Genomic DNA, 105,745 nt, shown 5'->3' on the forward strand with positions numbered 1-105,745 from the left:
TCCTTTTGCTTCCCGTCAAGTTGATTGTACTTTCAATTTTGCTGTTACGTTTTCTTCCCACTCCTGTGCCCGTCTGGTCAGCAGATCAGAACCTTGTTCCTGTTGGGTAGCGTCAAGGGGAGACTGTGCACATCCAGACTGGATGGTGTTGTTAGACACTTAACGTTAGTGACGCCTCAGACCACTGCTGAGACACTCCCCAGACACGACGCTCTTCGTCAGTACCGAAAGATGGATGTTTAGCTTACAAACACAAAACACAAAGCAGAAAAACAGATACTTTTATGTTTCATGAGTTTGCTTTTTTACTTTTCAGGAAAAAAAGAGGGAATACTACAAAATCACACAAGGCCTCCCAGACTTCTGTTATTTAACACCTGAATTAGGATGGGTGTCTTAGACTTCAGTTTCCTAGGCTCTTCAGCAAAGCCCAAAGGGTGGTATCTGTATTTTGCATGAATTATGGGTGTAAGACCTTGCCCACTTCAGTTTTCTATCTCTATCCCTGATCTTCTTTGCCAAAATAATGTGAGTGTACAGAAACATTTCTGTATATTTCAACCTATGACAGTTTTAGCATCTGTATAGTTTGTACTCAATTAGAGACCTTTTCTATGGAAAGCTCAGTAATTTTTATTAAAAGATTGCTATTGTTCATGTAAAACATGAAAAAAAATTGTTTAGTGAACTGACAGTGTGGACTTAGGGTGGGATTAAATATTCAGTATTGTGATCTCACTTCCGGAGAATTTGCAGGAGACAATTACAGTTGACTGTTGTTTTTCCTCGCCCGTGTGCAGTTTCGTTCCACTTCCTCTCCTAGTCCCATGTAATACAGCGGAACGTCTCGACAGTAAGTGCCTCTGCCCCCTGCCCTCCACCCCTCCCCAAGCGCAAGTTGTCTTTGCCACCTGGCCCGCAGTGCAGTGCGCTGCCTGAGGCCACAACTCAAAAGCGCTGTTATTTTTAGGTCTAGTAGAAATCGTATGATGTGGATGGGAGGCTTGTCTGTGAAGGTGTACAGCAACAGCCTTTTAATCTGGGAGCCCCTGTGTCATTCGGATGTGTTTCTCTGCAGTTGTGCAAAGTGTCAGATTCTACTACCTGTGGGTTTTGCTCACCAGACAGGTTTTAAGTTTTGTTTTTTTGTTTTTTTGGAAAAGTTTATATAAGTTCTTGGAGATTGTTGTGAAAGGATCGAGAAATCGGGGTAGCCATTCCTTTAATATCCATTTAAAATCTGTTCATTTCATGTTAGTGGGACCGTTAACTTGTCACCAAGCAGGACTCTATATAAAACAAAATTTAAAACTTTTTGTGGCCTATATGTGTTTAATCCTGGTTAAAGATAAAGCTTCTAATGCTGTTTTTATTCACCATATTAACCAGCCGTAAAACACAGACCTTTATCAACAGCAGGCAAAGAATTTGAGGATTCATCTACAGATAGACTATAAAGTCATGTAATTTGAAAAGCGGCGTTTCATTATGAAAAAGCTCTCAAGATGCTTGTAAAGCTAATCTAATTAAAAAGATGTATAAATGTTCTTGGAAAAATTACGCTTATTTCTGCCTGTCTTGTTTTTTTTTAATCCTTTATCATACACTGACTTTCTTAATGGGCCCTTCCGTCAGATAATGTGCTTTTCTATCACACATCTCTGGTTCAGTCCAGAGCGTTTGGTATTGCTTTTTATAAATGATAACAGGGGGAAGAGAGAGAACAGTAAACATGGGAGTCCGACAATTTCAGCAACATCCTGGGAGTAGCTGGACTGGGTCCACGGGCTCCATGACCTCTGTCTGGATTCTCAACATTTGGATTCTTGCCCGTTTACTAGGATTTTTACGCTGCTGAGCATATCTGTGTCGCCCCTCTGATGCAAAAAGGAAGGGCCACTAGGTTTTATCGCTGACCATCACAGGTGTCCTATGTGTTGTATGCAAGAAACTGAAGAGCTCTCACAATATGAGGTCAATATACATGTTCATTTATCTCTTATTTAAAGTATTTTTTGGTATGGTGTTTTTGTTATATCCCAACCTATCCTAGGGCATTTGGACAATTGTGCTGAAATATAGCTGTGTGGATTAAAGGAGAGGGCAGATGAGCTAGGGATGAAGACTTAATTAAATTTGGTAGTGTGGTAAAAAGAGCACAGACAGGATTGACAAATCTGTTTAGTTCTGGCTCAGCCGCTTAATTGCGTGACCTTCGGAGCCCTTTTCATCTGAAAACAAGTACAGTAGCTCCAATCTTAGAGTTGTGTGCCACCTAAATGAAACACACATTATTCCCAAGACACACAGGGTTCAAGGATGAGAGCTGTATCTCGGTTGTGGATGGCAATTATATGTATTTATACCATATATTTAATAATATAATTGTACATGGACTTTCAGAAGTACCCAGTCTCCACTGCTTCAAGAATAGGTTTTTAGGGCTTCCCTGGTGGCGCAGTGGTTGAGAGTCCGCCTGCCGATGCAGGGGACACGGGTTCGTGCCCCGGTCTGGGAAGATCCCACATGCCGCGGAGCGGCTGGGCCCGTGAGCCATGGCCGTTGAGCCTGCGCGTCCGGAGCCTGTGCTCCGCAACGGGAGAGGCCACAACAGTGAGAGGCCCACATAGCACAAAAAAAAAAAAAAAAAAAAAAAGAATAGGTTTTTAGACATCTTAATGCCAGGAATGCGTTCCCCAGATTCTGCTGTTGATTTTAAGGCAGAGTCTTCTCATGATGTTGACCAGCAAGTAAATTTCACCTGAAACATGGCAGTGCTCAAGGACGGACCATTGGACCAATGATATGTATAAAGGGCGTGGCCTCATAAGCCGGGAAGAGTTTTACAAGTAGAAAACACTTAAATATAAACCAGTTCATAAGACAGGGAGAGCCTACACAGCTGCAGGCGGCTAAAGCTCTTATCGAATGGATAATTTCCGCACTCTGAACAGGTGTTGTAGAGATGATTGGATAGGGAGTTACTGGATGAGATCTCTCTTTCATTGAGATTAGGCCTTTTTCTGCCAAAATTTTTATATTTCTATGCTTTTCTATAAAATGCCTTTACAGTTTTCTAAGTCAAAGGTATAAATGCACACGTAGCTAAGTCAGCTTGTTGTGTAGGGGTTGTAAAGGAAAACAGCCCCTTGTGTTCTTCCCCTGAGAAAAGATTTCAACTCTTCTAAGTGATTCTTCGGGTATGTGCCCGGTTCTTAATACAGTTGCGTCACTACATTCTTGATGCTTCATTGTTCGATATTTATCTCCTAACTTCCCCACATGGAAGGTAAGAATACAGGTGTCTCTCCAGCCCTCCTCCACTGCCCCTGCCACACCTCCCCGATCTCCTTACATAATTACATTGTAACTTAGGTCACATTAATGTTAGACTATCTGGGACTTCCCTGGCGGTCCTTCCCTGGTGATCCAGTGGTTAGGACTCTGCGCTTCCACTGCAGGGGGCACGGGTTCGATGCCTGGTTGGGGAACTAGGATCCTGCATGCCGCGCGGCGCAGCCGGAAAAAAAGAAAAAAAAAAAGGCTATTTGTGCTAATTCAAAGGTGAGACGCAGAATAAACCCTGATGACTTTCCCAGTTTACTTTTTTGTTAATGTCTTGCTTGATCTTTTGTTTTCCCCTGTGGCGTCTAACCTGCAGGAACCTGGAGTGGTTGCCCTTTGTGCCTGGCGCACAGCTGCCTTCCCTAGACCTCCTTCCACATTGTTCTGGAGATCCTATCACCACTCTCCGTTGAGTCTCCCATTTCCTGGGTCCCATGTCTTCCTCCGTCTTGGTTTAATTCCTCAATCTGGTGGGCCTGGCCTTCAACGCGTTCTGTGAAAGAGTATGTGGGAGCTCAGTTTCCTGAAACCAATGTCTTTTTTATGTTTGACCCTCACATTTAATTGGTAACTTGCCTGAGTTTAGAAATCTAGCTTGGAAATAATTATCCTTCAGAATTTTGAAGGCATTGTCCAGGTTCTAAGTTGCAGTGTGGATGCTGAGAAATCTGAAGCCGTTCCTATTTCTAATTCTTTACATGTCATCTGCTTTTCCTCTGTGGGAGCTCACAGAATAATTCTTTGTCCCCAGGGCTCCACCGTTTTACAGTGTGCCCGTTCTCCGCCAATACGCTAGGTATGCAAACTGTAAATTCGTGCCGTACATTCGGGGACATTTTCTTAAATTGTTTCTCCCCTCCATCCTCTCTGCTCTTTCTGAACCCGCGTCATTCAGACAGTGCACCTCAGGTTTAAGCCAGTTGCTGTTGTCTGCTTCCTCTGTGTCTTTGTCCTTTACCGAGGAGACGTGTCTTTTTCAGTTCTGCCCGCAAGGGTTTCATGTCTGCTCTCACGTTTTTAATTTTCAAGAGCTCTCTTTTATGTTCTCTAAATTTTTAAAATATAGGAAAACCTGTTCTGTGGAATAGACACAGTATTGAACATCGTTTTCTGTGTGTTTTCACTTTTGTCTGCCAGGTTAGAAGCTTTCCTCCCAGGTCTGATGGTTCTTGCTTGTGTGTTCATATTTAAGGGGGGAGTACTTGAGCTTCTGGTTTTCCAAGGAATAGTCGTTGCTGCCTAAATCTGAATCTCTTTCACTATCTTCCCAACAAAGTCACCTATAACCGGTACCTGCAGCATAACTGTGAGACACAGAAAAAAAGTTCAGCTTATGGGAAACTAGAGCCGGCATCAGAATTCCTACGAAGGCAGAGTCAGGTGGAAACTATATGGTAAAGGGACAAGGGCAGGGGGCCTAGCTGTGGCAGTACACAGGGCAAAAACACAGGGCCCCCAGCGCGAGTGATGGGGATACTGACACCTCACACCAGTGCATCGCAGCGCTGCCCGCTGGAGCATCAAGGGGAAGTCTGGATGAGACTGAAGGGGGCTGTGTGAGGAATGAACCATGTCTGGGACAGGGGAGATGTCTCCTGGAGGCTTGATGATAAGATGAAAGAAGGAAGTAAGGGTCTTAGAAAAGTAAAATTACAGAATCAGGTGAGACTCCGAGCCCCTACCACCTCACAAAGAAAAGTGTCATCTCTGAGAAATACCGTATTTCACTGTTCCAACAGAAGAAAACACTCTTGAATCAGAAACCCCTCATCCTTGCCTACATCGAACCAACTGTTTCTGCAAGTCAAGGAAAAGAATACCTTTCAAAATGAGCCAAAAAGGGAAGAAAATATCTACAAACACTACCATCTATAAGAAGAAAAAAAATGAGAAGTATAGCTGCTGAAAATTCTCCCCTCAACCATAAGGCGGAAGAAAACTGCAACAATATTCGGTGTGAATTAAATATCCTCCAACAGAACTTGGCAGGAATAAAAATTAACACCTGAAATTCGAAATTCAAAATCTCAGAACAAAAATGGACCAAAAGACTCCTCAGGAAGCTGTGAAACAAGAGTTGATGTAACTCAGTAGAGAAACTGAAAATGACAAAATTAAAAAGATTAAATTGTGAGGTACCCCAGGAAGAATAGATTCAACTGAATATATAATGAAGTTCATTAAAAAAAAAAAGTAGGAAAGCAGCCCAAAGTACAAAATAAAATAGGCACAAAGAGTTGGAAAGCAGAATGGACACATACACACCTGCTATACCAATGAGAATGAACAATCTACAAATAACAACACCGGTGGCTCTCACAGACATGCCAAGAAGCTAGACTCTGTCATCGCCTCGGGGATCCTATGGAGGTGGCTATTTGAGTATCTGATGTTAAGAATGCAACTGAACAGGTGTCTGGGTGCATCTTAACTTACCTATGGAATTATTTTAAATGTATACAAATACATAAAGGAATCCTGTGAGGAATCTTTTGTTAAAAAAATCCATGTAGATGCATGTAGATGCAGATTTTCATGTATTTAGTTTGCAAGGCATGCTTATAACCTGGAATGATTTGGGTCTTAAGAATATCCTATCTTGAAAATACAAACTTTGATTCTTCAGGGAAGTGTGGGGAAGAGTCAGTGTTACATTAAGATGTTTCTGCAAAAGCAGGTAACAATGGAAGTTGAGAAATGCCTATTAGCCATTTCATTCACTTAACACCAAGAATTTAACAACAGGCCCCTCTTCTTTCTCCTAGACCTCTGACACACGGGCAAAGGACATTATGTCCTAGGAAGCTTTCAGACTAACCTAGATGATACACAACAAAATAAGAAGTGCCAGACATTCAAAGGAAGAGTACTGATTTTGAAAGCAGTAGAAAGTATAGGTCCCACCGTGTCTGGAAGACATTCTGTCGAGGAGTACCATGTTTTGCCGTATGTTTGTTAAGTGTTCAGAGTGGAAGGTGAAATGAAAACAAGTCTAGGGAGATTATGGTGCCCTATAGATCAGTCCTCGTTTGTTTGAACAAGCACACACTCTTTGGCCATGCTGTGTCCCCTCCTCAGGACTTGAGATCCTAACCTATCTTCTCCCTTTATGAGTCAAAATTAGCAATTACTGTTCCCGTTGAAGTTTCTCCCTTATATCCTTTTGGCTTTGCTTTGCCTTCGGTTTTTCAGAGAAATTTAATTTACTAAGAGCGCCATCTGGTGTTCAGTTAAGCCAGATGGTATAAATCTTTTGGTAGGTTTATTAGCACCAGAACTGAAGAAAGCAAACAGTGGCTTGTTTCTGTATTACAGTCTACAACGGTGTAAATTTTAATATTGAGATGATTCCTGAGTCAATTAAGAAGATCAAGTCTTTCACTTTTCATATCAAAAGGTGTGTGATGATGTGTATGGAATTATATAACTTCTAACATTCTAGTGGGAATGTTAGAAGAATAAAAGAAAACCAGAGCTGATCTCCACGTTGCGTCCTTTTCTATTAATTTCAACTCCCCAGGCAATTTAATCTGTAATAATAATTGTCCGATAGAGTTTCACTTCATGTGGTCGATATGCTACTTAGTCAACAACAAACACAACAAATTGCTAAAAAGGCACCAATAGCCTTAAGGACAAAAAATTGAGACAAAGAACAACAGGAACCCACTGCCCCTCAATAAGGACTAACTGCAAAAAGAGCTCCGCTTTTTCACCAAGCAGCCCAGTGAGAGGAGGAGATACCGCGTGTGCCCCAGGCACGGGATCCCAACTGGGTACTAAATCTGCAGGAAGATACAGCGCCTGTTTCACTCTGACACTCTAATTTACTTAAAACTCCTCTAAGCTTTGGGGAAAACAAAAAACAAACAACAAAAAAAAAAACCAGAGCTTTAGGACAACGGGATACTCTGAGATTTTTGTCCCATTTTCCCACCCACCTTAGAATTTCCAGTTAGGATACGCATTTATAGTCTACTATGAAAGCCTACTATACTTTATAAGTCTAAAGTTGCTTTGATAGATATTGTATAATATTGACTTTAAAAAACACCGATTTTTTTTTTTTTTTTTTTTTTTTGCGGTACGCGGGCCTCTCACTGTTGTGGCCTCTCCCGTTGCGGAGCACAGGCTCCGGACGCGCAGGCTCAGCGGCCATGGCTCACGGGCCCAGCCGCTCCGCGGCATGTGGGATCTTCCCGGACCGGGGCACGAACCCGCGTCCCCTGCATCGGTAGGCGGACTCTCAACCACTGCGCCACCAGGGAAGCCCTGCGCCGAATTTCTATAGAAGTAAAGTCTGCTCCCCTTCTCCCCACCCCATCTCTCCAACTAGGAAGGGCAACAACATTTAAAGGTTGACCCCAAATTACTAGCTGTTATCAGGATAGGAAATTTGCTTTAAAAGGAAAAAACAAACCAACAGAACAGAAAACTATTTTTTTCTAATATAAATGACAGATTGGGGAGTATCAGAATTCTGAGCGATTGACACAAAGGCTTATTTAATCCCAAATTTAAAATTAACTTGTTTTCTTGCCAACTAACATATTCCCATCATCCCTTAAAACTGACCAGCTCTTGATTTTACAACCCGAGTATTTCTCGAACCCATCCTGTCTCCATCCCTGCCACTGCCCCCCTTTCTTCCTCCTGTCTCTGTTGCCCCCGGAGAACCCGTCAAAACACTTATCGAATGTTCCCGGCTGGCTGGCTTACAAGCCTTCCCAACCCTCACTGCACCAGCCCCATGTGAATCAGCAGATGTGTTATGAACAGGGGCCATACAAACTGGATGCAAAGCACAGAACGTGACAGATGGGTCTTTCTGCCCTGAGGCTCTGTTTACACTTGTCCTGTCTGCAGTCCTTCTCCTTCTGCCATTTTACCCCTCACATCTTACATACACTCTGTCCACTTGGAACAGCTTAGTTCTCCCAGTCGAATGTGCCGGTCTGTTTCCAAGTCTTTGTGTTCCTTCTCTGTGCAAGGCCCTTTCTATCCTCCCCCCACCCCAGGCGAACCTGACTTGCCCTAGAAGACTCAACCGGATGTAGAATCTGTCTGCTCCATCCCCTGAAGCCCTGGGCTATTATGCTGATTGCCCTCTTAAGTTCCCACAGCACCCGGCAGAAGCTCATCAGAGCACTTACTATGCTGAAACCACTCTGCTTGTCTCACTCCCCAACTAGGCGGTAAAGCTCCTTGAGGACATGGGCTCTTACTTACTTCACGGCCCCAGAACCTTGTACGGTTTTGCACCCCTCCGCCCCCAAAAAGTGTTTAACTGCACAAAATTTGTTAAATTGAAGTAGAGAAAATGATCCTCTATGAAAGTGTAACGGTATATATTCAACATAATACACATTTTAAGTCATTTATCTATAAATATTTATTAAATACTATTGTTTAACTTCATGCTTAAGAAATATAAAAACTCGTAAACACTCAACCGGACAGGCTAAAATGAAAAGGACTGACAACAGCGCTAAGACTGCTGAACAAGAAGCTCTCAGACGCTGCTGGCAGGACTGTAAACTGGCAGCATTTACTAACGCTAAACATAAATGCACCTGGTGACCCTGCATTCCAGACTGGGGATATGCTCAGCAGAAATGAGTAAGAATGTTCTTAGCATTATTCAGAATGGCCAACCCCAAATGAGATAATTCCAATGTCCATTAATATCAGAATAAAAAACTCGGGCATATTCATACAAATACTACAGAGCAATGAAAAGACTGAGCTTCTGCTACCCATAGCAACAAAGGTACTACTTCATGAAGTTTAAAAACAAGCTAAACTAACCTGTGGTGACAGATGAAAACAGTGGTTACCCTGGGGTGGTGGCTGTTGACTGGGAAGAGGTGCCCATAAGGACACTTCATGGCAACTGAAATGTTCTCTAACTGCAGCTGGGTAGTGGTCACTCAGCGGGGAACCCAGCTGCACCTTATGTATGTAAAGTCATGTTGCAACAAAGTTAAGAAAAAGAAAACCTGTGAACTAAGGCCCTGAAAATATGCCAACACACTGGCGGTAGAGCCATGAGACAAAGTAAATTGATCAAACTATCTCTGTTCCTTTGCTGGGACGTGGAGAAGAATGTTTTTTAAAAGAAACATACTTTTTTATGTACACAAATGGCATTCCCAAATGGTTTCAACTTTGGCTTAAGGTTCATGATACTGTTTCCAGATGATGGTCCACTTGTACATAAACTAGGCAACTTGGTTATGTTATATATGCCAGTTACCTAGTACTGAGTTTTAACCAGTTATTTTGTTAAAATTCTGAGAAAACAGCTCAACTCTGGCCTACAGAATTACAGTGGCTATTTGTTACTAGCAATATTCCAAAAGAAATTTATTTTACTCTGCTTATCTACCTTAACCTAAAACCTGCTTCCACCTTTTAGTGAAACAGAGAAATAAAAATCTTTGTAATACAGGAAATGTATTTCCTATTAAAATTTTGAAGAAAAAAAAGAAAAACCAAAAACCTTGAGTACGGGAAAACAACTAGGTTGTATTTTTGGTCAATATGTCCGATACTATGAATATTACCAGTTCTGGGAATGAGTTTTAATATTAATAAAGGAATATTCAATTTAACCAAACACCTGACAGGATTCCTCACTGACTATTTTAAGGAAAATATGCAAATAAAAAGATTAAGATTTAAATACTTTTAAAAGAAAGGACAAAAGTATCTAAAAATTATACATGTATGTGTCCAAGCAGCAGAGACTAGGGAAGTTTTCCCACTTGAGCCTTTCTGACTTGGAGGCTATCACTTTCAAGGCACCAGTCCAAGTGCTCGTTAATCTGAGACTCCAAAACTTCATTCTGACAAACAGGACAGTGAACCACTTTGCTCTGACTAGATGAACTGCTGGCATTCTGCGTTGCAGCTGTAGGACGTGAGCCACACTTTGGATCGTTACCACCACTCCGTGTTTGCTCTTTCGCGATAAAAAAATTGTCAAAAACAGTCCTGTCTTCGAGCCTGCGTCGTTTACTTGGTAATTCATCTTCAGGCCCACCTGCATCCTGGGGTGCAGTCACAGATATCGATTCCACTTTTAAAGGATTTCTTAGGGATACCTTAGAAGACGTCACCCTCCTTTGAGAACTAGAAGAGACCGAGCTTTTAGTGGTGTCACCAACCGTGGGGCTTTTCGTCGGAAACCCACTCACACTTCCGAAAGCCTTGTGCTTGGAGACCGACACTCCCGAGAAGTAGCTGCTTAAAACACCTTGGTGACTGGAACTGAGAGCAGCAGAGACTAGGGAAGTTTTCCCACTTGAGCCATTCTGAACAGATGTCACCTCACGTTTTGAATTGGGTCTTAAGGCATTTGCTGAATGGTCCTGATTTAAAAGATCCTGGGTTTTAACAGCATGTGAGGTGATACATTTCCCAGATGAAGGCGAATTGCTGGCTCCCCCTAGAACATACTCTTTCCCACTGAAAGGGATTAACTGTGTCTCCCCTCTGTTCGGTTTACCTGCAAAAGAAGCAAATAAGATTCTTCCTTGGCTCAAAATCAATACCATAACAAACATTAAGCTAATGGATAGCTTTTCCAAATGAGGAAATACTACTTCTGTTCTGCATTAGAGCTACGTTGTAATTATCTACTAATGGGAGACAGACAATCCTCAGCAGTCAGAAAGCTGTGGTACTGAGAAAACATAAAGGACAAAAACACCCTCTCATATTTAGATAAGCAGTTCTATCACGCAAACATCAACAGCAAAGTAACTTTTACCTTGAAAATTGCTTTTAGTATTCTTAAGTGTTATCCCAGAAAGGGAAAATCTGCTACCGCATTCTTATCTTCCCAACTCACAAAATTGAGGGCATAATCTCTCCACGTAAATTCTTCTATAGCTTCTCAACTTAACTAATAAACACTTCAGATATGACAAATACAGCATATGTCTGAGAGTCCTCATCACATCCAATCCACAACTTCCCAAGGGAAGAAGCATTAACTTTAGTAACCTTGTTACCCCTTCAAAAGGCAGTTACTCTAGGGGCTTCCCTGGCGGTCCAGTGGTTAAGACTTTGCCTTCCAATGCAAGGGGTGCAGGTTTGATCCCTGGTCAGGGAGCTAATATCCCACATGCCTCCTGGCCAAAAAACCAAAACATATAACAGAAACAATACTGTAACAAATTCAATAAAGACTTTAAAAAAAAAGTGAGATTATAGAGCTAAAAAAAATTAAAAAAAAAAAGGCAGTAACTGAACTGCACAGGAAAGGGGTAAATCCTGAAGGTGAAGCACTAGCGTAATACATGTCATATCCTTTTCCCATTCTCCCAATGAAAATACGTACATCAACAGAAGTCACTTGGATAGACTCCAACTGATAGGAAGGGGTGTAGCTAGGACTTACGTTCCGGGCATTGTTATCTGAATTACTGTTTTCATTTTGACAATCTTTTTGCCTTCTGTTTCTATCCTAATGACCCAGTGAGTCAGGATAGGGAAAGGGACTTTACCCTCAAATTTTAACAGTGGAAACTACTTCTACTTTTACTCACATCTATATACAGCAGAGGATATTTTTCTACCATCATTTCATGGACAATGGGATTTTTTTTTTTCCCTTAAGTCCGCACTTGAAAATGTCTACACTAGAAACAATCCTTAAGCTTATCTAATGCCAGTTCTCTGATGGACAGTACTGTCTTTGCGTTACAGCCACAGCCGTGGAAAAGCTGGAAGAATATAAGCAGAGTTACCTTTATTCTCTGCTTCTGATACTGGCTGCTTTCCTAGTTTTGTTTTTCCTTCGCGTTTTTTTGAGTAGCTCTCTGGTTCCTTGATTTTTATGTAGGTGCCTCCACAGGTTTTCTGGTGCTCAGCCCACCAGTAATCACGAGCAGAGGGTGCCCTGTTGGTGGCGCGTAACACGTAGCCGTAATATGGCTGCTTGTGCTGACACGGCCCATTGCAGCGCCACCAGTGTTGCCGGTACTCATTCACCTCCTCGTAAAAAGTATGGTGCTCCTGGGTCGAGACAAAGTTGTCAGCATTAAGTAGGCAGGTTAACAAGTGTAAGAAAATATATAAGCAATATATAAGCAGCCCCCTGCCCCCCTTTTTAACTTTCCAGTTTCCCAGAGCTTTCTGAAGCTGTGTTTTGGGAAAGACAGTAACAATATTTAGCTTCTCTTCAAAAGTTCATTTTAATGGGAAACAGCAGCACTTAATTTAGTGCTTCATAAACTGTGTAAAGATAGAAAAAGGTGAGACTAGAAGAGAAGAAAATTAAAAATAAAAAAACCAAAAAGCTTCTATAAATGCTAAAAGTTTTAGAAACCCCATTTCTAAACGATGAAAAACTAGGATAAAGACAAGATTTTATATAATGCTGTAGTAAATAAGAATTGTTCCCACTGCCAAGCTGAAATCTTCCCCTGTAAGTAACCAAAGGGTCCTGAGGACTGTTTCCTGTAAATGCTGGACCCAAACACAAGCCCCAGGTCTCATGAAGCGTCTGTCAAACCCGCCCTGCACATGTGCCCGGCTCCGCCCACTTCTTCCTAATAAGCGTTCGGGCTGTCATTTTATCTGACTATAGGTGAAAAGCTCTCCAGGACTTGAATGTCCTCAGCCTGTACCCCTAGTGGCTATTACCGGCCTGGCACAGGGAAGGTGCTCAGTGTTTGCCGACTGAGTGAAAAGCTTCATTGCGTCAAATAAAATTCTCTGTAAATGTGCTTTTCAGTCCTTCAACAGGATCCGTGTGTTTCACCCTCTAGATGAAATCTTACTTAGAACCTAAGCAGGAGACAGACAGGACGGCTAGCCCTCCCACCTCGGCAGTACTGAGGATGGCAGGCAGGGCACCATTTGAAATTGATACTCCCGAATGCCTGAGCACCTTTTTCTCCTGTCCTCTCAGTGAAACATTACTATTTATATAAGATAAGGAGCAACAGCATATGAGTTTTGTTTTGTTTGTTTAAACCAAGGCATTTAACTCTTTAGTAAAGTCCCCTTGTGGGAAAGAATGCTAAGCTTTCTAGAACTCTACAGATAAATAGTTTCATAATCACCATCTCTCCATTATAAGCAAACAAACTCTATTATTTGACAAGCATGCAAACAACGCAAATTATAGTAGGTGCACAAGAGACTGGAGAACAGAGGGTCTGGGAGCGAGGAGGGCTGTAAGACCTGCCCGCTCTCTCATGTTGAGAACACCCCGCTTAACAATTCAGCGGCAAAGACCACAGCGAACTGGATCTGTTTTGCTTCCAACTTCTGTAATTCCTATAACATGGGGATGTAACTTTTTAACAATGTAGTCACTAAAATAAAATTGTTCTCAAAGTGGATGCCCTGTGGAGTGTGCTATAACATGATGTAACCCGTGAAAGCAAGGGGTGTCCACTTGATAAAACCTCCTAGATGAAAACACACAGACATCCAAGGTAAAAGGGCATATCCTCTTCCAACTGAACAGGAGGTATACTAGGATTCTGCTTAAAGTGTGAATTCTGATGAAGAAACTCAAAGTCTTTTACACTAGCAACTCCTAATTCTTTTGCTAATCTGGATTTTATGTGACTGTGTTAATGCAAGCCACTTCCCTGATGTTGAAGGAACTCTGTCCAGTAATTAAATGAGCTCTCGGGCTTCCCTCGTTGCGCAGTGGTTGAGAGTCCGCGTGATGATGCAGGCGACGCGGGTTCGTGCCCCGGTCCGGGAATATCCCACATGCCGCGGAGCGGCTGGGCCCGTGAGCCATGGCCGCTGAGCCTGCGCGTCCGGAGCCTGTGCTCCGCAACGGGAGAGGCCACAACAGTGAGAGGCCCGCGTACAGAAAGAAAAAAAAAAAAAATGAGCTCTCTAGAAAATTAAACTGACGGCTACAAAATAATACACGGAGGGAGAGCACTTCTCGCTTTCCATCACACTGGCCTTTATCGCTTTTTGGGGGGGGTACGCGGGCCTCTCACTGCTGTGGCCTCTCCCGCTGCCGAGCACACGCTCCGGACGCGCAGGCTCAGCGGCATGTGGGATCTTCCCGGACCGGGGCACGAACCCGTGTCCCCTGAATCGGCAGGCGGACTCTCAACCACTGCGCCACCAGGGAAGCCCCTTTATTGCCTTTTAAAGGAAGGAAATATCTAAACACACCGAGGCATTTAATCTTTGTAGGAATTAATATTTCTGTTTGGTTCCATTCAATTCCATATTTGCTAAGCGCCTGCAGAGGCACTGCATTACACATCTCATGCAGAGGTATGTAAAGATAGGCAAGAGCCACCCCGTGAGAGGTATGAAAGCAGAATAAAATAGTGTAAAAGGTTCAATATCTGCTGAGCAGGTTCTGAGGAGGGAGAAGTTGTATCTCACTGTAAAGATGGAGATCATCTTGACAGAAAATAGGAGAAGTGGCATATTTTAGGAAGAGGGTATATGAGGACAGGCACGGAGGTGCAAAGTCCAGTTAGAAACGTTAAGACATAAGCAGAGGGGGTTGCAGAAGGTAAGAGAAAGGGAAGAGCGAGGTTATCTGAAAAAATGAATCAGTAGTAACAAAAACAACTAATATTTAATGAGTACTCAAACTGTGCTAAAACGTTTTGCACGTACTTCCTCTAAGCCTCACAGGACCCAACAAGTAGGTGCTGTCATTACCCTCCTTTCACGTGAGTAAACTGAAGCGTAGAAGAAATCAGCGGGTGCCACAGTGAATCAGTGGCGCCAGCGTCTGGACGCAAGCAACCTGACTCCTCCTGCTTTTTTGACCCCAGGCTCTGCCACCTCCTACAATATCATGCAGAAATACGAATCAAAGACTTCTGATGAAGGGAATGACATATGAAATGGTAGCAGAATATGGGACTGGAGAAGGACACGACAATGAGGCAACAAAATTAGGAGCGGACTGTAGTAGTCCAGAAGAGAGGTATGCAGGCCTGCAGTAACCCTGTGCAACATGCTGCCCTAGTTGTGGCTGGAGGCACCAGGGTACCGCTGGAGTGGCCGCCCTTCGCCTACGTGGTCCTCGACAAGCCAGGCCGCTTCTCTGGGCCGTTCACCTGCTGTGGAAAATCCTCAAACATAGCATTCGTTTCTACCCAGTTCTCTATTTTCAGGAAGTACTGAATAAATAACTACTGAAGATCATAAATGTGTGTGGCTTTATATACCGTTATATTGGCTCCCGTCAGGCGATTGATGCGATGCATATGTTTACAAAACTCCGGACCGTGCCCGTCCCGATCTTTATCGTTATTCGTGACAAATAAATAGGCATGTATCATTTCATGCAAGAGGGTCTGAAACAGAGAACAGTCAAATTAATTTGTTACGGTGCTTTTGAAAATAAAAATGCATTTTCTTACTCTACCTGGGGTCTTAACCTTCTTTGGATCACAGGCTCCGTTCAGATACTGAACAAAGTCATGAACGATCTTTCTAGAAAACTTACATAAGCACTCATTCACAAAACTTTGCCTCTATAATATCCAAAGCTCTGTAGGTCCCAGGCTAAGAACTCCTGTTCCAAGAAAGACTTTTTAATTGTTAATCAAAATCCAGTAGAAAAGACTGACAAATTCAACTATATGAAAATTAAAAAATTCTGTATGGGGAAAAAATTTTATAAGTAAGCGAAAAAAGAAACTCAGAAAAATATATGTGCAACCATCTCACAGCCTATTAATTCCTAAAATATAAAGAACTCCTAAAAGTCCACAGGGAAATGACCAACAATCCAATTTTAAAATAGGCAAATGTCACAGACAGGTCAGAGAAAATGAAACACATATGATCCATAAACATGTGAAAAACGTTCAACGTCATTTATAAAAACAGAAATGCAAATTAATACATTAGTATACCACTTCTTGCTTATCAAGATTGGTTAAAACTCCTAAAGTTTGACACCATTAGTAAAGCTAAGGGAAAATAAGCACTCCCATGTATCACTGGTAGGAGTGCAAAATGGTACAAATTCTCCTCTCCCTGGGGAGGAGAATTTGATAACATCTAACAAAATTACAAATCCATTTATCGTTGAACTCAGCAATACCCAGACTAAAATGAAAGGCTGTACATATGAGGTATTTTCTCGGTGGCACTGCTTACAAAAGCAGAAGAGTGAGAACAGTGCTTAGCAATAGGGGCCTTGTTGAAAGAACAGCCACATAATGAATTCCATGCAGCCATAAAAAAGAAAGAAAAATTTCTCTGTGAAATGATTTGGAGGAGGCTACAGACTGTATCATTTTAATGAAAAAAGGCAAAGTACAGAAGAGTATACACAGAATTTTGTATAAGAAGTATGCTGGGCTTCCCTGGTGGCGCAGTGGTTGAGAATCTGCCTGCTAATGCAGGGGATACGGGTTCGAGCCCTGGTCTGGGAGGATCCCACATGCCACGGAGCAACTAGGCCCGTGAGCCACAACTACTGAGCCTGCGCGTCTAAAGCTTGTGCTCCACAACGAGAGAGGCCGTGATAGTGAGAGGCCCGCGCACCGCGATGAAGAGTGGCCCCCGCTTGCCACAATTAGAGAAAGCCCTTACACAGAAATGAAGACCCAACACAGCAAAAATAAATAAATTAATTAATAAATTCCTACACCCAACATCTTAAAAAAAAAAAAAAAAAGAAGTATGCTATGTGGTGGGGAGGGGATAAGAGTGGATATAAATATTGGCAAAACAGAACAACGATAGAAAAAAGAAACTAATAACAGTATCCTTTAGTAGGGAGAGAGTTCAGAATAGAGGGATGGGGGAGATCAAGATTTCTTTGTGTACAGCTCTCTATAGTTTTGGGATTCTGAATCATGTAAAAATTTAAAACAAGCAGTAAAACCTGCTCATTCCACACCAAGGATGCAGTAGTTTAGGTGCAAAGTTAACAAAAGCACTTAGGGCTGCTATTTCATACTTTAGTCTAAAAAAAAGTGAATACAAAAAGTGAAAATCATAAATGTCTTTAAAAGCATACCTTTTTCATAATCCTCCATAGTTTTGTGAAAAAAAGAATTTCCATCAGAAGAACTAGACTGGCATTAATGAATTTTAGTCTTACAAAATTATGCTGAACAGCAAAATGGGAGAATCAAACATTTTAACTTGGTTATTATGAAACCATCCCTTTTAAAATTATCAACTCTATCTCTTCAAGAAAATGCCACCCTATTGAGACTTAGAGTCAAAGGCCATTCTACATTTCAGACGTCTCTCAACATTCTAAAATAATGATAACTATTCTCAGAAAGGAGACACTACTTAGGTTTCTGATTTTTGGTCCAATTTAAACACATCTCGAAAATGGGACATGGCATTATACTGAACACTTCTATTTTTATATATCTACCATTTTCCACATTTAGGCTCTACACAACATGTAGAGCCTAAAATACCAAATACTTCTATTTCCCACCACTGTTCTATATCTGGCCCAAAACAACTACTTCTGGTCCTAAACATGCCGTAAGTTTAGTGGCCTCGCTTTTGTTCACAGCACTCCCATTCCTTCTGCCAAGACAGTCTCCTCTACTATGTGTACATGTGAGAATCCAATCTGTCCTGTCAGGCTCACCCCCATGTTTTAGTTTGCAGTAGTAACAGTTTTAAGGGGACAGGACAAGAGCTTTAGGGCCAGGGAAACCAGAGCCTAAAGCAAGGATCTGGTATTCATTATCCACGTGACCCTGGACAAGTTACAACTTGCTCCTCACCCTTTAAATGGAGATATCCTAATCTTGCAGGGCTGTGGTAAAGGCAAACACTAGAATAACCAGGTTAGTCCAGCACACAGTAGGCGTGGTGATGTTACTAGTAATAAAATCCACATCTCTGAAGCTTTTCTTGACCTCCTCAACCAGTTTAAGTCTTTTCCTTTTCTGAATCCTACTGATTGTAATTTAGGCAGCTACTTTCAATACGGGCCAGAGTCCCCCTATTCTTCCTCTGTCCACCTTCCTGATCTGATGTTAGAACTTTCTGCCAACAGCAAATGCTCACTTGAAGCATTAGCACCTATTTCCCATTTTCTTCTTGCCCATTACCTTAAAAAGAAAAAAAACTGTCCACGTGTTAATTTAATCATTTATGCAACAAATATTCATTAAGCAGTTTTCAGTTAGGGCTGTTCCAACTAGGGCTCCTGGTAAGATTGATCTGGTTAATCATATTGTTCAACTTTTTTTTTTTTTAATTTTTACTATGTTTTTTTTTCTGCTTATTCATTTAATTACCAATGGAGTTGTGTTAACATCTGCAACTATGACTGTGGATTATTTCTCTTTTTGTTTCTGCTAATTGATGCTTCATGTCGTTTAAAGCTATGCTATTACTTTTAGGGTCATTATGTGTTTTTATTTAATAGATTATTCTATCATTATAAAATGTCTCCCTTTTTTCTCGTAAAACTCCCCCCCTTAAAATCTTTCAACTAATACCAATAAAGCCATAACAGCTTTCTGTTGTCTAGTATTTGGATGATATATGCTTTTTCTCATCCTTTTATATTTAACATGTGTCTTTATTTTAAGCATGTCTGTTAATCTAGGAGGTCGTTTCATGTTTTTAACTGGAGTGTTTAGTCCATGTACATTTAACATAGTAACTGCTGTTTTTATGTGCACCTTTCTCTTTGTTTGATCTGGGCTTTGTTCCTTTATTCCTTTCTTTCTTATTAATTGAGTTATTTCTGTTGTACCATTTTACATTTAGTGGCTACTTACCTTTTTAAAACTGTGGTAAAAAAAAAAGTAACATAAAATTTACCACCTTAACCATTTTAAGTGTACGGTTCAGTAGTGCTAAGTACATTCCCGTTGTTGTGAAACCCATTACCTTTTATTATCCTTAAAAACATATTTCCAAGCATGTTTTAACTTATTTCCCATCCAACCTCTACCACCTATGCCCTCTAGTGCATACGTTGCAGGTGATATAATTGGGGCAAGACCACTCACACTGGCTGCTGTATCTTGGGGATCTTCAGGCAACTATTCGACTCCACTAAACATACTCTGACAGCTCCCACGGCTCCGTTTTGCTAGCAGGAGTGACCACTAGCTCTAGATACGCAGTGTGCCCTCACGCTGCTTTGTTCTGCCAGCTCAGCTACACGTCCTGGGAGGACACCATGGCGGCTGAACACAGGAGAATCTGTGTGTCTCAATACAAAGATCTGGATCCTAAGTTTTTCTCTGCTTCTAAACCAACCACTTTGCCTCTCTGAACCTTGATTATCTCTTTTGTAAAAATGAGAACACACCCTGAACATAATCAGGATACCGGTAAAGATCAAATTGGGTGACGTACCTGAAAGCCTCTATCTTCGAAACACGATAAGAATATAAGGTAATCACTATTATTTGCCCCACAATAAAAGTTCTCAGTGAGGGAAAACGGGTTTTTTCTTCTTCACGTGCACAAGTTAATTTACAGCAGTCTAAACCGGTAACAAGCGTTTCTAAATTACTGAGCTAAGCATCGGGTTCACGCAAAGAATACCTCCACAAGATCCTTTCTTGGTCTCAACTTTAAGAGGGGTTCACTGAGTCGGATGGAACACATTCCGCCCCTGCCTTCGTAAGTGCATATCCCAGCGCTCCTGGAAAACAACCACCACAAAAAGGTCGCTTAGCAAAGATACGCGAAAGGGAAGCGGACGGGAAAGGGCAACCGCCGATTCCTTCTCGCACGGTCCAGACTGAGTGGGCTCTGGGGCGGGCTCTCTTTCGAGAGCGCACGCGCAGCCGCTCGGCGGGGCGGTCCCTGCCTTTCGCGCCAGTTAGGGAGGCAGGCGAGCAGCAGGGACTCCCCGAACCCCAGCCGGGCCGTAAGAGCTCCAAGAAGGTCGTCCCGTTCTGCCGCTCCCTGCCTCCTCCCTACACGCCACCGTCGGTCCGTCGTCGGTGGCCGTGACGGCCAAGTCTCCAGCAGCCTGTGTCCAGAAGTATCGAGGAAACCCACATACGCGGCAGCAGGGCACTAGAAACAGACAAACGTCTCACACCTTCATGTCTTACTTCAGGGCGCTTCGCCTCCATCCAAGAGCAAGCGCGGTGGCCTCGAACCGCACTGTCAACTTCCCAACTCCGTTCGTATGCAGGAGCAGGTTACCTGGAGCCGCTTTTCCCGGGCTCGGCGTGCCGAAAGGGCTGCTTTGAGGCGCCCCCCCCCGCCCCCCCCGAAGATCCCCTGGACCCAGAAGTAGGGAAACGCCAGCCCCTTAGCCACCCTGACCCGCGAGCTCACGGCCCAGCGGCGGTACCCGCCGAGCCCGGCAGGGACTACACGCGTCCCGGGGAAGAAAGCAAGTCGCGGCCCCGGCCTCCTTTCTCAGGCGCAGCTTTCGGCTGCTTCTCCCGCCTGGGTCCCAAAGCGCTCCCGTAAGCCCTATCAGAAAAGGGTCAACTCATCGTCCTAACGCCAAGGAACGTCCCCTTACAAGACAAACCGCCGCGGGGTGGGCCACAGGGCTCCCCTGACGCTATCTGGGCGGGACAGAGAAGGGCAGGGAAGGGACACAGGACCGAGGGGCCGCCTGCCCCCAGCTCCAGAGCCCGGGCTGAGGCCGCCGGCGCCCCACGCCCCCGGCCGGCTCGGGACTCACAGCGTCATTCGCGTGCTCCACTTCACCTCAACCGCCCCCAGAAGGCCCCAGAAGAAACGGTCGTTGAACTGCACAAACAGGGCCTGCAAATCGGGGGTGGGGTCCAGCAGCTCCCAGGCCGCGTCCACCAGAGACAGGGGCTCCTGGGCCGGATCGCGCTCCGAGACCTGCAAGTTCCACTCCTCCTGAAGCCGCAGCGCCAAAGCCAGGTCCTCATCCGTGGCTGCCGAGGTCCAGGCCGGGGGACTCCACGTCCCGGAGCCTCGGACGGCCGCCGGGTCGAGCTCCTCCTAGGAGATACCGGCCCGCGGGTCAGCCCGCCGATTTCGCGAGACTCAGGCAAACTGCCTCGAAAACGGAACTTGTCCCAGACGCCAAAAAAAAAAAAAAGAACTCACCATGACAGCACCTCCCAGTGGGCTCCCGGAGGCAGGTTTCAGAAACCTGGTCCCGGCTTCACGGTTCACAAGTAAAGTCAACGGTCAACGTTACGCTCGACTGTGACGCAGTACCTACGTCTCTCTGCCCCGCCCTCCACTGGCTTCCGCAGTAGCTTCTCCGGCGCATGCGCCCTAGGCCGCTGGCGCTGCTGCGCAGGCGGCGCGCCTGCGCCCGGCCTCTTGCGTAGGCGCAGTGCCTGAAGGTCATACCCGGGCGCATGCGTACTCGTCTCTCTTCTAGCCTGCTTCCGCAGCCCTTCAGTTGGACCCGGTTGGGTGGGCCTCGACAGCAGCGGCACCGGCGACGGCGATAGTGACAGGGACTGCGTGAGTCCCGGACGGAAATGGCGATGGCGATGTCAGACAGCGGGGCGAGCCGCCTGCGGCGGCAGCTGGAGTCGGGCGGCTTTGAGGCGCGGCTGTACGTGAAGCAGCTCTCGCAGCAGTCGGACGGAGACCGAGACCTGCAGGAGCACCGGCAGCGCATCCAGGCGCTGGCGGAGGAGACGGCGCAGAACCTGAAGCGCAACGTCTACCAGAACTACCGGCAGTTCATAGAGACGGCCCGCGAGATCTTCTACCTGGAGAGCGAGATGTATCAGCTCAGCCACCTGCTGACCGAGCAGAAGAGCAGCCTAGAGAGCATCCCGCTTACCCTACTGCCGGCTGCCGCCGCCGCCGCCGCGGGGGCCGCCGCCGCCTCCTCCGGAGGGGGGAGGCGGCGCGGGGGGCCGCGACCACCTCCGGGGCCAGGCTGGCTTTTTCCCCAGCCCCGGGGGCGCCTCCCGCGACAGTTCTGGGCCAGGCGAGGAAGGAAAGCAGCGCACTCTCACCACCCTGCTTGAGAAGGTGGAAGGTTGCAGGCACCTGCTGGAGACGCCGGGACAGTACCTGGTGTACAACGGGGACCTGGTGGAATACGAGGCGGACCACATGGCCCAGCTGCAGCGGGTGCACGGCTTTCTCATGAACGACTGTTTGCTGGTGGCCACCTGGCTGCCACAGCGGCGGGGGATGTATCGCTACAACGCCCTCTATCCCCTGGATGGTTTGGCCGTGGTCAATGTCAAGGACAACCCGCCCATGAAGGACATGTTCAAGCTGCTCATGTTTCCCGAGAGCCGTATTTTTCAAGCGGAAAACGCAAAAATCAAACGAGAGTGGCTGGAAGTGCTGGAGGAAACCAAGAGGGCCCTCAGTGAAAAAAGACGCAGGGGGCAGGAGGAGGCAGCTGCCCCTCGAGGGCCACCGCAGGTGACTTCCAAGGCTGGCAACCCATTTGAGGACGAAGACGACGGCGAACCAGCTGTTCCCGAGGCAGAAGAAGAGAAGGTGGACCTCTCAGTGGAATGGATCCAGGAATTGCCTGAAGACCTGGATGTCTGTATTGCCCAGAGGGACTTTGAAGGGGCCGTCGACCTGCTGGATAAATTGAACCGTTACCTGGAAGATAAGCCCAGCCCACCTCCTGTAAAAGAACTAAGGGCCAGAGTGGACGAGCGTGTCCGCCAGCTCACTGAGGTGCTAGTGTTTGAACTCTCCCCGGATCGGTCCCTGAGAGGTGGTCCCAAGGCTACCCGCCGGGCGGTTTCTCAGCTAATCCGGCTTGGCCAGTACACGAAGGCTTGTGAGCTGTTTTTGAGAAACAGGGCAGCAGCTGTGCATACTGCAATATGCCAGCTTCGCATTGAAGGTGCCACTTTACATTCATAAGCTCTGCCACGTCTTCTTTACCAGCCTTCTGGAGACCACCAGGGAATTAGAGACGAACTTTGCGGGCACCGACAGTGGCTGCTACTCTGCCTTTGTGGTCTGGGTGAGGTCAGCCTTGGACATGTAGACTTCGGCTACAGTATACGTAAGAGTGAATTATAGCACCTTTAGACATAAAATATTTTAAATAACAATCTCATATATATATATATAAAATAGAACATTTAATATGGGTGAACTAGGTTATAATCTGCAAATCTTAGCACTAACCAGGAATTCCTGAGTGGCTGACACTGCTATGAGGTAATATGGGTGGGACATGTGAGACCCATTCATTTTTCAGAGATTTTTTTCAGCTTTTGACTTGGAGGCTATCACCTTCAAGGCACCAGTCCAAGTGCTCGTTAATCTGAGACTCCAAAACTTCACCCTGACAAACAGGACACTGAACCACTTTGCTCTGACTAGATGAACTGCTGGCATTCTGCGTTGCAGCTGTAGGACGTGAGCCACACTTTGGATCGTTACCACCACTCCGTGTTTGCTCTTTCGCGATAAAAAAGTTGTCAGAAACAGTCCTGGGGCTTCCCTGGTGGTGCAGTGGTTGAGAGTCTGCCTGCTAATTCATGGGACACGGGTTCGAGCCCTGGTCTGGGAAGATCCCACATGCCGCGGAGCAACTGGGCCCATGAGCCACAACTGCTGAACCTGCGCGTCTGGAGCCTGTGCTCCGCAGCAAGAGAGGCCGAAATGGTGAGAGGCCTGCGCACCGTGATGAGGAGTGGCCCCCACTCGCCGCAACTACAGAAAGCCCTCGCACAGAAGCGAAGACCCAACACAGCCCCAAATAAATAAATTTATAAAAAACAAAACAAAACAAAACAAACAGTCCTGTCTTCGAGCCTGCCTCGTTTACTTGGTAATTCATCTTCAGGCCCACCTGCATCCTGGGGTGCAGTCACAGATATCGATTCCACTTTTAAAGGATTTCTTAGGGATACCTTAGAAGACGTCACCCTCCTTTGAGAACTAGAAGAGACCGAGCTTTTAGTGGTGTCACCAACCGTGGGGCTTTTCGTCGGAAACCCACTCACGCTTCCGAAAGCCTTATGCTTGGAGACCGACACTCCCGAGAAGTAGCTGCTTAAAACACCTTGGTGACTGGAACTGAGAGCAGCAGAGACTAGGGAAGTTTTCCCACTTGAGCCATTCTGAACAGATGTCACCTCACGTTTTGAATTGGGTCTTAAGGCATTTGCTGAATGGTCCTGATTTAAAAGATCCTGGGTTTTAACAGCATGTGAGGTGATACATTTCCCAGATGAAGGCGAATTGCTGGCTCCCCCTAGAACATACTCTTTCCCACTGAAAGGGATTAACTGTGTCTCCCCTCTGTTCGGTTTACCTGCAAAAGAAGCAAATAAGATTCTTCCTTGGCTCAAAATCAATACCATAACAAACATTAAGCTATGGATAGCTTTTCCAAATGAGGAAATACTACTTCTGTTCTGCATTAGAGCTACGTTGTAATTATCTACTAATGGGAGACAGACAATCCTCAGCAGTCAGAAAGCTGTGGTACTGAGAAAACATAAAGGACAAAAACACCCTCTCATATTTAGATAAGCAGTTCTATCACGCAAACATCAACAGCAAAGTAACTTTTACCTTGAAAATTGCTTTTAGTATTCTTAAGTGTCATTCCAGAAAGGGAAAATCTGCTACCGCATTCTTATCTTCCCAACTCACAAAATTGAGGGCATAATCTCTCCACGTAAATTCTTCTATAGCTTCTCAATTTAACTAATAAACACTTCAGATATGACAAATACAGCATATGTCTGAGAGTCCTCATCACATCCAATCCACAACTTCCCAAGGGAAGAAGCATTAACTTTAGTAACCTTGTTACCCCTTCAAAAGGCAGTTACTCTAGGGGCTTCCCTGGCGGTCCAGTGGTTAAGACTTTGCCTTCCAATGCAAGGGGTGCAGGTTTGATCCCTGGTCAGGGAGCTAATATCCCACATGCCTCCTGGCCAAAAAACCAAAACATATAACAGAAACAATACTGTAACAAATTCAATAAAGACTTTAAAAAAAAAGTGAGATTATAGAGCTAAAAAAAATTAAAAAAAAAAAGGCAGTAACTGAACTGCACAGGAAAGGGGTAAATCCTGAAGGTGAAGCACTAGCGTAATACATGTCATATCCTTTTCCCATTCTCCCAATGAAAATACGTACATCAACAGAAGTCACTTGGATAGACTCCAACTGATAGGAAGGGGTGTAGCTAGGACTTACGTTCCGGGCATTGTTATCTGAATTACTGTTTTCATTTTGACAATCTTTTTGCCTTCTGTTTCTATCCTAATGACCCAGTGAGTCAGGATAGGGAAAGGGACTTTACCCTCAAATTTTAACAGTGGAAACTACTTCTACTTTTACTCACATCTATATACAGCAGAGGATATTTTTCTACCATCATTTCATGGACAATGGGATTTTTTTTTTTCCCTTAAGTCCGCACTTGAAAATGTCTACACTAGAAACAATCCTTAAGCTTATCTAATGCCAGTTCTCTGATGGACAGTACTGTCTTTGCGTTACAGCCACAGCCGTGGAAAAGCTGGAAGAATATAAGCAGAGTTACCTTTATTCTCTGCTTCTGATACTGGCTGCTTTCCTAGTTTTGTTTTTCCTTCGCGTTTTTTTGAGTAGCTCTCTGGTTCCTTGATTTTTATGTAGGTGCCTCCACAGGTTTTCTGGTGCTCAGCCCACCAGTAATCACGAGCAGAGGGTGCCCTGTTGGTGGCGCGTAACACGTAGCCGTAATATGGCTGCTTGTGCTGACACGGCCCATTGCAGCGCCACCAGTGTTGCCGGTACTCATTCACCTCCTCGTAGAAAGTATGGTGCTCCTGGGTCGAGACAAAGTTGTCAGCATTAAGTAGGCAGGTTAACAAGTGTAAGAAAATATATAAGCAATATATAAGCAGCCCCCTGCCCCCTTTTTTAACTTTCCAGTTTCCCAGAGCTTTCTGAAGCTGTGTTTTGGGAAAGACAGTAACGATATTTAGCTTCTCTTCAAAAGTTCATTTTAATGGGAAACAGCAGCACTTAATTTAGTGCTTCATAAACTGTGTAAAGATAGAAAAAGGTGAGACTAGAAGAGAAGAAAATTAAAAAAACCAAAAAGCTTCTATAAATGCTAAAAGTTTTAGAAACCCTATTTCTAAACGATGAAAAACTAGGATAAAGACAAGATTTTATATAATGCTGTAGTAAATAAGAATTGTTCCCACTGCCAAGCTGAAATCTTCCCCTGTAAGTAACCAAAGGGTCCTGAGGACTGTTTCCTGTAAATGCTGGACCCAAACAGAAGCCCCAGGTCTCATGAAGCGTCTGTCAAACCCGCCCTGCACATGTGCCCGGCTCCGCCCACTTCTTCCTAATAAGCGTTCGGGCTGTCATTTTATCTGACTATAGGTGAAAAGCTCTCCAGGACTTGAATGTCCTCAGCCTGTACCCCTAGTGGCTATTACCGGCCTGGCACAGGGAAGGTGCTCAGTGTTTGCCGACTGAGTGAAAAGCTTCATTGCGTCAAATAAAATTCTCTGTAAATGTGCTTTTCAGTCCTTCAACAGGATCCGTGTGTTTCACCCTCTAGATGAAATCTTACTTAGAACCTAAGCAGGAGACAGACAGGACGGCTAGCCCTCCCACCTCGGCAGTACTGAGGATGGCAGGCAGGGCACCATTTGAAATTGATACTCCCGAATGCCTGAGCACCTTTTCCTCCTGTCCTCTCAGTGAAACATTACTATTTATATAAGATAAGGAGCAACAGCATATGAGTTTTGTTTTGTTTGTTTAAACCAAGGCATTTAACTCTTTAGTAAAGTCCCCTTGTGGGAAAGAATGCTAAGCTTTCTAGAACTCTACAGATAAATAGTTTCATAATCACCATCTCTCCATTATAAGCAAACAAACTCTATTATTTGGCAAGCACGCAAACAACGCAAATTATAGTAGGTGCACAAGAGACTGGAGAACAGAGGGTCTGGGAGCGAGGAGGGCTGTAAGACCTGCCCGCTCTCTCATGTTGAGAACACCCCGCTTAACAATTCAGCGGCAAAGACCACAGCGAACTGGATCTGTTTTGCTTCCAACTTCTGTAATTCCTATAACCTGGGGATGTAACTTTTTAACAATGTAGTCACTAAAATAAAATTGTTCTCAAAGTGGATGCCCTGTGGAGTGTGCTATAACATGATGTAACCCGTGAAAGCAAGGGGTGTCCACTTGATAAAACCTCCTAGATGAAAACACACAGACATCCAAGGTAAAAGGGCATATCCTCTTCCAACTGAACAGGAGGTATACTAGGATTCTGCTTAAAGTGTGAATTCTGATGAAGAAACTCAAAGTCTTTTACACTAGCAACTCCTAATTCTTTTGCTAATCTGGATTTTATGTGACTGTGTTAATGCAAGCCACTTCCCTGATGTTGAAGGAACTCTGTCCAGTAATTAAATGAGCTCTCGGGCTTCCCTCGTTGCGCAGTGGTTGAGAGTCCGCGTGATGATGCAGGCGACGCGGGTTCGTGCCCCGGTCCGGGAATATCCCACATGCCGCGGAGCGGCTGGGCCCGTGAGCCATGGCCGCTGAGCCTGCGCGTCCGGAGCCTGTGCTCCGCAACGGGAGAGGCCACAACAGTGAGAGGCCCGCGTACAGAAAAAAAAAAAAAAAAAAAAAAAATGAGCTCTCTAGAAAATTAAACTGACGGCTAGAAAATAATACACGGAGGGAGAGCACTTCTCGCTTTCCATCACACTGGCCTTTATCGCTTTTGGGGGGGGGTACGCGGGCCTCTCACTGCTGTGGCCTCTCCCGCTGCCGAGCACACGCTCCGGACGCGCAGGCTCAGCGGCATGTGGGATCTTCCCGGACCGGGGCACGAACCCGTGTCCCCTGAATCGGCAGGCGGACTCTCAACCACTGCGCCACCAGGGAAGCCCCTTTATTGCCTTTTAAAGGAAGGAAATATCTAAACACACCGAGGCATTTAATCTTTGTAGGAATTAATATTTCTGTTTGGTTCCATTCAATTCCATATTTGCTAAGCGCCTGCAGAGGCACTGCATTACACATCTCATGCAGAGGTATGTAAAGATAGGCAAGAGCCACCCCGTGAGAGGTATGAAAGCAGAATAAAATAGTGTAAAAGGTTCAATATCTGCTGAGCAGGTTCTGAGGAGGGAGAAGTTGTATCTCACTGTAAAGATGGAGATCATCTTGACAGAAAATAGGAGAAGTGGCATATTTTAGGAAGAGGGTATATGAGGACAGGCACGGAGGTGCAAAGTCCAGTTAGAAACGTTAAGACATAAGCAGGGGGGTTGCAGAAGGTAAGAGAAAGGGAAGAGCAAGGTTATATGAAAAAATGAATCAGTAGTAACAAAAACAACTAATATTTAATGAGTACTCAAACTGTGCTAAAACGTTTTGCACGTACTTCCTCTAAGCCTCACAGGACCCAACAAGTAGGTGCTGTCATTACCCTCCTTTCACGTGAGTAAACTGAAGCGTAGAAGAAATCAGCGGGTGCCACAGTGAATCAGTGGCGCCAGCGTCTGGACGCAAGCAACCTGACTCCTCCTGCTTTTTTGACCCCAGGCTCTGCCACCTCCTACAATATCATGCAGAAATACGAATCAAAGACTTCTGATGAAGGGAATGACATATGAAATGGTAGCAGAATATGGGACTGGAGAAGGACACGACAATGAGGCAACAAAATTAGGAGCGGACTGTAGTAGTCCAGAAGAGAAGTATGCAGGCCTGCAGTAACCCTGTGCAACATGCTGCCCTAGTTGTGGCTGGAGGCACCAGGGTACCGCTGGAGTGGCCGCCCTTCGCCTACGTGGTCCTCGACAAGCCAGGCCGCTTCTCTGGGCCGTTCACCTGCTGTGGAAAATCCTCAAACATAGCATTCGTTTCTACCCAGTTCTCTATTTTCAGGAAGTACTGAATAAATAACTACTGAAGATCATAAATGTGTGTGGCTTTATATACCGTTATATTGGCTCCCGTCAGGCGATTGATGCGATGCATATGTTTACAAAACTCCGGACCGTGCCCGTCCCGATCTTTATCGTTATTCGTGACAAATAAATAGGCATGTATCATTTCATGCAAGAGGGTCTGAAACAGAGAACAGTCAAATTAATTTGTTACGGTGCTTTTGAAAATAAAAATGCATTTTCTTACTCTACCTGGGGTCTTAACCTTCTTTGGATCACAGGCTCCGTTCAGATACTGAACAAAGTCATGAACGATCTTTCTAGAAAACTTACATAAGCACTCATTCACAAAACTTTGCCTCTATAATATCCAAAGCTCTGTAGGTCCCAGGCTAAGAACTCCTGTTCCAAGAAAGACTTTTTAATTGTTAATCAAAATCCAGTAGAAAAGACTGACAAATTCAACTATATGAAAATTAAAAAATTCTGTATGGGGAAAAAATTTTATAAGTAAGCGAAAAAAGAAACTCAGAAAAATATATGTGCAACCATCTCACAGCCTATTAATTCCTAAAATATAAAGAACTCCTAAAAGTCCACAGGGAAATGACCAACAATCCAATTTTAAAATAGGCAAATGTCACGGACAGGTCAGAGAAAATGAAACACATATGATCCATAAACATGTGAAAAACGTTCAACGTCATTTATAAAAACAGAAATGCAAATTAATACATTAGTATACCACTTCTTGCTTATCAAGATTGGTTAAAACTCCTAAAGTTTGACACCATTAGTAAAGCTAAGGGAAAATAAGCACTCCCATGTATCACTGGTAGGAGTGCAAAATGGTACAAATTCTCCTCTCCCTGGGGAGGAGAATTTGATAACATCTAACAAAATTACAAATCCATTTATCGTTGAACTCAGCAATACCCAGACTAAAATGAAAGGCTGTACATATGAGGTATTTTCTCGGTGGCACTGCTTACAAAAGCAGAAGAGTGAGAACAGTGCTTAGCAATAGGGGCCTTGTTGAAAGAACAGCCACATAATGAATTCCATGCAGCCATAAAAAAGAAAGAAAAATTTCTCTGTGAAATGATTTGGAGGAGGCTACAGACTGTATCATTTTAATGAAAAAAGGCAAAGTACAGAAGAGTATACACAGAATTTTGTATAAGAAGTATGCTGGGCTTCCCTGGTGGCGCAGTGGTTGAGAATCTGCCTGCTAATGCAGGGGATACGGGTTCGAGCCCTGGTCTGGGAGGATCCCACATGCCACGGAGCAACTAGGCCCGTGAGCCACAACTACTGAGCCTGCGCGTCTAAAGCTTGTGCTCCACAACGAGAGAGGCCGTGATAGTGAGAGGCCCGCGCACCGCGATGAAGAGTGGCCCCCGCTTGCCACAATTAGAGAAAGCCCTTACACAGAAATGAAGACCCAACACAGCAAAAATAAATAAATTAATTAATAAATTCCTACACCCAACATCTTAAAAAAAAAAAAAAAAAGAAGTATGCTATGTGGTGGGGAGGGGATAAGAGTGGATATAAATATTGGCAAAACAGAACAACGATAGAAAAAAGAAACTAATAACAGTATCCTTTAGTAGGGAGAGAGTTCAGAATAGAGGGATGGGGGAGATCAAGATTTCTTTGTGTACAGCTCTCTATAGTTTTGGGATTCTGAATCATGTAAAAATTTAAAACAAGCAGTAAAACCTGCTCATTCCACACCAAGGATGCAGTAGTTTAGGTGCAAAGTTAACAAAAGCACTTAGGGCTGCTATTTCATACTTTAGTCTAAAAAAAAGTGAATACAAAAAGTGAAAATCATAAATGTCTTTAAAAGCATACCTTTTTCATAATCCTCCATAGTTTTGTGAAAAAAAGAATTTCCATCAGAAGAACTAGACTGGCATTAATGAATTTTAGTCTTACAAAATTATGCTGAACAGCAAAATGGGAGAATCAAACATTTTAACTTGGTTATTATGAAACCATCCCTTTTAAAATTATCAACTCTATCTCTTCAAGAAAATGCCACCCTATTGAGACTTAGAGTCAAAGGCCATTCTACATTTCAGACGTCTCTCAACATTCTAAAATAATGATAACTATTCTCAGAAAGGAGACACTACTTAGGTTTCTGATTTTTGGTCCAATTTAAACACATCTCGAAAATGGGACATGGCATTATACTGAACACTTCTATTTTTATATATCTACCATTTTCCACATTTAGGCTCTACACAACATGTAGAGCCTAAAATACCAAATACTTCTATTTCCCACCACTGTTCTATATCTGGCCCAAAACAACTACTTCTGGTCCTAAACATGCCGTAAGTTTAGTGGCCTCGCTTTTGTTCACAGCACTCCCATTCCTTCTGCCAAGACAGTCTCCTCTACTATGTGTACATGTGAGAATCCAATCTGTCCTGTCAGGCTCACCCCCATGTTTTAGTTTGCAGTAGTAACAGTTTTAAGGGGACAGGACAAGAGCTTTAGGGCCAGGGAAACCAGAGCCTAAAGCAAGGATCTGGTATTCATTATCCACGTGACCCTGGACAAGTTACAACTTGCTCCTCACCCTTTAAATGGAGATATCCTAATCTTGCAGGGCTGTGGTAAAGGCAAACACTAGAATAACCAGGTTAGTCCAGCACACAGTAGGCGTGGTGATGTTACTAGTAATAAAATCCACATCTCTGAAGCTTTTCTTGACCTCCTCAACCAGTTTAAGTCTTTTCCTTTTCTGAATCCTACTGATTGTAATTTAGGCAGCTACTTTCAATACGGGCCAGAGTCCCCCTATTCTTCCTCTGTCCACCTTCCTGATCTGATGTTAGAACTTTCTGCCAACAGCAAATGCTCACTTGAAGCATTAGCACCTATTTCCCATTTTCTTCTTGCCCATTACCTTAAAAAGAAAAAAAACTGTCCACGTGTTAATTTAATCATTTATGCAACAAATATTCATTAAGCAGTTTTCAGTTAGGGCTGTTCCAACTAGGGCTCCTGGTAAGATTGATCTGGTTAATCATATTGTTCAACTTTTTTTTTTTTTAATTTTTACTATGTTTTTTTTTCTGCTTATTCATTTAATTACCAATGGAGTTGTGTTAACATCTGCAACTATGACTGTGGATTATTTCTCTTTTTGTTTCTGCTAATTGATGCTTCATGTCGTTTAAAGCTATGCTATTACTTTTAGGGTCATTATGTGTTTTTATTTAATAGATTATTCTATCATTATAAAATGTCTCCCTTTTTTCTCGTAAAACTCCCCCCCTTAAAATCTTTCAACTAATACCAATAAAGCCATAACAGCTTTCTGTTGTCTAGTATTTGGATGATATATGCTTTTTCTCATCCTTTTATATTTAACATGTGTCTTTATTTTAAGCATGTCTGTTAATCTAGGAGGTCGTTTCATGTTTTTAACTGGAGTGTTTAGTCCATGTACATTTAACATAGTAACTGCTGTTTTTATGTGCACCTTTCTCTTTGTTTGATCTGGGCTTTGTTCCTTTATTCCTTTCTTTCTTATTAATTGAGTTATTTCTGTTGTACCATTTTACATTTAGTGGCTACTTACCTTTTTAAAACTGTGGTAAAAAAAAAAGTAACATAAAATTTACCACCTTAACCATTTTAAGTGTACGGTTCAGTAGTGCTAAGTACATTCCCGTTGTTGTGAAACCCATTACCTTTTATTATCCTTAAAAACATATTTCCAAGCATGTTTTAACTTATTTCCCATCCAACCTCTACCACCTATGCCCTCTAGTGCATACGTTGCAGGTGATATAATTGGGGCAAGACCACTCACACTGGCTGCTGTATCTTGGGGATCTTCAGGCAACTATTCGACTCCACTAAACATACTCTGACAGCTCCCACGGCTCCGTTTTGCTAGCAGGAGTGACCACTAGCTCTAGATACGCAGTGTGCCCTCACGCTGCTTTGTTCTGCCAGCTCAGCTACACGTCCTGGGAGGACACCATGGCGGCTGAACACAGGAGAATCTGTGTGTCTCAATACAAAGATCTGGATCCTAAGTTTTTCTCTGCTTCTAAACCAACCACTTTGCCTCTCTGAACCTTGATTATCTCTTTTGTAAAAATGAGAACACACCCTGAACATAATCAGGATACCGGTAAAGATCAAATTGGGTGACGTACCTGAAAGCCTCTATCTTCGAAACACGATAAGAATATAAGGTAATCACTATTATTTGCCCCACAATAAAAGTTCTCAGTGAGGGAAAACGGGTTTTTTCTTCTTCACGTGCACAAGTTAATTTACAGCAGTCTAAACCGGTAACAAGCGTTTCTAAATTACTGAGCTAAGCATCGGGTTCACGCAAAGAATACCTCCACAAGATCCTTTCTTGGTCTCAACTTTAAGAGGGGTTCACTGAGTCGGATGGAACACATTCCGCCCCTGCCTTCGTAAGTGCATATCCCAGCGCTCCTGGAAAACAACCACCACAAAAAGGTCGCTTAGCAAAGATACGCGAAAGGGAAGCGGACGGGAAAGGGCAACCGCCGATTCCTTCTCGCACGGTCCAGACTGAGTGGGCTCTGGGGCGGGCTCTCTTTCGAGAGCGCACGCGCAGCCGCTCGGCGGGGCGGTCCCTGCCTTTCGCGCCAGTTAGGGAGGCAGGCGAGCAGCAGGGACTCCCCGAACCCCAGCCGGGCCGTAAGAGCTCCAAGAAGGTCGTCCCGTTCTGCCGCTCCCTGCCTCCTCCCTACACGCCACCGTCGGTCCGTCGTCGGTGGCCGTGACGGCCAAGTCTCCAGCAGCCTGTGTCCAGAAGTATCGAGGAAACCCACATACGCGGCAGCAGGGCACTAGAAACAGACAAACGTCTCACACCTTCATGTCTTACTTCAGGGCGCTTCGCCTCCATCCAAGAGCAAGCGCGGTGGCCTCGAACCGCACTGTCAACTTCCCAACTCCGTTCGTATGCAGGAGCAGGTTACCTGGAGCCGCTTTTCCCGGGCTCGGCGTGCCGAAAGGGCTGCTTTGAGGCGCCCCCCCCCGCCCCCCCCGAAGATCCCCTGGACCCAGAAGTAGGGAAACGCCAGCCCCTTAGCCACCCTGACCCGCGAGCTCACGGCCCAGCGGCGGTACCCGCCGAGCCCGGCAGGGACTACACGCGTCCCGGGGAAGAAAGCAAGTCGCGGCCCCGGCCTCCTTTCTCAGGCGCAGCTTTCGGCTGCTTCTCCCGCCTGGGTCCCAAAGCGCTCCCGTAAGCCCTATCAGAAAAGGGTCAACTCATCGTCCTAACGCCAAGGAACGTCCCCTTACAAGACAAACCGCCGCGGGGTGGGCCACAGGGCTCCCCTGACGCTATCTGGGCGGGACAGAGAAGGGCAGGGAAGGGACACAGGACCGAGGGGCCGCCTGCCCCCAGCTCCAGAGCGCGGGCTGAGGCCGCCGGCGCCTCCCGCCCCCGGCCGGCTCGGGACTCACAGCGTCATTCGCGTGCTCCACTTCACCTCGACCGCCCCCAGAAGGCCCCAGAAGAAACGGTCGTTGAACTGCACAAACAGGGCCTGCAAATCGGGGGTGGGGTCCAGCAGCTCCCAGGCCGCGTCCACCAGAGACAGGGGCTCCTGGGCCGGATCGCGCTCCGAGACCTGCAAGTTCCACTCCTCCTGAAGCCGCAGCGCCAAAGCCAGGTCCTCATCCGTGGCTGCCGAGGTCCAGGCCGGGGGACTCCACGTCCCGGAGCCTCGGACGGCCGCCGGGTCGAGCTCCTCCTAGGAGATACCGGCCCGCGGGTCAGCCCGCCGATTTCGCGAGACTCAGGCAAACTGCCTCGAAAACGGAACTTGTCCCAGACGCCAAAAAAAAAAAAAAAGAACTCACCATGACAGCACCTCCCAGTGGGCTCCCGGAGGCAGGTTTCAGAAACCTGGTCCCGCCTTCACGGTTCGCAAGTCAAGTCAACCTTCAACGTTACGCTCGATTGTGACGCAGTACCTACGTCTCTCTGCCCCGCCCTCCACTGGCTTCCGCAGTAGCTTCTCCGGCGCATGCGCCCTAGGCCGCTGGCGCTGCTGCGCAGGCGGCGCGCCTGCGCCCGGCCTCTTGCGTAGGCGCAGTGCCTGAAGTTCATACCCGGGCGCATGCGTACTCGCCTCTCTTCCAGCCTACTTCCGCAGCCCTTCAGTTGGACCCGGCTTGGGTGGGCCTCAACAGCAGCGGCACCGGCGACGGCGATAGTGACAGGGACTGCGTGAGTCCCGGACGGAAATGGCGATGGCGATGTCAGACAGCGGGGCGAGCCGCCTGCGGCGGCAGCTGGAGTCGGGAGGCTTTGAGGCACGGCTGTACGTGAAGCAGCTCTCGCAGCAGTCGGACGGAGACCGAGACCTGCAGGAGCACCGGCAGCGCATCCAGGCGCTGGCGGAGGAGACGGCGCAGAACCTGAAGCGCAACGTCTACCAGAACTACCGGCAGTTCATAGAGACGGCCCGCGAGATCTCCTACCTGGAGAGCGAGATGTATCAGCTCAGCCACCTGCTGACCGAGCAGAAGAGCAGCCTGGAGAGCATCCCGCTTACCCTGCTGCCGGCTGCCGCCGCCGCCGCCGCGGGGGCCGCCGCCGCCTCCTCCGGAGGGGAGGAGGGGGGAGGCGGCGCGGGGGGCCGCGACCACCTCCGGGGCCAGGCTGGCTTTTTCCCCAGCCCCGGGGGCGCCTCCCGCGACAGCTCTGGGCCAGGCGAGGAAGGAAAGCAGCGCACTCTCACCACCCTGCTTGAGAAGGTGGAAGGTTGCAGGCACCTGCTGGAGACGCCGGGACAGTACCTGGTGTACAACGGGGACCTGGTGGAATACGAGGCGGACCACATGGCCCAGCTGCAGCGGGTGCACGGCTTTCTCATGAACGACTGTTTGCTGGTGGCCACCTGGCTGCCACAGCGGCGGGGGATGTATCGCTACAACGCCCTCTATCCCCTGGATGGTTTGGCCGTGGTCAATGTCAAGGACAACCCGCCCATGAAGGACATGTTCAAGCTGCTCATGTTTCCCGAGAGCCGTATTTTTCAAGCGGAAAACGCAAAAATCAAACGAGAGTGGCTGGAAGTGCTGGAGGAAACCAAGAGGGCCCTCAGTGAAAAAAGACGCAGGGGGCAGGAGGAGGCAGCTGCCCCTCGAGGGCCACCGCAGGTGACTTCCAAGGCTGGCAACCCATTTGAGGACGAAGACGACGGCGAACCAGCTGTTCCCGAGGCAGAAGAAGAGAAGGTGGACCTCTCAGTGGAATGGATCCAGGAATTGCCTGAAGACCTGGATGTCTGTATTGCCCAGAGGGACTTTGAAGGGGCCGTCGACCTGCTGGATAAATTGAACCGTTACCTGGAAGATAAGCCCAGCCCACCTCCTGTAAAAGAACTAAGGGCCAGAGTGGACGAGCGTGTCCGCCAGCTCACTGAGGTGCTAGTGTTTGAACTCTCCCCGGATCGGTCCCTGAGAGGTGGTCCCAAGGCTACCCGCCGGGCGGTTTCTCAGCTAATCCGGCTTGGCCAGTGCACGAAGGCTTGTGAGCTGTTTTTGAGAAACAGGGCAGCAGCTGTGCATACTGCAATACGCCAGCTTCGCATTGAAGGTGCCACTTTACTCTACATTCATAAGCTCTGCCACGTCTTCTTTACCAGCCTTCTGGAGACCGCCAGGGAATTTGAGACGGACTTTGCGGGCACTGACAGTGGCTGCTACTCTGCCTTTGTGGTCTGGGCGAGGTCAGCCTTGGGCATGTTTGTGGATGCTTTTAGCAAGCAGGTGTTTGATAGTAAGGAGAGCCTCTCCACAGCGGCTGAGTGTGTAAAAGTGGCAAAGGAGCACTGTCAGCAGCTGGGCGACATCGGACTAGACCTCACCTTCATCATCCATGCCCTCCTCGTGAAAGACATACAAGGGGCCTTGCACAGTTACAAAGAAATCATCATCGAAGCCACTAAGCATCGCAACTCTGAGGAAATGTGGAGGAGGATGAACTTGATGACTCCAGAGGCCCTGGGGAAACTCAAAGAGGAGATGAAGAGCTGTGGAGTGGGTAACTTCGAGCAGTACACGGGGGATGACTGCTGGGTGAATCTGAGTTACACGGTGGTTGCTTTCACCAAACAGACCATGGGCTTCTTGGAAGAGGCACTGAAGCTGTATTTCCCGGAGCTGCACATGGTGCTTTTGGAGAGCCTGGTGGAAATCATTTTGGTTGCTGTTCAGCACGTGGATTACAGTCTTCGGTGTGAGCAAGATCCAGAGAAGAAGGCTTTTATCAGACAGAATGCATCCTTTCTGTATGAAACGGTCCTCCCCGTGGTGGAGAAAAGGTTTGAGGAGGGTGTGGGGAAACCCGCCAAGCAACTCCAGGACCTGAGAAATGCATCGAGACTGATTCGTGTGAATCCCGAAAGTACAACGTCAGTGGTCTGATACCTGGACCTGTTTATGTGTATCCGTGTATATTGCTTATGGATTATTTATATTAAGTTGCAGTAGCATATTCTTTATAGTCTCAAACATGTCTTAAAAATAAAAGATGTCTTCTCGGATAGAAGTGCAAAATCAAAAGGAGAAAGAAAAAAAATGTTAAGGCCATATGACAGAAACATTGGAATTATTAAAATATATAATGTGCTTTCCTTTTAAATTATGCAGCTCTCTAATGTATATATCATCACACTATAGCATTTCAGCTTATCCTTTGACTCACGACACACTTTCTCACAGTGCAGATTATGCAGCGCTGATAAACAATTTCTGTAAATACAGAGTTTAAGTATGTTGTGAATGTCTCCCTGTTCACAAAAATGTTAGGTTTCTTAGGGTACTGTGCCATATAAAGCCCCCTGTGCCCTATACTTCCACACCTTAAAATGTGTCTGAACAATTTGGGGGAAAGAAAGGAGTTGAGGAAATTGGTTTTAGGGTAAACTTTGGTCAAAAGAATTCCTTCATGAAGGTAGCTAGTGTGTGGACTTGAGTACTCCAATCCTTATAGAGCACAAGAGGAAGCTGTCATAAACACAGTTCCAACGTAATTTAAATGGTTCATCATTTTTAGCTGCTAATTAGCAGCTTGATAACACTTGATTTGGGAGCATTTACTTGAAAATCTTAAGAACTATCATCAAATTTTTTTTTTACATATTTCTGAGTTGTCTGAAGTTCCCTTTTATCATATTAAAAAAAATAAAAAACAAGACACATTGAAGAACCTGACAGTGCTTTGGTGTGGTTTACACATAGTGGCTCAGACTTCATGCAAGTGGGAGAAAAGTTTTCAGATTTCAGGGTCTGGGTGGGTGGGAAATTAGGGAAAATCCTATGCAGACCCCACGGTGTTCTTAAGTATGACTGCTTTGAGCAGAAATTTGTTTTTGTTTTTTTGTGGCTAAGTGGATAGCTTTTTGTGGCTAAGGGTAAGTGTTTTTTCGTCTCACAGAAAAATGAGACAGTTTGCCCAAAGTAAGGGGGAAAAACCTTTGGTGACTCCTAAAATGCTCCAGGCTGCATTTTTCATGTTTTATTTTTAAATTTTATTTGTTTCTCAAACTGAATATAATGCTTACTTCAGATTGTTTAGTAAACAAACATAACTAAAGAAATTTGAGCTTCCCGAGGTTTCTAAACTTGCATCCATTGTATATTGATTATGTGGCCTTCCTCATACCTGGGGAGAAGCTGCTAAGACCCATTTTTCCCCTAACTTCTAGTTGTGATTCTTGTCCCTAAGTGTCATTTCTGATGCCGATGACGTCAAAAGGTCGTTTCTTTTATCTGAAGGAAAATAGTGGTATTAAGACTGTGGGAATTATGTAAAACCTAAAATAGCTTCTAATAGCAGGTTAGGGCTGTAAAGCTCCTTGACTTGATTACTCATATGCCAGACGAGCCTCTTATTTTATATTTAGCTATGCATATCTAAAAGGTTGAAAATTATCAAAGTTAAAGATTTTCTTTGACTTTTTTTTCACATAACTTTAGCATTTACTAGATAATAACCATAACTGGATATCTCAGTTGAACAAAAACAGTTATAATCTGCCTTTTTGTTTTTTAAGATCACTGGAAACTTGAATTTGATAAAAATTTTATGATTATTTTGTGCCACTTAAAGTTTCCAAAATTATATTGTATGAAACATGTATTGTGTCTATATTTGATGCTGGGCCCATGAAATGATACTTCTGAAATCAACACTTCTCTTACGGCATGAAGTGTTAAAAACCTCAGTGCATATGCTCTCAGATGCTATTTCAATGGTAGCCTTTTCACAGAACTGTCTGCTTTTTAAAACTGGAAGTACAGAATTTTCTTCTGTTAAAAGTTGTGTGTTCCTTAAAGTTGTAGCTGGAGGAATTAGGCTGTTGGTGAATCAGTTTGTGTGGGAAGTTGATTAAAGACCATCGATGTTGCAACGTGCCTTTGTGCCAGGACAGAGCAATTTCACTGCATTTCCTCCAAGTGGGGTCAGAGCTCTTCTCTCTAGTTCTCGTTCAGTAAGACACCAAAACAAGGTCTGAAAATGGAATGCGGTTAGAGATTGCCCAAAAATGTAGTACATATGGTATTATACCACTTAAGTGTTGATTGCCTTGTCTCGGTTGCTTTGAAGATAACACTCACTTGAGCTTGAAATCAGACTTGATGGAATTAATTAGTGTTGAAGAAAGATGCCCTGTGGAATTAAGTCTGTTTTTGATTAAAGCCTCATCTCACTTAAGTGCTGAAAACTCACTTATTTTTGTTTAGAACACTACCTATCGTTGTCATCAGCACTTGTACTTTGCAACTTGCTTTCCTGGGATTGGGAATTCGGGACTTGACGTGTAGTATAAAATCAGTATGTGTACATTTTGCTTATTGGTATGCTGTGATCTGAGGGAATCTGAAATGTTTTACCAAAATAAAGCTGAAAATTTTTATTACACTGAATAAAATTGATTGATATTACAATGTTATATTTATTTCTTTTCTTTAATGAGGATTTAATATTGTTATGTTCATGTTACTGAAATGTTTTAAAAGCCTAGTTTTCTAGTTTTTGTTTTTCTATATGAGGAGTAATAGGTAGAAAACTGTTAGCTTATTTAAGTAAGTGTTCTGCTACTATCAGAATTGTGAATTAAGTCAGATGGCAACTTTTTAGGATTCCCTTGAACGGGAGATTTCAGATGTACAAAATGTGAATTTACTCTAAAAACTGGGTGTTAGGGACTTCCCTGGCAGTCCAGTGGTTAAGACTCCATGCTTCCAGTGCGGGGGGGGGGGGGGGGGCGGGGCGTGGGTTTGATCCCTGGTCAAGGAACTGAGATCCCACATGCCACGGGGTGCAGCCAAAAATAAATAAGTAAAAATAAAAATATAAAAAGGGGGTTTCATACTATCTGCACATCTTTAAGTGAAAAAAATATAATGTGGTCTATATGACCTAGGAACTAGGATCATAAATGACAAGGATCTCCTTTTTTAAAAAAAATAATACGTGGATATTGTGGGAATTATCACGTATAATTGATTTAACAGTATTTAGGGAATGCTATGCCTCACATTGACTAAAACGCGGGTGGGAAGGACAAAATAACGTTAAGCATGCTTTCACTTAATATGCTTAAAAATTGGTGAAAATAGAGAATAAAAACTTGGAAAAAATAAATTAGCAAATTAAAGGCAAAACTATTGCAAATTAAATTCAGCAAAATTAATTAGTTTATCAATCAATAAATAAATAATTGCAAACCGTGTTGGGTGAAAAAAAAAACACAAGACCAAAAAACCTGCGTGTCGCAGTTTAAGTGCCATGGGAATGCTGAGAAGGAAGAGAGCAGTGTTATTCTGAGGAGTTTGGAAAGGCCTCGTGGAATTGTTGGCCTTGGAGCAGGTCCTGGAAGAGGGGACAAGATTTATGAGTGCAAGGAAGATGGGCGTGCAAGTGTGAGCAAAGACATGCAGCAGGAGTGCGTGTGTGCTTGGGACAGTCTTGTGAAGGAATGTCACTGTCACAGTGCCGTTGCAGATATGCTAGAGATTTGAGGAGAGGAACGCTGTGTCTGTAATGCACCCCTACTAAGGAAGCTTCCATCGTGCAGAGGGTAGGAGGTAAAAAGTCCACGTCATCCTGCCCGAGCCCCTGGTGACCCCCTCAGCATAGATGCCACTTGTAAGAGTTTCTCATACATCTTTTCCCCAGAAATTGGACTGTACAGCACCTACTGTTGACCCTCTTGCTCTTACTCGGGTGCCACCAGTTCAATATTTCTCAGAACTGCTCACGTCAGTACCTCACCGGGCTGGATTTTTCTGTGATTGAACAGCATTCAATCACAATGAATGGATCTGTCAGGATCGCGCACTTTCCAATTACTTTGCTGTCTTCAGGTTTTTTTCAGGATTGCCAAAAATCCTGAAAAAAGCTCTCTGTGCATGTATCTTTGCTTACCTGTGCGACTGTGTCTTAGGACACATTTCTAGAAATTGCTCGGCCAAACCATACATTTTAAATTTAGGTAAATGGGGCTTCCCTGATGGTGCAGTGGTTAAGAATCTGCCTGCCAATGCAGGGGACACGGGTTATGAGCCCTGGTCCAGGAAGACCCCACATGCCTCGGAGCAAATAATTTACATCTTTTAACTCAATTTTGAAGTGTTTTCACACACACACACACGCACACAAATTGGCATGCAACAGCTGTCCTAAGGTAAAACACAGTCACCTTAAAACCGTTGCAAGTATTTTCACCCAAGGTTGAAAAATTGTTTATCCTGAACGTGAAAACCTGTAACAAATTTAAATTAATTATATAAAACTCGTTACTTGTAGTTTTCCCCTTGCAAAGATCAAAAAAAAAAAAAGTCCAAATAACTAATATACATCAGTCACAACATGGTCCTGGATCATCCCCACACCAAAACTAGATGCTCCTTTAATTTTAAACCCATCATCAGAGACCAAGAGAACATCATTTCGTTTTATACAAAACAAAATTCACATGTGCCGAAAAAGAAAGAGCCAAAAAAACCAGAAACAAAAACCCTAGTACTGACAGTAATGCTCAGTACACTAATTAGTGGCCAAAATACCACTGATCAAAAATAAAATAGTGTGGGCTTCCCTGGTGGCACAGTGGTTGAGAGTCCGCCTGCCGATGCAGGGGATGTGGGTTCGTGCCCCGGTCCGGGAAGATCCCGCATGCCGCGGAGCGGCTGGGCCCGTGAGCCATGGCCGCTGAGCCTGCGCGTCCGGAGGCTGTGCTTAGCAATGGGAGAGGCCGCAACGGTGAGGGGACCGCGTACCGCAAAAAATAAAAATAAAAATAAATAAAATAAAATAGTGGCCGTATATCACTGCAAAGAAATCCAAGAGGCTTTTAACCCTTTGGCATCAGAAATCCAGATTTTTCCAATTATGTGAATGTATACCTCCTACGTGCCAAGAATAGAGAAAGTGTTATGTGCCGTCATAGAAAGAAAAAGAACTACCGTTCACTGCACCACCCAGAGAACTGGCTTTAACAGAGACTTCTTACAAGGTTAGGCAGAAACCAAAAAATAGTTATTAGCTCCTTGTGTCAACATTTTAAGTGGAGGTGATTGAGTTCTAAGGTTCAAAGTAAAACTTTAAAGGGGAAAAAGGTTAGGCTGGATAGAAAATATCAAGATTCAGATTGTTGTTTCTGGTGAGGACTCAACAAAATGAAACTTTAATGACTTGAACTGCAGGATAAGGGATCCCAAGAATGCAGTCATTTCTAGTAAAGTGCTATCAGTAAAGTACTATCCTGAACAAACTGCATTTTATGATGAAAACAAAAGGAAAGAAGATATAATAAGGACTATACACCTATATTCCACTCACAGTGTTTGAGTTCTGGAAGGACCTGTATAATGAAGGAAGAATTCAATTGTGAAATCATGCCAATCACATGTCAAATTTTCACTATAACTTTCCCAAAAAAGTGTTTTCCCCCAATATCTGTTAATCACAAAGAAACAGAAGCTGTGAATGTACAGTTCAGAAAATAAAAACGGAGAAACTAATGACATCATTATGACAAAGATGTTTGGTAAACAGTGAATTATGACTTTGGGATCATCAGGAAAAGGCTTTTTAAACAACCCTCTGGACTTCAAAAAATCTCTTCAGGTAGATTTGTCCCAGTGTCATAGCAACTAGAACAAGAACTTCAAAGAAGGACCAAAGGACCACTCTGCTGTTTGTGTTGTCATTGATTGCTCTGTGTATTCTCTCCCGAACTTCCATGTATTCCTGTTCATGCTTTACAGCCGTCATCGCCACTGTGAGCTCATTAATCATTTTGTCTAGCTTGTTCTGTTGAGCTTCTGTTTCCATGTCTTGTCCTTTTGGAGCCTCCCCAGTATCACTGTGAATACCACTTTGTCTTTGGGGTCATAGTGGACGTCCTATTGCTAAAACAAAACTTATTATGTTCCATCCATGTGAGCAGCAAATGTGTATTTCCCCACTGGACTCCCGGTCTCCTTTATAAATTCCTGTATTATCAGGCCCTGTAACCTCCACGTCGATGTCCAGGAAGCTGCCCTTGGCCACCTCCAAGATGAGGCCCATCTCGGTGCCCGAGGTGACCGGCTGGAAGAAGCACTCCTTGGCATGCCCGTCGATGCTGACGAAGTAGCCCGAGGCCATGGCCCGGAGGGCGGCTAGGAGCACCAGCAGTTCAGCGAGCGTCCTCATGGTGGGGCTGGGTCCGAAGCCAGGACCCAGGACCGGGACTGTGGCCTCCAGCGTATTCCGATTGTAATAAGATTTATTCATTTTTACTCATCTGTGAAAAAAACTTACCAAGCTTTGCTTGTAATTTTTATGAGTGAGATTCAGCAACCTTGTATTTCTTTTTTTTATCAAGCGCCCTACATCTGTCCTTTGCCATTCTTTTCTTAGATGATCTTTGTCTTATGATTTTGTAGTTTATAGTATATTTAGGAAATTAATTTTTCATGTGTACTAAGTGTTACAGATATTTTCCCCCTCGTTTGTCATTTATTCATTTATCTATTTATTTATTTTTGGAGTACAGTATATGTTAATCTGTTATGAAGCCAGACTTACCTGAGTTTTTTCTGTGTGATTCCTATGTTTTCAGTCAGACTTTGAAAGGCCTTACTCACTTTCGGATTCCAAAAACATTCATGCTTTTCTTCTAGCAATTTAGTATATTGTAGTATTTGAAATTTTGCTCCATCTGTAATTTGTTTTAAAGAATAATGTAAGAATCTCATTTTCCCACAACTATCAATAATTAGCAAATTGCTGCAGTAATTTTGAATCATCCTTCTTTTTTCCCCCCTTACTTGAAATGCCATTTTATTAATTTATTATAGTTGTACTAGATGTGTATCTGGGTACATTTTGGGCTCTATGTTCTGTTTCACTGGTATTTTGATTTCTGTGCCATTATCAACCTGTTTTAATTGTAGATTTGTAATTTAATAACTGGTAGGACTGGTCTCATTCTTCTGCTGTTTCACTTTTTTCCTAAGTATTCTTACATGTTTATTATTCAAATTGCATTTTGAATAAGTTAATGACATTTCTTACCATCCTCCAAAAGAGTTGGCATTTTGATTGAAATCATATTGAATGTAGACTAATTTAGGGAAATTTGACATCTTTATAATTTTGAATCTTCTTATTTATTTATGCAAGTGTACTTTCATATTTCAGCAGCATTTTCAAATTTTCTTCAGGTAGATCTTGCACGTTTCTTCTTCGTGAGTTTATTCCTCGGTACTTCATCTGTAATGCTTTTGTGAATGAAATCTTTAAGAGCTTTCCAGTATATAATCACATTACCCAAATAAGGATAATTTTGCCTCAAATTTTTATACATCTTATGGAGTTCTCTTAATATTCTATATTAAGTTGAACATCCAAAACTATGTTAATCATAGTTTTTGCTTGATATTAATATCAAGGAATTAGAAATTATACCAGATATGTATCTACTAGAAGTGTTTTTCCTGTTTTTTTTTTTTCCCTCAAAGCCTGATATTGGCTTTTGATCATTACGTTAAGGAAGTGATCATCTCTTCCAGTTAACTAAGAGTTGTGGTTTTAATTTTTTTAGGTCAGGAATGCATGTTGAATTATCAAATGAATCTCAGCATCTAGTGAGCTAATCATTATTTTTCTCCTCTGTCATATTAATTTGGTAAGTTTTTTTTTTTTTTTTTTTTTTTTGCGGTACGCGGGCCTCTCACTGCTGTGGCCTCTCCCGTTGCGGAGTACAGGCTCCGGACGCGCAGGCTCAGCGGCCATGGCTCACGGGCCCAGCCGCTCCGCGGCATGTGGGATCTTCCCAGACCGGGGCACAAACCCGCATCCCCTGCACCGGCAGGCGGACTCTCAACCACTGTGCCACCAGGGAAGCCCGGTAACCAGTTTTTAAGATAGATTTCCTAACACTGAACCGCATTCACACTCTGAATTAATTCTATTTGGTTGTATCGCATAATTCTTTTAATATAGTGCCCGATTCTAATGAATATTTCCGTAGAATTTTTGCATGGATATCCAGTGTTTGTGTCATTCATAGGTGAGTGTGTGCAGCATGATAATAATGACAGTGAAGTGATGAGACACATCCGCATTCCTTTTGATTCCTGAACAATGAGAACGAAAAATCATACGGTGTGACACAGGTGACTTGTGTCACTTCACATATAATGAGCCACCCCAAGCTTCCAGGACAGTCAGAGCTCTTACAAGGAGGTAAGGAGGTATCCCATTGAATCTCTCCTCCATTTCACACTGTGTCAGAGATGTACGGGATACGTAAGCTGTCTGTATGTTAAATACATTCTGTATGTATTGAGAAACACATGTATGTTTCATTCACACAGAATATTTGCATTTCATTTTTTCCCATCAACTTCCCTAGAGCAGTGTTGGGCATAACATAGATGATAAAAGCTTATTAAATAAATACTATTGAGCACATTTCTTTAATAACTAATGACAGTTCTCATTTATGAGGTGACTAGTTTGCACCAGGCCCTTTATTACATGCTTCATCTCATTTGATCCTGACAATAACCTGGAAAATAGGTATTGTTATACTCATTGTACAGATACAGGAAGAGACTCAGCGAAAGCCATATACCTGGCTAAGGTGTCTCCCCACTGAGTGTCAGGCTGTATTCAAGACCAGGTCCCAGGCCCAGTTTTTTCACTCTGTCATTAACCAGACGATCACTTATATACAGAATTATTTCAAGCTGGTGTTTCTAAGTAAAGTTGCTGAAGACAAAATTATTTTGGCATGTGCCTCAATCAATAAGAATCAGAGGGCTTCCCTGGTGGCGCAGTGGTTAGAGTCCGCCTGCCAATGCAGGGGACACGGGTTTGAGCCCTGGTCCGGGAAGATCCCACGTGCAGCAGAGCAACTAAGTCCGTGTGCCACAACTACTGAGACTAAACTCTAGATCCCACGAGCCACAACTATTGGAGCCCACGTGCCACAACTGCTGAAGCCCGCACGCCTAGAGCCCATGCTCTGCAACAAGAGAAGCCACAGCAATGAGAAGCCCGTGCACCGCAACCAAGAGTAGCCCACTAGAGCCCCCAGAGGGAGCGTGGCCCTGCTGACCCCTGGATTTCAGCCCGTTGAGATTCCTTCCAGACCTCTGACCTCCTAAGCAGTACAATAATAAATTTGTTTAAGCCACAAAAACTCCCTGAGAACAAAGCACATCACCTGCAATTTCAGAACTGAGATTCTAAAGACTTTCTGAGAAAGCAAACAGTTTACATTCAGGAATCAGAATGTTCTAGTCGACTTTAGAAACCAGAAGACAATGGAGAATGCTTTTCAAAATTCTGAAAGAAAATTATTCCTAACCTAGAATTCTATGCTATTTTCTTTCTTTTTAAAAAAATTTTTATCTATTTTTTGGCTGCATTGGGTCTTCGTTGCTGCGCGTGGGCTTTCTCTAGTTGCGGTGGGTGGGGGCTACTCTTCGTTGCGGTGCACGGGCTTCTCATTGCAGTGGCTTCTCTTGTTGCAGAGCACAGGCTCTAGGCACGCGGGCTTCAGTAGTCATGGCTCGCAGGCTCTAGAGTGCAGGCTCAGTAGTTGTGGTGCACGGGCTTAGTTGCTCCGCGGCATGAGGGATCTTCCTGGACCAGGGCTCAAACACGTGTCCCCTGCATTGGCAGGCGGATTCTTAACCACTGCACCACCAGGGAAGTCTTCTAACCTAGAATTCTATACCCAGCTAAGCCATCAGACAACGATGAGAGTGCAAAAAAAGATATTTTTAAGCAGGTGAAGTCTAAAATATTAATCCCTCATACCCCTGGAACATGGGCTTCACTAACATTAATAAACAAATAAACAAAAAGAAAGACATGGGATCCAAGAGGGAGGGGAGCCCCATGCAGAAAAGTGAAGGGAACTGTTAAGGTAACAGTGACAGGAAACCCCAGGTTGACAGCTATACAGCAGGCCTCGAAAGCAACCAGCCCAGCCAGGGTGGGCTCTAGAAAAATGATGTGTGTGAACCTACTGAAGGGGATTCACACTTCTGTCAGAGTTGATAACTTTAATCTGGAAAAAAAAAAAAGTAAAGATACGAACAAGTCAAAGGCGGCATCAAAATCTGTTTTCTACCCCATGTTGAAGGATTCCATTCTATTGGTGGAAGGAAGAAGGGATGTCGAGAAAAGCTGTGATTTCCACCAAGGCCCAGCTGACCTTGGAAGATGGCAGGTGTCTGCAAGAGAGAGAGAGAGAGATGGGGCAACGCACCACCCCATAATGCTGTTGGGCTGAACAGCTAGGCTGAGACCTGCTCTAAGTCAGGGATGCGAGTGCCTATGGCCATAATGACCACTCCAGAAGCACCCAATCTCATTTACTCTGAGAAGCCAAGGAGGGCTTGTCCCAGTCAGGAGTAGCAGTAATAACAGGTTACACTTACTCCCAAGGACTGTTTCAAACATTTCACTGACACACGTTTCTCACAACTCAAGAGGTATTAGCATCATCCCCATTTTATGGATAAGGAAACTGAGGCTCTGAGAGTTTAAACAAATCACATGTAACACAGGGCTACTGTACAGCAGAGTTGGATTTCATAGCCAGTTGGGCTTTGGAGCCTGCATTCTTAGCTGCTACATTATACTGTTTGGATGGGAGACTGTTCTGGAAAACCAGATGTTAAGGGTCTTTTTACTTACTTAAAAGCAGGAGCAGCTCCAGAATTTATAGATTGGGCGGGGGTGTGGAGGGGAAGGCCTTAGGGACAGCAGTGTGGCTTGTAACTGCGGTGTGTGCAGGAGCTCGTGTGCGGCACGGTACAGGATATACGCTTTGAAGCTCTGACAGCATATGAAGCATGCTGTTCTTTGACTAAGGCTTCAGGTTGACTTGGGTGACTTGGGATGGTTTGAGGAGACTGAGAGGGGAAAAGTGCCCCCTGCCACCTCCCACAGCTGTCTCCCTCTGCTGCAATGCCTCATTTGGTTTGGGCTGCACCCCATTTTGTTGCCTCTCCTCTGTCTGCTTACTTGTGTGGTTCTGATGCCAGAGCTGGCCAGGAGACAAGTCTACAGCCACGTGCACCCAAAACTCCAAGGTCTTTGTCCCCAAACCTGAAATGCATTACAAACAGGTCTCAAAGTAGATAAAAGTCACCTTAGTCTTCAACACATATATTCATGGCATGAGAAGAGAACAAGTAACCAAACCGGGTGTACAGGGATTCTTTGTAAGGCATGCCTACACAGCTAGAATTGGCCAGGACTCCGCCTCCCCACTGCTCTGGTCTCCCTGGAGGGCAGCAGCTCGGTGCCGTTTGGGTGGCATGCCATACAGCCCTCAGCCATGAACAGCCCAACTGACTCCTCAGCTCTTACGCAGCCTCCACACACGCCAGTCTTCTCTGGCTCCCCAAACAAGCAGAGCCACACGGAGGGCCCCTCTGCCCCTCACACACGGACTAGAGCAATGGCTCTCCAATCCGAATGTGCAGCAGAAACAGTTTGGCCTCTGGGGAACGCACACACATTCCAGGAATTTGCATACAGATAGTCCTACAACCACGTCGAGAAACTTTTTAGCATTTCCCGTGGCACTTATATTCCTGTTCAAATGTTTTACAAGAGTCTCTAAGCCACTACAGATGTCGAGCCCTGCTGCTATGGACTCGATGGTGGCCCCCAAATTCAAATACTGAAGCCCTAATCCCCAGTGTGACAGTATCTGGAGATGAGCCTTTGGGAAGTAATTAGGGCTAGATGGGGTAAATGGGGGTGGGGCCCTCATCTGACAGGGTTAGTGCCCTTCTAAGAATAGACAGCGGAGAAGACTGTTCTGTCTCCAGGTGCACAAAGAGGTAATGTGAACACACAGCAAGGCGGTGGTCTCCTACAAGCCCAGAACAGAGGCTTCATAATGAAACATACCTTGCTGGCACCTTGGTCTTGGACTTCCAGCCTCCAGAACTGTGAGAAAACAGATTTCTGCTGTTTAAGCCACCCACTCTGTAGTATTTCATATGGCAGCCCAAGCAGACAAATACACCTGCCTTTCTTTTTAATTTCACTTCCCATGACTCGTTTCAGCCAGATTTCAGGTCCTTTGGAACCAATCCCAAGACATTTCAATCACTATTCTTTCTGCACACCCACCCCCTGTACCTCCTGTCACCTCAACCCCACACTTCAAGGACTGGCTCCTCTCACCCTAATTCTCAGCTTAAATGTCACTTCCAGTAGTGGCTAGCTGTCAAGGTTTTTGCTGTTCACCCACCTTATTTCAAACTTTTCTTCCCTTGAATTGTTAAGCCTATATATGATACTTCTCCTAACTTCTCTTTGTTCCATGTACTTTCTCTAATTCAGTTTTATTGATTAAGGCCCTTGGGTGGCAAAATTTACTGTAAGCGAGCTACCATATTACAGATCTCTGTCAAATGTGCACTTGTTTGAGGCAACTTTAATTAAAGAAAGCCAGGAGAAGTCTAAGATATGTCCTTTCTAGTAGTTTTCTTTTGATAGCCAGAGCCTTTTGACTCGATGCTGCACTTTAATTCAGAAGTCAACGTAACAGTTTAATACATGTAATAAGTTAAAAAGTGTTAGTGAAATAGGAGCTGGGTTTTGTTTTTCCAAACATGTTTCCAAAAGCCTGTTTTATTTTAAAACACACACGGAGTTGGACACAAATGCCTTTTTAACCATCGTGGAGGAGATTTCACGGATTGCTTAAATTGGTCACCCTTCCTCTCTACTGAGCCCGCCGTTCTTGACGCCTTATGAAGGACGAGAAGATGGGTCTCTTCCTTTGCTTCCCTCTTACGAGTCCTTGGATGACAGTAATTATATGACCAATTTTTCCATAACCATTTGGCAATCATTAAAGCTTTGCAGTTGCCAGTTTTCCTACCGGTGTCTTACCACCTAAGGGAGAAAGACAGAGACGGCTCATGAAATGATATTGAGTTTGCCCTTCCTTGTACAACTATTTAGGCACTGGCAAAAGAGAAACACATGACACTTGTGCAGAGTTTTACAGACTGACAAAGCACCAATGGAGACAGCAGCGCCCTTTGCTGGAGAAGCAGTGGTGTCTCAGAGACGACGGGCATGGCCAGCCCCACAGTCATCTTTCCTGAACTGCACGTCTATGGTGGTCTAGTACGTTCACACTCACCTATCTGCCTTCCGAGAGGAGGAACTCAATCCCGTCGTCCTCACGATGAGGGCTTCGGGGTTTATTTTAGCTTTATGCCCCTCTCATCAAATTCAAAATCGAGTTTCAAGGTTACGTATTCTGAAAGTTCAGACATACTATAAATAGAAGACTGGGGGGAAATTCCCTGGCAGTCCAGTGGTTAGGACTCCGTGCTTTCACTGCTGAGGGCCCAGGTTCATTCCCTGGTCAAGGAGCTAAGATCTTGCAAGTCGCAGCACGGCCAAAAAAAAGAAAAAAGACTGGGATTTCAACCTACGTATTTTCTTCAACAAGAAATTAGTACTTTCACCTTCCCTATCTCTGTCAACTATACCTTTGCCCTCTATACTTTTTTCTTCAATGACTCTCCTTTAACCATATGCCTGCCCTGGTTTTCCCCTAATCCCAGCAGACATCTATCTAAAGCTCTTCTATACAGGTTTGACACGTGTACTGAGTTACGATTAGGTACAAAAATACTACTTGTAAGAATATCCAGGGCTTGCCTGGTAGCGCAGTGGTTGAGAGTCTGCCTGCCGACGCAGGGGACACGGGTTCCTGCCCCGGTCCGGGAAGATCCCACATGCCGCAGAGCGGCTAGGCCCGTGAGCCATGGCTGCTGAGCCTGCGCGTCCGGAGCCTGTGCTCCGCAACGGGAGAGGCCACAACAGTGAGAGGCCCGTGTACCGCAAAAAAAAAAAAAAAAAAAAAAAAAAAAGAATATCCACTCAGTGAGCTAGTGCTTTTTCAATATAATCAGCAATTATTTTTTTTCAAAAGCTAACACCCTCCCCTTCTAAAGTCACCCCATCATTCCTATGAGAAGTATTCTCTACCTCCTCTGACCTTTCAAATCTGTTTATATCAAAAGTCTTGACTCTTACTGTATACCATAAACAAATGGCCTCGCCTTTTGGAGCTGGATTATTTCTTTATAAGCTGATAGGATCTGCAGAAGAGTCTGGAGTAGATTATTCTCTCAAGGATGTGCTATCAGCCCCCAATTTCAAGTTCAGAGTCTATATATGATGTGGACATTGACCCCGACCCCTTACACGGGAAAGAAGAGATTTGAGTGTGGAGAGGGAGCAAATGAATCTAAGGACCAAAACGAGAGGGATTTTCTTGATGCTCACCAAGACTAGATGTGAAGGGTCTAGATCTTGGACCCTGATTAGTTATGTCAGGAGCTGATCCTTTTTATGTTGTATAAGACCGCCTATTTTATGCCTGTTGTGTCTTCTCTGTTAGTTTTCTCCTTAGTTTCCTTGAGAAAATTCTAGATGACAGAAATAGTTCTCTGCGTATACTAAAACTCTGCTGTTCATTTTGATAAAGTATTTAGTGCCATACTTTCTTGTTTTACTATATGTTGATAAATGCAATGTGCAAACCCATCATATTTTTATTAAACAGCACTTACCAAGCATTTCTTCTAACTTTGTTGTGGCAGGTTCATTCACAGTAAATATATAATCACTATTTCTAGGAGAAAAAGTAACAAGCTTTCTTATTACATAAACTAGGAGGAAAAGACAACATTCATTATTTATATAGTAAGACTACTTTTAAACAGTCTTCCTCAGAGCTAGTTTTAAATAGTTGAAAGTTGTGTGTATATATATGTAAGAATACACACACACACACACAACATGCCCCACCCCCCAATTTTTCTTATAATTAACCTATAAATTTCCATATTAGGTTGAAGCTAAAATGCCAGCCTAAAGCACTTTCTTTCTTTGCTTCAATATGGTTTTTATTCACACCCACAATAAAATTCGCATGGTAACTCAGAGTGACTTAGCTAATCAGGACATAGATAAGTGAAGCATGATGTAATGTTTCCTAGATCCTGCATTTCCACATCTCTCTCTCGACTTGGTGCTCAACTGTTCTGAGCTGTCGCTGCCCCCTGAGCTCCCCCTGGGCATTGTGCACAGTTACTTACACCTTCTTCTTCTCCACCACACCGAGCCTCACAAAAGCTGCTAAGGCATTTTTTTGTACATCGGAGGATAATACATCGTAACACTGTGAGGCACCTAAAAGAGAGGGAAAGGGAGAGTTAATGGCTTACTTTCTGTGCTCAACTAACAGAAGTTACCGCCCACAGAGGTGTGACTCACCTTGATCGAGAAGCTGACCTGTGAATTTTCTAACGTTCACCAAGTACTGTTTCTCAGTGAAGTAGTCTTCTTCTTCGTTCAAGAGGTATTTGCAAATTATCTAATTTTTAAGAGGGAGGATGAGAGGAACAGAAAGTGAAAAAGAGCCGCCAAATACAGGAGAAGAAGAATCATTTCACACTGCCCCTCTTAACAGAATGCTACATTATATTAGAGCAGAATAAAGACCTCCCCCCGAACCCCGCCAAAAAAAGTTCTACCTTTCACCTGGGGAAGACACTTGCTCTTCAGACCAGAAACAAGTACAGGGTAGGAAAGTCTTAGTTATATTTGCTATGGGAGGATGAAGGAGAACTTGCGAAAGATTTACACACCTGGTAAGATTCCACAAAAGGTTTAAAGAGTCCTATTAAAAACTCTAGCACAGTATTTCCTTTTTCTGTAATGAGGATGTCCCTTGTCGTCACTTGTGCGGCCTCACTTTTACAAAGCAGGTAACAGCCTTCTTCAAAGTCCTGCAAGGGGAGGGGAGAAGACAGAATGCATCCTCTAATTTATAACTTAGGTCAATGATCCACTGCTGGCTCAGCATGTGCAGCCCTGCGCCCTCACAACAAGGGGGACACCAGCTAATTCTGCAAGCCTTCCCGGACTGTTGTGGCTGTCAGACAGGACCAGAGCAGCACTGTTCCAACACTCACAATGCTGGACCTCAAATACAGCAAACACCAAAACGCTGATGAGCCTCAGAAATCATCACCTGGGCCATAGATTTTCCTTTGCTTTGCACTGACGAGCCATACTCCTTGCACTTGAATAGAAGTGCATGCAGCAAGTCCAAAAAGTACTGAGAATCATGTTATGCTGAGAACGGCTGCCCTCATTTCCTACTGAATAAAACCTGTGGCCCTCAGCATAACAGACACTTAACCCATGTGTCAATGCTGGCGCTGCCCCCAGCCCAGCAAGCCAGAAGTCCAGCTCTGGGAGCCCGACCCTTCACTTGCTGTCTACACCACCAGGCAGGACCACTGTTCTCTAATCGCAAAGCAAAAGGCCCTACTCATTCTAACAAGTGGTGCTGGAAAATGTGTGCTGGTTGCTAAATTTTCTAACAAAATAGAGTTGGTTTATTTACAGTGGCTGCACTAATGGTTCAAAGATTTGGTTCCTCTCACCAAATAATCCCTAAGTTATTGATTAAACCTGACCAAGAATTAAAACAGTTTGTTGAACTGTGAGTGTCCATGTTTCTCTTTTGTTCTGCTGCACGTAGCCTTGAAGGGAGGGAAGACACACCCGTAAATCCAAGCCTAACATTTCCAGAACTCACACCACAAACACACTTGCTCTTTGGCAGTAAGGATTTACCTTTAGTGCATTTCCTGGAAGAAAGATGAACTCATCTGAAAAAACATTGCATAGGAAGCGAAAGCAACTGTAGACATCCTCTGGAAATAAATTCATTACATAAAATTACAACTCTGCTTTTTAAACATTCAGGGAGTACCAAGAAGTCCATGATATTCCAAAATGCAGTATTTTAAAGGCATATTATTCATATACCAGGGACAAGAATTAAGGCCCCCAAAGGAAGCTATAACCAATCCAAATTTTACCTACAGAGAAACTACAGGCTAGCATAGTTTCAGTGGTTGAGACTGAATTACAACCAGGTCTCTAACCAGTCAGTCTGGTAACGGGCCAGAGGCCACATTCTGCAGAAGCCAGGGTACTTCATTTCCCCTGTACGTGGTTCCCTAGCAGAGAAGGAAAGGAATGGCTTCCTTCATTCCCTTCTACACTCATATCTGCTGATGTCTCTACTGTACCTTTAGTGCTAGGACACACTGGCACACAATCATAAAGACTACTGTCTTATCCCTCGGGTGTGTAGGTCAGCCCTGCCCGTTGGCTATAGACCATCTTTCTGATGTGAATTTTCTCATTAGAAAAATATACATCCATGTGGACACAAACGGTTGCCTCCAATTTCAGGGTGTTCACACTGAAACACTCTAGAAGACCACGTATGTGCCCCGCAGTTGTGGACAAATCCCAACGTAAGAAGCCTCAGATAGAACTAGATCAAGCTTTGAGTTTTCTGTGTCCTGAACTAAGCTGTCTGACCTCTCCGGGACCCAGTTTCCTCATTCACAAAATGAAGGCATGAACGCTGGACCTCTGAGGTTCCTTCCAAGGCTGAAGGTCTGTGGCTGAGCCCAGTGTTTCTCAACTCTGGCTTTTCCTTATAATTATCTACAGAGCTTTGAAAAGCAAAAAACAAAAACATCAGTTTCTGGCCCACACCCCAGCCAGTTGCATCAGACACCTTTGGGGATGGGACTCAGCCTCCAAAAATTCTAAGGTGCAGCCCGGGTAGAAAACCCCTGGCCTTGACTACAGGTTTCTGTGAAAAAAACAGTTTTACTCATTATTATACTCCTCGGTGTGACCAGAATGCTACCGTGTGCTGAGGACTCACACACCGCTGGACTGTTTACCCGCGCTGTCTGCTTCCGTCAGATGAGGGAAGTGACGTCAGAAAAAGAGTATCAGACCAGCAAATGGGGAGCTGTGCTCTAGTCCCAGATCCTTAAGGGATCAGGAATCTCTGGGCCTCATTTTCCTTATTTATAAAAGGACAGGTTGAGATGAGATGATTTCTTAGGTCCCTTGCAATTCCCAAATTCTATGGCCAGGTATGTAGGGGAAAAAAAACCCTAATGAGCTCTGTCTGAGTAGAGGTCCCATCCCTTGCTGGTGTGTGGGCTGCAGGCATGTGGCAGAGCATTATAACAGAAGGCTTCAAACGTTGCTCTCTATATGGAACTCAACGGCCAGGTCTCTTCCAAAACTCAAGACCACCTTCCCAAAAGTTACCTTTCCTGAGCCCAGGCGTCATCTGCAATGCCACAGCTACTAAGGAAGGACGGACAAAAACGTTGAGCAGCTGGTTCCTGTAAGCCGAGCACACGAGGAGAGTGATGTGCCGGAAAACAAGCCCATCGACCATTTCTGGGCCTCCAGAGTCCACTTTCAGAGTCACCCGGTCTTTGACAAGGCTGACGATGTTGGAATGCAGAAGAACGCTGGACTGGACCACTTCTTCAGCAAGTTCATTATCTACACGCACACACAGACAATTCATTCAGGCAAATGGCAAAGAAATGGGATGGTTACCGCTGGGAGTCTTAGGCCCAGTATGAATCAACGCTAGTGACCCGACACGTTTATTTTCAAGTGCCAGGTACGGGTTTTAGACTCCACCAATTGAGCTAATGAAACCATATGTGAAGGGTATTTTAAAAGCAGTCTTTCATAAATCAACTCTCTCTGAGGACATGTAACATGCTTTCTTATCTACCCCAAATCTGTCAGCCATTCTGAAATGCACATCAATTCTCACTCTGAAAACCAACACTTCCTCAGGAACCAAGGTTTTGTAATTGCAAGTTACATGACAAGAAAATCACATATATGGGAATTTAAGAATACTAAGACAAGAAGACATGCTTCATACACACATACACACACTTCGCTTAGACTAATTCTGAGATGGCAAGGATATTGCTTTACAACTTTGCAGGTAAACCCGAGGGCAGCCCAGAGAGGCACTCTCCTAGCTTCAGGTCTCTGTGCGCACAGAGGGACGCTGAGGAGATTTTTCTGGTTTTCCTACATCAAAGATAACTAAAGAGGCAGGCTCATAACAGTTCCCGGTAAGTCATCACCTGACACTACACTGGCCTAGAGATAGCCAAGGAGTTAGAATTATAAGTCTAATAAAGAGATGGTGATATTTAACAACATTCTTGATAAGTGGAATACTTTTATTGTTCCCCTGAGCCAAAGAGCTGGTTGACAGCTGTGTTAGGCAGGGGCACTGCTCGGGCTGGGCCACAGGTGCTGCTAGTGCGTCATGGAAGGGACAAGTGGGAGGTGTGGTTTTCCTTTCGGACTCAATCACATTCGCTCTGGACTAATCTGCCTTGTCTCAGCTTGCTCAAGGTAAGGATGCAGCACATGATATCATATATCTAATACGAGATGATTTATCTTACACATACAATATAATGACATGTACATCATAAAAAGGCCTAGATAGAATGCTTAAGAATATATGGGATAATCTGGGTAAAAAAGCAAAAAGGAACTGAATATACATAACATGTTCTAAATTAGGAATAGTGTTTGATAACTACATGATTTCTGGTACTTGGATACCAAGCAGCTCTCACTTTGTAACAACTGGAGTTGTCGTGGCAGTTGCACAGGTACTTTTCGCTGTGGACTGGCCACATATTTATTCCCTCTTGAAAAACTAACACCTTAGAAAGACAGATTCCTCTGCTTTCACACGTTTCTGGGCCAAACATTCCTCTTTCACGACTTTCTGCCTTGTATTGCAGTCCACGTGTCCTTTGCTTTCCATCAGACCGTTAACAATACTGGGATTCGGATTCATCTTTACTTCCCTCACGGTGACCAACACTCAACTGGCTGGCACTCCTGTTGGCAATTCTTCCCAGCCTCTCTCAGCCACCCTGCCCTCTGCCGCTGCCTGGCTCGGCTTCCTGAGTTCTTATCTACGCACGGCAACCTTCTCGCTTGTCTCCCTGTCTCCCCACTGTGGTCCACCTTTAAAACTGACATCAGGGGACTTCCCTGGTGGTCCAGTGGGTAAAACTCCACGCTCCCAATGCAGTGGCCCCGGGTCCGATTCCCGGCCGGGGAACCAGATCCCGCATGCCACGGGGCAACTAAGCCCATGTGCCACAACTACCGAGCACGGGAGCCACAACTAAGAGCCTGCATGCCGCAACTAAGACTCAGTGCAGCCAAAATAAAAGAACAAAAACATACCTCCCTATAAAAAAACACAACAAAACCTGACACCAGGCTGCTTGCTAAAGGCCAATCCGTCACACTTCCCTGCTAAAACCCACGTCTGCGTCCTGTGACCTACAGATTCCAGTCCAGATCCCCAGGCGGCGGGCCTCTATCATCCAGCCTCTGTCCACATCTCCATCTCCATCACTCCCTTCCCAGAGCCAATGTTCTAATGTTACCAACCGCCAGCAGCTCAAGGGATGCCCAGGGCTGTCACACCAGCCATCGCATGTTTCCTGATCCTTACATTAGCAACGCTCCTCTCCGTCTGTCTTCCTGAAGAGCTCCTACCGTCCCACCAAGATGGGCTCAAGTAACTTCTATGAAATCTTCCCTGCGTGTGGGCCCTTTCCTGCACAGCAGTCTCAGTAAGCCCCAGCAATCTGTCTGTAGCTCTCTGTCTTTATGTCACTGAGCCCTCTCTACTAGCTTACACATTACTACCCACCCTGCCTTCTACACACCAGCAGAGCCTCCAGAACAGGGGTTGCATCTAGTTCATCTTTGCACCCCTGGTAGTTCCCAGCACCCACTAGGTACTCAGTATAGGTTTAATGAGTGGACAGTAAATACTTGACTATAAATAATTATCCGGTCTTAAAAAGACTGCATTTCCAATTGTAGTCTCTACGATTTTAAATGAAAGAGATTGAAAACAACTTAAGCTAACTATTGTCATATACATCCCAAACTCCCAGCATAGTCTTCATAACTCCAGTGAGGTTTCTACAAAGTTGTTATTATCAGAGAATTGTATACAGTTCTCCAAGACCAGCCCTTTAATCCTTACAACCCAGTGAGGCAAATGGGTTGCAAATATAATGTGGTAGAAAGAGGTGGGTATAGGGACTTCCCTGGTGGCGCAGTGGTTGAGAATCCACCTGCCAATGCAGGGGACACGGGTTCGAGCCCTGGTCCGGGAAGATCCCACATGCTGCGGAGTGACTAAGCCTGTGCGCCACAACTACTGAGCCTGCGCTCTAGGGCCCGTGAGCCTAGAGCCCGTGCTCCACAACAAGAGAAGCCACCACAATGAGAAGCCCATGCACCGCAATGAAGAGTAGCCCCCGCTCGCCGCAACTAGAGAAAGCCCGCGTGCAGCAATGAAGACCCAACTCAGCCAAAAAAAAAAAAAAAAAAAAAAAAAAAAAAAAGTTTAAAAGAAAAAAAAGAAAGAGGTGGGTGTAGAGGGAAGAATATGTGGAGTACAGAGTCATTATTTATTCTCTTCTCCGCTACGAAGCAAGGGAGCGTGTTCTGGTCCTCTGTCTACTCAGAGCCTCATAGGGAGAAATGACATGTAAACAATTATTCTCAAATAATTGATACGCTACGTTCAATGTCCTAGGAGTAATAAAAACAGATTAGGCTTTCTTTCTCTGAGCAATGCTTTGCTTAAAGTCCTATATGGGTTTTTTTCATGTCTAGGCTACAACTTTTCCAAATTAAGAAATAAAAAAAGCAAGCATTATCACCACATATGTCCCACATACATACCAGGCCAAGTGAGAAACCCCCCGAAGGCCTGGGCTAAGCCTTTCAGCCATAAAGTCTTTTCCAATAGGGCATCAAAGTCCATGGATGGCTGGTTCTGAAGCAGAACAGCAACTATTAGAGGCCACGGGCTCAGAACCAGGTTTTGAATTTGCAGGAGTTGCATTTTGTAGGCAACTTCAGTGACAAAGGCATGCATGTCCTCTGACTGTTTCTGAGGAATATATCTAAAACGAAGAATACAGAACAACCAATTACAGTTCTGCTACTTAGACAACATGAGTGGAGAAGGGAATGGGAGAAGACAGACCCTTTAGAAGGTTTCTCATACTTTCTGCCAACTGAATTCTCTCAGGTCATGCTGCAGAAATATACTTTCACTTTACTAGAGTGGGATCTGTCCATTCGTCTCTGGACTATGCTCTTGAGAGGTGATTAAAAATACTCAAGGTAAGAGGGTTGGTTCTATTAACCCTGGTTCCAGGCAAAACAAACAGACAAAAAACACTTGCTGCTGCTTTGTCAGTGGGCTATATCACTTCTTCTGTGAAAACCGATGCGTCCTCCCCTGGACTGAACTGCTGTCTCCTGAGAATCCACAGTACTTTGAACATGTCTCTTGTAGAACACACCTAACAGGTGATGATATGATATGTATGGCAACTGCTCATGCCTGTACTGACAGGCTGTACCGTTGGCCTGACTGCTACACCGCCCTTCTGAGAAGCTTCAGGGCACCTGCTAAGCACTGCCTTGGTCCTTGCCTGACAAACTACTCATGCGTGGATCACCCAGCGTTGAGTCAGATGATATCCAGAACCTACCCAGAGCTGGCTGGAGCAAGGATATATGCATAGGACCTAACAGCAGCCACATAAGGTGGCTTAATGTGAAAGCTGTAGCCAATGAGAACTCCCTGGTAATGGATACAACTGGCCAATTTGAGACGGACAAAGTGAAAGCTTGTGGCTGCAGAAAGCTAACAGCTGCTTCTGACAGCTGATGAAGCTGCGAGCAAGGCTGCCAGCTGCTGTGGGACCACTGGCGCTACGGATAAATTACGAATGATGCTGCAGTCATGGAAGCCTGGCTGGGCAGGCGATTTGTCTCCTTTACTCCTGCGGGTGTATTTCTCTACATTAAGAAAACCCAAATGTGTATCTGTACCTGCATCCTGAAAGAAGCTAACACATTTCCTTGCCCACAAAACTATAACCTTCTTGAGAACAGGGACTCACTCCCATTCATTATTATTAAACAATCCTTTCTAGGATCAAAAACAATACTTAGTACATACTTTGGCTGGCCTACCAATAATGCTCAACAATTCCCATACATGCACTTCTTAACAACGGCTTATTTCTTCACACTTTTAAGTCAGTAGGGTACTAGGGAGGGAGCCTGGGGAGAAGGAATCAAAAGAAGCATCTATTACTTTGAGAGTAGGCAATGGGTTTTGTGTTTTGTTTTGTTTGTTTGAGCACTGTCTGGCTTTGCATGTTTAATGTATATATCCTGCAGTTAAGTGTCCGGCGAACATATTAATTGAAGCTTTCTGCTTCTTGTGATCTCAGATAACCAAGTTTCAGTGCTAGAAGTGGTCAACTCAAGAATCACAGTTTACACTTTCAGATTTTCATCCTTGTTTCAACACAGGCCTTGCACCTTGGAACCAAGTTATATGGGCTCCGACCCATCCTCCCAGCTGCCAGAGATCGAAGCGACACAGGGTCTCCGAAGTACACATGAATGTTTCCAAACTTTTCAGAGAGAATCCTCCTGGCTTTCAACAATCCCTGAGAGTATCACAACAGGGGAAAAGAAAACAGGAATACATTCAGAAATCAGTTGGTGTATAAAGTACATCATAAATAAATATAAATTTAAAGAAATTTAATTTCTTTAAATTCCAATATGATCAAGCTTGGCTATCCTTTACGTACAGCTGTAGATTCTTTCGGCTTAGGAACCCCTAGGAGCTCATAAGCATACAGAGTTTCTTCCAATATCCTATCATAACTGATGCTGATTGGAACAAGGTAGGTATCAAAAACTTCTCTTTTAAAAAACGGTTCCATCACAATATTCAGAAGACCTGTAAACGTACGGAGAAATGATTGTTCAAACATATTGAAAAGGAAAGCAAACAAGGCCGCAGGAAGATGCTAGAAGTATACATTATATACCAAGCCCATAAATATAAACAGTTGAACTTAAAGAAACAGTTACACTTATGAAGTAAAGAACGTCTTGCAAAAAAAGTGTCAAGTTCTATTTATCAGCTACGATGACACCACGCCTGAAGTCTCTGGGTTTGTGTTTTTCCTTCAGTCTGTAAGGAACCTACCAAATTTTGGAGTCAGTGTCTTGGCGGAGCGGCTTCTTGTCCCTTCGAGGAAAAATTCAACAGGAGCATAACCATTCTTTAAAGAGAAAACACAAACAAAACAAAACACAAAACCCATTGCCTACCTCAAAGTGATAAATGCTTCTTTTGATTCCTTTTCCCGAGTTCCCTCCCCAGCCCTCTGAGCAAACACTGCTCGCAGTGAAACTTAGACAAGAGAGTCACACAGAGTAAACAGGTTGCGGACGATATGCACATTCCTTGAGGGGGAAAAACCAGCTAAGAGTCCATTCAGAAGTTACGAATTTAGGGCTTCCCTGGTGGCGCAGTGGATAAGAATCCGCCTGCCGATGCAGGGGACACAGGTTCGAGCCCTGGTCTGAGAAGATCCCACATGCCACGCAGCAACTAAGCCCGTGTGCTGTAACTACTGAGCCTGCACTCTACAGCCCGTGAGCCACAACTACTGAGCCCGTGAGCCACAACTACTGAAGCCCACACACCTACAGCCCATGCTCCGCGATGAGAGAAGCCACCACAACGAGAAGCCTGCGCACCGCAACAAAGAGCAGCCCCCGCCTGCCGCCACTAAAAAGAAAGCCTGCACGCAGCAACGAAGACCCAATGCAACCAAAAATAATTAAGTAAATAAATAAATTTATATAAAAAAAGTCTCTATTGAAACAAAAGAAAAAACAAAAAGGCAGAAAAAGTCACGAAGTTAAGTAAGACCTTAGAGCAACCTTCAGTGAAAAGAAAATACAGCTTGCAAGTAGTCGGTAATTATTTGCATTACCCGTAACATAGTTTTCACATATTCGGAGAACACCGCCCAGTAGAGCTGATCGCCGCCGAAGGTCCGCCGCATGAAGAACGCCCCCGACATTCGCAGCAGCTCACCAACCATCTTCATTCCTAGGAAGTCTATGAAAGAAACAATGGTTAATGTTGATTTGCAGACCTTGAAGCTTTCTATGAATATCTCAACTCAGATTCTATTAAGATAGATTTCATGTATGTAAGGCACCCCTAATCTTAAGAAGAAACATCTAATGGAATTAAGGAAAGGAGGGACTCTGTCGGCAGGTGCTGGCTGGGAGGTTACCTTGTGCACCCCACTCCCCATACACCTCTGCATTTACAACCAGACCAGCTAGAGGTGGGGGCAACAGCAGGCAATGGGACAGCCTCAGCTATGCCATCATGCCAATTTCCTTAATCAGCAGTGCCGCTGACCTCAGTGACAGATCAACATATATCCTCCCTGCTCTGCACAGTCAGGCCAAACTAGCTCTCACCTTTCCTTTTTCACCATCAGGTGAAAATACCAATCTTCTTTTAGTGGCACAGATTAAAAAAGAAAAGCAAGTCCAGAATGAGAGAAAGAGTTCTACCATCCGTTTTAAAACGGTTCTTTTCTTTTTTCCCTAATTTTCAGGTAACTTCCTCACGTGTCTATATAGATGGAAATGCTTTCAAAGTGCTTAAGGTCCTGGCAGTTTTTACTTTACTGTTTACTGTGTTTATTAGCAAAGGTGTAGGCTTGAACCCCAGCTTTCCTGGCTAGTTTATAAAGGAGATGATAAACAATTTATTTGCCTTAGCAATCCTACTTTTTTGGAATCAATCCTACAGAAATAAAAGCACTAATATGAAAATATATTGAAAACTTGTTTGTAACAGCAAAACTACCACATTATGATACATATACACTGCTGAATATTATATAGCAATAAAAATGTTAGACATGAAGTTGGAACCTTACCAAAAAAATCACACCACATACAAAGATTAACTCAAAATGGATCAAGGACCTAAATATAAGACCCAAGACAATAAAACTCTTAGAAGAAAATATAGGGGAAATACTTCATGACATTGGATTTGGCAATGATTTCTTGGATATGACACCAAAAGCACAGAAGATAAAAGAAACAACAGATAAACTGAACTACAGCTGTCCCTGGGGTTGGGGGGAGTCTGTGGGGCATTAGTTCCAGGACTCTCCATGGATACCAAAACACTTGGATGTTCAAGTCCTTTATATAAAAGGGCAGAGTATTTGTATATCACCTAGCACATCCTCATACACTTTAAATCATCTCCAGATTACTTATAATTCCTAATACAACTGCTATGTAAACAGTTGTAAATACAATGTAACTGCTATGTAAATAGTTTCCTGTGAATGGCAAATTCAAGTACTGCTTTTTGGAACTTTCTGGAGTTTTTTTTCCCGAATATTTTTGATCAATGGTTGGTTGAATCCATGGATGTGGAACCTGTGGATACAGAGGGCCGACTGTATACCAAAATTAAAAACTTCTGCTCATCAAATGATAAAATCAACAGAGTGAAATAGGAGAAAATATTTACAAATCACATATCTGATAAGGGGTTAATATCCAGAACATATAAAGAACTCCTTCAATTCAACAACAAAGAAAACAACCAACCAAAAGGACTTGAATACTCCTCTGAAGGAGATATAGAATTGGCCAACAAGAATATGAAAAGATGCTCAACATCACTAATCACCAGGGAAATGCAAATCAAACTCATGATGAGATACCACTTCACACCCATTAGGATGGCTATTATTAAAAACAAAAAACCTAAAAAAAAAGAAAATAACAAGTGTTGGTGAGGATGTGGAGAAACTGAACCCTTGTGCACTGTTGGTGTGATTGTAACATGGTGCAGTGACTGTGTGTGGAAAACAGTATGGCAGTTCCTCAAAAAATTAAAAATAAAATTACCACCTAACCCAGCAATTCTACTTCTGGGTGTATACCTGGAAGTTGAAAGCAGAGACTCAAACAGGTATTTGTTCACCTACGCTCACTGCAGCACTAATCACAAGAGCCCAAAAGTGGAAGCAACCCAAGTGTCCAGGGATGGATCAATGCATAAACAAAATATGGTATATACATACAGTGGAATATTATTCAGCCTTAAAAAGGGGAAAATTCTGGGCTTCCCTGGTGGCGTAGTGGTTGAGAGTCCGCCTGCCGATGCAGGGGACACGGGTTTGTGCCCCGGTCCGGGAGGATCCCACATGCCGCAGAGCGGCTGGGCCCGTGGGCCATGGCCGCTGAGCCTGAGCGTCTGGAGCCTGTGCTCCACAACGGGAGGGGCCACAACAGTGAGAGGCCCGCATACCGCAAAAAAAAAAAAAAAAAAAAAAAAAGGAAAATTCTGACAGACGCTACAATATGGATGAACCCTGAGGACGTTATGCTGAGTGAAATAAGCCAGCAACAGAAGGACAAATCCTGTTTGACTCCATTTACAGGAGGTATCTGGAGCCGTCAGATTCACAGAAATAGAAAGGAGAATGCTGGGTGCCAGGGGCTGGAGGGAGAACAGAATGAGGAGTTAAGTGTTTAATGGGGACAGAATTTCAGTTTTGCAAGGTGAAAAGACTTCTGTGGATGGATGACAGTACAACAATGGGAACTTAATGTTACTGAATGTGCACTTAAAACTGCTGAAGATGGTAAATTTTATGTTTTGTGCGTTTTACCACAATTGAAAAACATGTTAAAAGAATTTAGATCTATTTATTGACCTACAGAGATAGCCACTGATATATTACCAAATAAAAATAACAACAGCAGGTAACACATCCAGGTCGTATAATCTCATTTTTCAACCTGAACCAGAAACCCTATGTGCATATATGCTTGCTGATGTCTGGGTAGGCACAGTAAAGCGCAGTGCAGAGGACAGAATCCAAACTATTAAACACTGGGACTTGTAGAAAGAAGGGAGAGGGACTTCCCTGGTGGCACAGTGGTTGGGAATCCACCTGCCAACGCAGGGGACATGGGTTGGAGCCCTGGTCTGGGAAGATCCCACGTGCTGCGGAGCAGCTAAGCCCGTGCGCCACAACTACTGAGCCTGCGTGCCACAACTACTGAAGCTCGCGTGCCTAGAGCCTGTGCTCTGCAACAAGAGAAGCCACCACCATGAGAAGCCTGCACACCACAACAAAGAGCAGCCCCCGCTCACCCCAACTCGAGAAAGCCCGTGCGCAGCAACCAAGAGCCAACACAGACAAAAATAAATAAATTAATTAATTAATTTAAAAAAAAGAAAGAAGGAGAGGCTATTCTCATCATTTTCTTCAAATAACCTCGGCACTGTTAAAATCATTCCCATGAATGCCTTAGTTTTTATAATTTAAAAAAGGGAGAAAACCAATGCATACCCATTCCTGCTGCTATGACCGGCACAGGTAAGTCGTAGTTGTATAAAAGAAAAGACAGCATCAGAAAGTCAATGTAACTTCGATGACTGGGCAACAGAACAACAGGATGCTCCTGGATGGCTCGCTGTAGCTTTAAAACAAATGTTACACTTTGAATAATTTCAGCTTTCATATTATTAAAATCGTATCTTAAATCAGAAAATGGAAGAATGTGCGTATGTACAGAGGGAATACAAGTGATGCTTTTCTGTCTCCCGAGTTCTAGTTAAATAATCTCCCATAACGCAAGAACAGCAAAAATAAATTTTACGGATCATAATAATAATGGTGATGATCACTAACAGGTATTATTTGAGAAGCATATTAAGCATTTTACATGCACTGTTTAATACCATGTATTTGTACATAAGGCCTAAGCCTTAGCTTCCTCATTTGTGACATAGTCATGCCTCTAATACACGGTGGAGCTAGGACTGGATCTGTCAGTCTGAATTAAAAAGTCAACTGTCAGGGGCTTCCCTGGTGGCACAGTGGTTGAGAGTCCACCTGCCGATGCAGGGGACACGGGTTCGTGCCCCGGTCCGGGAGGATCCCACATGCCGCGGAGTGGCTGGGCCCATGAGCCATGGCCGCTGAGCCTGCACGTCCGGAGCCTGTGCTCCGCAATGGGAGAGGCCACAACAGTGAGAGGCCCGCGTACCGCCAAAAAAAAAAAAAAAAGTCAACTGTCAGCCACTGCGCTAGACTGACTGGTAGTTTGTAGGAAGAGAAAACAAAACTTCTCTCAGGGAGATTTAAAAAAATTACAAATTGTTAGGACCAAGGAAAGGAATGGTATTTCTCTATTTATGCACTGGGCTCACTGTCAGGGAGAGTGGGTGCCTTGTAGCAGGGAGGGATGCATCCGAGCTTCCCGATCCATTCCTCGGGCTGTCAGTCTCAAAAATACCCACGTGTGTCTGTTTTCCTGAAATCTAAATACATAACCCACTGAGGCAAGGTAGTCTGTGATCAGTTAAGACATAGCCAGCAACATCCCCCATTCCCAACACTGTATCAAACGTTCTCCGACAGAGATGCAGACGTAAGTCAGCAATCTAGAAATCAGTCACAGCAGGAAGAAATACTTGGAAGCAAAGTAAATGACTGAATAAAAACAAAGCATTAAAAGGTATGAGGAGGAAGGCCGGTGAAGGTAAGAGCTTCCTAGTAAGAGAAAAAAGGTATTAAAAACAAATGAATAGAAATAATCTTCATAGGGAAAGCTCTTACTTTCAGAAAAAAGTAAACAATTAAATGACAGGAGTGACAGAATTAGAAAAATCACCATTTGGCAATCATAAGAGTAATAACTGATTCAAGCAAAAAACATCAGTGGCTGTAAAAACGAGTGGAGGAAAGTATGATGAAAAACAGGATACTGAAGCATCCTTAAAGTCTCTTGTCCCAAGATACTTATTAATTACAGGGGGACAAAGAGTAACTCTGCAGTGGCAAAGAGCCTGGCAAAGAGCACTGCAGCCAACTGACAAACGTGAACATCACCAGGAACAGGCAAACAGAGGCCACGTGCTTCTGGGCTGATACACTGAGAAGGACACGACCTGAGCCTAATCGAGAAAACATCTCAAACCCAAATCAAGGGACGCTAGAATATAACTAGCCTGATTTCTTCAAAAGTAATATCATGAAACACAAACAAAGACTAAGTAATTGTTCTAGATTAAAAGAGTCTAAAGAGATATGGGAGCTGACTGTAACACACGATGCAGGACTTTCTTTTGCCTATACAGGACACAGCTGGGACAGCTGGTGAACTATGAATAAGATCTGTATTACCAGCACTGTGCCAATGTTAGTTTGCTTATTTTGATAATTACATCATAAGAGAATGTCCTTGTTTATAAGGAAAACACACCAGAAAGGTGTGTGAGGAAAGCAAAGAGAACATGTTGTAGGGGAATCTTGGTGAAGAATATATACGACTTCTTTGTACGACTTCTGTAACTCTATGAACATCTGACATTAGGTTAGTCTGTAAAGTCTGTAACTAAGTGACTAAGCTAGTTTGTCTGAAACCTGCAGAGCTGAAGGTAAAAGGAAAAACCACCCTGCAGAGAGGCGGAGTCTTTTCTGCTCAGGCTGGATGCCACCTGCTAACCAGGGCCTGCTCATCTAGTGCAAAGCGGGACGCCTTTGAGTTGAATAAATTGTGAGGGACTGAAGAAGAGATTGCTTTTTTACAAGCAATACTCACTTTCTGAATACCTTCTTCATTTACACACACTTTCGAGAAAATTTGTTTAAATATTTTGCTCAGGGCAAAGGCACAGAACCGAATGGCTCCCAGACGCAGTTTGTGGTTCATTTCATCCAGGATCTCACAGGCTTCCTCTCGCAGGACCTCGGCAGATTGATGGGATTCCCTGGAAAGCTACAAGGAAAGGGAAAGCAGGGATAAATTTCTGGAAAAAAAAAAAAGTCAAAATTCTTTTTGCTCAAATCAGTAGGACCAGTTCCAAATGGACCAATGGTATTATATAACTCAAAATGGTATGTTTTCTTCTTAATTTAAATTGATATAGTTTAAGCTTACATCCAAATTCTCTAAAATAAGTTGTTGCTCAAGATCTAGTGTCCAAGAGCATACACTTAGTAGTTACTTTCAGTAGATTGTTGCAGCTGTTTTTTTAAAAAAATTATTTATTTGATTGATTGATTTTTGGCTGCTTTAGGTCTTCGTTGCTGCGCGTGGGCTTTCTCTAGTTGCGGTGAGCGGGGGCTGCTCTTTCTTGTAGTGCACGGGCTTCTCACTGCAGTGGCTTCTCTTGTTGCGGAGCACGGGCTCTAGGCACGCGGGCTCAATAGTTGTGACTCGTGGGCTCTACAGTGCAGGCTCAGTAGTTGTGGCACACAGGCTTAGTTGCTCCGCGGCATGTGGGATCTTCCCTGAGCAGGGATCAAACCTGTGTCCCCTGCACTGGCAGGCAGATTCTTCACCACTGCACCACCAGGGAAGTCCCACAGCCTACACATCTGAGGAATCAGGATCAGAAGGGAAAGAGAGAACTGGAGCATTAAAAAGAAAGAATACATTGCCAGGAGAGGACCTTCCTCGAGACAGAAAATGCTCATGCCAGTTTGAGCCAGTTGAGAAGGCTGGGGAGTAGGAAAGACAAGACCCCTGGGGACAGGAAGGACTTGGATAGGTGAAGAACACAGGTGAAAAGGCCGGTTTTTTCAGAAGGCACTGGAGGAAAGCAGAGAAGAAGAGAATGACCTGGCTTCTTATTCTGCGCACCTGGACTTCTCATTTGCCCAACTGATATGCTGTCCCTACAGATCCCTCTCCCTGGAAACCTGAGAGAAGCAACGGTCTTACAACTCCTTGTCCCCAGTGATGTCCCTCTTCAGTCTCTTCTCCATGTCACAAGCCTGAGCAGTCTCTTAAACGCAAAGTCATTGCATCCTTCCTTGGCTAAAGCCCCTTCAATGGCTGCTACTGTGCTCTGCAAGATAAAGGCAGCCTCAGCTGGAGAAGTGGCAGCAGGGATGGACGGAGGTAGACAGCGCTATTTTTAGGAGGGCACCTCACTTTCAGCAGAGCACATCAGCAGCCCTTAGTGCCTGGGAGCCTGGGAGGGGAAAGTAAGAAGCTGAAGACGGCATCCAGATTTTTGGTTTGAGCAACTAGCATATGGGGGGCGGCATTCTTAGAGACAGGACAATCTGGGTGGGAGGGCGGTATATACACAGTACAGGGGTGGGGTGGATCCAAGACTTTGATTTAGAATTCTTGAATGCTTTTGTAGTGCTTTTGGAATTTCCAAGTGGATACCCAATAAACTATTAAAAAATATGTATTTAACTCAAAAGAGATCTGGGCTGAAGCAATAGATACTAATTATCTATATTACTTATAATAATATATTATTTTTATATAGTAATATTCTAATATGGAGATATTAGCATAAGGAAGGTACTTAAAATTCTGGCAATAAATAAAACTGCCCAGTGAGTGGGTAGATAAGAAGGGGCTAGAACAAAATCTTGAGGAAGAGCAGCATTTAAAGAGACAGGCAAAGGAAGAGAAGCCCATAAAGACAACTGGGAAATAATCAAAAAGATGTGGTGGGTAAGCGGGAGAGTATGGTGTCATGGAAAGGAGAGAGCGTGTACCAAAAGCTATCCAGGATTTGAATGAGGTTGATTTTTGCCACGAGGAAGGAGGTCATTCACCATCTTGGGAAGAGCTCCTACAGGGGGTTGGAAATCAGATTCCAGCGAGTTGAGTGGTACATGAAGGGTGAGAAAGTAGGGCAACGAGCATAGAAAACACAGCCAACTTCTTCAAAGAGCAGAGCAGAAGTGGGAAAGGAAGAGATGGGTAGTAAGTAGAGAAGGAATGTGGTCAATCAAAGGAAGTCTAATTGAGTTGGAAGAGAAGTGAGCATGTTAAATGCTGATGGTAAAGAGCTGATAACAGGAAGAAGTTGAGACAACTGAGGGGACAGACGACAAGCAAAGTTCCCGAGGCGGAGGGGGGGAGGTGGAATTCGGAGCAAAGGAGTACGGTAGGGATTCAACTCGAACAGAAGGGGATCCCTGCTCCATTCTAGTAGGAGGGAAGAAGAAAATGATGGGTGTTAGATGCAGGTAAATTAGGAGCCTGATCTCAGAGAGCTGAAACAGCTCTCACTTATATAATGGCTTAAATTTTCTTTGTGAAGTAGGAAGAAAAATCATCTGTCCAGAGTAAGCGGAGAACGTAGGGTTGGAGGTTCAAGGAGAATGGGGCAACTGAAACTGCCATTTTGGAGAAAGGGAGAGAGTTTACTAGGGAAACAATCAATGACTGGGTAACAAAGAGGGCCCAAGTGTGCTGCGTAATCAAGAATTTATAATAATTCCAATCTACCTCGATTATATGATTTTTCTCAGCAGTACATTCAAGTCTGAAAAACACTGGTTTAACTCAGTCACACTTAAACTGGCTGTGCATTAGAATTATCTGGGGAAACTTAAAAAAAAAAAAGAAGAAGAAGAAAAGAGAAATGCCTGGGTCCTAACCTAGACCAATTAAACCAGAATCTCTGTGGATAGGACCAAAGTACTTTTTTTCCATTCATTAATTCAAGAAATATTTATTGAATGTGTACTATGTGCTAGGCACCAGGAATACAGCAATTTAAAAAAAGAGAGAGAGAGAGAAAGAGAACTTGACTTCACTTATGAAATAAGTTCAGTCAGACAAGATTAATAGATTCCCCAAGATAGATCACAACAATACGATTAAGAGCATAGGGCATATGTCCGAATCAGAATAAAAGAGACAGCAAATAATAAAGATAACAAATAATTTTCCTGGGAGCTCCCCGGCGGTCCAGTGGCTAGGGCTCCGTGCTGTCAGTGTCTGGGCCCAGGTTCCATCCCTGGTCCAGTGCCTAGGGCTCCGCGCTGTCACTCTCTGTGCCCAGGTTCCATCCCTGTCCAGTGGCTAGGACACCACGCTGTCACTGTCTGGGCCCGGGTTCCATCCCTGGTCAGGGAACTAATATCGCGCAAGCCGTGTGACGCAGCCCCCAACGCCAGTGCTGCCGCAAAATGAAGAATCTTCCCAAGGCGACAAACCTGACTAACCTCCAGTTAAAAGTCAAAGAAGCAGGATCTCTCCGTGAACCTCAAGGCACAGGAGCATGATACGATACAAGAGCCTGCCGTCGGGGAGCTCCAATCATGTCTGCCAAGGACCTCTATCTGGATGTCCTCAAATGGCATGTGCAAAACAGAGCACAGCTTCTCTCCTAAGCCCTCTTCTAAGTCCCTATCTCAGTGAATGGCTCTATCAGCCTTGATTCTTCCTTTCCTTCACTTCATTCACCCAACTGGTCATTTCTTAAATCTGTCCATTTCTCTGTTTCTATAACCACTTACCAGTCCAGGCAGCTATGACCCTACGAAGGGATTGCTGCAGGAGCATCACACACAGTCTTCCTGTCTCCTTCTTCAGCAGAACGGTGTTTCTAAAACATAAACTGATCATGCCACACTGCAACTTGAACCCCTTCTGTGGCTTTGCACTGTGTGTAGCATAATCTAACCCTTCAGACGGTTCACAAAGTCCTTCATGACATGGACTGCTCTCCTCTCCAGCCCAGTTCCTGTCATCGCCCTTCTCTGCTCTCTTCAGTCTGCTTCCATTGAACACCTCTCAATACCACGAACACACATGCACTCTTCTCCTTAAAATAAGCTGGTGGTTCCTAAACCTCACTGCACTTTGGAATTGACTGGGCTTTCAAAAAACTTCGGATGCCTGGTTCCTCACTCCTGACATTACGATTTAATTGGTATGAGGGTGAGACGTAGGCACCAGGATTTTTTTTTTTTTTTTTTTTTTTTGCGGTACGTGGGCTTCTCACTGTTGTGGACTCTCCCGTTGCGGAGCACAGGCTCCGAACGCACAGGCTCAGCAGCCATGGCTCACGGGCCCAGCCGCTCCGCGGCACGTGGGATCTTCCCGGACTGGGGCATGAACCCGTGTCCCCTGCATCGGCAGGCGGACTCTCAACCATTGCGCCACCAGGGAAGCCCGGCACAAGGATTTTTAAAAGCTCCCAGAATAATTTTTTTTAAAAACATTCTTTTTTTTTAAAAAAATTATTTATTTAATTTTTTAATTTTTGGCTGTGTTGGGTCTTCATTGCTACGCATGGGCTTTCTCTAGTTGCAGCGAGCGGGGGCTACTCTTCGCTGCAGTGCATGGGCTTCTCATTGCGGTGGCTTCTCTTGTTGCGGAGCATGGGCTCTAGGCATGCGGGCTTCAGTAGTTGTGGCACATGGGCTCAGTAGTTGTGGCTCGCAGGCTCTAGAGCGCAGGCTCACTAGCTGTGGTGCACGGGCCCAGCTGCCCCGCGGCATGTGGGACCTTCCCGGACCAGGGCTCAAACCCGTGTCCCCCGCATTGGCAGGCGGATTCTTAACCACTGTGCCACCAGGGAAGCCCCTCCCTGAATAATTTTAATGTGCCATGAGGTTTGAAAACCACAGGGAAAAAGTTATTTGGCCTGCTAGGAACACTCTTCTTCACCCACTTCACCTGGAAAACCCCCAAACATCTTTCAGGCCTCATTTATAAAATCACTTCTCTAACTCCCTACACAAAATTAGTTGCTCTTATAAATAATTAATGCCCCTGTACACTGGCCTCCCATTAGCATGTCTTGTATCATATTTCACTGTAATTGACTGCACAACTGTCATCATTCCCTATTAGGCTATACACTTATGAGGTCAAGAACGCTGCTCAACTAGCTATTAGACACAATGTCTAGCAAAGAGGCTGAGACGCATTATGGGTACAATAAACATTTGATGAATGTGCTGAATATAGCAAAATCTAAAAAGATACATTAAAAATAGTAAAATAAATTCATAGAATCAAGAAGAGATAGAACTTGCTGACAATGAACAAATCTGGCTATGGCTGAGGAGGGAATCACTTACCTGTTTAATGACATAATGAATCTCTTCAGAATTGAGAACACTACATTTAATCTCACTTGGCTTGCAAGGAGTAATTCCCTTGTAGACAAGAGGTGTGTAGCACTTCATGGCAAATTTCAGGTCACTGACATGCCGCCTCTCCTCCAAAACATCTTCAAACTCATCCCACTTTTTGAGCTCCTTCTGTGGATAAGGCAAATGAAAGAAAGTAATGCACATGCTGTAAAACTACGTTGGTAAAGTTTAATCTTAGCCAAAATTTTTATTCTATGAGATAGAATAAGAGCAGAGTGCTCTGATGTTATGTTTTCATATAGTAAGAAAAAGAAATGTAGCTATTGGACTTCCCCGGTGGTTGAGAATCTGCCTGCCAATGCAGGGGACACGGGTTCGATCCCTGGTCCGGGAAGATCCCACATGCCGCGGAGCAACTAAGCCTGTGCGCCACAACTCCTGAGCCTGCGCTCTAGAGCCCATGCTCCGCAACAAGAGAAGCCACCGCAATGAGAAGCCCACGCACCACAATGAAGAGGAGCCTGCCACTTGCCACAACTAGAGAAAGCCCATGCGCAGCAACAAAGACCCAACGCAGCCAAAAATAAAAATAAAAAAAAGAATAAAATTACCAAAAAGAAAAAGAAATGTAGCTATTATTAGGATCAATGAATTGATACTGATTATAATATTTTATTATCATATTTCTGATTGCTATCTTTATAAAGCCAGTGCCCCTTTATGAAAGCTAACAAACATAGCAAAGGTGTGACATTAGGCTCTAGAGTAATCTGATCAACTTTACAGATTTTGTCAATCACACCAATAAACTTGTTTTGTCTGCCTCTCTCACTTAGTTTTAAAAATTAAAGCGTACATCGGAGAGTCAAGATTATGTCAAATCAAATCAAACTACATGTGTGCAAACTCAAGACCAAAGTGCTCCCATGTAAGCTACAGTGGTGCAGTCTGTATTTTGCTGTGTTACTTTCTCTTCTCCTTTCAACCAACTGCAATTCAGCTTCTATCCAACCAGCCCCTGAAACTGCTCGTTATTAGGCTACCAACGACTTCTGAATTGTGAATTCTTAAAAGTTTGTTTTTCTGATGATAAAAGTAATAGTAGTAATAATAAGTGCAGCTAACATGCGTCGTTGCTTCCTAAGCATCAGGCACCACCCTAAGAACTTTACCTACATGAAGGGGCATCCTCACAACAAACCTATCAGGTGGTTATCATCGCTACCTCATTTCACAGTGGGGAGACCAAGGCATAGAGAAGTGAAATAACTCAGCCAAGGTCCCACAGCTCTCAGAGGACAGAGACATGATTCAAGCTGAAGCCTTATCGCGTCACAGACCCTGTTCCTAACCACTACCCTATACTACTCAGCATGCTAATTATGGAAGATTTGGACACGTGGAAACATACAAGCAACGATAAACTGCCCACAATGTTACACCCTGGGAATAACTACTCTTAACACTTACTAGTTCCCTTATTTTTTTCATTCATAGATATAAAAATACATATTTTTAGGGCTTCCCTGGTGGTGCAGGGGTTGAGAGTCCGCCTGCCGATGCAGGGGACACGGGTTCTTGCCCCGGTCCGGGAAGATCCCACATGTCGTGGAGCGGCTGGGCCCGTGAGCCTTGGCCACTGAGCCTGTGCGTCCGGAGCCTGTGCTCCGCAACGGGAGAGGCCACAACAGTGAGAGGCCTGCGTATCATAAAACAAACAAACAAACAAAAAACCCCCATATTTTTACATTTAAAACATGGACCCTACCAAATATAGTTTATCTTGCCTTATCAACTGTATTCTGAATACTTCCCTATATTAAATATTGTTTTAAAATATTTTAGCGGCTGCACCGTCACCTTTGTATTCCCTAATTTCTTAATGTAATTTTTTAATTACCAAAGTGATACATGTTCATTATAAAAATTGAGGAGATACAGAAAAGCACAAAGAAGAAAATTAAAATCAACTGTCTCCCAATGAGCCAGAGACCATTTCAGTGAATGCTTTTTTCTGTGCCTGTGAAAAGTCCCTCCCTCACCACACGTACATTTTGATTTGTCTCCTGATTTTTTTTTTTACTTAATGTTATAAACACTCCTCCATGTCATTTAAGTTTCTCCCACGATATTACTTTTAATGTTGGATGTTTGGACTCTTTTTCATTCATTGCTACTATAAAAAGCGTAACAAACATTAATATTTCTTTCAAATCTGATCATTAGACCCTGGCCTCTTTCAAGTCTTCGTCCTCCTAGACCTCCCCAGCGTGGGACACCATTCTCAAGCCCTCCCTCCTTTCATTACCTACAACTATTCTGAAATGTTCCTACTGTGGTTTTTAATTCATGACTCTGTCACAGCAGAAAACCCACCTCATTTCTCTAATCCAGAGATTTTCAACCTGGGGGAAATTTTCCTCCCCCAACTACAAATATGTCTTCTTTCCTTCCACTTCCTTTAACATGTTAACACTTCCATCCCTCCTTTCTTCACCCCACACAGTGCTCAGTACTCTCACCTACTCAACTGGTTTCAAATATTTATGCTTCTGAATCCCTTGCCCTGTCCTCCTCGCCCATCTGGCTTTTCCAAAACTGAACTCATTTCTCCTCTGCACAATCCTACAAGCTGATTATTTTCCTGAAATCTCAATCAATAACCCCACACCATCTACATCCCTGTGTTTACATCATTCTAGACCTTTCCTCCCTCACCCCTTACATGCAATCCGTTCCATCCTGCTGATACGGCCTTTAAGGATCCATCATGTCTACTCCTCATTCACATGTCCAGCCTGTGCTCTTTATCACAACAGCCTCCTCACTGGTCTCCTTGCCTATGTTTTGTCCCTTTGAATCAGTCTTCCATGCCACCATGTGCCCTTTTAAAAACACGATTCTGGCTTAAAATATTTACATGACACCCCTCACCTCCTTCAGAATAAGACCTAAGCCACTTTTGGCGTCGTAGGAGAACCTCTATGACCTGGCTTTTCCTTCTCACCACACTCATGGTCCACAACAGTGAGTGATTTGATTTCTCCAACACAGTCCATCGTTGATACGCCTCTGGGCCTTTGCACATGTCCATCTCTGCCTGGAATGCCCTTCTGTTCCTGTCATCCTTGCTTTGGCATCACTCTTCTGTGACAACTCTCCTTGAGTTCCCCTGATGGAATTACTCTGCCTTCCTCATTAGGACTTCTTTACCTTCTACATACGTCTATTGTGGTATGTGTCCCATAACATGTAATCGTTTGCGTGTCTGTCTCCCTACTAAAATGCAATTACCTTGAGGGCAGGACAGTTTGTGTCCTCTTTGTATTTCCATCATCTAGCTGTGTTTGGAATATAGCACAATTGATCAACAACTGACCGACTATATGTTAAGGTAATAAAAAACAACAAACAGAAAAACTGAGACCACCATTATGCACAACGAGAATACAAATAGAAGCAAAGAGCATTTATAAGGAGTTTAAGTATAAAAGGGTAGCATGTAAAACATGTGAAATACGCAAACACGAACATTTTTATGCCTACATATATAAGTATAGAGAATATATGAGGGGAAAATATTCGAGCTTGGAATTCTGGTGTAAAACTGCAGCGCTGTAACATATCGTGTACTCCTGCTTGTAAGGCTGAAGAAACTCACATTTCACAGTTCTCATTAATGAAGTAATAGCATAAGTTACACAGGTTCAGACTTGGTAGAATGTCACAAATTACCATTATAAATGATATAATTTTAGGGACAGAAAAGATCTTAGAGACTTCCCATTTAGTGGTCCTGGGTGTGGGAACAGAAAAGGATCAGAATCAGCTGGGGGGGTGTCTGTGGTGTGGAGGGGGTGGGGGGGGAGAGGAAGAGAGAGTGGAAGGGGAGGAAGAGGAAATGGGGAGAAGGGGAGGGAGGGCGTCCTCAGAACAAGAACCTGCAAGGCAGAGCAGCACGTATGTATCCTTTGAAAACCTTGCCAGCTGTGATCATCTGCAATCCTTCCACGGTTCCGTTAACTGCAGGATCAAGCTCACACTTCTTAACACACGAGCCAGCTATACAAAGACCTAGTTGCCTAAACAAGCTATGACATCTCATGGCTCCCACAGCTTTGTTCAAGTCACCTCTGAGAATGGCATTCCTATCAAACACCGGAGCATCTGTTACATGCGTGCTATTGTGGTACGTGTTGGGGATATGCCTTGTCTAACCAAGACAGACACAGCCTCTTTTGTCAGTAACCCTGTGCACGGTGGTACCTGTTGTTGAGACAGGGCACTTACAAATGGCCATTCGCCACCGTTCACCTGGAAAACACTCAGCCATCAACCACAGCTTCTGTACACCTCCTCTGTGTACCATTTCCAGATTCTCCCTTTAACGCACGACCAAAATGGTCACCTTCTCCGTTGAGTCTTTAGGGAATCCTCATTACATTTTCATCTAGAATACTTCAATAAACTTGTCTTTGGTGTCTCCCCTACAAGATTGGGAACTTCCTGTCATGTGTCTTATACATTTTTGTATTCCCAGTCCTTCAATCATTGTTTGTGGAATGAAAAAATAAATTACTAAATGAAGCCACTTCTTGAGCCCTGTTGATGACAGCTCTCCAATATTCTCAGTCTAAAGCTCAGACTTCTCCCAATCTGGTCTAACTCAATGTCTAATCCAGTGGTTTTTAACCCAGGCTGCACATTAAAATAACTCGGGGAACTTAAAATATTGATGCCCAGGCCCCCCTAAAGATTCTTGATTAATTTGGTCTGGGAGTGGCACCTGGGTTATCAAAAGTATTTTTGAAAGTACTCTAAGTGACTCCTACATGCAGCCAGGGTTGAGCATTACTGTTCATTAACTGGCCTTCCCGACGCCACGCTGGACAAGTATTTACCATCATAAAATAAATACTCACCCAGGAGCACGATACAATGAGGAGGCCAAGTGAGAAGAATGAGGTGAAGGATTTTCCCCCCATTGTTTGTCTTCCCTATCTTACTTTGCAGAGTGGGCCTCTCCTTATTGCTAGTTAAACAGGCCTCTCCTTGTACCTCCCTTTCAACTGCTCTGGTGGATCCATGCATTCAACAGTTACTGACAGCCCCAAATGTACCAGGCACTGTTCTACAGGCTAAGAACACGGCATGAACAAGGTGGACAAGGAACGTGCCCTGAGGGAGCTGAAGGAAAGATGGACAACAAATAAACAAGGTAAGTTCACTTAGGGATGCCACCAGTAGCATGCTGGTAAATGTGCAACTATGGGAGAGCCCTGATTTATAGCATCTGCCAGTTTCTGGGGTATACACGCTCCCACCGTGGCAGATTTCAAGCTACCAATATGACCTCACTGAACGTGGAGTTGGGAGGAGATGCAAGGAGCCACCGTTATCTAGGATTTCCACCTTACAGCGTGACAGATGGAAATAACTTCAAGAGCACAGATAACAGGAAAATTTAGTAAAATAATTAGGAAGTGCTGAGTTCTGAGTATTAATTATTTTTTTTTTTTTTTTTTTTTTTTTTTGCGGTACGCGGGCCTCTCACTGTTGTGGCCTCTCCCGTTGCGGAGCACAGGCTCTGGATGCGCAGGCTCAGCGGCCATGGCTCACGGGCCCAGCCGCTCCGCGGCATATGGGATCCTCCCAGACCGGGGCACGAACCCGTATCCCCTGCATCAGCAGGCGGACTCTCAACCACTGCGCCACCAGGGAGGCCCAGTATTAATTATTTTTAACGGAATCTGTTTAATTGTAAATTTATATAACAACCTTTAATTTTTAATGATGGCAGTGTTTTAACAATAGGCTCGCAAGCTTCATACAAATTTAACAATCAGCTTTGAGAGCCAGTATAAGACTGCTGTAGCACAACACTGACAAGAGAATATAAACAAAACAGAGGAACTAATGAGGAAGAGTGATTGGAGAGCTACTTTCGATTGAGTGGTGGCGAAAGGCCTCTTTGAGCTGGGACCTCAATAATAAAAAAAAAGCCAGCAATGCGAGGTTCTGGGAAAACACAGCATACCACACAGAGAGGGCTACAAGCGTGCTGAGGAGGAAGCATGCTTACTTCTGAGAAACAGAAGGCCAGTGTGGCTGGGCCAGGGAACAAGATGAGTCAAACCAGAGACGGAGCAATCACCTCATTATGTAGAGTCTTGTATGACACTGTAACGAGTCTAGACCTTTCATTCAGACTCTAACAGGAAGCCATCATTTGGGTTCTGGGTATGCCAGTGATTACGCAATCCCAGTCTGCTTTTCATCTGTGGTCTCAGTGGAAGATTTCGAGCAGACGTATGGCTTCAGACACCACCTACTGGCTGAGGCTGCCATATCTATGTATTTAGGCCTGACCCTCCTCTTTTACTCTGGTACTGCATTTCTAACGCTGTTTGGAGGTCTCCCCAACACTTTGTGATGTATCTTGTCCATAACAGGATAATCCACAAGTTAAAAATCCTTAATTTTGCCTCTTCCATCCCAAACTCAGCACATCCTAAGTTGAAATGACTGTCCCATTACCCCGACTAAACCTGCTCCTCTTGCTCTTTTTTTTTTTTTGTGGTACACGGGCCTCTCACTGTTGTGGCCTCGCTCCGCGGCATGTGGGATCTTCCTGGACCGGGGCACGAACCCATGTCCCCTGCATCAGCAGGCGGACTCTCAACCACTGGGCCACCAGGGAAGTCCCTCCTCTTCCTCTTTATCAGTGAAAGGCATCCGCCCAGTTGCCAGATCGCAGAGACGGGAGTCAACTTCAGACTGCGGCCTCTTCCTTAGCTACCACATTCAACTGTCCTGAATACCATACAAACTCACCCGTCTCCCTCCTCCCCAGACTCACGGCCACTGCCTCACTGCAGGCTTTCGTCACCTCCCTGGATTACTGCAACAGCGTCCTAACTGACCTCCATGCTTCAGATTCCTCCGGTATCAGATTCCTTTCTCCAACGAATTCCCTTTCCACAGCCTCTGCTTAAGTATCGATAAAAGAGGTTACCCACATAATCATGCCAGAAACCTAGTAGTCTTCTTAGACTTTCAAAAATACAAATCCGATCATCCTTAAATGGTGTCCCATAGAATGAAGATTTTATCCTGAAGGGTGTTTAAACATATAAAATTCCTTTAGGAAATATCCTCTGCCTACTTCCTTAGTTTCGTTTCTCATGTCCCCTTTATTCTACCCTTACCTATCTTGGTTCCCCCAAACATGCCAAGGAGTGGTCTTCTTACACGGATGCCTACGACAGTCTTCCTCTCCCTCACCTCCCATTCATACCTCAAAATCTCAGCTCAGGTGTCACATTCTCTTAGAAGCCTTCTCCAAGTCCCCAGACAGGTCAGGTGCTCCTCCTCAGCCCTCCCACAATATACTGTGCACGCTTCAGTCATTGGGCTTATCTCACTTAACTACGATTACTCCTTTATTCTCATGACATCCTTTGAAGTCCTTAAAGGTAAGGGCTGGATCTTTAACTTCCACATCTTGCACATTGAGAATACTGAGTAGGACACTGTAAGTACCTACAGCTGCAATGTCTGCTGCAATCAGCAGTATCTTAAATATCTCTAAGACTAGATTAGAGTATTGCACAATAAGAGTGTGGCCGAGGAATGAAATAAGGACAGTCTGAAACAGTAAGAAAAAGTTCAGGTTAACATGAAAGTTAAGACTGCCGTCACAAGAGGAGTGAGGGCAGCTGTCCAGCTTCAGAAGCAGTAACGGCTTACATGCAATTAACTGCTTTAGTTTTTCACGTGAAAAAGGTGACCAAAGTCTTATCATTGGTGAATGGGGAAATAAAAAACCAACTCTTTCCTTTAATACACATGTGGAAAATTGCTGTAATTCACAAACCAGTTGAGGGCTGAAAAAAACTACCCATGGGAAGCCAGAGCTACACAGCAACCCTCTTTCCCTACATTTTGAGGTTGAACTATTTCACCACTGCACTGTGCGGCGAGGTCAACGAAGAGAGAGGTCCAAGTAATAAACCTTGGGAAAGTGGACAATTAGCAGCAATCATAAGCCCAGAGCTCTTGACAGCAAGGGAACAGAAGCTTCCCCATGTTCCACTGGTCTCCCAATTTGAAGGTAGCCATAGGTATATACATTCTTTTCTGAAACTGAGTTTCTTGTTTATCTTGCTCTTGTGTTTTCCCTGTTATGACCTTCTTACATAAATTAACATTATATTTAAGCCAGAACATTGGTAACATGATTTTAAAATGCATTCTTTTTTTTTTTTTTTTTTTTTTTGCGGTACGCGGGCCTCTCACTGTTGTGGCCTCTCCCGTCGCGGAGCACAGGCTCCGGACGCGCAGGCTCAGCGGCCATGGCTCACGGGCCCAGCCGCTCCACGGCATGTGGGATCTTCCCGGACCAGGGCACGAACCCGTGTCCCCTGCATCGGCAGGCGGACTCTCAACCACTGCGCCACCAGGGAAGCCCTAAAATGCATTCTTTTATTTCCTCCTAAGATAAATAAAACTTAATTTGGTTTAAAAAAAAAAAAAGTCAAGTGCCCCAGGGTTGTGAAATACTGAGAGCTACAAAGCTTCCACCTTGTAATTTCTTCATGACAATTCTGAGCGACCAACATTCCGTCAGCAAAAAAGACCGGTTAAAATCAGAAGAGGCGGCTGGGGGGTGAACTGGAGAGAGGCCGGGGAGCATTAGTTCTCTGCCAAAATGACTTGTGGAAAAAGTACAATGATGGGCAGAAGACAGAAACACAATACAAATTTCCAGGAACTCCAAATCTTCTTAGATGAAAAACGTAAAGTCTTAGAAACTCAATGCCCACGGACAAGCCAAATACTTTTTTCCCGGGAATATCACAGCTGCAAAAGAGCGGGGTGGGGTGCCACGGGCTACCTCAAGCTGAATCAGACCCGCAGGTTCCTCGGGTTCGACCGAAAGGTAGCCCGACACGCCTCGCAAGAGATGGAGAGACTCCAATTCTCCCCGCCTCGTTCCCGTGTCAGGGGCGTTCTGAAGGCCCCAACGCCTGGTGGAGGGGAAGGGAAGGAACAAGCGGGAGGGAACCAGCGGAACCATCACCAGGAGAAACTTCTAAAAGCACACGGACATTCCCACACGCAGCGCTACACCGTTGCCCTAGAAACCAAATCAACCACCTAATCCCTCCTGGGGGGGTGGGGGCTCGGACCCAATCTTCTGGGCCCTGGGCCGCAGCCCGGAGGAACCCTGGACCAGGAGAAGGGGGTCTCTCTCCCGCGGCCCCGCCCCGGCCTCGCTCCCCCGGGTGCATACCGAGTAGAGGAGCACAACAGCGCCGGGACTGGTGGAGCCGACGGAGAAGCAAGAGCTGGACGAACTGGAAGAATCCATGCTGCGGCTGCTGTCCCGGGCGTGGTCTGGGATTCGTAGCTAAGCGGTGGTTGGGGTGCTGTTGGGGGCGGTTCTTCCGCACGGAGCGGCCCGACCTCGCCTAGGGCGGCAGCACCCTCTGCGGCCCAACCGCAGGACCCCGGGCGCCGCCATCTTAACCAGGACGGAAGCCGCGCTGGGACCTGCAGCGCGCGCGTGCGCAGCACATCGGAACCCGGAAGCGGGCGCCGCGCGCCCGGGGTCCCGCGCGCTCAGCGCTGTCCTGCCACGACCGGCTGGGCCCCACGATGGCGAAGGAGCCCGCGCTAGCGGCCTCCGCGCCTCCTGGTTCTCAGGCCCTGCTGGACGTTCTGCTCCAGAACCTCTACGACTTTGGTGAGTACGGGCCTTCGGAGCCCACGTGGAGAGCGGACTTGAGCAGCCCGGAACTGGGCCGGCCTCCGCTTTCAGGCTAAAGATTCTTGAACGTCGAGCACCTCTCAGCTCGTCCGACCCGGTTCTGACAGTGGGTCCCCCACTCGCTTCTGTCGGAGATCACCCTCCCCCCCTCCCCCGCGACCGGAGTCTGTTGAGCGCTTTTTATGAATTAAACCTCCTAGCCCGTCCCTCGGTGGGGACCGGCTTGCGTGTCGGAAACACAAAGGCTTTCAGACTTACCGGGGAGGTGTTCGCAGGACCTCGGGCTCTCGAAATAGCACCCCTTTCCCCCGAATCGCTTTCCTCCGGGAAGCCCCCTTTCCCCACGCACCCCCCAGACTCGCCTGACCCTCGGGCATTGGTGCCACCTTGTCACGTGGGGACCTCATCCTTCAGTGTGTCCCCTGCCAAGGACTTAGGAGGGCGGTTTCACAGGAAGCTTTTCATAACCTGTCATCCCTAAGTTGGCTGACTTATGCTCTCCTTCCTTTATCTTGACTGGGGAAGAGGAAGATAAAAGAGCTTATCGTTAAAGATTGGCAACTCCTGGCACTTAAGTAGGGAGACCGTTCCACACACTCTGAAGAACTTGCCCCAGGGAAGGTGACATCCTTTGTTCATGCACCAAAGATAATCGTTAGGCATTAATGCCTTTAAAGGCCAAACGTATTTCCTAAATTTGTGGCGTGATGTTGCTATTTTATTTTGGAGCCATTGCTCAAAATTCTAAGCTCATTACACAGTAAAAATAATAGCTAAAATCGTATTGAGAATTTACCATACACTCCATGCTTTACAGGTATATACTCGTTTAATTTTCACAACAATACTATGAAATAGATGTTGTCATTAATACCATGATTACAAGACAAATCCCATTATTGTAGAAACAAGCACTAAGGGTTAAAAAACTTGAAGTTCACCCAGTTAGTAATTTGCAGAGCTTGGGTTCCAAGCCCTACACTCTCTGGCTCCAATGCCTGCACTTGTTATTCACTTGAACTGTGGCCAGAGCATCTCTCTGCCCTTGGGAATGTCGGAAGACAGAGAAGACGTAGCCTCTGACCTTGAGAAGTCCTAGAGGAAAGGACTATTCTGCAAAACGCTAAATATAGTTCGTGTAAACACAGCCTGCAAATTATGCTTGGAGCTCTGAAGGCATGCGCTGTATCTACTGATTTGTATATGCCTAATGCCAAAGGATAGTCGACTCTTAATACATATTGACTGAATAGAAGACTGAGAAAATAGAAGCAAACATAAATAGCTAATGTTTGGAGAGCTCTGTGACAGTCATGCTGTCGGTGAGTCGTTAGGCCTAGAGTTCTTGTCAGAACCTTCAGGTGACTGGTCAGAGTTTGAGCAGCTGAAACAAAGGGGAGGTATGGAGATTTAGTTGAAAATAAAGGTGTTCAAATTAAGCCAGTTGTCTTAGGTTCATCTTAATTCATAACCGTGAAAGGAAATAGGGAGACCGTGGTCCCCACCTGTAACCCTAGAAAGTGTTAAAAAGAAACACTGGCTGCAGATGTACTAACATTTTTACTACAAAGTGTGAGCCAGCGGGGATTACCAGTTTCTGGGGTATTACGATGATGGCACGTATAGTCAGGACCAAGGTGAGAACTTTAAAAGTAATTGTGCTAGTAAGTGTCAAAGACAGAAATATAGTTACCTGCGAAAAGATGACTGTGCACTTTGGATTCTATAAATTGTACAAATACGACCCTCTTGGAAGAAAAATAGTTTTTGTCTTTGTGTGTACTTCTGCATGTTTATAGCTGTGACACATGTAAATTCACGTGATTTGGTATTGATGATAGCTAAAACACAAAATGTTTATTTTTCCTTTTGTGTTTGAACAAACAGGAGAGACGGAAGATGAAGCAGAGCAGAAAAGGATCAGAAAGAAAAGAGAGAAGAAAAGAGATATGGGGACCCCAGCGGCCTTGGTTGCAGAGCCAGATCGCCAACCTGGCTCTCTTGTCAGAGGCCAGAGGAAGAGTGCTTCCAGCTTCTTCCAGGAACTCCAGGAAGAGCTGCAGGGTGTTCCCGCCGTGACCCCTGGTGGTTTCCCTTCAGGACCTGTAGTCTCGAGTGCTGCAGTAGCCCCCTCTCCCCTGAGGAACGACAGGGAACCAGTAGAAGTGGTGGAATTTCACAGCAGAAGTAGAAAAAGAAAACAGAAGCCCGATCAAGACGAGAACACAAAGGTAATGAACTGGCTTTTGTGGTAAAAACCCTGATGTTGTCCTGCCACTGTTCTAGGCCCTGGGAACAACAGGCAAAAACTGCTTTTTGTTCAAAAGGCATTGAACAGAAGGCAAAAACTGCTTTCTCTCAAGGAACTTACATTCTGATGGAAAGCAGAGTGTGGCTTTGCTGAGCAGCATCTCAGGCTGAATTTGTAAGTCTGACTCAGAATTCAGTCTGTGAGAGAGGCTTGGGTGCTTATCCAAACTTTTTTCACAAGCTTTTTGTCCAATTCATTGCAAAAATCCAGACATTACATATCTGTTGCTTTCCCCATGTCCTGTATACTTTTGTCTGTCATAAAAAGAAAGAGGATTGTCTTAGTTTCCTGGGACTGCTGTACAGAAACGTATTCTTTCACAGTTCTGGAGGCCAGAAGTCCAAATCACGTTGTTGGCTGGGCCACGCTCCCTCTGCAGGGGGAGGGTCCTTCCTTGCTTCTTCCAGCTTCTGGCGGCTGCAGAGCTCTGGGCTCTTCCTCTGTCTTCACATGGACTTCTTCCTGGTATCTGAGTCTCAAATCTCCTGCCTTTCTCTTAGAAGGACACCCGTCACTGGATTTAGGACACCCTAAATCTAGGATGGATCTTATCCTGAGATCCTTAACTTAACTACACTCCAAAGATGCTTTTTCCAAATAAGGTTACATTTGCAGATTCCCGGGGATTAGTGCATGGACATTTCTTTTTGGAGACCACAATTCAACCCACTACAAAGACAGTTAGGCTTGCGTATTCTTGATGAACATGTGAACATGTGCTAGTGACTGGTGTTTACCACATCTTTTCTAGAATTTAGGTAGTACTTTATGTCAAGCTCACCAGCATCTCTTCCTCAAAGATTATTAATGCATTCTGTAACCATATCTACCTTTATTTTAGGATTCTAGGTCAGCTTTCCAATTCTTACAGTATCCAAATACTGGGGCAACGGGAACTGTTACAGGCAGACCAAGAAATGGATTCCTTTGGCCCTTGCAGCCAGAGCCCCCAAGGCGGCCGGCCAGGGAGCTTCCAAAAAGACTGGTATTACCACAGGGTACCGCAGTGAGCCAGACGTATATTAGTATTTTCTCTGTGTGCCACAATGTGAAGAAGGTTGGAAAGCACTGTTGTGCAATACAATTATGTGTTTGGAGAATTTAACTGGCATAAAGCATCTAGGCACCCTCCCTTGTTTCCTCAAAGGTTTCGGTCTTCAGTCTCTTCTTAGACTCACTCGTGTTCATCTTTCTGGAATAGAGAGTTTTCTTTCTAATAGAAAGGACAAAAAAATTGGCATTGAATGAGTCTGCATCTCCCTATCTCTTAATAATGGAACATGTGTAGCAGGCTGTTATTCTTCTTTCTGCTCCAAAGAATCCCTTTTCATTGTAGTTGGCTTTTCTCAGGAACCTCAACTCGTTTTACATTTTGGACTTCCTCAACTTGATGAAATTTTTAGCTTCCTTGGTGGTTCTCCCCTTTTCTTTCTTTTTTTTTTTTTAATTGGAGTATAATTGCTTTACAATATTGTGTTAGTTTCTGCTGCACAGCCAAGTGAATCAGCCATATGCATACACACATCCCCTGCCTCTTGGACCTTCTCCCCCCAGCCATCCCACCCCACTAGGCCATCACAGAGCACCGGTCTGAGCTCCCTGTGCTATACAGCAGGTTCCCAGTAGCTAGCTGTTTTACACATGGTAGTGTATTTATGTCAAACCTAATCTCCCGATTCGTCCCACCATCTCCTTCCCCCAATATGTCCACACGTCCATTCTCTACGTCTCCCTTTCTATTCCTGCCCTGCAACTAGGTTCATCTGTACCATTTTTCTAGATTCCACATATATGCATTAATATATGGTATTTTTTTTTCTCTTTCTGACTTACTTCACTCTGTATGACAGACACTAGGTCCATCCACATCTCTACAAATGACCCAATTTCATTTCTTTTTATGGCTGAGTAATATTCCATTGTATACACGTACCACATCTTCTTTATCCATTCATCTGTCAATGGACATTTAGGTTGTTTCCATGTCCTGACTGTTGTAAATAGTGCTGCAGTGAACATGGGGGTACATGTGTCTCTTTGAATTATGGTTTTCTCAGTAGTGGGATTGCTAGGTCATATGCTAGTTCTATTTTTAGTTTCTTAAGGAACCTCCATACTGTTCTCCACAGTAGCTGTATCAATTTACATTCCCAACAGTGCAAGAGGGTTCCCTTTTCTCCACACCCTCTCCAGCATTTGTTGCTTGTAGATTTTTTGATGATGGTCATTCTGACCAGTGTGAGGTGATACCTCATTGTAGTTTTGATTTGCATTTCTCTAATAATTAGGGATGTTGAGCATCTTTTCATGTGCCTCTTGACCATCTGTATGTCTTCTTTGCTGAAATGTCTATTTAGATCTTCCGCCCATTTTTTGATTGGGTTCTTTGTTTTTTTGATATTGAGCTGCATGAGCTGTTTGTATATTTTGGAGATTAATCCTTTGTCTGTTGCTTCATTTGTAAATATTTTCTCCCATTCCGTGGGTTGTCTTTTCATCTTGTTTATGGTTTTCTTTGCTGTGCAAAAGCTTTGAAGTTTAATTAGGTCCCATTTGCTTATTTTTGTTTTTATTTTCAGTACTCTAAGAGGTGGGTCATAAAAGATCTTGCTGTGATTTATGTCAGAGTGTTTTTCCTATGTTTTCCTCTGAGAGTTTTATAGTGTCCAGTATTACATTTAGGTCTTTAATCCATTTTGAGTTTATTTTTGTGTATGGTGTTAGGGAGTGTTCTAATTTCATTCTTTTACATGTAGTTGTCCAGTTTTCCCAGCACCATTTATTGAAGAGGCTGTCTTGTCTCCATTGTGTATTCCTTTGTCATAGATTAGGTGACCATAGGTGCGTGGGTTTATCTCTGGGCCTTCTGTCCTGTACCATTGAGCTATATTTCTGTTTTTGTGCCAGTACCATACTGTCTTGATTACTGTAGCTTTGTAGTATAGTCTGAAGTTGGGGAGCTTGATTCCTCCAGCTCTGTTTTTCTTTCTCAAGATTGCTTTGGCTGTTCGGGGTCTTTTGTGTTGCCACACAAATTGTATAATTTTTTGTTCTAATTCTGTGAAAAATGCCATTGGTAATGTGATAGGGATTGCATTGAACCTGTAGACTGCTTTGGGTAGTATAGTCATTTTCACAGTCTCAATTCTTCCAATCCAGGGGCATGGTATGTCTCTCCATCTATTTGTGTCATCTTTGATTTCTTTCATCATTGTTTATAGTTTTCTGGGTACAGGTCTTTTGCCTCCTTAGGTAAGTTTATTCCTAGGTATTTCATTCTTTTTGTTGTGATGATAAATGGGATTGTTTCCTTAATTTCTCTTTCTCATATTTCGTTGTTAGTGTATAGGAATGCCAGAGATTTCTGTACACTAATTTTGTATCCTGCAACCTTATGAGATTCATTGATTAGTTCTAGTAGTTTTTTGGTGGCATCTTTAGGAGTCTCTATGTATAGTATCATGTCATCTGCAAACAGTGACAGTTTTACTTCTTCTTTTCCAATTTGTATTCCTTTTATTTCTTCTTCTTCTCTGATTGCCATGGCTAGGACTTCCAATACCATCTTGAATAATAGTGGCGAGAGTGGACATCCTTGTCTTGTTCCTGATCTTAGAGGAAATGCTTTCAGTTTTTCACCATTGAGAATGATGTTTGCTGTGGGTTTGTCGTATATGGCGTTTATTATGTTGAGGTAGGTTCCCTCTGTGCCCATTTTCTGGAGAGTTTTTATCATAGATGGGTGTTGAATTTTTTCAGAAGCTTTTTTTGCATCTATGGAGATGATCATATGGTTTTTATTCTTCAGTTTGTTATATGGTGTATCACATTGATTGATTTGTGTATATTGAAGAAGCCTTGCATCCCTGGGATAAATCCCACTTCATCATGGTGTATGATCCTTTTAATGTGTTGTTGGATTCTGTTTGCTAGTACTTTGTTGAGGATTCTTGCATCTATGTTCATCAGTGATATTGGTCTGTAATTTTCCTTTTTGTGATATCTTTGCCTGGTTTTGGTATCAGGGTGATGGTGGCCTTGTAGAACGAGTTTGGGAATGTTCCTCCCTCTGCAGTTTTTTGGAAGAGATTGAGAAGGATAGGTGTTAACTCTTCTCTAAATGTTTGATAGAATTCACCTGTGAAACCATCTGGTCCTGACTTTTGTTTGTTGGAAGATTTTTAATTACAGTTTCAGTTTCATTACCTGTTCATTGGTCTGTTTATATTTTCTAATTCTTCCTGGTTCAGTCTTGGAAAGTTGTACCTTCCAAGAATTTGTCCATTTCTTCCAGGTTGTCCGTTTTATTGGCATAGAGTTGCTTGTAGTAGTCTCTTATGATCCTTTGTATTTCTGTGGTGTCAGTTGTAATCTCTCCTTTTTCATTTCTAATTTTATTGATATGAGTCCTCTCCCTTTTTTTTCTTGATGAGTCTGGCTAAAGGTTTATCAGTTTTGTTTACCTTCTCAAAGAACCAACTTTTAGTTTCATTGATCTTTGCTATTGTTTTCTTCATTTCTATTTCATTTATTTCTGCTCTGATCTTTATGATTTCTTTCCTTCTACTAACTTTGGGTTTTCTTTGTTCTTCTTTTTCTAGTTGCTTTAGATGTAAGGTTAGATTGTTTATTTGAGATTTTTCTTGTTTCTTGAGGTGAGCTTGAATTGCTATAAGCTTCCCTCTTAGAACTGCTTTTGCTGCCTCCCATAGATTTTGGATCATCGTGTGTTCATTGTCATTTGTTTCTAGGTATTTTTAAATTTCTCCTTTGATTTCTTCTGTGATCTCTTGGTTATTTAGCAGTGCAGTGTTTAGCTTCCATGTGTTTGTGTTTTTTACAGTTTTTTTCCTGTAACTGATTTCAAATCTCATAGAGTTCGTCAGAAAAGATGGTTGATATGATTTCAATTTTCTTAAATTTTCCAAGGCTTGATTTGTGACCCAAGATGTGATCTATTCTGGAGAATGTTAGGTGTGCACTTGAGAACAAAGTGTATTCTTCCGCTTTTGGGTGGAATATCCTGTAAGTATCAATTAAGTCTATCTCGTCTATTGTGTCATTTAAAGCTTGTGTTTCCTTATTTATTTTCTGTCTGGATGATCTGTTTATTGGTGTAAGCGGGGTGTTAAAGTCCCCCCACTATTACTTTGTTATTGTTGATTTCCCCTATTATGGCTGTTAGCATTTGCCTTATGTATTGAGGTGCTCCTATGTTCGGTGCATAAATATATATAATTGTTATGTTTTCTTCTTGCATTGATCCCTTGATCATTATGTAGTGTCCTTCCTTATCTCTTGTAACAGTCTTTATTTTAAAGTCTATTTTATCTGATATGAGTATTGCTACTCCAGCTTTCTTGTGATTTCCATTTGCATGGAATATCTTTTTCCATCCCCTCACTTTCAGTCTGTATGTGTCCCTAAGTCTGAAGTGGGTTTCTTGTAGACAGCATATATGTGGGTCTTGTTTTTGTATCTGTTCAGCCAGTCTCTGTCTTTTGGTTGGAGCATTTAATCCATTTACATTCAAGGTGATTATCGATATGTATGTTCCTATTACCATTTTCTTAATTGATTTGGGTTTGTTTTTGTGGGTCTTCTTCTTCTCTTGTGTTTCCTGCTTAGAGAAGTCCCTTTAGCATTTGTTGTAAAGCCGGTTTGGTGTTGAATTCTCATAGCTTTTGCTCGTTTGTAAAGCTTTTGAGTTCTCCGTGGAATCTGAATGAGATCCTTGCTGGGTAGAGTAGTCTTGGTTGTAGGTTTTTCCCTTTCATCACTGTAAATATATCCTGCCACTCCCTTCTGGCCTGCAGAGTTTCTGCTGTGAAATCAGCTGATAACCTTATGGGGATTCCCTTGTATGTTATTTGTTGCTTTTCGTTGCTGCTTTAATATTTTTTCTTTGAATTTAATTTTTGTTCGTTTGCTTAATAGATGTCTTGGTGTGTTTCTCCTAGGGTTTATCCTGTATGCAACTCTCTGTGCTTCCTGGACTTGGGTGACTATTTCGTTTCCCATGTTAGGGAAGTTTTTGACTATAATCTCTTCAAATATTTTCTCAGACCCTTTCTCTTTCTCGTCTTCTTCTGGGACCCCTATAATTCGAATGTTGGTGCGTTTAATGTTGTCCCTGAGGTCTCCGAGACTGTCCTCAATTCTTTTCATTCTTTTTTCTTTGTCTGCTCCATGGCAGTTATTTCCACCATTTTATCTTCTAGCTCACTTAACTGTTCTTCTGCCTCAGTTATTCTGCTATTGATTCCTTCTAGAGTATTTTAAATTTCAGTTATTTTGCTGTTCATCACTGTTTGTTTGCTCTTTAGTTCTTCTGGGTCCTTGTTAAAAGTTTCTTGTATTTTCTCCATTCTGTTTCCGAGATTTTGGATCACCTTTACTATCATTACTCTGTATTCTTTTTCAGATAGGTAGCCTATTTCCTTTTCATTTATTTGGTCTTGTAGGTTTTTACCTTGAGCCTTCATCTGTAACATAGTTTTTGTTTTCTCAGTTTTATTGATGGGTGGGGCTGTGTTCCTGTCTCACTGGTTGTTTCGCCTGAGGCGTCCAGCACTGGAGTTTGCAGGTAGTTGGGTAGAGCCGGGTCTTGGTGCGGAGGCGAGGACCTCCCGTCTCCAGGAGGCTTCACTCCAATTAATATTCCCTGGGGCCTGAGGTTCTCTGTTAGTCCAGTGGTTTGGACTCGGCCCTCCCACCACAGGAACTCAGGCCTAGCCCACAGCCTGGGAACCAAGATCCTGCAAGCTGTGTGGCACAGCAAAAGAAAAAAAAAAAAAAGCGGTACAATAACAAAACATAAAATAAAATTAGAAAGATAAAAAATACATTAGGAAAAATAAAAATAGAATTGAAACCGCTACAACAAGGTAAAACAGAACCGCAAGAGAAAAAAGAAAAAACAAAGAGGAAAAAAAGAAAGGCCGAGAAGGGCCTTGGCTGTGGGGGGCAGAGCTTAGGCGGGGAAGGGTGGCAGGAGGTGGACCTTAGGCGGGGGAGGGGTTTAGGGTGGGGCGGGGCCTTGGCTTCACACCTGCACTCTGCTGGGGGAGAGGCAGCGTGGCCTGAGGGGGCCACTGGAGTGTGCAGTTCCGGGGTTTGGAGGTCCGGCCCTCGGTGAGGGTGTGTGGGTGGCGCTTAGGCTCAGCGTAGCTGGAGGGGGTCTTGTAGTGGGTGTAGAGGCAGGGCCCGGGTGGGGAGCAGTGGCGGGGCTTGGGCTCTGCGCTGCTGAGGGAGCCTTGGAGGGCGGGGGATTAGGCCCCGGAGCCCAACAGGCTCCCTGGCGCCCGAGTGGGCAGGGAGAGTGCTGGCCGCATTCCCTTCCGTTCCTCTGCTCCCCTGAGGGTCTCCCCTGTCGCTGCTGAACCCCTAACCGTGGGTGGGCTCCGTGGAGGGGGGGAGGGGAGAAGGTATGAGAACTCCTTCCCTCCTTCAGCCGCCCCTCAGGGGTGCCGGTCCCCGAGGTCCGGCCTTTACTTCTGCTCCCCCTTCCCCCCCTCCACCTCAGCACCCGTGTGCCTGGAGGAGGCCTCCGTGGGCAGTGGATCAGGCCCGGGATCTCAGCAGGCTCCCCGGGGCCCAAGTGGGCAGGGGAAACGCTGGCCACACGCCCTTCTGATCCTCTGCCCTCCCAACCGTCCCTCCCCTTCCCCCCTCTGGGCGTGGGATCCCTTCCCCTCCCCCAGCCGCCCTCCCGGAGTCCGGTCCTGCCTCCACTTCTCCTCCCCCTTCACTTCCCCGCATGTCCCATGTCCTACCCAGTCGCTGGGCATTCCTCCCGTCCCCTTCGGTGTCCTTGGTCCCCCACCAGTGCCTCGTAGGTGCCCTAGTTGTGCAGAGACGCAAGCCCCACGTCCTCCTAGTCCACCATCTTGACCCTTTTCTCCTTTTTAAAGTTTATCTTCTGAAAATGTGAATGTGTCTGGCTAAGGAGACAGTATATGTGAGCACAGTAAGAACACATACACCCATAAAAAGACTTTAGAATGTTGACATTGCAACATATAAATAACTGCAAATTAATATAGAGCTAGTTGTTATGGCATATCCTGGGTATAGGGCATGCCAGGCAAAGGATAGACCATTGGAGTAATTAAGACACATAGTGCTATGCTAAGAGTTTGTGCAACATGGGAACATGTACATGTGGCCCCTGCTCTCTGAAGACTTACAAGTCACCGTAGGACAGTGCAGACAGACATGGGGTCCGCAAAAATACGTGATCAAATAATGATAGCCTCCATTGACCAGTCGTGCAATCAGCTGGCCATCTTTGAAGTTTTCTTTTTATTTCTGTTTTCCTTTTATTTCTCCATTTATGTGGCTCCCCCCACTAGTCGAGTCTCTATGTGAGTTCCTGTTGCCCTCTGTTGTCTGAAGTATTCTCGAGAACGCAAGAGGTACTGGCAAGTAAATGACCTTCTTTTCCCAGAATTTAGGCTTCTGCAATAAACAATGATTAAACTACATAGTGTATTGAAACAGATTTTCATGGGTGTGATATGATGATTTATAATAAGAAATATTAAATATTTGTCCCTGTTTCTGGCACAGAGCTCCTAAAACCCTTGGAATTTCTTAAGAGATGAGAGCAGTAAAGGTGTCTTTTGTTGTATTAGTGAAATGACTTGGAAAGCATCCTTGAATGGGGACTGGTTGCCAGGAGAACCAGCCTTATGATTAGAGAACCTATGCCCTGACTTCTGGGGAGGGCAAAGGGGCTAGAGTTTAAATCAGTTACCAATGGCCAATGATTTACTCAATTATGCCTGTGTGGAAACCTCTGAGACTCCAGAAGGATGGGGTTTGGTTTGGAGAGCTTCCAGGTTGGGAGAGTGGAGCCTGGAGAGGGTGTGGAAGTTCCTCGCCCCTTCCCACGAGCCTTGCCCTCAGCATCTCCTCCATCTGGCTGTCCCTGAGTTTTGTCCTTTTAGAATAAGCTGGTGATCTAGCAAGTAAACGGGTTTCTTGAGTTCTATGATCCACTCTAGCAAATTAGTTGAACCCAAGGAGGGGGTCATGAGAACTTCCAGTCTGTAGGCAGTCTGTCAGAAGTACTACAGGTAACAACCTGGGCTTGCATTTGGCCTCTGAAGTGGGGACGGTATCGTAGGACTGAGCCCCTTCACCTGCGGAACCTGTGCCGTCTCTGGTAGTGTCAGAGTAGCACTGAACTGTAGAACACCTGACTGTGTGGGACCGTTGCTCCCATGTGTGGGAAACCCTTCCCCCTGCATCGGAGTTGGTGACCAGAACCCCTTTTAATGGACTTATCTGGGAACTTGGTCACCATTGTTTAATATTTTACCCATTCCAGATAGCTGACCTACAAATGAACTTCTTGATCATGTCCCATTTGTAAAGCTCTATAGATGTGGTCTGCCCAGAAATCTTATTCATTCATTTACTCCACAAATAATTGGGTGCTTACTCTTTGCCAGGCCCAGGAGATCCCACAGGAAACAAGGTACAGTCCTCTGCTCTCATGGAGTGTATGGTTTGCTGGTGGGTTGGGCAAACCCTGGATAAATTAATATCAATAATATACTTAAAAACAGCTATAAACCCTCTGAAGGAAAGATACAGGGTCCTGAGAGTAACAGGCAGAACTTCCTTTAGAGCCAGTGGTCAGAGGTGTCCAAGGAGGTGACTTTAGGCTGATGCTGTGTTGCAGGGTGCTGGGAAAGGAGGGAGCAGAGTAATGCAGGCGGAGGGAAGCTGCCTTGCAAACGCCCTGAGCTGTAGAGAGGCCTGCGGGGTTCCAGGAGCCGGAAGATGAGGGGGAGGGGGAAGGCGTGGGCTGTTGGAGAGACAGGCTGAGGCCAGCCCGCACCAGGCCCCGGAGACATGGGGCCTTTGGAGTTAGTTTAAAGTACATGGAAAGCCACCAAAGAATTTAAGCAGGGGCATGAAGTGATCTGATTTATATTTTAAAAAGATGGCTCTGGCCCCTGCGTGGTAAATGGATTATAGGTGAGCAGTAGCCAGAGGCATGAGGGGACCAAGTGAGGATTACTGCAGGGGTCCAGGTTCAAAACGGGGTGGCCTGGCCTTGTGATTTGAGGATTGAGTGGATGAACTCACTCTTTAATGAGTGCAAGGCTGCCTATATAAGGAAGAAAATTCCTATGCTCTTAAGAAATGAAAGGGTCAAGTGTAGCTTAAAATGATCCAAGTATTGTCTGGCCTTCAGAGGTGTGTCTGATCAATGTGGTTTTTCCACCCCTAACACTGGTCCATCTCATGAACCTATGGCCTCCACAGAAAAGAGACAAGAAAGATATAGTAGAAATAATAGAACAGTGTACTGTAGGTCAGAAGGGACGCCTGGATCCTGTGGCCTAGACTGAGGTACACGTACACTGCTTCTGAACATGTAAGGAATTGCTGAGTAAAGATTTACCAGTATTTCCTGAGTGCTTACTGTGTACTAACCGTGATTATTTACATTCATTAACTAGTTCAGTATCTCATTAGGTCTTCACAGCGTGACCTGTCTTCATTTCGCAGAAGAGGTTGATGCCTAGAGAGGTTGAACTATTTGCCTGCATTTAAGCAGGTACCCCACCATCCCATATCTGCAGTTCCAAAACCCCAGAGCTTTGGAAAGCACGAGTTAGGTTGTTTTTTTAAGTTTGGCGCAAATTTATTTGGCAGTAAAACCCAACCTGAACTGAAGTGAGGCTTAAGAGTTATTTCTGTTGGTTCCATTGGGTGTGAATATTCATAGGCATTGCTGCAGAAACGTGAATGTGCTTAATTACGGGTTGCTGTCTTGGACAGTATTCAGTATATTCACAGTATCACCATCTGAATTGTCTCAGGATTCCAGATAAAGGATTGTGGATGTGAAATAAGTGCTAGAGCTCAGGTTCAGACCCCAGGCTTTCTGGCTTAAAAGCTGTGTGCCCGACTACTACACAAGCGAAAGGGAATGCAGGTTAGTTAGGCTGTTTGTCTCTTGAGGAACACAAGTGTACTGCACCAGAAGCTTCACTAGACATAAAGACATTCTATCAAGTTATTGCCCCAGGTTCTTTTTTTTTTTAATGTTCATTTTAATTTTTTATTATTTATTTATTTATTTTTGGCCACGCCCCATGGCACATGGGATCTTAGTTCCCCGACCAGGGATCCAGCCTGCGCCCTCTGCGTTGGAAGCACGGAGTGTTAACCGCTGGACTGTCAGGGAAGTCCCTGCCCCAGGTTCTTAGTGCCCTCATAATCTCTGCAGTACCCCAGGGCTGCCCTGAAGTCCATCACCCTTTAGCTGTACCATGTCCCCTCCTCTTTAGTACATCCAGTGTCAGATAGGTATTAAGAAGAAAGTAATCTAATTGAAATAATTTACGCTCAAGAAGATATGAAAAAATTTCTCAGTATTCCCAGAACTGCTGGCATAATTAAAAAGAGAGTGTTTATTTAGCCAACTCTTCTCTAATTGGACAAAGTTTGGACAGTGTAACTAATAGAAGAAAAATCTTAACCAGTGCAGGAGAAAATACTTTGGGTCTGCAAGTCAGCCAATGAGGAAGTTCACTGAGTCTGGTACTCAGTCTGAGTCTGCTTCTTATAGCTTGCTTTCTTCTTCACTACCTAACAGACAAGTTCTCATAATCTCCAAACGTTTCTCTCTCTCTCGTGTGTGGGACAGTGAGGCTTTATCAGTCAAGATAGGGGAGACGGTGATTCCATAACAAGTAGTCCCTACATCTCAGTGGTTTAAAGGCAAAAGTTAATCTTGTTCTCATGTTATGTGTTCATCAGGATTGTCAGGGCAGACGGCTGTGATCCGCACCATCCTAATCTAGGGACCCAGGGTGATAGGGGCTCCACCATTTGATGGAGAAGGGGAGTTGATGAAGCCTTTTTTAAAAAAAAAATTTTTTTATTTTTTGGCTGTGTTGGGTCTTTGTTGCTGCGTGCGGGCTTTCTCTAGTTGTGGCGAGCGGGGGCTACCCTTTGTTGCTGTGCGCAGGCTTCTCACTGTGGTGGCTTCTCTTGTTGTGGAGCACGGGCTCTAGGGCACACAGGCTTCAGTAGTTGTGGCTTGCGGGCTCAGTAGTTGTGGCTCACAGGCTCTAGAGCACAGGCTCAGTAGTTGTGGCACACGGGCTTAGTTGCTCTGCAGCATGTGGGATCTTCCCGGACCACGGCTCGAACCTGTGTCCCCTGTACTGGCAGGCGGATTGTTAATCACTGCACCACCAGGGAAGTCCCGATGAAGGCTCTTAGAGGTTTCATGTGGAAGGGGCATGCTTCCCTCTGCTCACGCTTTGGCCAAAACAAGTCATGTAGCTGTGCCTAACTTCAGGTAGGCAGCAAAGCCCAGTTCTCCTGTGAGTCTAGAAGTGGAGGAGGACCCAGTATTGCCTGTAGGCACTAGTGCCCCCTACCACAGTGAGAGTAGGGGAAAGAAAACAGGGGAGACTGCTGATTATTTCTAAATGCAGGTGTTGCATTGTGAATAATGTACTAAAGTGGTTTTATAGCTCAAAGTAGAAATTAAAGTTAAGGTAGTGGTGGGGATCATGCTAATAGGCCCAGCATCATGATAATTAGCCAAGAATGTTTTTCTATAAAGAAGGATCTGTTACCGAACCAGGTCCATCTGCCCGACGTGCAGCAAGCCAGACGCCGAGACGCTGAGGTTTACAGTTTATTCACGAGGCAGCCAAGTGAGGAGGTGGGAGAGCAAGTCTGAGATCCGCCTCCCAACAGTGAGGGGGCTGGGGTCTTTACGGGATAAGCACGGTGATCTTAGGAGTGGGGAAGGGTGATCGGAGGAAGGGGAAAAGGTGAGGTAATCAGTGTTCTGTGCAGGCGTATCTGGGTTACAGGCGTCTGTGTTCAGAATGGAAGTGCTCAGCATGATCGGAGCTTTCTGGCCCCTGACCTCAAAAGGCCCTTCCTCGGACACCTGCGCAGGCCCAGTTTTAGCGCTGATGAGCCGGCCAGCCTTAGCCAGCTCTCACGGGGCAGGAGCTGACTCCAAATTCCTGCAAAACAACTGGGCTACGAGAAGCTGGGTAGGTGTGCAGTTAAAGAGAGGGGAAAGGAAAGAACAAAATAACTAAAGCGAGCTTAATCGGTGAAGGCAGGTTACAAGCAGAAGGGTTTTAACAAGCCTTCCCCTGTCCGTCGCTCTCCGCACAGACTCTGCCCTGCTGAGCCAGAGGCCAGGACTGCTTTTCTAGATGCTGCACGGCTGGGATGCCTGAGGTTGAGCAGAGACCGCTGTCCTTGGCTAGATTTGACAATAGTTTCCTTGAAGTCTCAAACTTCTGGTCAATTCTGTGGATTGGTAACCACAGCCAGGGGATATATTGATGTAAAGAGTCACATATTTTGATGGCATTTCCAGTATCATTATTTTCTGTGGGGAATTATAAACCCAGTCTCCATCATTTCTAGAAATCTGATGTTCCTGAAAGAAATTTTCAACTCAAGAGAGTTTAAGAGAGTTAGCCATTATTCCAATGGCTGGATAGGAGGGAAGAAAAGAGGGAATTCTCTCTCCCTCCCTTCCTTCCTTCCCCTCACGGCTTGTGGGATCTTAGTTCCCCGACCAGGGATTGAACCCCGGGCCATGGCAGTGAAAGCGCCAAGTCCTAACCACTGGACCGCCAGGGAATTCCTGAGAATTATTTAAATATGAACTTTTTACCCTCTAAAATTCTGCTCAGTTATCCTTTTCTAAACCCTCCACCATACAGAGTTTCCCACATTTGGTGCATGAGTTACAGACATTGGTCTCTCTCATACTCTCTTTTCTTTTTTAGTTTCTCATCAGTCTTTTCTTAAACTTTGAAACCTTAAATTTATTTTCTCCATTTGTCTCCCATTAGCTGTTAATTAGGCTTCTGTGCAACAAGCACATATTATTGTTTGTTATTTAGGCATCTGGGCCAATTTCAAGGCTTTTAAAAACATGAGTATGCTCTTGGTGCGATGGATGCTATAAGGAACAGATGACCTTAATAAGAATGTTTTCTTTTCCTTTTCAGACCAAAACTAGTATCCTCGAGAAAGATGTGGATGTACAAGAATTTAACCTAGAAAAGGTATGTGCTTTGAAATTATTAATTTTTTCAGCATTGTAACACCAAAAATGAATATGTTTACATGTTGTCCAATGGTTGGGGAAATGGTGAAGCAGATCACACTACAGTTACTTGATTGAACATTGTGCAGTCGTTTAAAACATGTTGGTTTTGTGACTACAGTGTCAATGATACAATGGTAAGTAGGAAAAGCAGGGATGTGTGTGTTCTGTGGTTGTAACTAGGTTTTAAAAATGTGTGAGAGAGACTTCCCTGGTGGTCCAGTGCTTAAGACTGCACCCTCCCAATGCAGGGGGCCTGGGTTCGATCCCTGGTCGGGGAACTAGATCCCACGTGCATGTCGCAACTAAGAGTCCACGTGCTGCCATGAAGGTCCCATGTGCTGCAGCTAAGACCTGGCGTAGCCAAAATAATACATAAATAAATAAATAATTTTTTAAAAAAATTAAAAATAATGTGTGGGAAAAAAGACAGGAAGTAATTCAGCTGCCAAGAGTGGGTATTGGTGACTTTTTCTCTTCTACAATATGTTTTTAAAGAAAGAACATGGACCTGTGTTTGAAGCTGCTGTGATAAAGGGTTTCCACGTGTGAGTAGATGTGTTTGGGAAGGTACTTTTAGTTGTTGCCTTTATGGGTAGTAGCTTGTTTTAGGGTACATCCTAAAGTACGGCAGCCGGTCACCCTCGTTTTGTCACTAATTTGTGTGGAGATAAGTCTTTGCTTCGACTGCCTGCATTCAGTGTGGGAGAATGGCCTGGGGAGGTTATGGACCTTTGTGAGAGACTCCACAAAGCTGCTTAAACCACACCGTGACAGCACTCTTGAGAGGTGTAGCCCCTGCAGGTCCTCCATAAAAGTGCTGGGCATGTAGCCCATCGTGTCTGGCAGGCAGCACTCCTAGGGCTGTGTTTCCTCTGTGGAGTTTCTGGAAGGCACTTGGGCCTGACTGTGCTTTGTGTCTGCAGGCTCGTTTGGAAGTGCACCGGTTTGGGATCACAGGTTATGGAAAAGGAAAGGAGAGAGTCCTGGAGCAGGGACGCGCCATTATGCTGGGTGCTAAGGTGAGGGCTGCTTCTGCCTCTCACCCGCAGACGGGGTGCAGCAAAGGGGGTCGCCCCGGGCAAGGCAGGGCAGGGGCAAAGGCAAAGTCAAAAATGATGCTTAGTGTCCTTTCTCATTTCAGCCTCCCAAAAATAGTTATGTGAATTACAAGGTTTTGCAGGAGCAAATCAAAGAAAAAAAGTCAGCAAAGGAAAAAGAAAAGAGAACGGTAGGTGTGATAGCCTTTTCTTAAACTAGAACAGAAAGGTGGTTGCAATTTGCTGGACCCCACTGCTTGGAAAGCAGTCTAGACAGCAAGAAATCTAGAGTTAGATAACTGTTCTTACCCTCTCTTCAAGTCATGTGATACCAGCCACATAATCTGACTTATTTACCTGAAAGGTTTGCTTTGAAATAGCAAACTCCTGTTCAGGTACTGTGAGCTACTTTGACCTTTTCCCTATATGCAGTCATTTTTTTTTTTTTTTTTGCCTTTTACATTGTATAGAACACACGGGCTTCTGAAAAACCACAAAGAGAATTGATGTTACGCCCCCTCCCTTTCGCCTAAAACGGAAGATTTGACATTTCTCCTGTCCATTTTCTCTGAATGGCCTTTCACAGTCTTGAAAGGGTTTTAGGATGAAAGTTTGTATAATTAACATGCCTACTTGAAAAAATATTAAAAATAAATGATATCTCTGTGGCTTTTGGTCACAAACCTCTTGCCTTTTTTTGAATCTCCATTATCCATTACTGATACATATGTTTTCTTTAATTGTGAAATCAGGCCCAGGACACAGATATTTTCAAGAAAAAGAAGAGGAAAGGACAGGAAGACAGGTGAGTGATACCATCAGGTACTCGGGTGGAATGATTTGGATAAACCCGTTGGTTAGTTCTGAACATAATACCTTGAATTGATGTGGTGTTTCTAGCCTGTTACAGTGGTTCACTGTCTCTCCTGATCCTAAATCAATCCCTTGAGGGGGTAGACAGGATTCAGTAAATTGTCCAAGATCAGGCAACTCCCTCAGGATTGAACTAGGAACCTTCTCCAGTCTCCCATTTTCAAAGACCAGACATGTGCAGTGACTAGTAGAAAAGCTGAGGTTGACGTTTCCAACAAGACCTCTGTCCCCTCCTAAGAGAGCCTGTGCTGCCTGCACCTCCAGGACCATGTGAGGGAGAGCACCGTGGTTTGAGTAATGGAGCATTGATTTTGTGCCTTTCTGCTTGCTTCTTAGCTTTTGTTCAAGTACTTTTTTCTCTCTCCTCAAATTACTGTTTCAGAATCTACTTTTGTCTTGAGCTTTTTCTTGGACCCCTAGTGAGCTTGCACATGCTGGAAGGTGGTCATCTGTTCTGGTTGTGTGGTCTGTCAGGGGCCCACTGTGCGCCAGGCACATAGGTGTCTAGGTGTTGGGCGTACAACTGTGATCACACTGAGGGTCCCTGCCCTGGAGGAGCTTACATTTTAGGGAGGGAAACACACCAAAACATCTAAACAGATAAGTAAGGGCATGTCAGGTCCTGGCAGGTTTCCTGAGGAGGTTGAAATAGTGCATTGTGAGAGAACGTCACTGAGGGTGGGCTGGTGCGTCGTTCTAAGGAGACCACATCTGAGTCGAGACCTCAGTGGGGAAGATCCGGAAAGATCTGGTAGCAGAATATTCAACGTGGAAGAAACCAGTGCACAGGCCCTGGGGCAGGAGGCAGTTGGCATGTTCAGGGACGAAGGAAGCTAGTGGTGCTGCAGTGGGGCGGGGGCCTTGCATGGGAGGGGCCTGGAGGTTGCAGGGCCAGACATCGGTGGCCTGGTTGGTGGTGCTGAAGTCCTTTTGTATAAGCTTAACTATAGTACCTTCCTCTCACTTTAAATGTAGGAAATCCAAAAAGAAGAAATCGGCTCCCAGTATTTTGTCAAGTGGACGGATTGGACAGGTTGGAAAATTCAAAAATGGGACACTGATTCTGAGCCAAGTTGATATCAAAAAAATAAATTCTTCCAGAGTGGCTAAATGAAGTACTTTATAAAACAAAGAGAGAAATGGGAAAGTGCCAGTGTACTGAAACTGGACCCCTATAAGACTTCCAGATTATTCTTATTTATTTCATATTTCATAGACTGCTCTTTTTTATTTTAAGGAACAAAATCAAATTGAAATAATAAAATTTCTATCTGCTGAAGTGTCTGATTTTTTGGTTTGTTTTTTGTTTTGGTGATAAGCATGTTGGGCCAACTGCAATGTGAATCTGAAGTAAAACTGGAACCGTGTGACTCAGATTGGGACTTGAACCCATGGTCTTTTTTTTTTTTTTTTGCGATACGCGGGCCTCTCACTGCTGTGGCCTCTCCCGTTGTGGAGCACCGGACGCGCAGGCTCAGCGGCCATGGCTCACGGGCCCAGCTGCTCCGCGGCATGTGGTCTCTTCCCGGACCAGGGCACGAACCCGTGTCCCCTGCATCGGCAGGCGGACTCTCAACCACTGCGCCACCTGGGAAGCCTGAACCCATGGTCTTTTAACTGAGATCACACACCTGGTCTCAAGACTTCGTGAAGCTCACGTTCTTGATGTCTCATCGCAGAAAGAATTCAGCGAGAGACAGAGTGATAGGTAAGAAGAGGATCTATTTAGAGAGAAACACACTCCACAGACAGAGTGTGGGCCATCTCAGAAGGCTAGAGTGGCACCAGGGTTTGGGGTTGTCCGTTTTTATAGAGGTGGGTAATTTCACAGGCTAATGAGGGGGAGGAGTATTCCAGCTGTTTTGGGGAAGGGGTGGGGATTTCCAAGAATTGGGCCGCCGCCCTCTTTTTGACCCTTGTGGTCGCTCTTGGAACTGTCATGGCACCTGTGGGTGTGTCATTTAGCTTGCTGATGTGTTACTGTGAGCATATACTGCGGCTCAAGGTCTAGTGGAAGTCGACTCTTTTGCCATCTTGGACCCATTTCGTTCTAATCAGTTTATGTCGTGTCCTCAGGCTATGTCATTCTTTCAAAGGTTGTGCCCTGCCCCCTTCCCTCCTGTTTCAAAACTATTGAGAAGAATGTTTTAATATTCTCCATCAAGGTTCACTCGAGTTTCACTTTCACTGGTGTTTTGTGCATTTGCTTGTAGATATTTCATAATTTTACGGATTTGTAGATGCTAATAATTAGCTTAAAATTGCTTTTTAATTTTCTAAAAATGATTTAATGTTACTATATCATGAAAGAACTAAGAATGTGATCATTTGTCAGTTGTTTTGTGGGAAAAGCATTTTCGATTTTCAGCCGAAGTATATAAAATCTACTTTGTAAGAACTTGTATAAATAAAATACAACTTTTGTGGTAAAAATGACCATGACTATTAAATAACACAACAGATGAGTTAAGCAAATGTTATCTCCTTCTAAGTCATCACCTGGGGTAATCATACATATATTTTAAAATAATATTGCCCTTGTTGGAAGTGTCTGGAACTTCTCAAAGCTTGTGGAACTTTAAAAAAAAAAGTTCTTCAATTTTTTTTTTTCAGTGCCAAAAAATTGAGATCCAAGCCTAACAAATAATAAAGTTTTGGTGAAAACAGAGGGGTGCTTTTCACTGCTGGCTGACTTTCTTAAGCGACTCATACATTGACTCTGAAGGCATTGCCATTGTTCAAAATATGCTTTGGATTGAAGCAAAATTGGAAATGTTTTATTAAATGAAAAACACTGTAATTGTTTTATTTTTCAGGTTCATTTTGAAAGGCAGTATTCGTTAGGGTGTATATTTTGGCAGTATTTTTTTTTTTTTTTTCAGTACACGGGCCTCTCACTGTTGTGGCCTCTCCCGTTGCGGAGCACAGGCTCCAGATGCGCAGGCTCAGCGGCCATGGCTCATGGGCCCAGCCGCTCCGCGGCATGTGGGACCTTCCCGGACCGGGGCACGAACCCGTGTCCCCTGCATTGGCAGGCGGACTCTCAACCACTGCGCCACCAGGGAAGCCCCATATTTTGGCAGTTTTTAAGAGGGACTTTTTTTTTTAATTTATGTATATTTATTTATGGCTGTGTTGGGTCTCCGTTTCTGTGTAAGGGCTTTCTCCAGTTGCGGCAAGCCGGGGCCACTCTTCATCGCGGTGCATGGTCCTCTCACTATCGCGGCCTCTCCCGTTGTGGAGCACAGGCTCTGGACGCGCAGGCTCAGTAGTTGTGGCTCACGGGCCCAGTTGCTCCGCGGCATGTGGGATCTTCCCAGACCAGGGCTCGAACCCGTGTCCCCTGCATTGGCAGGCGGATTCTTAACCACTGCGCCACCAGGGAAGCCCAAGAGGGACTTTTTAAGAAGGTGTAGAAGATCCCCAAAATGGCAGAAGCCCTAGGAAAACTCTCAGGAGCTGGAAATAAGCTAGTGGAGTGGGCACCGGCCCAGCTTAACGCCCTCTCTTGCCCGCAAGAGATGAGGGTGTGAATCAGGTGCTGGCTGAGGGCGGAGGGAGTCTAGGGTAAGGAGGAAAGGGCGCTAATGGTGAGTGTCTGGGCAGCGCCAGGCCCAGCGAGCCTTCCTCGGCCCAGCTCCCCTCGCTGGGACTGTGGAAGAGCTTCTCCCCACACCTCAGGGAGGCACAGATGTGTGGCACGGGGGGGCGGGCCCTGCAGTGTCCCTGGCAGGTCCCCCGTTGGGAATAAGGACTCGGTCCCTGTGCTGAGGGCAGTGCTGAGCACACAGCCTTCAGTGGTCAGTGCTCTTCAGGGACTGCCCGCCCCCTTCCTGTGCTGGCCACAGGCAGCGATGATTGACCTGAGGGCATTATTTTTCTTATTTTTAAATATTTATTTATTTTTTTTTTATTTGGCTGCACCGTGTCTTAGTTGCGGCATGCAGACTCTTAGTTGCGGCATACAGACTCTTAGTTACGGCATACAGACTCTTAGTTGCGGCATGCATGTGGGATCTAGTTCCCCGACCAGGGATTGAACCGGGCTCCCCTGCATTGGGAGCACGGAGTCCTAGCCACTGGACCACCAGGGAAGTCCTGATGTGAGGGCGTTCAAGCCCAGGCTTGTCATCCCAACTCTGGACG

At 44.6% G+C, this 105,745-nt stretch overlaps 6 protein-coding genes and 1 pseudogene across 9 annotated transcripts; 3 read left to right on the top strand and 4 right to left on the bottom strand.

The window, feature by feature from the left end:
- Window positions 1–10,094: 10,094 nt before the first annotated feature.
- Window positions 10,095–21,622, bottom strand: LOC307057937 (DNA-dependent metalloprotease SPRTN-like; the record flags this gene model as incomplete). Its single annotated transcript, XM_079711237.1, has 6 exons — window positions 10,095–10,855; window positions 12,102–12,369; window positions 15,528–15,656; window positions 19,858–19,957; window positions 20,963–21,252; window positions 21,479–21,622. 6 exons carry the CDS (start codon window positions 21,620–21,622, stop codon window positions 10,095–10,097), a joined length of 1,692 nt encoding a protein of 563 aa, XP_079567363.1.
- Window positions 21,623–21,746: 124 nt separating this feature from the next.
- LOC307057948 (exocyst complex component 8-like) lies at window positions 21,747–23,242 on the top strand (the record flags this gene model as incomplete). Its single annotated transcript, XM_079711242.1, is given in 3 exon segments — window positions 21,747–22,109; window positions 22,111–23,102; window positions 23,104–23,242. Coding segments are annotated over 3 exon segments (1,494 nt in total).
- Window positions 23,243–24,209: 967 nt separating this feature from the next.
- Window positions 24,210–35,286, bottom strand: LOC307057959 (DNA-dependent metalloprotease SPRTN-like; the record flags this gene model as incomplete). The annotated part of the gene is made up of 6 exons (XM_079711248.1): window positions 24,210–24,383; window positions 25,766–26,033; window positions 29,191–29,319; window positions 33,521–33,620; window positions 34,626–34,915; window positions 35,143–35,286. The coding sequence occupies 6 exons, from the start codon at window positions 35,284–35,286 to the stop codon at window positions 24,343–24,345; spliced, it is 972 nt and encodes a 323-aa protein (XP_079567374.1). The 3' UTR covers window positions 24,210–24,342.
- Window positions 35,287–35,411: 125 nt separating this feature from the next.
- Window positions 35,412–37,754, top strand: EXOC8 (exocyst complex component 8; the record flags this gene model as incomplete). Its single annotated transcript, XM_079702299.1, has 1 exon — window positions 35,412–37,754. The coding sequence occupies one exon, from the start codon at window positions 35,412–35,414 to the stop codon at window positions 37,596–37,598; it is 2,187 nt and encodes a 728-aa protein (XP_079558425.1). The 3' UTR covers window positions 37,599–37,754.
- Window positions 37,755–43,275: 5,521 nt separating this feature from the next.
- LOC307050525 (transmembrane emp24 domain-containing protein 2-like) lies at window positions 43,276–43,881 on the bottom strand (annotated as a pseudogene). Its single transcript has one exon. The product of its transcript is annotated as a transmembrane emp24 domain-containing protein 2-like (transcript).
- A 6,427-nt stretch (window positions 43,882–50,308) lies between these two features.
- Window positions 50,309–82,869, bottom strand: GNPAT (glyceronephosphate O-acyltransferase; the record flags this gene model as incomplete). Of its 2 annotated transcripts, XM_079698239.1 has the most annotated exons (16): window positions 50,309–50,610; window positions 52,308–52,369; window positions 52,836–52,929; window positions 53,014–53,113; window positions 53,388–53,528; window positions 54,385–54,464; window positions 55,897–56,139; window positions 59,404–59,627; window positions 61,066–61,196; window positions 61,344–61,495; window positions 61,748–61,823; window positions 62,544–62,671; window positions 65,961–66,090; window positions 68,218–68,394; window positions 73,467–73,649; window positions 82,777–82,869. In XM_079698239.1, the coding sequence occupies 16 exons, from the start codon at window positions 82,852–82,854 to the stop codon at window positions 50,567–50,569; spliced, it is 2,043 nt and encodes a 680-aa protein (XP_079554365.1). In that variant the 3' UTR covers window positions 50,309–50,566. The 2 variants fall into 2 exon arrangements, with proteins under 2 accessions (XP_079554365.1, XP_079554364.1); XM_079698238.1 differs by lacking the exon at window positions 73,467–73,649 and having other exon boundaries at window positions 82,777–82,854.
- Window positions 82,870–83,064: 195 nt separating this feature from the next.
- FSAF1 (40S small subunit processome assembly factor 1) lies at window positions 83,065–102,878 on the top strand. 2 transcript variants are annotated; one of them, XM_079698256.1, is made up of 7 exons: window positions 83,065–83,229; window positions 85,141–85,484; window positions 99,589–99,645; window positions 100,613–100,708; window positions 100,831–100,917; window positions 101,479–101,531; window positions 102,575–102,878. In XM_079698256.1, the coding sequence occupies exons 1-7, from the start codon at window positions 83,142–83,144 to the stop codon at window positions 102,711–102,713; spliced, it is 864 nt and encodes a 287-aa protein (XP_079554382.1). In that variant the 5' UTR covers window positions 83,065–83,141; the 3' UTR covers window positions 102,714–102,878. The 2 variants fall into 2 exon arrangements, with proteins under 2 accessions (XP_079554382.1, XP_079554381.1); XM_079698255.1 differs by lacking the exons at window positions 101,479–101,531; window positions 102,575–102,878 and adding an exon at window positions 101,197–101,353 and having other exon boundaries at window positions 83,075–83,229.
- Window positions 102,879–105,745: the final 2,867 nt, after the last annotated feature.

The sequence above is a fragment of the Hyperoodon ampullatus genome, assembly GCF_949752795.1.
Source record: "Hyperoodon ampullatus genome assembly, chromosome: 1".
Taxonomy (NCBI): domain Eukaryota; kingdom Metazoa; phylum Chordata; class Mammalia; order Artiodactyla; family Ziphiidae; genus Hyperoodon; species Hyperoodon ampullatus.

Coding starts and splice junctions, on each gene's coding strand:
- FSAF1 (XM_079698256.1), top strand. CDS start 83,142: ATGGCGAAGGAGCCCGCGCTAGCGGCCTCCGCGCCTCCTGGTTCTCAG. Junction 85,485..99,588: donor ATCAAGACGAGAACACAAAG/GTAATGAACTGG, acceptor TTTCCTTTTCAG/ACCAAAACTAGTATCCTCGA. Junction 101,532..102,574: donor AGGAAAGGACAGGAAGACAG/GTGAGTGATACC, acceptor CTTTAAATGTAG/GAAATCCAAAAAGAAGAAAT.